Source organism: Hyla sarda, chromosome 4 (assembly GCF_029499605.1).
Source record: "Hyla sarda isolate aHylSar1 chromosome 4, aHylSar1.hap1, whole genome shotgun sequence".
Classification (NCBI taxonomy): Eukaryota; Metazoa; Chordata; class Amphibia; order Anura; family Hylidae; genus Hyla; species Hyla sarda.
The window spans coordinates 167890762-168022654 of NC_079192.1; the positions used below are offsets into that span (position 1 = coordinate 167890762).

Genomic DNA, 131893 nt, shown 5'->3' on the forward strand with positions numbered 1-131893 from the left:
ACATATGGGGCATCTCTGTACACAGGAGAAATTGCGTTACAAATTTTTGGGGGCTTTTTCTCCTTTTACCCCTTATGAATTTTTTTTTTACACTAACATGCTGGTGTTTCCCCATACTTTTAATTTTCACAAGCGGTAAAAGGAAAAAAAAGACCCCCAACATTTGTAACACAATTTCTCCTGAGTACAGAACTACCCCATATGTGGGCGTTAAGTGCTCTGCGAGTGCACAACATGGCTCAGAAGTGAGAGCGCACTATGTACATTTGAGGTCTAAATTGGTGATTTGCACAGGGGTGGCTGATTTTACAGCATTTCTGACATAAATGCAAAACAATAAATACCCAGATGTGACCCCATTTTGGAAACTACACCCCTCACAAAATGTAACAAGGGGTATAGTGAGCCCCAACACCCCACAGGTGTTTGACAAATTTCCGTGAAAATGAAAGAAAAAAAAAATAATTTTCACTAAAATGCTGGTGTTACCCTACATTTTTCATTTTCAGAAGGGAGAATAGGAAAAAAGCCCCCCAAAATGTGTAGCCCCATTTCTTCTAAGAACATATTCCATATGTGGATGTAAAGTGCTCTGCGGGTGAACTACAATGCTCAGAAGAGCATTGGGCTTCTCGAGAGAGAATGTGTCCGAAATTGAAGGCCACGTGTATTTACAAAGCCCTCATAGTGCCAGAACAGTGGACCCCCCCCACACACACACACACACGTGACCTTATTTTGGAAACTACACCCCTCAAGTATTGTAATAAGGGGTGCAGTGAGCATTTACACCCCACAGCTGTCTTGACAGATTTTTGGAACAGTGGTCCATGAAAATGAAAAATGTAAAAGTTGGGGGGAAAACCAGCATTTTAGTGAAAAAAAAAATTTCATTTACACATCCAACTTTAACGAAAAGTCGTCAAACACCTGTGGGGTGTTAAGGCTCACTGGACCCCTTGTTACGTGCCTTGAGGGGTGTAGTTTCCAAAATAGTATGCCATGTGGTTTTTTTTTTTTTTTTTGCTGTCCTGGCACCATAGGGGCTTCCTAAATGTGACATGCCCCCCAAAAACCATTTCACAAAATTCACTCTCTAAAATCCCATTGTCGCTCCTTCCCTTCTCAGCCCTCTACTGCGCCAGCCGAACACTTGACATACACATGAGGTTTTTCCTTACTCAAGAGAAATTGGGTTACAAATTTGGGGGGGCTTTTTCTCCTTTTACCCCTTGTAAAATTTCAAAAACTGGGTCTACAAGAACACGCGAGTGTAAAAAATTAAGATTTTGAATTTTCTCCTTTACCTTGCTGCTATTCCTGTGAAACACAAAGGGTTAATCCACTTTCTGAATGTCATTTTGAATACTTGGAGGGGTGCAGTTTTTATAATGGGGTAATTTATGGGGTATTTCTAATATGAAGACCCCTCAAATCCACTTCGAAACTGAACTGGTCCCTGAAAAATTCCGATTTTGAAATTTTTTTGAAAAATTGGAAAATTGCTGCTGAACTTAAGCCCTCTGATGTCTTCCAAAAGTAAAAACATGTCAACTTTATGATGCCAACATAAAGTAGACATATTGTATTTGTGAATCAATATATAATTTATTTGGAATATTCATTTTCTTTACAAGCAGAGAGTTTCAAAGTTAGAAAAATGCAACATTTTCAAAATTTTCATGAAATTTGGGGATTTTTCACCAAGAAAGGATGCAAGTAACGGCAAAAATTTACCACTGTGTTAAAGTAGAATATGACGCGAAAAAACAATCTCGGAATCAAAACAATCGGTAAAAGCATCCCAGAGTTATTAATGCATAAATTGACAGTGGTCAGAATTGCAAAAAAGGGCTCAGTCCTTAAGGGGTTAAGCATACTGTTTTTTTTTATTTTTTTTAATATAAGGGGGAGATTTATCAGAATGTGCTGAGGAAAAAATGGAGTAGTTGCCCATAGCAATCAATCAGATAGGTGTGTACCCCTATAGTGTGTCCTGGAGTCAATGTAAGTGGCAGTGCTGTGGCTCCAAGCCCAGCCAGTACCTTCTATAGCCACCCCGTCCGTATATGTTCCAGTGTCATCTTCAAGTACAGTACATCAGTAACTAAAAAATTCTGATAATACAATTTTACAAAAACTATATTGAAAAAAAGTGGGCGGGGCAATGCATTTTTTGTTTCGGTTACCGGCCAAGCACAGATTAAATTTTCGGTTTTGGCCCAAAATTTCCCTTTCAGTGCTTCCCTAGTTGCAAACATATCCACTGAAGGAAGACTACAACCTGTTAACCATCTGAAGGATTGCTGGGGTAAGGAACCATTCTCCCTGATTCTGCTTAGGAGGTCAGCTATTTTGTTCTCTGACCCCTTCCAGCTGTAAGGGAATAAAGGTGATTTATTGCCAGAGAGAAAATCCGACCTTGTGCTGCCCGCTTTGTCTGTTTAGGTATGCTATTATTTTGGTATAGTAGATTGCAACATCTTTCCTTTTAAGGATGGAAGTAGATTTTGTAGGGCTAGTAATACTGCATAAAAGCTCCTTAACCCCTTAAGGACCAATGCAAATAAACCTGTACGCCCCTGAAAGACCAGGCCTGTTTTTTCAAATCGGGAATGTCTGTCTTTATTAGAGAATAACTCTGGTAACGTTTTGCCAATCACGATAATTCTGACATTGTTTTTTTTGTCACAAGTTGTCCTTCATGTACATTGTAAAAGTAAGCCGATATCATTTGTAGTTTTTTTTTACAATGCAAAAAATCATGAAATTTTTACAAAAAATTACGATTTTTTTGCTATTTTAACACTAATTGGTTGCATATATTTATACTTACTGACCAAATAGTTCATGAAACTTATACTTTCAGATGTCTACTTTATTTTGACATCATTTTTTAGTTTTTAATTAACATTTTAAATTAGTTAGAACCCTAACAATTTAACTTGAAATTTAGAAAATTTTGAAAATTTGAAAAGTACATCTTTTTTTATGTGCTATGCAAGGTTTGCAGAAATTAAAAGGTAGTAGAACATAGGAACACCCCCCCCAAATGACCCCATTTTAAAAACTAGACCCCTCAAGGTATTCGCTAGGGGGTACAGTGAGTATTTTAAGACCATAGTTTTTTGGCAGGAATTATTACAAAGTCAGTGTAAAAAATTCGAAAATTGCAATTTTTCACAAATGCATCATTTGGGGGGCATATTTTTTGTACATCACTTCTGATATTGAAAGAAATGCACCCTATATTTTATTTAGCTGCTTATCCCATGTTCGGAAATACCCCCGCTTTGGCCATATATGGTTCCTTGGCCGCGTGGTAGGACTCAGAAGGAGAGGAGTGCCATTTGGCTTTCAGGGCAGAACAGTACCCCCACCCCCACAAGTGACCCCATTTATATACCGCACCCCTACAAGTTATTGGCTGGTCGGCTGGCAGTATAACGCGTCTGTCTGTGACAGTTAAGGCTCCTGATGGATATATCCGCCATGTTGTGGGAATAAGCACCCGCTCATGGCGAATATATCCATTACTGCTGCGGCTGGGTAGCTCAGTGTGTCCGCTCATGACTGCTGGCAGAAAATCCGCCGCTATGAGTGGACGCACAAAGCTACCCAGCCGCAGCAGCGAGCTCATTACCGTGACTGCTGCATAATGTGTAGGATCACGTGGCGGACATCCGCAGCATATTACATGCTGCGGATGTCCGCCAATGCGATCCTACACATTATGCTTTTTTCTTTATTAGATTCATTTAATAAATGTATTTTTAATATATATTTTTTTTTACACTTTTATTACATTTTTATTTATTTTTACACTTTTATTTTATTTATTTATTTTTACACTTTTTAATGCTTTGGAATACTTAGTATTCCAAAGCATTGCAGTTATATGCTGCCTGCCAGTTTTCCCTAGCAGGCAGCATATCAGGGACAGGCAATACCCAGGGCAGACCTGGGGGTCTATGTAGGACCCCCGGCAGCCCAGGTATGCAGCAGCACCCCGCGATCGCGATGCGGGGTGCTGCAGGAGAGACAGAGGGAGCCCCCTCCCTCTGTCAGAACTCCTTACAGCGCGCGGTCACTTCTGACCGCGGCTGTAGGGGTTAAACTGTCGGGAGTGAAGTGAACTTCACTCCCGGCAGTGCGGCCACACACAGCACCCCGCGATCGCGCTGCGGGGTGCTGCAGGAGAGACAGAGGGAGCCCCCTCCCTCTGTCAGAACTCCTTACAGCGCGCGGTCACTTCTGACCGCGGCTGTAAGGGTTAAACTGCCGGGAGTGAAGTGAACTTCACTCCCGGCAATGCGGCAGGCCCCGGCCAGCCGCGTATTACACGCAGCACCCCGCGATCGCGATGCGGGGTGCTGCAGGAGTGACAGAGGGAGCCCCCTCCCTCTGTCATAACTCTTACAGCCCGCGGTCACTTCCGACCGCGGCTGTAAGGGTTAAAACTGCTGGGACCGAAGTTTACTTCGGTCCTGGCAGTGCAGCAGGGTCCCGGCTGTGTGATACAGCCGAGTCCCTGCCGCGATCTCGTGGGTGCACTGGGCAGCACCCACGAGAATAATGGACGAGTATAGACGTCCAGGTGCGGGAACGCCCGCCAACCTGGACGTTTATACTCGTCCATGGTCGTTATCGGGTTAAACAAGGCTTGTAAAAATCTGAGTTGGCCATCTGCCTTTAAGAAACTCTGCAATGCGCTCCCCAACCCTATGGACTTGCATCTGTTGTGATGTTGACTATAGACCTTGTAGACTGAAGAACATGCACCTTTAAGTTTCTCTGTCTACCTAAAGGTATGGTTACATGGTAGTAAAGTGTGCAGAATATCTTCCTGAAAAACACGGACGGACATTCCAAACGTTTGAAAGTTCTGGTGGAGGTTAGGACCTATCGGAAATGTGCTGTCTTTATAGACAGCAATGCCTTTCGCAGCATAATCCACAGAAAGAATACACAAGTCTATTCTTTCTGCCAATGCCGGAATCAGGATTTCTGCCATGGATATTCCATTGTGTGCACATTGCAGCAGAATCCTATTGAAATAAAAGGGATTTTGTTGAAGCGGAATGTCCATGCAGAATATTCCAGAAGAATTGCACATGGACATTCGGTTGTGTGAACACACACTAGCAGGGAGTTCCTGGCTTCTCAGGAGAGAAAGTGTGGTCTAGAAAGAAGGGTGTGCCATCCCAACATTTAGAATTTCTGCCTGGAGGCGTCTTGACGTAATCTATGCCCACCTCACAGTTGGAATATAGGTTATTAGCCCAAATACTGACATTACTGGTTGTGACACAAAAAGATCAGAGGCTTTTTACTTCACCAACAGTTGTTTGTTCTCTGGAAGAAGAGGTCTGGATTTTTGTGTTCCACAAGATTCCAAGGAGCTGACATGCTTTGGAAGGAACCATATTCGACATTCTTTGACATTTGTAGTTGACATTCCGACCAAGGGATTAAGAGTGTCGAGACTGACTGCAAAGGAGTCGAAAAAATGTACCACAGTGAGAAAAAAAAGGTATCAGGAGAATTTCCCTGGGTCTTATGTAGGAGACTATCTCAGCAACCAAATTCGTAAAGACCATTGGGGCCTAAAATATGCCATCTACTAGATTCGGATTAGCTTCCCCTGAATCTAAACAGCGACCCTCAGGAACTTTTGATGAGAAGGATGAAAGGGTACATGGTAATAGGTAATCTTCCAGTCTATGGAGGTGATAAAGCAAGAATAGATTACGACTTTAGAGCAGTTTTCAAGAGTCTAAAAATTTTTTTTTTTGTGGGGGGGGAGGCATCTCAGGGATAGATCATAGCTCCAGAAGGAGTCCTATGAGAATGATTTTTAAGATCTATTGGCTTGAGAAAATTAACTCTCTGCCTAGGAAAACATGCCTATGAAAACAAACGGGTGACCCAAAACCCACCTTCCACCCTTTTTAAACTGAGGATTAAAATTTTTATGGACTCTTCAAAAATTTTTTTTTATTTTAAACAGATTTTGACTCCTTCAGGTCCTCAATTTGTCAAAAAAAGGCACCTAAAGGACTCTCAGACTGTAAAAAAAAAAACTCTGGTCTACCAAAACCAAAATAGAATTTTCTATCTTAATTTTCTAGCAGCCATCGTCATGTCATGTGTTCATCACCCGCCCAATACCATCTCTACAGTAAAGTATAGTTGTGGCAGCATCATGCTGTTGGATTGTTTTTCATGGTTGAAAAAATTATGAATGAAGCAATGTACAGACCTCAGACTGGGCTGAAGGTTCATCTTCCAATAAGACAAGGACCCTTAGTACACAGCTAAGATAACAAAGCAGTGGGACAACTCTGAGAACATCCTTTATTGACCCGGCCAGACTTAAACCCAATCGAATATCTCTGGGGAGACCTCAAAATGGCTTCCACAACAGTCCCCATCCAATCTGATAGAGCATGAGAGAATCAGCAGAGAAGAATGGCAGGAAATCCACAAATCCAAGTGTGTAACATACTCAAAAAGACCTGAAGGTTGTAATCTCTGCCAAAGATTCTTCAACCAAGTACTAAGTAAAGGGTCTAAATACTTATGTCAATGCAATATTTTAGTTTTTCCTTTTTTAATAAATTAGCAAAGATTTCTTAAAAAAATTTTCACATTGTCATTATGGGGTATTGAGTACAGATTGATGGAGGAACACTTTTTTAAACACAAGGTTGCAACATATGCAACATAACAGAATGTAATGAAAAACGTAAAAACCAAGGGTATGAAGTCTTGCCTCATGCATTGTACATATGTATATACCTGCTGTATGCATTCAGTTTTACATGAGGAACTGATGAAGAGACATATTTGGCACTGAAATGCGCTGTCCATTTTCTGCAAACAACTACTGACTTCTTTAAGAATACTTTGATGTTTGGAACTTCCATATACAGTGATATTCTCCTATTTTAGCCTTTGCCTAAACAAGGCTAGGAAGCTAAGAGCTACAACCATTACATTCTGTTCAATTCCAAATGCTTTAAAGAGGTCCTCCGGTGGAAAACTTTTTTTTTTTTTTTTTTTTATCAACTGGTGCCAGAAAGTTAAACAAATTTGTAAATTACTTCTTTTAAAAAAATATTAATCCTTCCAGTACTAATTAGCTGCTGAATACTACAGAGGAAATTATTTTCTTTTTGGAGCACAGTGCTTTCTGCTGACATCTGTCCAGATCAGCATATGTTTGCTATGGGGATTTTCTCCTACTCTGGACAGTTCTTAAAATGGACAGAGATGTCAGCAGAGAGCACTGTGCTCGTGATGTCAGCAAAGAGCTCTATGTTCCAAAAAGAAAATAATTTCCTCTGTAGTATTCAGCAGCTAATAAGTACTGGAAGGATTACGTTTTTTTAATAGAAGTAATTGACAAATCTGTTTAATTTTTTGGCACCAGTTAATTAAAAAAAATAAAAAGTTTTCCACCGGAGTACCTCTTTAAGGCCAGGTTTACACAGTGGAAAAATCTGCAATGTGTTTTATGCACTGATTTTCATCCATAGCCAGCGAAAGTTTTTTTTTTTTTTTTGCTACCGATCACAGATGAAAATCAGGGCTACGAATAAAATATGTCACCAATTTTTTTCACTGTGTAAACCAGTCACTGAGCCTGGTTATGTACAACTACTTCAGGTGAGGATGTTTCTATGAGTGTGTATTGTGTATCCTGTATTTATCGGGTATCATTCTATTGGCAAGTTGTGCCCCCTTCTTGTACAGTAATGTGATGAACTAAACAACCCAAATAATAAAAAATAAACCACACTATACATCCACAGAACACCAAGTGCTTCATTTGGTACACACCACATTAATCAAGTGATAACATGGCAAAGGCAATAAACAGATGGTAATGCTACACAGTAACAGAATTGTGTTGCCCAGGCAATGTAAATTCAAAAAAGGTTTCAATCTGTATTTATATTACAAAAAAACTAACAAAAACCAACAACTTCCTAAATTTTTCTATAGGAAATGCACTTCTGACTTTGTTTTACTTGACAGGTATGGCAGGAGAAGTGAAAAAAATAAATAAAAACAACTTTGTTTTCGCAATACCATTGACTGTTGCCAGAAATACACTGCTCTGCACAAAGCTATTACCATTGGGCTGGCGAGGGACAGCTATGGCAGTTTTGTGCCCACTGTAAGGCACCATCTTGAAGGGTGTGCGTTATTCATAAAGATTTGCTGGTCAAATTATTCCAACATGGAATGCAGAGGAATTACAAATTTGCAACCAAAGGGTGAATGATAGGTGATTCCAACCTCTCTGAAAACCTTTTGAGGAATGCCAATGTCACAAAGGTAAACCCGCCCAGCCTGCTCGCCAAGTGCTAATGGGAGACCCAGCTCTAGAGACCACTTGGCATGGATTCCCTGTCCCTGGTCTGTCACTGGAGGGTCAATGTTAAGCACTGGGGCTCGATTCTGATTGGCCCACTCCACAGCTGCTCTGTACCATGGTTGATCTCGAAGGAAGGCATTTTCATGGCAATCCAGACAATTAATAACCAGGTCAACAGGGCAATCCGGAAGATCTGGGAAAGACAGAAAAGCCAGAGACAAAAATACATTTAGTCAAATAATATCATAAAATGTAATACAGACTAAGTGAAACATCACATTCACTTTTAAAGCGGTACTATGGTGGGAAAACATTTTTTTTTTTCAAATCAACTGGTGACAGGAAGTTAAACAGATTTGTAAATAACTAATATTAAAAATCAATCCTTCCAGTACTAATCATCTGCTGTATACTACAGAGAGCTGTGATGTTCTTTTCACTCTTACCACAGTGCTCTCTGCGGACACCTCTGTCCATGTCAGGAACTGTCCAGAGTAGGAGCAAATCCCCATAGCAAATCTCTCCTGCTCTGGAAAGAACTTCACATGTTCCTCTGGAGCATACAGCAGCTGATAAGTACTGGAAGGGTTAATATTTTCTAACAGAAGTAATTTACAAATCTGTTAAACAGTTGATTTGAAGAAAAAAGAAAACAAAAAAAGTTTTCCACTGGAAACTTTTGCTTGGTTCCCATGGAAAGAATAAGAATTGGCAATGTATTGCATTACCCATAAAAGACACAAGATGGCAGCACTGCACTGGAACATAAGAGTTCCATTACCACAATTATTAAGCACCCTTTTTAGAAATCTGCAGTGATGTCTTTAAGTCATATAAAGGCATTTCAACTGTCTTCACTTTCATTTACTGGCAATAACATAATGCAAATGCTTCCACATTTCAACTTCCAATAAGTTCCATATTTAAAGGTATTCTGGCCAAAATAAAAAACAAAACAAGAAACTTCAGCTGTCACCAAGAAAGGAACCCTTCTTCTTATCATGTAAACCACTACTACTGTTTAGTTTTTATCTCCCTTTTTTTTCCTCCCCTTTTCAGGTGGGGGTTCAGGAGCATATGCAACAAAGGGGCACAGACAGAGTATGTACTGCCAACCCCTTATCGCCAACGGCCAGCGCCTGGAGGTTGTACCTTTGGTCCGGGTCCCCCACTTGCCCCCGCTCGCCCCGCTATCTTAGCCTGGTATGATGCAGCGTGGCCATAAGCTGGTTGAAGGCTTCAGGGTGAGTATAAGAAGATGGAGCCGTGGGTGAGTATGTACTACAACCCCCCCTTCCCCCTCCCTCTTGCTCATCCAGGGGTCCCCTTCCTCTCATGTGCCCAGCTCCTCAGCTGCCATTACACAAGGCTGTGCTGGGCCGGACCCCTCATGGCCTCTGGCGCCATTCTGGAGGTGACAGTCTGGTGAACCTTCCCCCTCTTAGAGCCATGCATCTCTACACATGTATTTCGGCCAGGCACAGTGCCCTGGCCACGTTATCTTCCTACCGACCAGAGACTCTATGCTGCTGCCCCAGTTTCAGTCTCTGGGGCAGCAGGTCTCCGGTCCCGCGTTGCCATCCGCTTCCCCAGTGGGGGAGTTATCTTCCCGCTTACTACCTGGTGTTCTGGCCACGTTCTTTATAGGCTGAGCGGAGAACTATAGCTGCAGGCAGCGGGTCTCTGGTCCCACCTGGCTGACCGCATTCTCAGTGCGGGCACACCAGCCCACTTACTCCTATCTGCTGTGGCAAGACACAATGTCCTGTCTGCATTCTTACAGGCTGAACGGGGACTTACAGCTGCCCGTCTCCGGTCCCGCGTGGCTTATTGCCCTCAATGTGGCCAGGCACTTTCCCCAGTGCCCCGTTCATGCGGCTGGGTGCCGCATCTTATAACAAGTCAGCCCCTTGCTTCTCCTAGTCTGAGGCCAGCTCCGGGGGCAGTGTTCTTCTAGCGCGCTCTCCCTTCCCGTTGGGCTGCGCTGTCTGTTAAACTTTAAAAAAATAAATAAATAAAATTCACCACTGGTCACTCAGACCATTTGGTCGTGTTTGGCGCCCTAATGTGGCCATCAATTGTATTGCACCCTGGATTTTTCATTACTTCTTGAGCTCCCCTTTGTGGCAACCAAGCGCTATTACAGCCTTGGCTTGTCATATCTGTTTTTATCAGTTTAATATCTGCAGGGTCCCTTTTCTAGTGATGGAATTGGGGCCCGCTTTATTCCTTCAGTCACCCTGTATAGTGGCCTGCCTTAGACTATTTACATTGTCAGTCGAGGTATGTCTCTGGCGTATCCATTTTCTGCAGGGAACATATGCGCACTGATGTGGCGGGTTACATATGCGCACTGACGTGGCGGGTTACTGCCAGGGATTTCTCGATCCCTTGGAAACTGTCGAGGATATATTCAGTGTCTACCACTGAGTGCCATGCCATGCCCGTCGCGCCCATGGAGGAATTCCAGTCCCTCCCTACAGAGGCAAGACACTGGTCGGGTGCCCTTGCAAAATTTTATATATATATTTTTTTTGCATTCCTGGCGGACACTAAGGACACTCTGTTAGGTCCACCGGTCACCAATCATGGAGTTGTTCTGGTATGTCATGCAATATGATTCCCTCTACAGGCTTCCGCATCCGCGGCTAGGGCTCTGGATCCCCACCCGTCTACTGTGAGGTCTCCGTGGAAGTGTCCCTGCGTGGGCATGGATTGGTCCTGATGTGGCCGGACAGTAGTCTCGCCTGTCACTCATCTCTCAGCTGCCACGTCTGTGGCTGGCACTCCGGTACCCCACTGCTGATGCAAGGTGTCCAACTGACTGACCTGTTGTCTACTATGGACCCATACCAGTAAGCCAGACAGTGGTCTGCGTGGTTTCACTCCTTCCACACAGCTGATATATCTGAGGCTGGAGTTCCAGTACCCCACTGCTGTGGAGGTGTACATAGACGTGTCCCAGCATGTTCTATGGAATCTAGATGGGGTACAGTGATGCATTCTATGGCCCCTTAGCCTCCCTCCAATCTCCCAAGCTGGTGGGGATACTATCTAGGGCTCCTATGCCTTCCCTCCCACATGTGGCAGTGGGGCACAGTGATCGCCTATCTGGCTGTCCCCTTTTATCCAGAGCCTGGAAGTGTACTTGTTCTGCCAGACTGTTGTCTGAATGGTCTCCATCGCTGGCGGTCTCCCATCTCTGGGCTGCCACAGGTTTGGTCAGATATCCCGTACCTTTCTGCTAGTATAAGGACTCTGATTGAGGGTACCTGCCAGTACTCGGGACTGATGACAGTCAGACAGACTTTCATCTGCTGGGTTTCTTACACCGACAGGTCGCTCGTTAGTTTGGTCATACTACAATAACACATTTTCTTTAGGGGGGTTTGATGGAGTGTTCCTGAGCATTCAGAAATCCTATACCAGTCTGACGGTTGTCTGCATTGTCTACTACTACGTTGGGTCCACTACCATACACTTCCCACGCGGTGGACGGTAGTTCAGGTTTTCCACTGCCAAGGTGTAGTTTAGAGTGAGTCTCCCCATGTTGCTCCATGGGCCCTATACACCACATACTAGTTTGCTGGGTTCCCTCCTTTACCAGGTTTCTCCCTATATGCCTGATGCTCTCTAGGCTGAAGGCTGGTAACCCACTTGCGGTGTGTGATTCTGTCTACTGCAACCAGTTTGGCCATGGTCCCTATGCCAGATAGCCAGACTGTGTCTGCATGGTTTTCTACTCCGCCAGGTCACCTTCCCCATTCTTGCTGCTCCCGCGGTTACAGTCCGGTGACTAATTTTCCAGGTGAAGTTCCAAACAGTGTTTTGGGGTTTAATTGGATCTTTTATACTTGCCGGTCCACATACATCCCTTGAATCTGCGACAGCAGTCCTGGTGTGTGGCACCATTTTGAGCAGTCTGCAGTCTTGGTACCCCTCTACTATCGTGCAATAACCATGTCTTTGTCCCTACATACGCTAGGCCACTCTGCACGTGTAGAGTCCACAGTCTCTTTTTTTCTGTGGGATGTGCCTCAGGCCTTAATGTGATCTTGTTTCCACAGGTTTAGGCAGTCGAACTCCTCTGCTCTGGCATGGGGAATGATGGGGCGGCACAGTCTGCTCTGTCCTGGGTTCCTGTGCAGGGTGGTTTAGATGCCGACTCTGTTGACTTAGGGAATGACTAGAATGGCTCAGTTGACGCCCTTCTGGTCCAGTGTTACACCACGTTGAGGTGTTCCCCTCAACGCTTTGGGGGGGTGTGTGCTTGTTACTTCCATTCGTAGTCAGGACTCAAATTAGCTCCTCCATTCCTTGATATGTTGTTGCAGGGTTCCTGGAGACTATGTCCACCCAGTACTTTGCCCCCTTACCTTCAGGTGGCATTTCACTGCTCCTATAGTCCCTAGTGCACTTTGATCAGCCCCCTTCCACAGGGGGTACGGGGATAAGGGGGATTGTTTTCCCCTCCTCTATATAGGTGGGGTACCTGGCTGGGCCCTTGTTTTATGCTGAGAGCAATCAGCTGAGCACTTTTGCAGCCTGGCTCTTTTCCTGTTTCTTCGTTATCTACTGCTGCTCATACAGACTTGGCACTCTTCTCTGTTGGAGGAGTGTATGCACTCATGTATGGCTCAGCGGCAGCCGGTCTAGCACCGTCTGTTTGGGTCCTGCCATTGCTCTCCTCCTCCCTCGGTGCAATCTCCCTGGAGGGGTTTGTTCCTCCTTCCTTGTCGGTGTCAGTTGCGCTACACTGACACTACAGTCTTCTGGAGTAACCTTCACTTTTGTTTCCTCCTACGTTCCCGTCCTGACGGGATGTTGCTTCGGTCTGCTCAGACCGCTGGAGTCCATGTCTGGTTAGTCTCCTTGTCTTGGACACTAGCCTAGTATGCTGTGGCGTGTCTAATTTTCTAGGCCCTTCTGGTTCTTTGCGCTTTAGTGATGGTTGTGGTCTCGGACAGGTTTGCTCTCCTGCCCCGACTTTTCTGCGGTCCCGTTTGTGGGACGGTCTTTCTGTACTGCACTTCTTCTTTTCTAGATGTAGAAGTTTGTCACCCCGAGTGTTTCGAGGACATTCGAGGACGTCTTCCAGGCCATTTATTTTTAAGTGTACGTCTTCCAGGTGACCCAGGTACCTCCAGTTCCCATGTCAGAGGCTACGGTGTTCTGGGATGCCCCTTTTCAGGGCATTCCACTCCCTTTTTGGCCTTATTCCTTCTGTCTCCTCCTTCGTGGGTCAATGTACTTCTGGGGCGGTGGGCGTTCCGGTCATCCAGATTACTCTACCCGAGCTTATTTTGCCTTCCAGGTGCTTGTGGCGGGCCCCTGGGACAGAGGTTTTTGGTCTGCAGCTGTTCTGGTCATTGATTTTCTGCACCAGGCCTCTCCACAGCCAGTCTCCATCCTTCTTTCTTTTTTCCAGTGTTTTTCTGGTCTCCTTCCATACTCGCCTATTGCTTAGGCATACACTGCTCTCCCTGGCGTTTTTTTCGGCCATGTTCTCTTGACTTGGTTGACTCTGGATAGGGTTCTCTTATTTGTGCCCTTTTCCATTTTTTTGTTTCCCAGCAAGGTTAGCCCTCTGTCTGGTTCTGTGTTCCTTGGGGCTAATTCCTACCTCCTCCCGGGATGGTTCCGGCCCTTCTGGCTTCCTATTCAACCTTTTTTTGTCTCTCTTTATGGACCGTGGCTTTGGAGTTTCTACCTTGGTGTCCTAGTCCTTCTCCATGGACGGGGGTTCTTCTGGGAGCTCAGTTTGTGGGCTTCAGTTGTCTCTGCCCTGGATCTCATCCACAGGCCTTAAATCGAGTGGGTTCGGTCTCTAGACTGATTTCCCTTTTGCTGTTGGTGGTTTTTCCCTCCCTAGGGGACTGCTTTGGTACGTCCCATCAGTATAGGTGTCTCCCAATGAAGAGCGACCGAGAAAAGGAAATTTTTTTTTTGTACTCACCGTAAAATCTCTTTCTCGTAGCCTTTATTGGGGGACATCACACCCACCCATTTCTGCATTCTTTGTCCAGATTTTCTTTTCCGTGTTTTTTTTTATTTTTTTTATCTGGGATTCCTTTCTGGGGTCCTTTGGACATACTTCTTTCTTGGCTTCTCCTACAGCTTGGTGACAAAACTGATTACCTCACTTTTAGTGGGTGGGTATATCCTGCCAGGGAGGAGCAGACTTTTTTTTCCTAGTGTCAGCGCCTCCTAGTTCCAGTGTCAGCACCTCCTTCCTAGTAGCAAGAGCATATACCCATCAGTAAAGGTCTCTCCCAATGAAGGCTACGAGAAAGAGATTTTACGGCGAGTACAAAAAAAATCTCCTTTTTTGGTCACTTTTTATACCATAAAAAAATGAATAAAAAGCGATCAAAAAGTCCGATCAAAACAAAAAGGTTACGATAAAACGTTCACATCACGGCACAAAAATTAGCCCTTATACTGTCCCGTACGCAGAAAAATAAAGTTACAGGGGTCGGAAGATGACAATTTTTAACGTATAAATTTTCCTGCATGTAGTTATGATTTCTTTTTCAGAAGTAATACAAATAAAAAATATATACTATATAAGTAGGGTATCATTTTAATTGTATGGACCTATAGAAGATAAAAACGGAAGCCACAAAAAGTAACAAAATGGTTTTTTTTCTGTAATTTCGGGTAAAATTACAGATAATCAGTACAAAGTAGAATTGGTGGCACAAAAAAAAAGCCATCATTTGGGTCTGTAGGTGCAAAATTAAAAGGGTTATGATTTTTTTAAAGGTGAGGTGGAAAAAATGAAAGTGCAAAAATGGAAAAACCCTGAGTCCCCAAGGGGTTAGTCTAAGTTCCCATACATTGTGTTTCCTGTATGTTATCTATATAGAAAATTCACAGGAAAACGCACAAGACAAATCTGTAAAAGCATACAGATTTTGTTGTAGATTTGTCTCTGCAGACTCAAATAGCAGATCTTATAAAAAAAAAAAAAAGCAGTATATTTATCTAATCAATCTGCTGCTGACCTATTCCTAGTTCTTTTTTTTATACTCTATGATTACAACTGCTATTTTTGTTTGTTTTTCTATTTTATATGATTATATACAATTATACAGTGGTCCCTCAACATACGATGGTAATTCGTTCCAAACGAGCCATCGTTTGTCGAATCCATCGTATGTTGAGGGATTCGTGCAATGTAAAGTATAGGAAGCTGTACTCACCTGTCCCCGCCGCTCGCGATGGTGTCCCCGCCGCTCCCGATGGTGACCCCGGGCCTTCGCAGGGCTCTCCTGGTCATCTCCGGTCCTCCGCTGTCTTCTCCGGTCCTCTGCTGTCTTCTCCGGTCCTCCGCTGTCTTCCGCAAGGCCTTACTGGGCCTGCGTAGCGACGTCATTACGCCGCTGAGTACGCCATTCCTATTGGATGACGTGCGCAGCAGCGTATTGACGTCATCGGAGAGGGCCGAGAAGACACCGGAAGACCAGCGCTGTAATACTTACCGCACCACACGGAGAACATTAAGCTGCTATCCGGCAGCAGCTTAAGCATTTTGCGCTGCCGGATAGCATTTAATGCGATGGCCCCGACATAAAAAAGCATCGTATGTCGATGCTGACATAGACATGCGATGGCCTCTGAGAGGCCATCATATGTCGATTTGATCATATGTCGGGGCCATCGTAGGTCGGGGGGTCACTGTACCTGTTTTTGTTTGTTTTTTTATTCTATAGGATTGTGTATGATTACACCTAATTTGCTGTTGATCCAAAGTAAAATTCACATTAGAATTCTTGGGGTGGTGTCACGCCGCTCCCTGGAACCCGCTGTTTTCCTTTTTGTTAAGTATGCATTACTACAATGTAATGAATGTTTATATCTGAGTTGTATGTAGCATGAGTTGTATGCACTAGATATATGCAGTATCTATATATATTATAGCACTAAGCTTCTGAGGTGTTAAAGGGGTATTCCAGGAAAAAACTTTTTTATATATATCAACTGGCTCCAGAAAGTTAAACAGATTTGTAAATTACTTCTATTAAAAAATATTAATCCTTTCAGTACTTATGAGCTTCTGAAGTTAAGGTTGTTCTTTTCTGTCTAAGTGCTCTCTGATGACACCTGTCTGGGGAACCCCCCAGTTTAGAAGAGTTTTGCTATGGGGATTTGCTTCTAAACTGGGCATTTCCCCAGACAGGTGTCATCAGAGAGGATGTAGACAGAAAAGAACAACCTTAACTTCAGAAGCTCATAAGTACTGAAAGGATTAAGATTTTTTAATAGAAGTAATTTACAAATCTGTTTAACTTTCTGGAGCCAGTTGATATATAAAAAAAGTTTTTTTCCTGGATAACCCCTTTAAGCCAGGGTCCGATGTGCCACTTAGAGAAATTCCACAAAAGTGGGGGAAAGACACCATGTGTTCTAAATAAGTGCATTAATAAAATTATGGTTTTTGTATCTTGAGTAAATGACTCCAATTTTTTTCTTCTTTTTTGCTATGGTTAGTGGGAGTTCATGATAGCAGTCCTTATTTTGGGTTATATTTGATATTATTATATATATATATATATATATATATGTATATATATATATATATATATATATATATTAGAGCATTATACCCTGTGTATCAGTAATCTTTCATCATAATTTTATATTCATAACCCTTTATGTGTTTGAGGTTTACACATTACACTAGGAACCACTCCGCTCCACTACCCCTAGTAGAGCGGAGTGGTTCCTAGTCATTATGGGTGAGGATGTTTTTGGCACTTTATATGCATATGCACTTTGATGTCATGTGGTACTGTAGCAGGTAATGTTACCTGACTGAGATTCTCAGGAGTGGGCTCTGAAATTTTGGGGAGACTAACAGACTAAATCTATTATACTGCATATGATATATATTTTGTGTATTCCTTTGAGATGTTGATAATATTTATATAGAGTGCATAGTGTTACAACAGTATTGGACCTTACGCTCCAATCGGTTTATATTGGTAGATCCTGTCTGTAGAGCTTTATGCTATATTTTAATCATGCTAAATAAAATTGGATTTTTAATTTATTTAAGTGTAAGCTCTACAATTATTTCAGTGTAAAATGTATGCAAGTAGAGTACTTAGTACTCAGAGTAAGGCCAGAGGGACATCATTAATTCAAACATGAGATTGATATATGATAAAGATATATGTCCTGGAGGACCTTTTTGTGTATTGATACATTGAAATGTATAGATATTATCTGGGGAAAAACTATGCTGTTTGTAATGTTATTTTATTCTTTTTCCATGTACAAAGCAATAAGAGAAGGAAAATATTCTCGATACCTGCAGCTGGCACAAGGGGGCGTTTAAAAGCTTACTAGAGAGGATTCATCATTGGGTTTAGTGCACGCTATAAAAATCCTCAGTACACAGGATTATTTCATTCTGTTTATAAAAGGGATTAGGAACTTTTAATACAAAAATCTGATCCTTAGATAGATAAAGTTATGAAATTAAATATTTTTAGATTTATTAATCCTTTAACAACCGCTATAACATGTTTTTATGGTAGCTGTTTATGGAACTTCTGATATTTACCACTTCAGAAAAAGGATTGCCATGCTATGTGCTTCAGAGTCTTGCCCTTAAAGGGGTACTCCGGTGGAACACTTTTATTTTCGTGTGTGTTTTTTTGTTTTTAAACTTAAAAAAAAAAAATCAACTGGTGCCAGAATGTTAAACAGATTTGTAAATGACTTCTATTAAAGAATCTTAATCATTCCAGTACTTATTAGCTGCTGAATACTACAGAGGAAATTATTTTCTTTTTGGAACACAGTGTTCTCTTCTGAATCGCGAGCACAGTGCTCTCTGCTGACATCTCTGTCCATTTTAGGAACTGACCAGAGCAGCATATGTTTGCTATGGGGATTTTCTCCTACTCTGGACAGTTCTTAAATGGACAAATATGTCAGCAGAGAGCTCTGGCTTCCAAAAAGAAAATGATTTCCTCTTTGGTATTCAGTAGCTAATAAGTACTGAAAGGATTAACATTTTTTAACAGAAGTAATTTACAAATCTGTTTAACTTTCTGGCACCAGTTGATTTTTTTTTAAGTTTTCCACCAGAGTACCGCTTTAAAGCTGCTCATACACATTCATTGTTGACCAGCTCCACTGACCAGCTACTGTGCCTGGCGACCGCCCAACTATATCCCAAAAGATGATGTTGAGAAGAAAGGGACTGGACATGTCTGCCAGATGCGATTTTCTTCAGCACGGATGGAGATCTCAGCCAGGTGCTCCTCCCCACTTGTTCTAAAGACTGGGTGGTCTCAGCAAGCTTTTTAACCTCCTTAACGGTTATCCCAAGGGTGACTCTGGGTTAATTTTCCCTGCCAGGAGCGGTAACCCTGAGTCACGCTCGGGGTAGAATTGCAGAGTTGCCGGCCGGGCTGCACGATATTTTGCAAAAGCAATCGAATTGCGATTTTTGCTTTTTTGCGATCTAGCGATACGGCCCCTGAGAAAACATGCGATTATCTGCTCGGGTCGGCTCCCGTGGCAGGGGCCGGCCAGAGCAGGTAAAGACAAATACTAAAAGTCAGTGTTTCTCAACTAGGGGGCCTCCAGATGTTGCAAAACTACAACTCTCAGCATGCCCGAACAGCCAAATGATGGGAGTAGTAGTTTCACAACAGCTGGAGGCACCCTGGTATAAAAACACTGAGTTAAGTGTAAAAGGAAAAAGGAGGAAAATAAAAAAACCTTCTGCTCACCTTCTCCTGGTCCCTGCAGATGCCATTCCCCTCCTTGCGGGGGGGGGGGGGGGGAATGTGACCGAGGGGGGAATGTGACAATGGGGAGGATGTGACAAGGGAGGGGGAATGTGAAATTTCAATGCAAAAAATTGTAACGCTTTTGGTACAAATTTCCACACATATTCATACCGCCAGGGAGGTTAAATGACCTTATTCCATATAAACCCACCAAGCTAAGCAACTGGTGGTCAGATGTGATTTCTGGGAGCTTAACTGAGTTTCCACACAAAGCTTTACGCTTCGTTCACATGGGGCATCCATCAGGCTAAACATCAGCAAAATGTCAAAAAGGGATGTCAATGTACGGCCAGACATGTCTACTGGCTTTAATGGACTGAACCTAGTCTACTTGTTAACATTTTCTGTACATATTCATTGTCTGTGTGGTTGACTCTGTTTTTCAGACCCACAGAAATCTTATACAGTGGTCCCTCAACATACGATGGTAATTCGTTCCAAACGACCCATCGTTTGTCGAATCCATCGTATGGTGAGGGATCCGTGCAATGTAAAGTATAGGAAGCTGTACTTACCTGTCCCCGCTGCTCCGCACCAGGTCCTCACCGCTCCCGCTGCTGTCCCAGGGGCTCCCGATGCTGTACCGCTGCTCCGGTGTCTTCTTCGCGATCCTCCGGTGTCTTGCGCATCTTCTCCAGGGTCCAGGCCTCGCTTTCTGGTGACGTTATTACGCTGCTGCGCCGGCGCGGCATGCGTAGTGATGTAATAACGACGCCAGAAAGCAAGGCCCGGACCCTGGAGAAGATGCGCAAGACACCGGAGGATCGCGAAGTGGACCCGAAGCAGCGGGAATAGGTAAGTGAACCTATCCGGGATGCTTAAACTGCTATCCGACAGCAGCTTAAGCATTTTGCGCTGTCGGATAGCAGTTAATGCGATGGCCCCGACATATAAAAGCATCGTATGTCGATGCTGACATCGACATGCGATGGCCTCTGAGAGGCCATCGTATGTCGATTTTATCATATGTCGGGGCCATCGTAGGTCGGGGGGTTACTGTACTTTTAGGAAACGGATCAAACTGTCACAGTTAGACTATTTTTGGTCCATTAAAGTCAAGGTGACTAAGGCGGACATGTTGGGCTGTATGGCCAGCTCATTACTATGCTGTTGCCATGGGCTCATAACTTCAGTAGTCCTACTGCACATTTGACTATAAGCTGAATGTAATTTTGTCCACCCAGCAGATGGATGTAATTCTACCTGCTGAAGATTACCAACAGAGCTAAATTGCTGTAATTAGGATTAAAATGAAAAATACAAACTACAAAAGACACTGATCATTAAGACAGGTATGTTAGTAAGTGAGCATTTCTGACATGCATTTGTGCACTAATCTGACCTCTAAGTAAAGCACTGACCTTTTACATTTGACACCTGTTTTCCCTCTGTCTGGCAAAACAGATTTAGCTCATTGGTTACAGGCTCCAACATCTTCATGAAATTTGGTAGGAAGAGAATAATATCTACATCGTGATTGGCCAAGTGTCGCCCACAGCTTATTCCCTGAGCCCCTTTGATGTGTGGCCCACATAGAAAGGCAACAGTTGGTCGTTGGTGAACATTTTTTGGATTTAGCCTACAAATATATTAAAGAAAAACAAATCACACAAATAAATAAATATACAGAAACATTGAAGGATTCATTCAAAATTTTTTTTTTTTACATGGCATATATGCAACTATAAAAGCTGGACACTTACGTTTGTACACCGGAGTGCTGTAAGTACCTACCTCAAGGGAAATTCTTTTGTCTCATCAGCATAAGCCGTTCTTGTACTTACAGAGTATAAGAACATTGGTCTAACACAGCTCTACATATGTCTGTTCCTACATTCATATGTATGCACGACCAACAGTGATGCCTGGAACCACTTGGATTGTGTTCTGCTCTTTAGCATACATTCTTTGGAAATAAATCACCACATTTGGAGGATGCTCACCCAGATTTTCTTCTTTGTAAAAATTACACAAATCACATAAAATTTCCCATTTTGTACATTATTATGAGGGCAGCCATCTTGAACAGTATTTAACCTGTTGGGGATGAAAGTCGTACCTGTAAGCCCTTCACCCACTCCCTTTCTATAACGCAGGGCCACGCCGTGGCCCAACGTCATAGTGGGTCAGGCCCAGCCTCTAACAATGGCCAGGACCTGTGGCTAATAGCGCGCGGCATGATCGCGGTGCCGCTTGTAATTAACCCTTTAGACGTGGCGTTCAAAGTTGATCACCGCATCTAAAGTGAAACTGCTGCCGGTTAGCTCAGGGGCTGTTCGGGATCGCCATGGCGAAATCGCGGCATCCCGAACAGCCGCAGGACACGAGGAGGGTCCCCCTACATGCCTCCTGGTGTCCGATCGCCGAATGACTGCTCAGTGCCTGAGATTCAGGCATGAGCAGTCAAGAGGCACAATCATTGATCTAAGTTATCCTATGGGATAACAAAGATCAATGTAAAATATCAGTGTGTGCAGTGTTATAGCCCCCTATGGGGGCTATAACACTGCAAAAAAAAAGTGTAAAAAAAAAGTTAATAAAAGATAATTTAACCCCTTCCATAATAAAAGTTTGAATCACTCCCTTTTATCCATTTAAAAAAAAAACTGTGTAAATAAAAATAAACATATGTGGTATTGCCGCGTGTGGAAATGTCAGAATTATAAAAATATATCATTAATTAAACCGCACGGTCAATGGCGTACGCACAAAAAATTTCCAAAGTCCAAAATAGCATATTTTTGGTCACTTTTTATATCATGAAAAAATTTATAAAAAGCGATCAAAAAGTCCAATCAATACAAAATTACTGCTAAAAAGTTCAGAGCAAAAAAGGAGCCCTCATACCACCCCGTGTGAGGAAAAATTCAAGTTATAGGGGTCAGAAGATGACAATTTTAAACGTATAAATTTTCCTGCATGTAGTTATGATTTTTTCCAGAAGTACGACAAAATGAAACCTATATAAGTAGGGTATGATTTTAATCGTATGGACCTATAGAATAAAGATAAGGTGTCATTTTTACCAAAAAATGTACTACGTAGAAACACAAGCCCCAAAATTACAAAATGAAATTTTTTCTTCAATTGTGTCACACAATGATTTTTTTCCCCATTTCGCCGTAGATTTTTAGGTAAAATGACAGATGTCCTTACAAAGTAGAATTGATGGCGCAAAAAATAAGCCATCATATGGATTTTTAGGTGCAAAATTGAAAGAGTTAGGATTTTTAAAAGGTAAGGAGGAAAAAACTCAAGTGCAAAAACAGAAAAACCCTCCGTCCCCAAGGGGTTTAAAATATGCAGCCACATGGGCAAAAGCAACAAAAGACTAAAGCTTTCTCATTCACATGAATAGAAAAAGGTGTCTGTGCGTGTTCGCTAAACTTTTTTGAGGTCATTCTACAGGGGAGACTGATCTGTGAGAAACAGCTATTGTGTGCATCTCTGTTATCTATATACTGAAGTCACCTTTTACTGTAGACCTGCCTATGTTGATAAAGAGGATATTGCTGGGAAATGATCTGTACAAAACAGAAAGTCTCAGCTTAGTTTTTGGCCTAGTGGCCAGAATGGAAACTGCAAGATTTTAGGATTATCATTATTATTATTTATTTTTATATACATAGTAAAATGCTGAATTAGAAAAAAAAAACAAAAAAACCCTGTTTTAAACAATAGGTGTTTTCTGATGACACATTGGAGATTTATCAAAACCTGTGTAAAGGAAAAGTTGACCAGTTGCCCATAGCAACCAGATTGGAAACAAGCAAGCTGACTGGTTGCTATGGGCAACTTTTCCTTTGTACTCTTTGAGGCTCATTTGACTATAATAACCTTTTGCATGTAGCATCATGTGAAAGCTTGTATACACCCAGTTATCCAAGCAAAGAAAGACTGCAGCCATGTCCATGTGTCTTCACTACAGCATAAGGAGTAGAAACGTCACAATTTTGCTTTGTGCAATAAAATATGTGAAGACTTAATGGATGGTGCGCTGCGGCTACAACCTTTCTTTACACGTATTTGTGCATTTGCTATGAAGTGGAAAAGCAGCATGACCCTCTAAGAGTGAGGGTTCTATAAATTTAGCCAGGGGTCGTATTAGTATTGATATAGCAGCACCTTTTTAGAATCTGAAGGATTTGTGGCTATAACTGAAACATAAACAAAACAATCATGTACTATCCAAATGCTCCTAAATATAAATATGTGTGCCTACAGATCATTAATCAAAGCATATAAAAGGCACCAGTTTACAATAAGATATGTAAAGCCTACTTTACAAAGAGGCTCAATATCATTTTCAAATTTAGAATAACTTTTGACAATACAAAGTAGGGCAGAGATAGAAAATACAGTCTTAAAAGACACTACTATAAAATGAATATTAGTTAACTACACAACACTAAAGAAGACATTTTATTAGTTAAGTGATTTAAAGATTACGTTATGAGGCAGTAAACAAGCATTGAATGTTAAGTCCCAGGAGATGTCGGTGTGTTTCATGCAGCAGTAATGATATCCGGTTTATTCACACTCTGAAGACCATCCCACACCTAGTAATTTATTTGTGCTTGTTTATACACACGCAAGGCTTGCTAAGCACGACCTTGCTGAATTGGTTTGCACTCTGGAGCCCTGAGCAGAACTGGTATTACCAGAGTGGTGTGAGAGCAGGAAGAGAGGAGGGCAGAAGATCTACATCGCGTGTGAGAAGAACATTCCAGGCAGACTTGTATCACTTTAACAGTGGGAAATAGAGGCCTGGCTGTATAACTGGCTTCATTCCTCTCCTTATCTCGCACGCCTGGTGGCCCAGTTCCCAGTTTTAAGACTAGACATTGGTTTGGCAACTCTTAACATTGATACAGTTGGAGACAAAAAGTTTTGCACAACTTGTTTTGTGGCTGAGACCTTTCAGTACGTACTGCTTAATGGAAACCCAGCACATTTACATCACATCTCTAAGTCTGAATTTGGGTTATACTTTATGCTGTTTTTTGTTCCCAAATGATAAATGGGCAAACATTGGACTATGTGAGGAGCAGTTCAATGATTGATGTGCTTGCTGTTATACTAGATGTCCCCCAGTTGTATCATCTTTGAACTGTGGAATCAGCGATATGATTGTCTGTGGTTGCCCTCAAGAGAATCAGGGAACTACAGTTTTCATTTTATCCTCCCTTCCCTTTTACATTCCAATTACAAAAAAACTTAGTTTTGTCTCACACAAAAAACAGCAAAAGGAGCCAATTTAGTAGTTTTCCAAAATTAATGAAACCCTACATAACAGCAATAAGCTCACCTGTTGGGTCCACCAAGTAATGTCAGTGCCATCTGACTGGCACAAATTCCTGCCATTTCCAACCGTTTTTCAACCGACAGACCATGCTTCTCTGCCACACTTAAGAGCTTTTTGTGCAATACATAAGAGATGCTGGGTACCACCAGACCTGAATCTGTGAAAGAAAGTTTAAAAAGGGGTTAATAAAAATTAAAGGGGTTATCCAAGCTGTAAAGGTAACCTATTAGCAGTTTTCAGTTACCAAAATTACAGACAGCTCCATAAACTCAAGGGAAGTGGAGTAGAATGATATCTGAGATCTTGATTATGCTGCCTAATGACCAAGATAAACATTGTTCTGTGCCCCAGCCCCCACAAGGGTCAAAAAGGTGGCCTCTTCTTCACCTGGAACTCTCTGCATGGAGAGCTAACCTGACCCCACCTGTCACATATGATTGATAGCTCTAGCAATCCCCGCTAGCGCTGGCAATAATTCACGAGATGGGGTTCTGGGCATGGAAGATGAAGAAAAGCCAGCCTGTTTAACACCTGCATGATCTTGGCCATGCAGTCAACATGACCAAGACCCAAGGTATCATTCCACCTTCAACTTTAAAGGGCTGTTAGCAGTTTTGGTAGCTTAAAACTGTTAAAAGATTGCCCTTAGAATTGATGGCCAATCCCTAAGCCAGGTCATCAGTATTAGGAGCCTGACTCCCAGCACACCTCCAGATCAGCTGTTTAAAGGGAACAGGACATTCATATGATTGCTGCAGGGCTTGCTTTTTGCAGTCACCCCGTAGTAGTATATAAATGAAACTCTGCAGTACCTTGTAGTGTTGCTACAAACAGTAAAGAGACTGCAGATATTAAAAAGACTGCAGCCACAACACAAATGCTACAACACCTTCAAAACAGATGATGGGTGGGTTGCAGGGAGTCTAACACCCCCATGATCTAATATTGATGGCCCTTTCTTAGGACAGGCCATTCATTTTTTAAGGTTGGCTAACCCCTGTAAGATTATTGAGAGCAAAGCATAGAGGTAAGTTTGAGCAAAGCAAGCCATTGGAGTAGCATGTTTTAGGAAAATGGATTAACACATTTTTGTTGGTACTAGTATATAGTTAACCTGACTTCCAATAGAAAACTTAAAAAAAAAAAAAAGGGTGATGAAGAGGTCTCCTGTTTATGGCAGCCAGAGGTGGCTGGAAAGCAAAAACAGCCAAAAAGGCCTACGCCATTGAACAACTGCCATTAAAGTCCATGTAAATTATGCAAATTCCTTGACTCCCCTACCTCAGCCGTTTTCTACATTTGTACACTTCCGCCTGCTGGAAACAGGCCTCCTTCGTGGAGGGGAAATGGTCTGGTCGTTGGAACCCACCATGATTTCTGGCCCAGCAACCCAGCGTTCTGAAGATAAATGTTGGCTGTGCTTGGCTATGGGAGGGGGCGTGATAGCTGTGGTTGCTTGTAATCCACCATGGAGTGGCATTCGCTCCGTGCAGATTACTTTTTTGCCGACCCTCCCAGCGGCCATACACCCCTGCGATCATACATCTTATCCCTTATCTTTTAGATAGTGTCCCTTAATGCTCTATTGTCCAAAGGGTAGAATAGAAATGTAGCGCGCCCACATGCTGAAGAAGAATTAACTGCTGAAACAGATTTGCCATGTGTGAATATTAGTTTACGCTCTAGTTCTTCGTAGTTTTGGCATGGAGTTACCAATGTATCCCACAGATCTTGTTCTCCCCCATAACAATGGGCTAACATGTACACAAGATTAAAGACTTATTGGTCCAACTCTATAAATACATAGAGGGAGATTAATGATTGCCTTCCTGACATTTTATTGGCTGAAATTTGGCACAACATTTTTGTAGTTAGATTTTGTGCAAAAATTTGTGCAATTTCAAAATAGACAACTTTAGCAAAAGTGACTGTGAATTGCAGTGCTTCATTCTTGACTATGCAGTGAATGAGATTAACTTAGTATTTTTTTTAAAAGGCGCAAAAATATGCAGAAACGTTACAAAAAAATGCAGATGCATGCCACCTCAGCCTTGTCTTAGAAAAATGACATCCCACAGCAAGTTCTGAGGTGATTTTTTTATTTATGCAAAATAGTCTTTTGCGCCGTTTTGAAGAATTTGACACGCTCAAGCCAAAAACCATGGCAAGAAAAAACAAGCTGCGAAGTGGCTGCGGAGACACATTGATAAATCTCCCCATAGTGTTTCTATTTGCTAAAAGGGTGCCTTATGAAGATGACCTACCAAAAAAAAAAAAAAAAGTTCTTATCTGGCAAAAGTGTGTACGTGTGTACACATTTTAAACAACCTGACTAAAATTGTTAAAAAGTGATCGTGTACTTAATCTCTTTCTGACTGCAATATTTAAATTATGTATATAAACTAAAAGGGCAAAGGGCAGAGTTCAAGAGGAACAGCATTATGATAAGGAAAGATATGGCAATAGCAGACCAAGTGTTTTCTCTGAAATTTGACAGAGTTGCGTGCAACACACAGTAGACTAACTTGAGTATGGGTGCCACCCATGTCACATGGGGAGCAGAGTCTGTTGTTCTAATCACAGCTGCCAGGCTTTCGTGCAGTAGGAATTGGCACAAAAACCAAGGCATGCAGCCAAGCCTCTCACCTCAGATAGAGGCAGCTGGCTACTTTTGGTACAAGTATATATCTCCTTGTCACGATATGTTCATGGATTTGACCATTGGCCAAAAGCTTGCGCTTTTGCCCTGTGCCCTTTTGTATCTGTACTTTTTTGTAAGATGATGAAAAACTAACAGAAAATACCAAAGGCAAAGAGGGGCTTAACTACTGCCATTAGAATATACTGTATACTGTAACAGCTGGACAGATGTAAAGATGCTGATTTTCAAAATGTACAGTGTATATAAAAAGTCTACACACCCGTTAAAATGCCAGCTTTTTCCTAAAAGAATGAGACAAAGAAAAATCGTGTTTCATTTTGAACTTAAGGACCAGAGCATTTTTTTTAAAATCTGACCACTGTCCCTTTAAATGGGCACTGTCATGAACTTTTTTCTTTTTTATATGTTGTAGTACTGATGTACTACAACATATTTCTAATATACTTTATTATTTTTATAATTAAAACACTTTATTTTTATTTTGAAATCCGGCCACTAGGGGTCTCCCTCCTAGTGGCCGGCTGAAGCATGGCGTGACATCACGCCTGAATTCGGACCGATGCCGGCCTGGCAATTGGTCCGAATTCATTCAGCCTGCGCACGCTCCCTGCCTGCCAATCAGACAGGTGGGAGCGAGCGCTGAGAGCGCATTGGCTCCCTGGCCTCACACGCCGTCCCTGCCTCCTGCTGCTGCCTCAGGAAGGACTCAGGACTTAACAGGACTCACTTCAGTATGTCTGTTTCGTGTGGGGGTGGGGGAATTTTAGCGCCGCAGCCATTAAATTTATTGCCTTCAGCGCGGGGGGTGTCGTTGTGGGGGTAGCGCCGCGGCCATAACAAAGTTATTGTTTTCACCACAGGGTGCCTCCAGTTTTTTCCCCACTACAACTACCAGCATGCTCTGACAGCCAATAGATGTCAGGGCAAGCTGGGAGTTGTAGTGGTGAAACAGCCGGAGGCACCCTGTATAGAGGAACTAAGGGCGGAAGTCCCCCTAGGAGACATCAGTGATGTCGAGCCTGCTGGGGAAGTCTGCCTGGTAAGTGAGCATACTACCAGGCAGACAAAAAGCCATTTCTCAGATAGTAAAAAAAAAAAATTTAAGGCAGGGAGGGGGTTAGATGGGCAATAGGCAGGGACAGAAAGAAAAAAAAGATGATGGGAGCTACTCTTTAGGCATTAATAACTCTGGGATACTTTTACTTATGAATTTGATTCAAAGAAAGTATTTTCGTGACATTTTCTACTTTAAGATAGTGGTACATTTTCATCAATACTTGCATCATTTTGTGGTGAAAAAATTCAAAAATGTCATTACAAATTAAAAAATGTAGCATTTTTCTAACTTTCAAACTTGTAACAATAATGGACATACCAAATAAATTATATATTGATTCACAGATACAATATGTCTACTTTATATTTGCATCATGAAGTTTACATGTTTTTACTTTGCACAAAAAGAGTGCTCCAAATTTCACAAAAATTTCTAAATCGAAATTTTTTAAGGACCAGTTCAGATTTGAAGTGAATTTGAGGGTCTTTATGTTAGAAATCCCCCATAATGGACCCCATTATAAAAACTGCACCCCTCAAATTATTCAAAATGACTTTCAGAAAGTTTGTTAACCCTTTAGGTGTCTCACAGGAATAGCAACAAAGTGCAGGAGAAAATTCTAAATCTCAATTTTTTACACTAACATGTTCTTGTAGACACATGGCATACTGTTTTGGAAACTATACCCCTCAAGGAACGTAACAAGGGGTATAGCGAGCCTCAACACCTCACAGGTGCTTGATGAACTTTCATTAAAGTGGGACAAGAAAAGGAAAATGCTGGTGTTATCCCAATTTTTGTTTCATTTTCACAAGGGGTAATAGGAGAAAATGCCCCCAAATGTGTAAACCCATTTCTTCTGAGTATATAAATATACATGAATGTGCCCTGCGGGTGCACTGCAATTCTCGGAAGAGAAGGAGCAAAATTTGGTTTCTTGAGAGGGAATTTTGCTGAAATGGTTTTTGGGGGGCATGTCGCATTTAGGAAGCCCCCATGGTGCAAGAACAAGCACCACCCCCCCACCCCCCATGACAGTAACAAGGGGTGCACTGAACAGTATTTTCCGTATACCGTATTCAAAACTGGGGAGGAAAAGTTGGTGCATCTTATACGGCAAATACACATTAAAACCCTGTCATATCACGGCGGTCCCGGCGACCATCAACGGCCGGACCCAGCCGCTAATACAGGACATCACAGATCGCGGTGATGCCCTGTCTTAACCCTTCAGATGCGGCGATCAAAGCTGACCGCCGCGTCTAAAGCAAAAGTGACACTAACCCGGCTGCTCAGTCGGGCTGTTCGGGACTGCCACGGTGAAATCGCGGTGTCCCAAACAGCTTACAGGGCACCGGGAGGGACCTTACCTGCCTCCTCGGTGTCCGATCGGCAAATGACTGCTCCGTGTCGGGATCCCCTGCATGGCCGGCGCTCCCCTTCGTCGTCATCACGTTGTCATGCATGCCGTCCCGTGATCCAATAGGAGCGGCGTGCATAGCGACGTGATGGCGGCGACAGAGAGCGAGGATCCCGGGCAGCAGAAACGTTCCGGAGCGACGGGGACACCCCGGGGACGCGGCGACAGCAATGGAGGGCGAGATCCCGGGCAGCGGTGACTGGTCCGGAGCGGCGGGGACACACGAGTATTACCTCCTATACCAGTGGTCTTCAACCTGCGGACCTCCAGATGTTGCAAAACTACAACTCCCGGCATTTGGCTGTCTGGGATTGCTGGGAGTTGTAGTTTTGCAACATCTGGATGTCCGCAGGTTGAAGATCACGGTCCAATACTTTACATTGTATTTGGTTCAGAATCCTTTTTTTCTAGATTTTCCTCCTTTAAAATTGGGTGCGTCTTATATGCCGGAGCATCTTATACGACGAAAAATAAGGGTATACCCCACTGACATTTCACATGTTCCAAAAATCTATCAGACACCTGTGAGGTGTAAATGCTCACTGCACCCCTTGTTACGATCCTTGATGGGTGTAGTTTCTAAAATGGGGTCACATGTGGGTGTTTTTTTTTTTTTTTGCGTTTATGTCGGAACCGCTGAAACTATCATCCATCCCAATGCAAATCTCCAATTAAAGGGGTACTATCGTGCTGACAACTTATCCCCTATCTAAAGGATAGGGGATAAGTTGCCTGATCGCGTGGGTTCCCGCCGCAGAGGACCCCCGCGATCTTGCACTCAGCAGCCTGCTCTCATCAGGCCCCGGAGCGATGTTCTGCCGATCACGGGGCCGGAGTATAGAGACGTCACGGCTCCGCCCCATGTGACGTCACGCCCCCTCAATGCAAGTCTATGGCAGGGCGCGAGACGGCTGTCTTGCCCCTGCCATAGACTTGCATTGAGGGGGAGGTGCGTGATGTCACACGGGGGCGGAGCTGTGACGTCACGATCACATGCCTCCAGCTGTTGCAAAACTAAAACTCCCAGCATGCCAGCACAGCAAAATGATGTGTGGGCATGCTGGGAGCTGTAGTTTTGCAACAGCTGGAGGTACTCTGGTTGGGAAGCACTGAACTGAGGAGAGTGAGGGAGTGGGAGTGGTTATCACAGTGAGGAACCCAACCCCCTGCTTCTGGTGGACAAAATTAAAGGTATTTCAGAAATAAAGCTAATTCTAAGAGAAATGTAGATCATAGACACATAAAAAGTATATGTACATGATCAGGATGAGAGACTGAGCAACATATAACGGTTTTGTTTTTTTGAGTGATCTGACAGGTACGCTTTAAGGGTAGGGCCTTTTTTTGCTGCATGTTGTTTGCAGCGGATTTTGTTAACTATTGACTTCATTAAGAAAATATGCAGGAAAATACGCAAGAAAATATGCCACGTGTGACCCTACCCATGAAACAACAGCGAAGAACTGTACTGTATAAGATCACCCTACATAGAGGGCTGAAAAGAGAGTGTGAATCAGGCTCACAATCTCAAAACCTAGCACTCACACTATTTTTTTTTTATTGCACACTTAAGAGAAGACCATTTAGAGAAAAGTCCACATAGTAAACTATATAGAAAAATCCCTATATCTTGGGAGTAGGGGATGGGGGGGCATAGTTATAATGACATGCATAGTAAAACCAATTGTGCAGTTAATGTGACTTTAAAGTTGGATGCCAGTAACAAGTTTTCAGTCCCATAGCCTGACTCATGGTATTTGCCCAACTCTGTTTTCATACTACCTTAACATTAATTCTGTCTAGTAATTAAAAAATATGTTACTTTACAACCTGTCCATGGCATTGAATATTGACACTGGATATTGAAATCCCAATACTATCTCACGTGTACAATTTTGATATCCACCATGTCTAACAATTTGACCAAATATTGACAGGGATGTGGAAATCCTATAGCCCAGGAGATAATCCTATCGCCCAGGAGATAATTAAGCCACGCCCCCTCACCCCCCCTCCCGGAGGATGTAGAGCGCTCCCCTCCCCTGTACACAGCTCCTCCCCTCCCCTGCTCTGTCTACACAGGACCTCACTTATCACGGGAGGTTTCAAGTTTTCATGGGGGAAAATACTGAGCAGGGGGAGGGGAGAGGACGTGTGTGTGAAGGAGACATACTTACTGCACTGCATGGGCTGGGGATTTCACCTCACACCAGCTGAGGTGAGGAGGCCGAGCATGCAGGCGGCGGAAAAGGTGGTTGTATATGTATGTAATGTATAATTAGGGGGGTGTATCAGCGGCGGGTGTATGTATGATGTGTGCATATGTTTGGTGTATCTGTTATGTGTATATATGATGTGTGTATGGTGTCTGTGTATGTGTGTATGTAATGTATGATGGGGGGGCAGCGGCAGGTGTATGTATGATGTGTGCATATGTATGGTGTATATTTATGGTGTGAGTGTATGTGTATATATGATTTGTGTATGGTGTCTGTGTATGTGTGTATGTAATGTATGATGGGGGGGCAGCGGCAGGTGTATGTATGATGTGTGCATATGTATGGTGTATATTTATGGTGTGAGTGTATGTGTATATATGATTTGTGTATGGTGTCTGTGTATGTGTGTATGTAATGTATGATGGGGGGCAGCAGCAGGTGTATGTATGATGTGTGCATATGTATGGTGTGAGTGTATGTGTATATATGATTTGTGTATGGTGTCTGTGTATGTGTGTATGTAATGTATGATGGGGGGGCAGCGGCAGGTGTATGTATGATGTGTGCATATGTATGGTGTATATTTATGGTGTGAGTGTATGTGTATATATGATTTGTGTATGGTGTCTGTGTATGTGTGTATGTAATGTATGATGGGGGGCAGCAGCAGGTGTATGTATGATGTGTGCATATGTATGGTGTATATTTATGGTGTGAGTGGATTTGTGTATGTGTGATGTGTGTATGTAATGTATGATGGGGGGCAGCGGCGGGTGTATGTATGATGTATGCATATACTGTATAATATAGGGGACAGTGGCCAGTGTATGTATGTATGATGTGTCGATGTATGTAATGTATAATATAGGGGGCAGTGGCCGATGTGTGTATGTATGTTTTGTACAGGGGCGGACGGACAAGTGCTGCCGCCAGTTGTGCTATCTAATTCTTAAAAAAAAAAATGTTTTGTGGTTTCTGGCCACCCGCACTACTAATTGCACCACCGAAATCCCGCCCCCTTCATACTCGCCCGCCGACCAAGAGCCCCACGGATGCACGCAAACACGCCCGAACCATAACTACAACTTCCAGCATGTTGCACCATAACCGAAACTGTAGAATTATAAAGTGCAACATGCTGGGAGTTGTAGTTTTGGTTCGGGTCAGCTGCAAAGCCATAGGCTACATCAGGGCATGCCGGGTATGTATGTATGTATGTGTGCATATGTTTGGTGTATCTGTTATGTGTATATATGATGTGTATATATGATGTGTGTATGGTGTCTGTGTATGTGTGTATGTAATGTATGATGGGGGGCAGCGGCAGGTGTATGTATGATGTGTGCATATGTATGGTGTATATTTATGGTGTGAGTGTGGCTCTGCAGCTGACACCAACCAAAACTACAACTCCCAGCATGTTACACAATAACCTTAACTATACAGTGCAACATGCTGCAACACCCACACAACCATAGGCTGTATCAGGGCATGCTGGGTGTTGTAGTTATCTAGTTATCAGACACATAAATTAGAGTAAATAAAATGCACAACATAAACTGGAGAAGCAGAATACACCCCCAGTAACACAGCATTGTTCAGTGTTTTCCAATCAAAAGACTCCATATATAAGTCCATATGAAGACTGAAAAATAGTGATTAAAATATTTTAAGTGCGTATATGGGGGGGGGGCAAATTTTCTGGGCTTGCCTCGGGTGTAAAAGGAGCTAGATACAGCTCTCCCGCCGCTAATAGCCTGGCATGCTGCGATCGCTGTGGCCGCTATTAAACCATTAGATCACCGCTGTCTAAGTTGACAGCAGTGTCTAAAAGGATCTTATATCCATCCCTGGTGGTCTAGTGGGGTGAATCGTACTATTTTGGTTGAAATTATTTTATCTACCAGGACAAGTGGATTTTCTTGAGGGACAAGTAGATTGTGTTCCGCTTTAGCCCCTTGGACAAGTATTATTATTATTATTTTTTTTTTCCACACCCCTGATTGACATCCTTGACACAGTAAATGAATGAAAAAAGGATATAGACCTGTCAGACAGGTTACTCCAGCTGCACCTGCTTTCCCAGCTGTTTTCTAGTCACACGCAACATACCCTCCATTTACATGAGAGCTCATTCATACCTTATGTTCCTTAACCTATCCAAATCCCTAGGTTAACCCCTTCATGACAGCACAGCTTCAGCTGATAATGTGTATGCCCAAACTGCTAGTAGTCCTTTCCATTTAGAAAATAGAGAAAAATTTACCAAGTTTACTATGGCATTATTTTTCAGAGCAATTTAAACAATCTTTTGTGGACCCATGAATGCTCTAGCAACAACACTGACTATCTCTATTTGAGAAAATGTATTTCACATTCCAAAATTAACCCCTTAAGGACCAGGGGTTTTTCCACTTTTGTTTTTTCCTTACCTTTAAAAAATCCTAACTCTTTCAATTTTGCACCTAAAAATCCATATGATGGCTTATTTTTTGCGCCACCAATTCTACTTTGTAATGACATCAGTCACTTTACCCTATAATCTACAACGAAATGGGAAAAAAATCATTGTGCGACAAAACTGAAGAAGAAAAAACACCATTTTGTAACTTTTGGGGGCTTCCGTTTCTACGCAGTAAACTTTTCGGTAAAAATGACACCTTATCTTTATTCTATAGGTCCATAAGATTAAAATGATACCCTACTTATATAGGTTTGATTTTGTATTACTTCTGGAAAAAATCCTAACCACACGCGGCAATACCACATATGTTTATTTTTATTTACACTTTTTTTTTTTAATGGGGGGTGATTCAAACTTTTATTAGGGAAGGGGTTAAATGATCTTTATTCACCTTTTTTTTTTGCAATGTTATAGCTGCCATAAGGGATATAACACTGCACACACTGATCTTTTACATCGTTCAGTGGTTTCTCATAGGAAACCATTGACCAATGATTCTGCCGCTTGACTGATCAGACGTGGTTATCAGGCACTGAGCAATCATCGGACAACAGGAGGCAGGTAAGAGGACCCTCCAGCTGTCCTACAGCTGTTCAATTTCAACACGGCGATCCCGAAAAGCTCCCTGAGCTAACCGGCATTGGTTTACTTTCAATTTAGACGTGGCATTCAACTTTGAATGCCGCGTCTAAAGGGTTAATAGCGTGCGGCACCGCAATCAGCGCTGCACACTATTAGCCACATGTGCAGGCCATTGTTAGAGGCCGGGCCCGACCCGCTATGTCGCGGGGCCCCAGCGTGGCCCCTGCGTTATAGTAAGGGAGAGGACTCAGGACGTACCGGTACATCCTTGGTCTTTAACCCCTTAAGGACGCAGGACGTAAATGTACGTCCTGGTGCGGTGGTACTTAACGCACCAGGACGTACATTTACGTCCTAAGCATAACCGCGGGCTGATCGCAGCCAGGGACCCGCCGGCAATGGCTGACACCCACGATCTCGCGGGCGTCCGCCATTAACCCCTCAGGTGCCGGGATCAATACAGATCCCGGCATCTGCGGCAGTTCGCGATTTAAATGAACGATCGGATCGCCCGCAGCGCTGCTGCGGGGATCCGATCATTCATAACGCCGCACGGAGGTCCCCTCTCCTTCCTCCGTGCGGCTCCCGGCATCTCCTGCTCTGGTCTGTGATCGAGCAGACCAGAGCAGGAGATGACCGATAATACTGATCTGTTCTATGTCCTATACATAGAACAGATCAGTATTAGCAATCATGGTATTGCTATGAATAGTCCCCTATGGGGACTATTCAAGTGTAAAAAAAAAAATGTAAAAAAATGGAAAAGTAAAAGTAAAAAAAAAGTGAAAAATCCCCTCCCCCAATAAAAAAGTAAAACGTCCGTTTTTTTCCTATTTTACCCCCAAAAAGCGTTAAATTTTTTTTATAGACATATTTGGTATCGCCGCGTGCGTAAAGTTCCGAACTATTAAAATAAAATGTTAATGATCCCGTACGGTTAACGGCGTGAACGAAAAAAAATAAAAAAGTCCAAAATTCCTACTTTTTTAATACATTTTATTTTTAAAAAAATTATAAAAAATGTATTAAAAGTTTTTTATATACAAATGTGGTATCAAAAAAAAGTACAGATCATGGCGCAAAAAATGAGCCCCCATACCGCCGCTTATACGGAAAAATAAAAAAAGTTATAGGTCATCAAAATAAAGGGATTATAAACGTACTAATTTGGTTAAAAAGTTTGTGATTTTTTTTAAGCGCAATAATAATATAAAAGTATATAATAATGGGTATCATTTTAATCGTATTGACCCTCAGAATAAAGAACACGTCATTTTTACCATAAATTGTACAGCGTGAAAACGAAACCTTCCAAAATTAGCAAAATTGCGTTTTTCGTTTTAATTTCCCCACAAAAATAGTGTTTTTTGGTTGCGCCATACATTTTATGATATAATGAGTGATGTCATTACAAAGGACAACTGGTCGCGCAAAAAACAAGTCCTCATACTAGTCTGTGGATGAAAATATAAAAGAGTTATGATTTTTAGAAGGCGAGGAGGAAAAAATTAAAACTTAAAAATTAAATTGTCTGAGTCCTTAAGGCCAAAATGGGCTGAGTCCTTAAGGGGTTAAGGGGTTAAATGGAAAAAATAAAAATCTCCTTGCAGTGATGGGCCTATATAGTGCAGGGCTATAGGGATCACTAAAAAGAGAAAAACATTACAATAAAGGCCACTTTTATTATAATTTAGAATATTACTATTTGTTTTAATATTCACTTTTTTATGTTTTATTAGCCAAGTTTCCAACTTCTGGTCTAAGTCTGGGCTATGGGGGAGATTTACTGTATTAAAAGTACGAAAAGTGGTGCAGTTGCCCATAGCAACAAACTAGATTGCCTCTCATTTTTAAAAAGGCTTCTGGGAAATTAAAGAAGCAATCTGATTGGTTGCTATGGCCAACTGCAAAACTTTTCCTCTATACATGTTTTGATAAATTCCCCCCTATGAACCCCAGCTATGGGTGTGAGTTTGGTCAGGAGACAGTAACTACCCTAGTCCAATAAGTTATAAATGGGTATTCTTACTATGAAAATACCCATCCACATGATAGAGAACAACTAGTGAATCGGTTCTGGCTGCTGGATCCTGAGATCCTAAGGCAACACGACAACGGATGTAGCAGCGGGCATGCGCAGGCAGCGATCCATTCTTTCTACATGGGGCATTCAAACACTGCAAAGTGCTCATGTTCGGAAGCCCCACAGAAAATGAATGAAACATTGCATGCTTTATTCACAGAAAATCTGTCCTCCCCTTGTGGTTGGTGGGGTCCCAGCAGTTGGACCCCCCCACTGGTTTTCTAGAGATTTCCTAGTCCATTAATTCTCATAATGAGAATACCCCTATAAAAACACAGGCGTCCAGTTTCCAAGAAGAGGTATATATGTATTTGTTTATACAGTTTGGTACTTTCCTGCCCTGAAGTGGGCAAGACTGATGGTATGTCTACAAGTGGAAGATCTGTTGCAGAAGATATCTGTGACTGAATTATCTAATCCATACATGTGAATAGGGTTGTTTCTGGGAAAAGGCCATAGATTTTGATGAATAAAACACACAGATTTCTTGAACAATCTGAAATGCTTAACTTTCTCCTAAGGAGCTATCTATACAACATTTCTGTAAAATAACAAACAAAAAAACTATAAACAATAAAACACTATTTTGTAATATGCATAAAGTCCCAGCAAAAAAATAAATAAAAAAAGTTATAAATCCATCTGGCCATGTGCAAAAAAACATGGTGGAAGACTGAATGCGCATAAACAATTTTTACTGTATTAGTAAATTCTATGCTGTTCTGTGTGGGTAATCTGATCATGTTTAACCCCTTAAGGACTCAGCCCATTTGGACCTTAAGGACTCATAACTCTTTCATATTTTCATCCACAGACTAGTATGAGGGCTTGTTTTTTTGCGCGACCAGTTGTCCGTTGTAATGCCATCACTCACTTTACCATAAAATGTATGGTGCAACCCAAAAAATACTATTTGTGTGGGGAAATTAAAAAGAAAACCGCAATTTTGCTAATTTTGGAAGGTTTCGTTTTCACGCCGTACAATTTACAGTAAACATGACATGTGTTCTTTATTCTCTGGGACAATACGATTAAAATGATACCCATGATAATATACTTTTCTATTACTGTTGCGCTTAAAAAAAATCACAAACTTTTTAACCAAATTAGTACGTTTAAAATCCCCCTATTTTGAAGACCTATAACTTTTTCATTTTTCCGTATAAGCGGTGGTATGAGGGCTCATTTTTTGCGCCGTGATCTGTACTTTTTATTGATACCATATTTGCTTATACAAAACTTTTATAAAATTTTTTATTAATTTTTTTGGGAATAAAATGTTATAAAAAAGCAGCTATTTTGGATTTTTTTTTTTTTTTTTTTTTTTACACGTTCACGCCGTTCACCGTACGGGATCATTTACATTTTATTTTAATAGTTCGGATATTTACGCACGCGGCGATACCAAATATGTATATACATTTTTTTAAATTTTTTTTTTTTACACTTTTTGGGGGGAAAATAGGGAAGATGGGACAATTTACATTTTTATTGGGGGAGGGGGTTTTTCAAATTTTTTTTACTTTATTTTTTAACTTTTTTAACTTTTATTTTTACACTTTAATAGTCCCCATAGGGGACTATTTAAAGCAATCACTTGATTGCTAATCCTGTTCAGTGCTATGTATAGGACATAGCACTTATCAGGGTTATCGGTGATCTTCTGCTCTGGTCTGCGGGATCGCGGGTGTCCGCCATTACCGGCGGGTCCCTGGCTGCGATCCACAGCCAGGACCTGCCGCGCATGATGCCAGCATCGCTCCGATGCCCGCGGTTATGCTCAGGACGTAAATGTACATCCTGGTGCGTTAAGTACCACGTCACCAGGATGTACATTTACGTCCTGCGTCGTTAAGGGGTTAAAGTCCATAAAATTATGGAATGTGTCTACTTAAAGGAGTACTTCGGTGGAAAACAATTTTTTTTAATCATCTGGTGCCAAAAAGTAATACAGATTTGTAAATGACTTCTATTATCGTGATCCTTCCAGTACTTATTAGCTGCTGTATGCTGCAGAGGAAGTTGTATAGTTCTTTTCTATCTGACCACAGTGCTCTCTGCTGACACCTCTTTCAATGTCAGGAACTGTCCAGAGTAGAAGTTTGCTATGGGGATTTGTTCCAGCTCTGGACAGTTCCTGACATGGACAAAGGTGTCAGCAGAGAGAACTGTGGTCAGACAGAAAAGAACTATACAACTTCCTCTGCCGCATACAGCAGCTGATAATTAGTGAGAGGATTAAGATTTTTATATAGAAGTAATTTACAAATCTGTTCAACTTTTTGGCACCAGTTGATTTTAAAATCATTTGTTTTCCACTGGAGTATCTCTTTAATCTAAATACACCTTAACTAAGCTGCACCCATTAACAAAAAAGTGCACCCAGATAGAAAGGTCAAGATTTCAGCATAGTTATGTCTCAGATAGATATGTAAATGATTACAGGTGTGGTCTGATTAGACACTGGATCTTGCCACAAGAGGGCATAAAAGTTTCCAACCTCGCTTCCCCCCCAAAAAAAACTATCAGAGGCTACTTTTTGGCAGTGTACCTCTTGGTGATAGATTGTTGACTGCTAGACATGCCACTATGACACACTACAAGACCTTTAGCCCAGTTGACAGACTGAGAGGGGGCACTTCGTTGGACAGAGAAATAGGATGGTTGTTCAGATGAATTTCTCACCAAGCTGTTAGGAGGCGTTTAGAGCAGTGGTTACAGGTTCTGGACGGGCAAGACAGATCACCATTGGAGAGGATCATAAAGGTTTTGTTCACATGTCAGAATGGCCGTGACGGATTCCGCACTGGAATCTGATACAGAGATTCCGCTGCAGCAGAGTCTTGTTGAATTCAACAGGATTCTGCTGCGCTGTGCACATGGCGAAATTTCCATGCCAGATGTTTCTACCATTCAGACACAGGTGGCACCTTCATTACACACTGCTGTCTCAGCCCGGACCATTGCCAGGTGCTTAGCAGAAGAATATTTTGTGTCACCGCACCCATTATGTGTCCTACCATTGACTGCTAGTCACTGTCCCCTTTATTTGCAGTGGTGTAGTGAATGAGACACGCGGACTGCTATGGACTCAGATTGTCTTAAGCGACAAATTCAGGTTCTGTATAGGATCTGACAACAGTCCGGTTTAACGTATGGAGCCCTCAATTCCAACAACTCTTTCTTGGCGTAATGTTTGTTTGTCAATGAATGTAGTTTCACCTTGGGGTTGTAAACTATTCCTAACAAAGAAGGGGAATGTACAGTTCAGTATGTTACAAGAGAAGAAACATGAAGGATTAAAAAGTTCTAGTTGTTTCTTAACTGTGCTGTCAAACATAAATTTTACAGACAGAATTTTTGCTGTAGCACCGCCACCCCCATCTACTGTTTCTACTCTATTCTGCTTAGAAGTTTACCTGCGTACATTTGCAGATAAAGAGCATCCAATATAAACATGCCCAGCATAACACAAGTATAATAATATGGACACACATTTGAATCTGTATTACAGCTGCAAGTCTCAGCCCGGCTGAAGAGCCGATGACCCAAACTGACATATCTGTGCCAGCGTTAGGTAAAACTTGTAGAGACACAGTAGACAAAGCGAGACAAAGATGTGGGCACAATCTGAGGGCTGTGCCAACATGTGTTTTTCTGCTAATCAATGCAATATGTATTAAATCTTTTGTCTAATGGCCATGCAGTTTTAAAGGTAAAACTGCTGTGGACACTGTCAATCGGAAAACCTCACCTATATGTGGTATATGTTTGGCCATGCTCTGACCGCTATGCCTGCCTATATGCTAAAACCCATTACAGTGATCCCTCAACTTACTATGGCCTCAACATACAATAGTTTCAACATACAATGGTCTTTTCTGGACCATTGTAAGTTGAACCCAGACTCAACATACAATGACAATCTGGATAAAGACAGTCCAGATCTGTGAAACTTGTCAATGGCCGAGAGAACTGATCAATGAGAGTGGGCAATTTACTGGTAAAACACCTGTATTACTGAAGCGTATGCACTGACCGGTGTCTGGTAGCGCCCCCAACAGTACAGGGAGGTATTATATGTTCTGTGCACTTTACCTGTACCAGGGTTAGCTGCTCCTTTGGACACCAGGTGAGGGCGACTCCATGTTACTTTTTAAGGACATTGCGTGTACTGTACAGGACCCTGAAGAAGCTCCTGTCCTCTACATAGTGTTTCCTAAGCAGGGTGTCCCCAGCTGTTGCAAAACTACAACTTCCAGCATACCCGGACAGCCTTTGGCTGACATAGACAGTGATTTACAGCTCCCAGCAGATCTTTCTTACTTTTATATGTAAGGACTTGCTTTATATATATATATATATATATATATATATATATATATATATATATATATATATAAGTCATCTACTTATTTTTCTTTAGTCCTCACTTTTTCCTATTTTTGGATGACATTTTGGGGCTTTAGAACCAATTCCCAGGTTTCCATTGAGTTCTGGTCTCAACATGCAATGGTTTCAACATACAATGGTCGTCCTGGAACCAATTAATATTGTAACTTGAGGGACCACTGTAATGTAAAAGTTAGCTGCCTTGCCATCTCCAGTCACAACTTGTGTTACCCCCATTGACAGTAATGGGAGTTTGCAAAGGGTGCAACTTTGGGAGCTACGATTGTTACGTACCACTGCACAATTCCCATTAATGACTATTTCTATGTCGACTGTTTTGGCACCATCTCCCCCAAGGCACAAACAGGCTGGAGATAGCCAAGTGGCCATCTTATCCATTTAATCAAAAGCCCCTTTATTTATCAATAGTATAAGGAAGTTTATACAAGCAATATAATTCTTGTTAGGGTATATTTCATGTGGCACATAGTCCACTATGCAGCGGGAAATACACAGCATATTCTCTCACAAGCAGACACATAGGGGGAGATTTATCAAAACCTGTCGAGAGGAAAAGTTGCCCAGTTGCCCATAGCAACCAATCAGATCGCTTCTTTCATTTCACAGAGGCCTTGTTAAAAATGAAAGAAGTGATCTGTTTGGTTGCTATGGGCAACTCAACTTTTCCTCTGCACAGGTTTTGATAAATCTCCCCCATAGGGCTAGCCAGCAGCAGACCTGTGTGTGCAGTGAGGTTTGGAAGTGGGCCCAGAGCACCAACGTGACTGTGACGCAGGGGACCACGTCCACACCTTACTGCACACTGGGTAGCCCTGTCGTCAGGTATCCGTGTGTTTGCTCAGAGAGAATATATAGCATATTTCCCACTGTGCAGTGGATTTTACTCAGTGTGAAAAACGCTGCGTATATGCTGTGTGTGACCCTACCCTTACCACGAATTACAGTGGTTTAGCTAATCAAAACGTGCACAATTCACAGGTAAACCACACGTTGTTGTGCAGTAAGCCAGTAACCCCCTGCCATAATCTGCTTCATCGTATTATACACCAAGGTTCACCCCTAGGATTCCTGATAACAGACAAAATCTATGTTCTAATTACATGTTACAGTTGCCTGTGTTCCTAACACTTTGCGTGCCATACAACACTATGCTGCTGGCATGCTCACACTAAAACAGGAAGGTAACTTCCAGGAACTGGCAAGTAAGAGTATTTAACTATTTTACTTTTGCCAAGGTGAATCAGTCCTTCGCACACAACCTAATGGAGGGCAGAAAGGGTGAAGGAGAAAGTCCTGTCACGCAAGGAGGATGAATCTAAAGCTAATGTTTAGACTTTTAATTACTGGATGACATAAGTGCGAGTGAAGAAGGAACGCCTCCTGTCTCACACACACGCAAGGCCATTCTAGTGAAACCACAGCAGAAGTAATAAGGGATGTAATATAATCTTTACAGTGGGGTAGAGAGCGGGGGCACACGCTCCTCAGGGAGATCAGAAGGCTGGAAGGTGAAGTTAAACATAAAATATGAAGTAAAAATAGGGGGAGCTGGGCAAAGCAATATATGTTCATCTAAACAAGCTGAACCTCAGGCACAATGGGGCATGCTGTGGATAGGAAGCTGGGGGGAGGCTTAGCTGCTCAGGAAGCCAAGCAATTAAAGAGGCCCAGAAAGGAGGAGGGAGGGGGGCTGTTTGAAAAGTTTTACTATGAGATTTTACAGCTGGTAGTGAAGCTAGGCAGATACTGACTGAGCAGCACTCTTAACACGCAACACATGCAAGGCAATCATTCACACTGTGGGAAGGGGCAAGGGTCACATGTAATACATACAATACGCCAGTAACCCATTTCTGTCTGCAACAATCACATTGATTTAGAAATGTTATGAGGCCAGAGCATAGTTCTATATTAGGGACCGTATCCTACACCTTTGTTTACATCCAATGTTATACTGCATTTTTTATCTAAAAAATTACATGAGAAAATAACTGAAATAATATGAAATCAGTCCAAAGTGCAATCTGGGGACCCCATATAAGACAGTGTACACAGTAAGGTAAGGTATATCTGAGATTATTTCCACTGCAGAATTTTAACCCCTTGAGGACCGGGCCATTTTTCATAGCATAGCATTTTTTCAGTGTTATCGGTGCTCTACTGCTCCAGCCTGCCATGGCTGGCTGTAGCATCAGATCATCGATCAGACGATGATGAGGCAGGTAAGGGCCCTCCTGCCATCCTCTCAGCTGATCGCGACACCTCTGTTTCACCGCAGTAGTCCCGATCAGCACCTATGAGCAGCTGGGAAGTGTTTAACATTTTAGACGTCACAATCAACTTTGATTGCGGTGTCTAAGGGGTTAATGTCAGGCATCACCGTGATGTCCGGCGATAGCCGCCAGGACCACCCCACTATGACCCGCGCACAGCTCCTCAGTGCGCGTCATAGAACGGGAGCGGTACAAGGACGTACAGGTACACCCTTCGACCTCAAGAGGTTAAAGAAGAAAATAAAAAAGGCAACTTCAATAATTACTATTATTTATGTTGTCCAGAAGTTTACAAAAAAAAAAAAGCTGATTAAAAAAACTGTGTCACACCTGTCCTCAGGTTCTGTGAGGTATTGCACCTAAGTTCCTTTAGGGTACGTTCACACGGGCGAATTACCTGCGGAATTTCTGCAGCATATTTGTTGTGGGAAAATCCGCTGCAGATTTTGCTATTATTGACATCAATGGGTCCGAAGTAAAATCTGCAAATCATCCTCTATTGCAGATTTTCTGCAGACCCATTGAAGTCAATGGTGGCAAATAAGCTGCGGAAATTCCGCAGGTAATCCGCCCTTGTGAACGTACCCATATGGTGCGTTTACACATGCATATTTTCTGAAAATCTGCTGCAGATCTGCAACAAAATATGCACGTGTGAACGAACCCTTTAAGTGAATGGAGCCAAACTGTAATACCACATACAACCTGATGACAGGTGTTGTGTTGTTTTTAGAAGAAATTGGCTCCGTTTATCTATTCCTGGATAATGCCTTTAAGTTTTTTGGGTAGTGGCACATTTGTCAATAGCTAAAACTAGGCTCAGATTTACTTTGGAAACAGGTATAGAGAAAAGTGCCAAGTCTATCTCAGCAATGGCACCTTACTTGATAAATTGCGCCATTAGATGACTGACAAGGGTGGCTGTCATTCAATTACATTTTCTTCACACCTAAAGGAGCGTGCATCATAGCGGGAAGGCTAATGCCCGCTATTGACCCCTTAGATGCCGCATGGCTGCTATTTTTTTTTGTTTTCCTGTAGATTTTGTGGTCAAATGATTGATGTCATTTTGGAGTAAAATTGGTGGCACAAAAAACAAGCCCTCGAATAGGTCTGTAGGTGGAAAATTGAAAGCGTTATGAAAAAGTCCTTAACCCCTTAAGGACCGGGGGTTTTTCCGTTTTTGCATTTTCGTTTTTTGCTCCTTGCCTTTAAAAAATCATAACTCTTTCAATTTTGCACCTAAAAATCCATATGATGGCTTATTTTTTGCACCACCAATTCTACTTTGTAATGACGTCAGTCATTGTGCCCAAAAATCTACGGTGAAACGGGAAAAAAAATCATTGTGAGACAAAATAGAAAAAAAAAACGCCATTTTGTAACTTTTGGGGGCTTCCGTTTCTACGTAGTACATTTTTCGGTAAAAATGACACCTTACCTTTATTCTGTAGGTCCATATGATTAAAATGATACCCTACTTATACAGGTTTGAATTTGTCGCACTTCTGGAAAAAATCATAACTTCATGCAGAAAAATTTATACGTTTAAAATTGTCATCTTCTGACCCCTATAACTTTTTTATTTTTCCGTGTATGGGGCGGTATGAGGGCTCATTTTTTGCGCCGTGATCTGAAGTTTTTAACGGTATCATTTTTGCATTGATAGGACTTATTGATCGCTTTTTATTCATTTTTTCATGATATAAAAAGTGACCAAAAATGCACTATTTTGGACTTTGGAATTTTTTTGCGCGCACGCCATTGACCGAGCGGTTTAATTAACGATATATTTTTATAATTCGGACATTTCCGCACGCGGCGATACCATTTATGTTTATTTTTATTTTTATTTACACTGTGTTTTTTCTTTTATGGGAAAAGGGGGGTGATTCAAACTTTTAATAGGGAAGGGGTTAAATGATGTTTATTCACTTTTTTTTTGCACTTTTTTTTTGCAGTGTTATAGGTCCCATAGGGACCTATAACACTGCACACACTGATCTTTTACATTGATCACTGGTTTCTCATAAGAAACCAGTGATCGATGATTCTGCCGCATGACTGCTCATGCCTGGATCTCAGGCACTGAGCAGTCATTCGGCGATCGGACAGCGAGGAGGCAGGTAGGGGCCCTCCCGCTGTCCTGTCAGCTGTTCGGGATGCCGCGATTTCACCGCGGCTATCCCGAACAGCCCACTGAGCTAGCCGGCATGCTTTCGGTTTCACTTTAGACGCGGCGTTCAACTTTGAACGCCGCGTCTAAAGGGTTAATAGCGCGCGGCACAGCGATCAATGCCGCGCGCTATTAGCCACGGGTCCCGGCCGTTGTTAGAGGCCGGGCCCGAACCGCTATGACGCGGGGCCACGCCGTGGCCCCGCGTTATAGATAGGGAGTGGACACATGACGTTCCAGTACGTCATGTGTCCTTAAGGGGTTAAGGGGTTAAAATGTCCCAAAATTTACAAATTTTTGTCTACCAACATTCATTCTCATATTAACAAATCACTGAGAAAATGAGATGATCAATGAAACTGGTAGTACCAAATATAAAAAGTATCACTGATGGAGAAAAGGTCCTACATAAAATTTAACTTTAGGTAGGTATTTATTTTAAAAAAAATTCTAAATCAGATCTGTGGCAATACAAAAACAACATATCACTACACTTGGTAAAGTGCAAATCGCAAAAACACAAAATGGGGGAATCATCTGTGATTATATTTAAACTAGAAACATAAAGGCGGCGCAAAAGCCAAACACAAGTGGCTGATACTGTCCCCTATACGTCAAGAAAGATGCCCACACCAACAAAATCCAGTCAAACACAGTACCATACACGCAATGTGTCTCTCTCACCCCAGACATACATAGGGTTGATCAGGGGATTGGACAGAAAAGGGTATGAGTAGCAAGTGAAATATTTTGTTGGTTTTTGAATAACCATGGATCTGATTTCTAAATATTTTTAATACATACCTAATAAAAGTAAAATTCTATGTAGGACCTCTTCTCAGTCAGTGATACTCTTCATTCTCATATTAGGTTGATGCAAACGGGACCAACATAACAGACTACCTTTTCTTACCCGTGCAAAATTCCTTGCCACCAGGCTGTGGTACTATAATTCTCCTATATACAATTGGCTCTGATTCAAGTATGTTTTCATCATGTCTGTATGTTGGGGCTCTGTCACTAGGGGTCCCACGAGACTTTGGCACACTACCAGTGCCTCCTCCACTCTTCCTCTCATGAGTATCTATCTCTTCAAAGACAGCTGCTTTGTCAAAAAGAGCAAGATTCCCTTCGAAATCAAAATCTGTATCAGGAATTTCTTCTAAGTCCTCTCCAAAGCATTCATCATCTCGGGCCTTCATCTGCCCATTCTTGGGGCCACTCTTCTTAGGGGTCACTTGGTTAGGATATCGACTGCTTGATGACCCTAAGGAAGAAAAATATTATGAATATAACATTTATATAACCCACATTGCTTATGTTAATTAAAATGCCTTGCAATGATGGATTTATGTTATATTATACACATAAAATTCTCAATTGGGAGTATATTTGCACATCAGAATGCTTGTGTGACATTTCCGTGCTTTCTTGCTATTAGAACATTATGTACTTGAGAGATTTACTTGCAAAGATTGATTTTACATATTGTAATAATTTCACGCTGCCTTTTAAACAAATTTTCTATACACAGATCTGTCTTTAAAGCAGAGCAAATAGACACTAGCTGGTGTCCTCAAGGGACCTATGGTAAGTAAGGTAATATGCTGAGTCATACTATGTACAATAAAACAATGAAAAACCAAAAAATGACACAAACTTTACACGAAAAGGACTTTAAAACTTGGTGTTACACAAGATATTTCAAGTTGTCATGATAAGGGCCTTAAATAGTGGCTGGAAGCATGTGACTGAAACATGCACTAGGTGCAAATTTCAAACAGACCATCAATGGCTGTAAGATTCTGTAGGTAATGCGCTAATGGCTGCACAAAAGCATGCAGCCAACTAAAATCTATTAGAAAACCACATTTATTGCATGTCTGTTAGGTTTTCATCTACAAGCAGCCAGCCACTTCATGTGGCCACATCCTAATGTAGCAGAATTATTAATACAGACTTAAATTAAGCTATAAAAACTAAGCAACAGGGAGAAGCTGCAGGTATGCTGCAAGGACCCGCCTGTTGTGCCGCAACAGTCTGGCAAGGATGGTGACGTGACGTGCTAGGATCTCTGAGGTGTATCACCGCCACAGGGGTCCTAGCACATCCTAGCTCTGAAGTCACAGAAAGAAGCTGGAGAAGACGTCAATTACTATGGGGGAACTGTTGTTGGGGGGGGGGGGGGGGAGGTTGTGGGAGAAAAGAGTCTTTCAGGGGGCAAGTTAACTACAGGGGGGCTATTTACAGTGGAAAAGCTACCTACAGGGGGGGAGGCAAGCTAACTATTGGGGGGTCCTACATCCAGGGGGGATACTACTTACAGGTGGGTCCTACCTACATGGTGCAATCTATTAATCAATCTGGCACATTTCACATGTACACAAGGTCATGTAGCCATGACTCGTTTTCTTGGACACTTTTCAAAACTGTCTAGTGAGGTACTCAATACATAACGGAGGAGACTTATTAAAACCTGTGCAGAGGAAAAGTTTGCCAGTTGCATTTTCTGCAATTTTCTGAAGTAGTTAACCCTTAACACAGTTAAGTAGTTAACACAGCCATTTTTCATGTTTGCGTGTTCGTTTTTTCCTCCTTGACTTTTAATAGCCATGACTTTTTCCCCTACAGTGCTGTATGAGGGCTTGTTTTAAGTGTAACCAATTAAAAACTGAAAATTTGTATGCTTAAAATTGTCCTCATCTGACCCCTTTAACACTTATTTTTCCTATACAAGGCTCATTTTTTACACCGTGATCTTAAGTTTTTATCAGTACCATTTTTATTTAGGACTTTTTGATCACTTTTTATAAAAAAAATTCTGGACTTTTGAATTTTTTTACATTTACGCCATTGATACTGTACGGTTTAATTAACATTATATTTTAACAGTTTGGAAATTTCCGCATACGGCAATACCAAATATGTTTATTTGTTTTTGTATTTTCTTATCTAAAAAAATGGAAATAGGGGTGATTTAAACTTTTATTAGGGGAGTGGCTTATTTACATTTATAATTTTTTTCACCATTTTCTAGTCCCCCATGGGAAAACAATACCTGCAATCTTTAGACTGCAAACACCAAGCAATGCTGTGCTATAGGGGTTGTCCCACTTTGTCTCTTCTGGCCAGCTCCTGCCGTTTTTGCAGTGGCTAGAGGTTGGGAGTTATGTAAAGAGTGCAGCTTGCAGGCTACACCATTTGTCCAACTTCCATTAGAGGCAATGTGAGTTGCACAACTTGCATAACTTCTCTACCACTGACCTTTCAGCTTTTTTGATCACCTATGGCCACTGCAAACAGGAAGGAGCTGGCAAGAGCAGAGGTTACACAACCCTTTTAATGCCAGACATCGATGAGTTTACCGTTGCCTGGCACTATCTGTACGTCCCGGCTGATAGCAGTAAGGTCTTATTTTGTATGAAGCGCACTTTATACACCATGATCATGACCAGGCGTTAAAAGGTTAAACACCACTTGTATGTTTACATTACGTTCACTGATTATAAAAAGAAAGGTTACTATGCATGCTCCTCTCAACATTAGATCTAGGAATCCCCCCCCCCCCCCCCCCAAGAAGGGAGGTTAAAGTCAAAAGAGCCATTTTTGTAGTGGTAGCTGATTTATCAAATGAGACAACTTGAAATTGTAACTTGTAATCCAAAGGTGCACATTCTTGGCAAAGCTATTTCGCCATTTATGAAGAATGTGCGCCATTTTGATAAATTTGGGGGAAGTAAACATGATGTACAAACAGGAAATTAATTCAGCCCTTTACTTTAAGTTTGGGATACAACTGTTAATGAGGCAGGTTACAGTATCAATCAATGGAGACATACAGATATTAAAGAATATACCCAGCTAACAAAAGTGTACAGTGTAAAGAAACAAAAATATTTTCTATTTGTGATATAATAAATACTAGAAAAACACAAAAGAAGATTCTAGTTACTGTTGAAGGAAAGAAAACATGTCTATGGTGCCTTGCGTGATGTACGGTTATATTTATGTAATATAGCATGCAACAATTTCTTCCCGTCTCTTCACTTCAAGGTAAAGAATTTCATATATAGAGAAAAAGTACAGCAGTGTCCTAGTTTTGAGTGACAGCGTACGTGCCTGTGGCTTACAACCTGTTCACATCTCGTGCTGAGGAAGGAATTCCCACCTCCTGGGGGATGAACTGCAGCACTGTATCTCCGTGACAGTATGAGTGAGCTGAGAGGCAGCGCACGCATTGAGACATGAACTCTGTGTCCCCCAGCCCAGGCAATGTTTAATCTAATTGTGAATGTGTAGAGCTTATTAAGCAGCACTCTCTTTTTTGGCAGAAATAGGTCTTCAATGAATCCCTGAAGAAAAAGAGAAAATAAACATTGCCCCCACTCCTGCAGGAAGGGTGCGTGCAAGGATTTGCTCATTTTCAGTGGTGGGAAACCATCTGAAATCCTGAAATGCCCTGGAAATCACTTGTCTAGAAAGAGATGGACTTTAAAAACAGAACAGCAGAATCACTTCGTGCAGATCTTACATTAAACTTAAATGGGGACTTTTTTATTAACAAAGTTAAATTGACTGACTCAGGACTTTAAAACCATTATTAAGTTTGAAAGCTCATATATAATGGAATGTAATGCTTTAGAAGCAAAGACAAAACAATGTTGGAGAAAGAACAGCTTTTGGTATAGATGTATAAGGGAGGTAAAATAAGGTCATTTGCTTAAAAAGTCCAAAATGTCAAGGCTCTGTTCCCATCATGTCTTTTACTTATTTTTTCTCATCTTAAAAAAAAAAAGATGCAAAACCACACCCAACCTGCAGACAAATGTGATGCAGTTTTTAGAAGAAATCAGCTATCTTTTTCTGATGCTGGATAACCCCTTTAAGTCCCAGCCTGACTGTGGGTCTAATGACTGAACTAACAGCATCATAGATCACTAGTTAGTAGACCCAATGTTAGACTGGGATGTGCGTACATAATGCCGAGGCTAAAATGAAGCTCCATAAGACCTAAAAGGGGTTGCTCGGCTGGGACCACAAACAGTCACGAGAATAAAAGTCCCTTGTCCTTCAGGGTAAATGGAGCCGCAGCATGCATGCTCAGCCTTTCATTCTCTATGAGACTTTCAGTAGATAGGTGGTAACTTTTAATCTTGGGATGGTTTCATAAGTGAAAGTGTTCTGCCATGCTTTTACCTTATAAGCCACAAGCAAGACCAGACAAAAAAGAACCCCAGAATTTTTTCTAGAAAATAAAGTATTTCTCACAGAAAAGAATTTCAGTAACACGTTTTGCTATACACATGTTTATTCCCTTTGTGTGTATTGGAACTAAACCAAAAAAAGGGAGGAAAAAAAGCTAATTGGACATAATGTCACATCAAACTCCAAAAATGGGCTGGACAAAATTATTGGTACCCTTTCAAAATTGTGGATAAATAAATTGTTTCAAGAATGTGATGCTCCTTTAGGCAAGTAACAGGTGTGTGTAATATAAAAATCACTCCTGAAAGCAGATAAAAAGGAGAGAAGTTCACTTAGTCTTTGCATTGTGTGTCTGTGTGTGCCACACTGAGCTTGGACAACAGATTGAGGACCAAAATTGTGGAAAAATATCAACAAATCTCAAGATTACAAGTTCATCTCCAGAGATCTAGATTAGTCTTTGTCCACCATGCACAACATTATCAAGAAGTTTGCCACCCATGGAACTGTAGCTAATCTCCCTGGGCATGGACGGAAGAGAAAAATTGATGAAAGATGTCAACACAGGATAGTCCGGATGGTGGATAAGCAGCCCCAAACAAGTTCCAAAGATATTCAAGCTGTCCTGCAGGCTCAAGGAGTATCAGTGTCAGCGTGAACTATCCATTGACATTTAAATGAAATTAAGCGCTATGGCAGGAGACCAAGGAGGACCCCACTGCTGACACAGAGACATAAAAAAGCAAGACTACATTTTGCCAAAACGAACTTGAGTAAGCCAAAATCCTTCTGGGAAAACATCTTGTGGACAGATGAGACCAAGATAGAGCTTTTTGGTAAAGCACATCATTCTACTGTTTACCAAAAATGGAATGAGGCCTACAAAGAAAAGAACACAGTACCTACAGTGAAATATGATGGAGGATCAATGATGTTTTGGGGTTGTTTTGCTGCCTCTGGCACTGGGTGGAATCACAGGGGGTTACACACTTAAAATATAACTTTTATTCAGACACGTGCTAAAAACGTAGGCCCCACAACAATAAGCCAGTTAGATAATTGGACACCAAATATATAATGAGCAATACAGACCGCATGAAGCAGAGTGCGTCTGTATTGAGGGATAGGGTAGGGAGAGCAGGGTCAAAAAAATTGTGACAGTCACCCTAGAATTCCCTGTCGGGGAGATGTGGTGAAGTCTACCCCTGCTCCCACAGGGACTGTCGGAGCACTCGCCCTAGAAAGGGCGACCCCTGTCCCGATCTATCACTTTGAATACGCCCTAGAATTCCCTGTCAATAATAACCAAGTCCTTGCTCTGGTACACCCGACGTGTTTCTACCACATCGGTGGGTTCTTCAGCGGTTAATATACAGTACAGCAGGCAATATACAGCAGGCAATATACAGTACAAGGATAACTAGAATAAATATTACCAAAAAATAAACTAATTACAAATACAAAAAGTTGTAAATAATAGGGTGAGAAAAGAAGAAACTGTGAGCGCACATGTAGCTTGAGCACCTATGCATTTTGTGCAATATTGGTGCCACGACTTAAGCTCTATTAGCCCGGTGGCAATGTTGCCATAAGGTGGCTACTCATGGTTACCAAGGCTGCCGCAGTGGCGGTATCCCTAGGTGCACTACTACAGTGGTGGGCAGTGCATTCAGCCGATCGGTGTCCTGGCTTGGGTGCCTTGAATGTGTGCAAGGCATCATGAAATCTGAGGATTACCAACAAATTTTGGGTAGCACTGTACAGCTCCCTACCTCCTCCTACCTGAGCAGTGTACGCATTTATGTTTAGGGACGGCCACACACAAAACATTCCCAGAATGATGAATTAGAGCATAGGGTTTGGGGCAGGCACTATTTTTACTTTTGGCTGTGCTCTGGGTCCTCATTCTGGGAACATAATTGGCAAATCAGTAGGAAAACTGCAATTTCCATTTTCCCCAAACTACATCCATTCCAGGAAAATAAATGTAGAAAACACCCGTGCGTTCAAAATGTCCACTTCACCCCTATACACATTACTCAGGGTGGGTACTGTCTGTAATGGGGGTCACATGTGGGCGTTTCTTTTTTTATTTTCCTCTGAATGTATGTAACCGTCAGCTACTGATATGTCATAGGCCTCAAATGCGAACATAGCTCTATGACTCTTGTGCCCTGTGGTGCGTCTGCACAGCAGATTACGTCCACAAATGGGGTATTTCCAAACGCAGAAGCAACGGAGTTACAAATTTTGGGGAGCATTTTCTCCTATTACCCCTTGTGCAAATGAAAAATTTGGGGTAACACCGGCATTTTTGTGGAAAAAAAAACAACAACAAATGTATTCATTTTTATGCCCCAGTGTTCCAGACACCTGTGAGATGTAAATACTCACTGTACCCCTTGTTACGTTCCTTGAGTGGTGTAGTTTCCAAAAGGATGGCACATGTGTGGGGTCCCGCTATTCTGGCACCATAGGAGCTTTGTAAACGCACATGGCCCCTGACTTTAATTCCAGCAAAATTCTCTCTCCAAAAGCCCAATGCCGCTCCTTCTCTTCTGAGCCATGCTGTGCACCTGCAGAGCCATTTATGTCCAAAAATGAGGTATGTCCATACTCAGAAGAAATGGGGTTATAAATTTGGGGGGGGGGGGCATTTTCTCCTATTACCCCTTGTGAAAAAAAAAATTTGGAAAATTCCAGCATTTTAGTGGAAAACATTTTTTTTTTTTCATTTTCACATCCCACTTTAACGAAAAATTTGTCAAACACCGGTGTTAAGGCTAACTATACCCCTTGTAGTTTCCAAAAGAGTGTGCCATGTGGAAGGCTTTTTGCTGTTCTGGCACCATAGGGCCTTCCTAAATGCGACATGCCCCCCAAAAACCATTTCAGCAAAATTCACTCTCCAAAATCCCATTGTCGTTCCTTCCCTTCTGAGCCCTCTAGTGCACCCACAGAGCACTTTACATACACATATGGGAAACTTGCTTACTCGAAAGAAATTGGGTTACACATTTTGGGGGGCTTTTTCTCCTTTTACCCCTTGTAAACATGAAAAATATGGGGCTACAAAAAACATGTTAGTGTAAAAAAAATTGAGATTTTGCATTTTCTCCTCCACTTTGCTGCTATTCCTGTGAAACACCTAAGGCTAGGTTCACACTGTGGAATTTCTGGGCAGAATTTCTGCCGGAAATTGAGCCGACGGGACTAGGACCAAGCGGACTACATTGCCATCCCCATAGATGGCAATGCATTTCTGAACAGATCTCCCAAAAGATCCACCCAGAAATGCATTGCAGTCTATGGGGCAGCAATGCAGTCTGCTTGGTCCTAGCACTGCCTGTTCGATCTCCGGCAGAAATTCTGCCCAGAAATTCTGCAGTGTGAACCTAGCCTCAATGATTAACAAACTTTCTGAAAGTCATTTTGAATACTTTGAGGAGTGCAGTTTTCATAATTGGGTCCATTATGGAGGATTTCGAACCTAAAGACCCTCAAATTCACTTTTAAACTGAACTGTCCCTGAAAAATACTGATTTAGAAATTTTTGTAAAAATTGGAAAATTGCTGCTAAACTTTGAAGCCCTCTAATGTCTTCAAAAATTAAAAAACATGTCAACTTTATGATGCAAAGATAAAGTAGACATATTGTATATGTGAATCAATACATATTTTTTTGGCATGTCCATTTTCTTTACCGGCAGAAAGTTTCAAAGTTCAAAAAATGCTAAATTTTGGAATTTTTCATGAAATTTTGGAATTTTTCACAAAGAAATTATGCAAGTATCGCCAAAAATTTATGACTAACAAAGTAGAATGTGTCACGAGAAAACAATCTCAGAATCAATATGATAAGTAAAAGCATCACAGAGTTATTAATGCAAAAAGTGACAAGTCAGATTTGCAGAAAATACTCTAGTCCTTAAAGGGGTACTCCCGTGGAAAACTTTTTTTTTTCTTTTTTTAAATCAACTGGTGCCAGAACGTTAAACAGATTTGTAAATTACTTCTGTTAAAAAATCTTAATCCTTCCAGTACTTATTAGCTGCTGAATATGACAGAGGAAATGGTTTTGTTTTTGGAACACAGAGCTCTGTGCTGACATCATGACCAGAGTGCTCTCTGCTGACATCTCTGTCCATTTTAAGAACTGTCCAGAGTAGGAGAAAATCCCCATAGCAAACATACGCTGCTCTGGACAGTTCCTAAAATGGACAGAGATGTCAGAGAGCACTGTGGTCATGATGTCAGCAGAGAGTTCTGTGTTCCAAAAAGAAAAACATTTCCTCTGTAGTATATAGATTAAGAATTTTTTTTAATAGAAGTAATTTACAAATCTGTTTAACTTTCTGGCACCAGTTGATTAAAAAAAAAAAAAAAAAAAAAAGGTTTCCATGGGAGTACCCCTTGAAAGGTCAAAATGGGCTTCGTCCTTAAGAGATTAAACACTGAATACATACAAAAGCTGGGTTCTGATTGGATCTCTTCGCAAATCTTATCTATCTTATTCTAGTTTTAGTCAGTTGACCAAAATGTTCATAAATTTAGTCATGGTTTTGGTCATCATAACTTTGTTTTTATTTAGCTTTAGTCACTTAAAGTGTTGTTGACTAAAACTATTATGAAAATTAGTAGTCAGAATTAACACTCTCCTGTGCATGAAGTGCCAGAACTGTAGTTCAATTATTAAGGGTGATTTTAATACACACCCAACAAAAGGCTTTAAAATACTTATTTTAGACAAATTCATCTGTGACGGTAAAAACATTATTTACATGCTAAAATGCCAGTTTGGTATGGCCAAACATGGTATAGCTAAACAACGAAGTATGGATGAAAAAAAAAACACAATGTCACAGGAGGGAGTCTGCCAAGACTCACTGGGTGTGCATGTGTTGCAATCAAGGAGGGATCAGGCCTGACGTCACAGAGAAGAGGCATAGTGGCCCCACCCATGCCCCACTAAAACTTTTTAACTAAATATATAAAGGCACCAAGAGGTTATCTAAAAAGGTATGAAATGTATCCTTACACTAAAATCTATATGACTGGCTATTTTATATGCATAAACCATGTGACAGATGCACTTTAAAGACAAAATTAGATGATGTAGACATTCTTGTTGAAGATCACAATCGAGACCAATACTAAAGTCAATGGCAACAGTACACAATAGGTTGGACATTCTAATAAAAAGGATCTTTAAATATCTTTAAAAATGTTTTACAAAAATTTAAAAAATGTGGTGTAATAATAATAAATCTAAAATGTATATAGTGCTAACATATTACACAGTGCTGTAGAGATTGGTGGTCTGAACAGATCCTCATATTAGGCCATTCTGTAAAACTGTTCAAGGACGGGCAGTCAACCTCAGTTCTGCCTATGAAACATCAGCTGTACAGTCAGCATAACATATGGGAAATCCTTTATTTTTTTCTCTTTAATATAAGTGGTTCTGAGTATCATAAGTGCTCTTCATCAACCCCCAGCATAGCCCAATTGTTGGATCAGGCAAAATTACAAGTAGCGAATCACTTCTAAACATGTGACACCTTAAATATGTGACCAGAAACCACATTTTAAATTGGTATAAATACATGGCATTGTAAAATAGAAATAAATAGAAATAAATAAATAAAGGATGGCAGTCAAGAATCTCCATTTGTCTTCCACTGCAATGAACTGGTGTAACAGTTCAGTATCATTAATAAACATTTATACTACTGGATTTCAAGCATGTACATCTCATAGATCTAAGACAATATACTGTGCAATGACTGCACACACTATAGAAAAGTTCAAGGAGATAAGGGTATTGGAAAATTTACAGGAATGGAAAGAAAAGGTCAGCAAAGAAATTTCCATACTCAGTGCCTGATACCACTAAGAGGGACAAAGTTAAAAGGAAATATATCACCTAGATACTTTTATTATTTTTATGGCTCACAGCCAAGGGAGTATTTTCTTCCTCTAGCGTTCCTATTTTCGGGGTTGTTTACTCAATTTTTAAAAATATTTTTTTTACACCAAGCTTCTCAGAATTAAGAGGAATAGACTGGAGGGGACTCTACTGACTTCTATTAGATGTACAGTAGTAAAGGCTATAGTAAATGTGGCACTCGCAATTTCTTTGCAATCACCTTTATTCCATGCAAATAGTGTACAGACAGAGAAACTAACGTTTCTTGCTCTCTGCGCTTCTTCCAGCTCCTTAACCCCTTAAGGACCAGGCCATTTTACACCTCAGGACCAGAGCGTTTTTTGCACATCTGACCACTGTCACTTTAAACATTAATAACTCTGGAATGCTTTTAGTTATCATTCTGATTCCGAGATTGTTTTTTCGTGACATATTCTACTTTAACATAGCGGTAAAATTTTGTGGTAAATTGCATCCTTTCTTGGTGAAAAATCCCCAAATTTGATGAAAAATTTGAAAAATTTGTATTTTTCTAACTTTGAAGCTCTCTGCTTGTAAGGAAAATGGATATTCCAAATAAAAAAAATTTTGATTCACATATACAATATGTCTACTTTATGTTTGCATCATAAAATTGACGTGTTTTTACTTTTGGAAGACACCAGAGGGCTTCAAAGTTCAGCAGCAATTTTCCAATTTTTCTCAAAATTTTCAAACTCACTATTTTTCAGGGACCAGTTCAGGTTTGAAGTGGATTTGAAGGGTCTTCATATTAGAAATACCCCACAAATGACCCCATTATAAAAACTGCACCCCCCAAAGTATTCAAAATGACATTCAGTCAGCGTTTTAACCCTTTAGGTGTTTCACAGGAATAGCAACAAAGTGAAGGAGAAAATTCACAATCTTCATTTTTTACACTCGCATGTTCTTGTAGACCCAATTTTTTTATTTTTACAAGGAGTAAACGGAGAAAATGTATACTTGTATTTGTAGCCCAATTTCTCTCGAGTAAGCACATACCTCATATGTCTATGTAAATTGTTCGGCGGGCGCAGTAGAGGGCTCAGAAGCGAAGGAGAGACAAGGGGATTTTGGAGAGTACGTTTTTCTGAAATGGTTTTTGGGGGGCATGTTGCATTTAGGAAGCCCCTATGGTGCCAGAACAGCAAAAAACCCTCACATGCCATACCATTTTGGAAACTAGACCCCTTGAGGAACGTAACAAGAAATTAAGTGAGCCTTAATACCCCACAGGTGTTTCACGACTTTTGCATATGTAAAAAAAAAATTTTTTTTTTCACTAAAATGTGTGTTTCCCCCCAAATTTCACATTTTTGCAAGGGTTAATAGCAGAAAATACCCCCCAAAATTTGTAACCCCATCTCTTCTGAGTATGGAAATACCCCATGTGTGGACGTCAAGTGCTCTGCTGGCGCACTACAATGCTCAGAAGAGAAGGAGTGCCGTTGAGCTTTTGGGAAAAAAAAATGTTTGGAATGGAAGTCAGGGGCCATCTGCGTTTACAAAGCCCCCCGTGGTGCCAGAACAGTGGAACCCCCCACATGTGACCCTATTTTGGAAACTACACCCCTCACAGAATTTAATAAGGGGTGCAGTGAGTATTTACACCCCACTGGCGTTTGACAGATCTTTGGAACAGTGGGCTGTGCAAATGAAAAATAAAATTTTTCATTTTCACGGACCACTGTTGCAAAAATCTGTCAAACACCTGTGGGGCGTAAATGCTCACTGTACCCCTTATTACATTACGTGAGGGGTGTAGTTTCCAAAATGGGGTCACATGTGGGTATTTTTTGGGGGGGGTTTATGTCAGAACCGCTGTAAAATCAGCCACCCCTGTGCAAATCACCAATTTAGACCTCAAATGTACATAGTGCGCTCTCACTCCTGAGCCTTGTTGTGCGCCCGCAGAGCATTTTACACCCACATATGGGATATGTCCGTACTCAGGAGAAATTGCGTTACAAATTTTGGGTGTCTTTTTTTTCCTTTTAACGCTTGTGAAAATAAAAAGTAAAGGGCAACACCGGCATGTTAGTGTAATTTTTTTTATTTTTTTACACTAACAAGCTGGTGTAGCCCCAACTTTTCCTTTTCCTAAGGGGTAAAAGGAGAAAAAGCCCCCCAAAATTAGTAGTGCAATTTCTCCCGAGTACAGAAATACCCCATATGTGGCCCTAAACTGTTGCCTTGAAATACGACAGGGCTCCAAAGTGAGAGAGCGCCATGCGCATTTGAGGACTAAATTAGGGATTGCACAGGGGTGGACATAGGGGTATTATACGCCAGTGATTCCCAAACAGGGTGCCTCCAGCTGTTGCTAAATTCCCAGCATGCCTGGACAGTCAGTGGCTGTCCGGAAATGCTGGGAGTTGTTGTTTTGCAACAGCTGGAGGCTCCGTTTTGGAAACACTGCCATACAATACGTTTTTCATTTTTATTGGGGGGACAGTGTAAGGGGATGTATATGTAGTGTTTTACTCTTTATTAGGTGTTAGTGTAGTGTAGTGTTTTTAGGGTACATTCGCACTGGCGGGTTACGGTGAGTTTCTCGCTAGAAGTTTGAGATACGGCGAAAAATTTGCCGCAGCCCAAACTTGGAGCAGGAAACTTACTGTAAGCCTGCCCGTGTGAATGTACCCTGTACGTTCACATGGGGGGGGGGGCAAACCTCCAGCTGTTCCAAAACTACAACTCCCAGCATGTACTGATCGCCGAAGGGCATGCTGGGAGATGTAGTTATGCAATAGCTGGAGGTACGCAACTACAACTCCCAGCATGCCGAGACAGCTGATTGCTGTTTGGACATGCTGGGATTTGCAGTTTTGCATCTGTTGGACTACAGTTTTAGAGACCACTGCAAAGTGATCTCCAAACTGTGGACCTCCAGCTGTTGCAAAACTACAATTCCCAGCATGCCCTGACAGCAAACAGTTGTTTGAGCATGCTAGGAGTTGTAGTTTTGCAAGATCTGGAGGGCTACAGTTTAGGGACCACTATATAGTGGTCTCAAACTGTAGCCCTCCAGCTGTTGCAAAACTACATATTCCAGCATGCCCAAACAGCAGTCTGGGCATGCTGGGAGTTGTAGTTTTGCAACATCTGGAGGGCTACAGTTAGAGACCACTGTATAATGGTCTCAAACTGTACCCTCCAGATGTTGCTAGGCAACTCACCGGCTTCCGTCGGATCCAGCCGCACGTCATCGCCGCCCGCCGATCTCCGTCGCCTGCAGCCTCCGACGCCCGCCCGGATCGGTAAGTGGATCTTCGGCGCCGGTCCCCGTCGTTTCCCCGTCCTGCCCCGCCTATTGTGGGAGGGCAGGACGGGGAAAACGAAAGTAAACCCCCCCGCCCCCGATCTGCTATTGGTGGTCGCGTCTAGACCACCAATAGCAGGGATAGGAGGGGTGGCACCCGTGCCACCTCACTCCTATCGCTTCAGGGGGATCGTGGGTGTCTTAGACACCCGCGATCCCCCTTACATTGCGGGTCACCGGGTCACTATAGACCCGTAATGACCCGGAATCGCGCAAATCGCAAGTGTGAATTCACTTGCGATTTGCCGCGATCGCCGACATGGGGGGGTCTGATGACCCCCCTGGTCATTTGCACGGGATGCCTGCTGAATGATTTCAGCAGCCATCCCGCTCCGATCCCCGCCCGGCGCACGGCGGGGACTAAAACTGCCCATGACGTAAATGTACGTCCCTGGTCCTTAAGACCCAGGGTGTCGGGACGTACCGTTACGTCATGGGTCCTGTAGGGGTTAAAGAAGGGACATTGATGGAGACCCAAAATGTACTCCAATTTGCAGGTCTAGAAACAGTGAAAAATCCATGCTATGGAGGAGATTGGCATAAAATGTTGCTGTGAGCAGAAGAAATATGGATTCTAAGTTGCGAAGCGTTTTTCTACAGTATTCCTCGAGGTTATATATATTTTTGGGGGCCTCTTTATAGTAAGATGTCCTTTTCTGCTTGTCTAGCTATATAAATAAGTTAGCTTGTTCTAGAGGAGGGACTTTCATTTTTTCTCAGATTATGTTCTTATGTAATTGTATGGTAATTTATCATTATTATATGGTATTGTAAATATTTTTTGTAAGTGGGTTAGCACTGAACCTTAAACTTCTATGTAGTGTGTGTTGCGGTGCTTGCTCAGGTTCGGACAGAGTACAAACCCCACCACACGTGTCTCAAGGAAGTGATGTTTTTTTTATCAGTTACCATGGCCCAGTAGCTCATGACGTAGAAAAGTTAGGGCCAATCCTGCAACCTATATTACAGTTCATGAAATGGACTGTGTGTAACTCTGAGCACTGCAAGGAACTGATTTTCCAAGTGAACTGTAAGTGGCACAGTAGTTTACTGGACTGAGGGCTGAAGCCTTAGCATAGGGAGAGTCAGTGCTGGTATATTTATCTATATGAAGCATGACTTTTATTAGAGAATTTTCAAGGCACGTTATGTGACCTCTGCAGAAGTCACAGTACAAGGTGAGAAGAAAGGGGAGCTGTGATTATCACCTATTGTGAATGGTCAAATCAAGTCTTATCTATATATTGAAGTCAGCTTTTACTGTAATCCTGCCCTTGATGGTAAGGAGGAGACTGCTGAAAAAGTTTCTCTACAAAACATAAAGTATCATTTTACTATTAGGTATAGTGGCCAAATTGCAAGAATTTGTTATTTTATAATCTAAAATTACCAAAAAGGCTTGAAAAATATGTTTAACATAAAAATATGTCATATTTTGATGGTACATGAAAATATATTTTCTAAAAATTACAGTCAATAAGCCACCTAAACAGCTAAAATACCTGCAGAATCTGTTTCCTGATTCCTCCCCACAGAATGTCCATGGCATTTGGGAGGGGCTGCCAGCAAGGAATAGGGAGAAGACAAATAAAATAAAAGGAAATGGATGCATTAAAGTTAAGGCATTTTCATATGGGCAACATCATGTGCTCGTAGTACATTTTATGTGCCCAACTAGCAAATCAAGTCATTTGTGTAGTTCTCTCTCTCTCTCTAGATTATATATATATATATATATATATATATATATATATATATATATATATATAGATAGATAGAGATAGAGAGACTGACACTCTATCCTCACAATGGATACATTTATATTGAATCTAGATGCTTCAAACAGTCTGCCTTTCTGGTCTACATATAGTTCAGTAAACTGTATTTGAAGATCTAAGGGCCCATTTTACATCATGTTTTGGCCACATCACCAGTATACATACATAGTATACTATAGCGTTCTCTCAGCTGATCCACAGTTTAATGGACAGGACATGATCTAAAAGTGATCATTCTCCATCTATTTCCCAAAGTGCACTGTGTCCTCCTGTGTGCACTGTGTACACTCAAATGCATGGTCTGCCGGCCTTCTGAGTACATATGTGTCAATATTACTCTACATCCGATCCTTAAAAAAACGTATTTGGCTGATTGTATGCCATGGGATCTTGAAATATACAGGTGGTCTGTGGGCAAAACTTGATGTCAATGGGAACAACACAGATTCTTGTCAGAAAAGATGTCCAGCGAAACAGAATTTCTCACTTATCCCCAGGGACCCCGTAACTCCTGTAATGACTTGTCGCATCCAGCACAGAAGCTGGTAGAAGCACGCCCCCTTCATTCATCTCTATGGGAGAGGTGTAGATGAATGAAGGGGGCGTGTTTCGACCAGCTTTTGTACTGGGTATGACACGCATTAGAGGAGAATATGCCGGGGCAGGTAGGGGACATGTGTAAAGGGGATACGTTTTTTTCCGCCACATATCTCCTTTAAAGGGGTACTCCGGCCCTAAGGCAGCACACGGGGGCAGAGTCGTGATGTCACGATACTGCGGCCTGTAGTCGTGACCCGGCAGACTCTGAGGCTGCAGCGCTGCGTGCAGCTTCCACAGGTGGGTGCTGCATACGAGATTATGGGGGTCCCCAGCGGCGAGACCCCCGTGATCAGACATCTTATCCCCTATCTTTTGGATAGGGGATAGGATGTCTTCGGGCCGGAGTACCCCTTTAAGGATGCAGCTTTTTATTTTGTCATTTCTGCATTCTGAAAATATAAAGTTTTCTAATTTTTCCATTAACTGATGCATTATCTGTAGTTCAACAGAATTCAAATGTATCAGTATTTCTGAAAATGTACTGCATATCCCCATGTGTCTGTATTGTTTTAATAATCTGTTGCCCTTGGTTACGACCCACTTAGACTGTCACACATGCTCATTTTAAGTGCAGTCCCCGAAGGTATTATCAGTTGGCCTCCACTATGCATGTGGGAAAGTAAGTGCACTGTAAGTGCAGGAACAGCATCATTGAGCACAGAAGGAAGTGATCAGATTCATGGGGCAGAAAACAATATAGTCATGGGGCAGAAAACAATATAGTCATGGGGCAGAAAACAATATAGTCATGGGGCAGAAAACAATATAGTCATGGGGCAGAAAACAGTATAGTCATGTGAGCTACTTTACTTGAAATGAGTACATCTGTACTCATTTACATTAATGTATGTGGTACATATCTGATTTTCCAACTTTCCTTTGTATGAAAACCCCTTCAATACAGTAAGTATTAACTAACAATAAAAAATAAATAATTGATAAGTTTTCTTCCTACTGAAGGGATTTCTGGAGTCAGCGTTAACTCTTTCTATTCCTCACCTTCTTACACACCTTTTTTTAACCATTGCCAGAGCTATATGGAGAGCTTTTTTGTGGGACAAGTTGTACTGGAAAGAGTTAAAATTCTGTCATTGTTTTATATTGGGGTAAAAACTACATTTAATTTTATTCTGCAGGTCACTTCAATTACAGCAATATTAAAAACTTACAAATTAGTTTTAGTAATGTTTAACTACTTTTCTGGCACTTTCTTTGCCTCTCAGACAGCATTCACCATGCAGTATAAATACAAACGGGCCCAAAAATATGCCTGTTTCATGAGGATTAACCAACAGATGCACAGTTCATATCAAGCTTTTTAAAGGGTACCTCTCATCAAATAAACTTTTGATATATTTTAGATTAATGAATGTTGAATAACTTTCCAATAGCATGTTAATGAAAAATATGCTTCTTTCTATTGTATTTTTCCCGATCAGTCCTGTCAGCAAGCATTTCTGACTCATGCTGGAGTCCTAAACACTCAGAGCGGCCAGCCTGCTTTGTTCACAGCCAAACAGGCTGTGAACAAAGCAGGCTGGCAGCTCTGAGTGTTCTCCTTTGTGAACAAAGCAGACTGGCAGCTCATAGTGTTTAGGACTCCAGCATGAGTCTGAAATGCTTGCTGCCAGGACTGGTAGGGAGACCCCAAGTGGTCATTTCTTCAAAGTGGAAAATTAAATAGAAAGAAGCATATTTTTTAATAACATGCAATTGTAAAGTTATTCTGCATACATTAATCTATAATATATCAAACGTTTTTTTGATGAGAGGTACCCTTTAAACTCTTTTTTAGGGCATGTTCCCACATGCCGTATTTTGCTGCTTATTTTCTGCTGCGTATTTTCTTTCCCTTTGAAGTAAATGGGTAGCAAAATCAGCTGCGTATTAAATTGCTACCCATTGACTTTAATGAGAAAGAAAATATGCAGCAGAAAATACGGCATGTGGGAACATGCTCTTAAAGAAAAAAATGTTTCTCCATACAACCTAACCAGCACTATGACATAAATATATGTAAAATGGTCAGAAAGGGTTAAGGAGTATATCCATTATGAAACTAACTTAAGAAATTATATAATGAACAATGTTAGCAGGTGAAAAAGTCCAGATCTAGAGTACCAGGCTCCTATGTGGTGCACTGTCATTGGTTACTTAAAAAAAACAAAAAAAAACACAATGTAGTTAAGTAACCAGACCAATATAAAATGTTACCTTCCTATGAAAACAAAAAATTCCAAGTAAACCAGGACCAAAAATGTATATAATGTATATGGAACATGGAAATGACATTATTCCCATTAATGTTAGTACTCACATGAGTTGTGCCTACGGCGAAAGTTCTTGGGCTGGTTAACACCTTCACTGTGTCTGTCCACGTAACTTTTTGAGCATGGCTGTGGGGAAGTGCCTACAGTATCATTGCTCCTCGCATCTGATCTACGGGGGATGTTCTGTGCATTACTTGTCTCTATTGGCCTTTGCTTTGCTGTGCCATTAATGTAGTCTGTAGTCATACCAGTTGTGTTTTCAGGGAACTGGTTATTTGTTTGCCTTCTGCTATCTACAGGTAGCTCCAAAATCTTCAGCTCTACAATGTCCCCTGCCCTAGACGAGAAAATAATGATCTTGTTATTAAACATGTCCACAAGGTTGAGGTTCCCCACGTCATATTTGCAATCCTTTACCTGTTTCACCCTGGTAACTTTAATTGTACTATACGGTACTTTTCATTGTCATAACATTCCAGGTATTGTGCTGTTCATTTCTTATATTTTATGTATTACACATATCACAATTTTATATTACATATCTTATTTATTATAACCATCAAACGATGAAGCTTTATTGAAGATTCATGTAATACAAACACAGTATAGAAACATGGGTAAGAACAAAGGATCCGCAGATCCAACAATAAACAAACATTCCAGGTTTGCATAGTCAGATAGTAATATAAAATCCACGGAGCGGGTTCCCCGCATCAAATACAAAGAACATGAAAGGACTCGTGGCATTCAGGTGAGTAGTGACATCATTTAAACAAAACATACATACTCCCCCCAACCCCCCCCCCCCCCCCCGGCAGACCCCGGCAAGCCTCAATAAAGCGTAAAGGTATGGGACATGTTGGGACAGTATGAGGAGGCTAACCATGGTTCCCACAGAGTATTAAAGCCCTCTACCCGATCTTCTATCTTATTTATTATATTATATCTTTATACCTAACAATTATTTTTAGAAATGACTCACTTTAGTCTTTTTTTCCATAAATAGTACAAATTGTGATAAGATAATAGCTGAACATTGTGATTTCATAAAAAAAAAAAACATCTGAAAAACAATGAAAGGAAATCACTGCATCTAGTTGAAGGCCCGACCAGAGAAAATGACAATCAGGTGTACACACACACATTTTGGACACTTTTCTCATTCAGTTGATAGAAGGAAGCTTGAACATGATGAAATCATTTCTCAGGATGCTATGTATCTTGCAGCACAACAATAAGAGCTTAAAGGGGTATTCCGGGCAAAAACATCTTGAAAGGATAGGGGATAAGATGTCTGATCACGGGGGGCCCGCCACTGGGACCCCCGGCGATCTCCCTGCAGCAGCCTGCATTCTATGCGTAGCTGCATCTGAAGTTTCGGAAACCTCCGGGCTTCCGAGACAGGGACGTGACGTCACGCCACACCCCCTCCATTCATGTCTATGGGAGGGGGCGTTGCGGCCGTTACGCCCCCTCCCATAGAAATGAATGGAGGGGGCGTGGCGTGACGTCCCAGTCTCGGAAGCCCGGCGGTTTCCGAAGCTTCAGACGCGGGCTGCTGCAGGGAGATTGTGGGGGGTCCCAGCAGCGGGCCCCCCCTGATCAGACATCTTATCCCCTATCCTTTCGATAGGGGATAAGATGTTTTTGCCCGGAATACCCCTTTAAGCTTCTATTCTGTAAAGGCTTATCAACATAACTACATAGCCAGCAAAAAGACCACATCTCAATCCATTTGAGGGGGGGAAAAAAATTAACTGGTCCTTGACAAGGTTGATATAGAACAATTTTTTAATTTTAGAGAATTCTATGCCCAATATTATTTAGGCATCACAAAAGCCTCTCTTCAATCTGGAAAAACACATGCTATAAATGATTTCCTTTAATTTCATGGAACCAGAATGTTCAGCTATTAAACCTTGCTTAAGGTCATATTTGTAATTTATTTATATTTGCTATGAAATAAGAAAGCTGGGTATACATCATCTGAGGGAGACCACTATCGCTGCAGGAGTCCTCTGATTTTGGGTCTAAAGGGGTATTCCAATTTATATATATATATATATATATATATATATATATCTCTCTCAACTTTCTCCGTAAATTACTTCTATTAAAAAATCTTAATCCTTCCAATAATTATCAGCTGCTGAAGTTGAGTTGTTCTTTTCTGCCTGGCAACAGTGCTCTCTGCTGACATCTCTGCTTGTCTAGGGAACTGCGCAGGGCAGAAGAGGTTTGCTATGGGGATTTGCTTCTACTCTGGACAGTTCCCAAGACAGGTGTCATCAGAGAGCACTTAGATAGAAAAGAACAACACAACTTCAGCAGCTCATAAGTACTGAAAGGATTAAGATTTTTTAATAAAAGTAATTTACAAATCAGTTTAACTTTCTGGGGCCAGTTGATATATATATATATATATATATATATATATATATATATTTTTTATTTTTTTTTTTAGTTTTTTTTTGGAATACCCCTTTAAAGGAGTATGTTGTTATCTGCAATTCACTTCTGTGCATATTGTCAAAGAGGTGTTCGCAAGTCCCTGAAGGTTGGAACGCCTCATTGCTCTCCCTCCTATCCATGTTCCTGCCTGATTGAAAGTAAGCTCTCAGAATCTGCAATGGGGACCCCAAACAGAACCACAAACAGAAATGTGAAAAGAAAGCATCCTTGCTCGAGTGCATTTACCACCATACACCCCCCCCCCCCCCCCCCCACACACACAGAAGAAAAAAAGAACGAAGTGCAGGTTTGCCAACAGTTTTACAAAAAGTATATTACTATACCTAAAGAGTGTGCATTATGAAGGGTAGCAAGAAATTGGATAAAATAAAAAAGGGAGTAGAGATACGGGATCAGACCACAGTTTGTGGTCTGTATCCAAGGAGGCCCGTAGATCTGATTTCTTATAAAAGTGGTTTCATTTTTATATAGACATAAATAGAATCTAAGGTAAATAAAAACACACAAAAAAGGGTATATAATACAAATGCTACATTTGTTATACAAAAAAAAAGTCTGTGTCTAACTTATACATGGGCATAATCTTAGCCAGGTCTTGGCTAACAACAACACACTGAAACAGTAGATAAACAGCAACCGATTCCGCCGTGATGCCCTACTTATTAGGGGTGTGAATCGCCAAGAATTTGGCGATACGATTCTAGAGGGTTAATAGCCAGCCGCAGCGATCGCCGCATGCTGGCTATTAGTGGCGGCCCCCAGCTACTGAGAACAGCTGGGGGCTGCAGAGTATGGAGCGGGCAGTAGTCCGGAGCCGGCTCCATACACCCCTCTGAGCGCCGCATGCTGGATATTAGCGGCGGTGATTTTTTTCTTACATCCCTACTACTTATACACCCTCACTTTCCATAAAAAAAAGTTAGAATTGGCCTCTTTTGTAGAAGTGTACCTCCACTCTAGAAGTAATACATTTGTTCCCTACTCTCCTATCCATTTCCCCAGTCATCAATGCAGGCTCACCAGTTTCCTAGTAGGCACTTTCCCAATATGCAAGGCATTCCATCCCCAGTTGCAGAGTAGCTACAGCAACCCCCACCACAGTAGTCAAAACATATCTTCTTCCCCACTTCCGCAGTAACTAGGCAACTTGTTTATCATTAGTGTACATAGTAAAGACACAAGTACACAAGTGAAAAGTCATCCAAACCTGCCTGATTCTTCTATCTTCCTCGTAGATAAGCTGCCACCAGAGGGGTCTAGACGCAGCTTTTTTTAGTCTCCCTGTTAGGCTCCTTTCACACTATATGTTGCTCCATTTCAAAGACCTGTTACAATGTGCCGTTAAGAAAACCCTTAAAAATAATCCCATTCAAGTCTATGGGATTTTTTGATTATCCGTTATCACTCGTTATAGCCGTTATGCATAACAGACGTTATTTGTGATGGGAGAAAAAAACAATACATGCACTAATTTTTCTCCCGTCACAAATAACATTGGTTATTCATAATGGGCTATAATGGTTGATAGCGGATAATCAAAAAATTCCATAGACATGAATGGGATTTAAACGGACGGTTTTCTTAACGTGACATTGTAACGGGTCTTTAAAACGAAGCAACATATAGTGTGAAAGGAGCCTTAAAAACACATGTACATTCAAACAACAGCTATTGACGGTGTATGAGTACCTTCTTTATACCCCCTTCAATGTACTCAGTAAACACAGCAGGACAAGCCTCTCTTGTACTCTCACTTTTCACTGTAATATCACCAAGGTCTCCCTAACCTGTGTAAGGTTGTTGATGCAGTGGAAGTCCTCTTTTTACCAGAAGTATTGCCCAGATGGCTAAGACAATTATCCATCGCTGTTGGAATTCACCCGACCCCCCACCCTCATGTTGAAGGACTTGTTTGCTGAAATCACCCGTTCTCCATCACTCCCAATGACGAGCATCGCCAATATCGGGCCCATGAGTTGTCGCCCCTTCGTTTCTTTGGTTTTTCTAGAGTTTGTCACCGGCCACTTGGCCCTTTTTTTTTCCCCATCTCCTTTTACTACTAGCCCTGTGGTCGGGGTTCCCCATGGTCTTCTCTTTTTGCTTGCTTTCCTTTTTTCTTTCTTTTCCTTCCTACTCCTTTTTCTTTCCTTTCTTCTCTTTCTCTATTATTTGTTCTGGTGATTATTATTCTCTTGTATGCATGGTCTTTGGATGGATGGATGGATGGATGGAAGGCCCAACCACTTGCTTGTTCTGCACTTGTGCTGTACCATTTGGTCAGCCTATTGCATTTGCCAGTTGGGTTTTCCTTGTTTGCCTATTCTGCCATTGTTATTGCCAGGATATTGTTACTATGCTCTTGTTTCTCCGTTGAGTGATTTATGTTGTCACAAAATTGGCGTATTTCTATCTCATGTCGCAGTGCACTTGTTGGAACTAACAAGTCATTGTGTTCTGCACATATTTCTCCTTGTTTATTGTTGTACATATTTTTATTATTCTGTTCTGAATAAACATTTTTTTGAATTTGAAAAAACATCTCCTGATATGTGACAAGGCAAGATTAGTTTTTTTTTCTTTGCTGCAGAAACAGTGCTGATATCCACAGCAAAAACAATGTTGTGTCTTACTTGCGGTTACACTCCAAAGCTCCTTTTAAAAGACAAGGGAGCCTCAGGGCTGGCCCACAGGCCTGGCTGTGTGCACAGGCCCTAAGAATTCCCTTGGACACAAATTTTGTTCTGCTTTTCCTCTTGGCCAAAAAAAAAACAAAAAAAACACTATGTGTATTAGTATAGGTGTTTTTATCTGGCACAACAGCTTGTGTGATTCTAGCTTAAATGTGTGCCACACAAAGGCTAAATTTCTACTTGTGTTTTTGTGCTGCGTTTTTTGGGATTAAAAAAACGCACGAAAAAACGCCAGTGCAATGTCCTGCGTCTGGCGTTTTTTTCTGGCGTTTTTTCATTTGTGTGGAAATTGCACCTTGGCAGTTTTTTTTTTAGTACCCAAAATTTGTTGGGTACCAAAAAAAAAAAAAGGATGCAGCAGTGATGGAAAAAATTTTATTAAACGAAATGTGTATATTTTATAACAATATTTTTATTATTTTTTAATAAAGTGTGTGCGTTTCACTTTTTTTCCTCTATTTTTTTAATTTTTTAGGAAGTACTACTACTCCCAGCATGGAACACACTGATGGGAGTAGTAGTACCTGTACTATAGACATATCGCTCCGGGTGTCAGTCCTGACACCCAATGCGATTGTCCATAATATAGCAGAGATACGGCTCTATACAGCGCTTGAATCTCTGCTCTGAACTCCGGCCAGTGATGTGAATAGAACATCATTCATATTTTCTACCCAGAGCTGTGATTGGCCGGATGGTTGCAGCCAATCACAGCTCTGAGGGAAATATGAATGAGTGAGTGGCCGGAGTACAGAGCAGAGATGCGAGCGCTTTATACAGCCGCTCCGCATCTCTGCTATAGACAGGACGATCGCAGCGGATGTCAGTAGTGATACCCGCTGTGATCTGTTCTTACCTGCAGGTACTACTACTCCCAACATGGAGTACACTCTGCTCCATACTGGGAGCTGTAGTATCTGCATTAATAGACAGATTGCAGCGAGTGTAATTTCTGACAACCGCTGCGATCTGTCTATTAATGCAGGTACTACAGCTCCCAGCATGGAGCAGAGTGTACTCCATGTTGGGAGTAGTAGTACCTGCAGTTAAGGAAAGATCACAGCGGATGTCACTACTGACACCCGCTGTGATCCTACTGTATAATGTATAGATGCGGCCGCTCTTCTATGGTCCCCTGCACTGATGTATATTTACACATTTTCATATATCCCACAGAGAGCTGTGATTGGTTGGAACCATCTGGCCAATCACAGCTCTCTGCGGGAAATATGAATAGGTGCATAGGTGTATATATATATACACACACACGGCAGTGCAGGGGACCATAGAAGAGCGGCCGGCCGCATCGATAAATTATACAGGAGGATCGCAATGGGCGATCTGTCAATTAGCACAGGTACTACTACTCCCATCATGGAACAGTGTGTTCCATGCTGGGAGTAGTAGTACTACCTAAAAAAAAATTACAAATAAAGAAAAAAGTAAAAAACACACACATACTACATTTTTATTATTGACGGCTACATTTTTAGGTCCCCGCCCGCCCACATAAATTGATCTCTGTTTAAAAAGTAATAAAAATGTTGTTATAAAAAAGATATACAATTTTTTCCATCACTACTGTATTTTTTTTTTTATTTTTTAATGGTACCCTACAAAATTTTATTCAAAAAAGGTATCTCCATCACTTTTTTGGATCGCTAAAGTCCAAAAAAGAATGATAACCGCCTGTAAAAACGCCAAATTTTAAACCCACATATCGTTTTTCTTGGCGTTTTTTCACTCCCATAGACTTCTATGGGAGAAAAACGCCACAATTTTGCTATTAAAAAATAAATAAATAAAAATAAAAAAAAATCGCCAATTGCTCAACATGCTGCGATTACCAACAATCTGAAAAACGCCAAAAAAGAGTGAATAAACGCCAACAGGATTAAAAAAAACTCCAAAGTGAAAAACGCCAAGTGGAATAAGAATTTTGCGATTTCTCATTTATTTACAGCTAACATCTGGCCACAGCGTTTTTTGGCAAAAAAAAATGCCATCCGGCAGAATTGACGTTTTTCAAAAAATAAACCAAGTAGAAACTTCGCCAAAGGATGATAAATTTCCCCAAAGATGCTTGAATAAATGCAAAAAAATCAAAGGAAGCCAATTCATATCAAATGCTAAAACAAACAAAAAAATATTAAAAACAAAACAATAGAATTTTTTTTTTAATTATGGGACATAATAGATGCTTCCTGGTATATTTTTGTATTTCCATTTGGCTCCATTCACAATTATAAAGTAGGTTATATCCATCATGGTATTCTGATGTATATTGCAGCATACTCCGGCTCTGTTCATTGATTTTAACTCCTACAGGACCCATGACATACCACTACGTCATGACACCCTGGGTCTTAAGGACCCATGACGTACCAGTACGTCCGTGGGAATTCCGGTCCCCACCGCATGCCAGGCAGGGACCGGGGTGACTGCTGATATTGATCAGCAGGCACCCCACGCAAATGCCCAGGGGGGTCATCACACCGGCGATTTGCGGCTTTTCCAGGTCAGACGGAAAATAAGGGGGATCGGGGTTGTCCAAGACACCCACGATCCCCCTGCTATTGGTCGTATAGAAGAGACGACCAATAGCAGATCAGGGGCGGGGGGGGGGGGTTAACTTTCAGTTACCCCGTTCTGCCCACCCACAATAGGTTGGGCAGAACGGGGAAACCGAGGAGGGTCAGCGCCGGAGGTCCACTTACCCATCGGCGATGGCGGTCGGCTACGGTGATCGGCAGGCGGAGATGTCGTGCGGCTGGCTCCCTGGATTCTATGGAACCCGGTGAGTTGTCTAGCAACATCTGGAGGGCTACAGTTTGAGACCGCTATACAGAACCTGAAGGTTTTCCAATCAGTGTGCCTCCAGCTGTTGCAAAAGTACAACTCCCAGCATGCACGGTCTGTCAGTACATGCTGGGAGTTGAAGTTTTTAAACAGCTGGAGGTTTGCCATGTGACACACACAGGCGAGTTTACAGTAAGTTTCCTGCTTCAAGTATGAGCTGCGCCAAATTTTTCGCCGCACCACAAACTCCTAGCGGGAAACTCACCGTAACCCGCCAGTGCGAACGTACCCTAAAAACACTACACCCACTTAATAAAGGTTAAAACACTACATATACACCCCCTTACACTGTCCCCCCGAATAAAAATGAAAAACGTATCGTACAGCAGTGTTTGCAAAACGGAGCCTCCAGCTGTTGCAAAACAACAACTCCCAGCATTTCCGGACAGCCACTGACTGTCCAGGCATGCTGGGAGTTTAGCAACAGATGGAGTTTAGGGCCCCCCCCAGTTTAAAAAAAGCCCCCCAAAATTTGAAATGCAATTTCTCCTGAGTATGGAAATACCCCATATGTGGGTGTAAAATCCTCTGCGGACGCACAACAAGGCTCAGGAGTGAGAGCGAACCATGTACATTTGAGGCCTAAATTGGTGATTTGCACAGGGGTGGCTGATTTTGCAGCGGTTCTGACATAAACGCAAAAAAAAAAAAAAAAATACCCACATGTGACCCCATTTTGGAAACTACACCCCTCACGGAATGTAATAAGTGATATAATGAGCCTTAACACGCCACAAATTTTTTGTTTTCACAAGGGAAAATAGGGAAAAAAAGCCACACAAAATTTATAACCCCATTTCTTCTGAGTTAGAACATACCCCAAATGTGGATGTAAAGTGATCTGCGGGTGCACTACATTGCTTAGAAGAGAAGGAGCGCCGTTGGGCTTTTGAAGAGAAAATCTGTCCGGAATTGAAGGCCACGTGTGTTTACAAAGCCCCTATAGTGCCAGAACAATGGACCCCACATGTGACCCCATTTTGGAAACTACACCCCTCATGTAATGTAACACGGGGTACAGTGAGAAATTACGCCCCACAGGTGTCTGACAGATTTTTGGAACAGTGGTCCGTGAAAATGAAAAATTACATTTTTCATTTGCACAGCCCACTGTTCCAAAGATCTGTCAAACGCCAGTGGGGTGTAAATACTCGCTGCACCCCTTATTAAATTCTGTGAGGGGTGTAGTTTCCAAAATGGGGTCACATGTGGGTCCACTGTTCTGGCACCACGGGGGGGCTTTGTAAAACGCACATGGCCCCTGACTTCCATTCCAAACAAATTCACTCTCCAAAAGCTCAATGGCACTCCTCCTCTTCTGAGCATTGTAGTTGGCCCGCAGAGCATTTTACGTCCTAACATGGGGTATTTACATACTCAGAAGGGATGGGGCTACACATTTTTTTTGGGGGGGGGGCATTTTCTCCCATTACCTTTTGTAAAAATGGTAAATATAGGGGGAAAAACTGCCCTTTAGGGAAAAAAAAATTCTTCATTTACACATCCGACTTTAACGAAAAGTCGTCAAACACCTGTGGGGTGTTAAGGCTCACTTGACCCCTTGTTACATGCCTTGAGGGGTGTAGTTTCCAAAATGGTATGCCATGTGGGTGTTTTTCTGCTGTTCTGGCACCATAGGGGCTTTCTAAATGCGACATGCCCCCCAAAAACCATTTCAGCAAAATTCACTCTCCAAAATCCCATTGTTGCTCCTGTCCTTCTGAGCCCTCTACTGCACCCGCCGAACACTTGACATACACATATGAGGTATTCCCTTTCTCGAGAGAAATTGGGTTACAAATTTTGGGGGACTTTTTCTCCTATTACCCCTTGCAAAAATTCAAAAACTGAATCTACGAAAACATGCGAGTGTAAAAAAATGAAGATTCAGAATTTTCTCCTTCACTTTGCTGCTATTGCTGTGAAACACCTAAAGGGTTAACACACTAACTGTTGGGGGGGGGGGGGGGGGGGAGTCAATCCACTATAGAGGCAGCCGGAGGGCTTACCTCTGCTTCCCTGGTGTCTGTGGATCTGTCATTGATAGAGCCTGACTGAATTAGGCTCTATCAGTGGATTGAAGAGCACACAGATCAATGGAGATCAATAGAACTCTATTGATCAGTATGAGGAATCTAATGACTAATAAAGTGTTAAAAAAAATTATTATAAAAGTTTAAAAGACACACATTAACCCCTTCCATATTAAAAGTTCAACCACTTTTCCTATATAAAAACATGTAAACATAATAAAGATTAACATATTTGGTATCACTGCGTGCGCAATTGTACGAACTATTAAATTATAACATTATGTATCCCATACGGTAAATGACATAAATGTAAAAAAAAAATATACCAATCAACAGAATTTATAATCTTAGAAAAACACCAATTGGGCTCTAGATATAAAAATTTTATTTTACTAGAATTTTAATCAATACACAGTGATATACAAAAAATGTATGTGCTGGGATAGGGGAACGGGGTACAGATGAGTATCTACACTAGAGGCCTTGCCTTTCTAGGAAGGGAACTCCTGTAACTAAGTGTGCATGGGGTTGGGGAAAAAGAATAACATACATATAATAAGTAAGCAGACCTCTCTTGCCAACGCGTTTAGGCCATCAGTTGTAAGGGCTCATCGGGGAGTGAGAGGAGTCCACGGTGGGATACAGAGGACAATGAACATTACAAATACAAGGCACAGATGATAGAGGCACATACAGGGTAGTAGTGTTAACAATATTAGTGAAGCGTACAATAATATCGTTACACTAATTTCGTTAATATCGTTAACACTACTACCCTGTATGTGCCTCTATCTCTGTATCACACCGTGGACTCCTGTCGCTCCCTGATGAGCCCTTACAACCGATGGGCAAAACACGTTGGCTAGAGAGGTCTGCTTACTTATTATATGTATGTTATGTTATTCTTTTTGCCCAACCCCATCCACACTCAGTACTAGATAGGCAGGGCCTCTAGTGTGGATACTCACCTGTACCCCGTTGCCCTATCCCAGCACATTTGACCTGTCTAACCACAGTGCTCTCTGCTGACACCTCTGTTCATGTCAGGAACTGTCCAGAGCAGGAAAAGTTTGCTATAGGTATTTGCTCCTGCTGGACAGTTCCTGACATGGACAGAGGTGTCAGCAGAGAGAAATGTGGTCAGACAGAAAATAAATTCAAAGAGAAAATAACTTCCTATGGAGCATACAGCAGCTGATATGTACTGGAAGGATTAAAATTTTTATATAGAAGTAATTTACAAATCTGTTTAACTTTCTGGCATCAGCTGATTAAAAAAATAAAATAAAATAAAACACGTTTTTCACCGGATTACCCCTTTAAGTATTCATCACAGATGCAGATAAAGGTGGATATCCCCTTCTATAAAACCAGCAAAAATGGTAACCCACAGTAAAGGCCTAAGCGAAAAAGTCAACTGACCTGAACGTTACCTCTGGAACGAGGCATTTGACTCCATTATGGAAGGGCTGTGTGAGTGATATAGTTTGACTGAGCTGATCAACAGCAGATACACGGCCTTGGTACATTCCAAGGGTGTCTCCACAGTTTATGGATACAATGCTCCCCAGCCAATCTCCTGCCATAGTATAGGTTTAAATTATCCAGAGGGCTGTGTCTGGAAAAGAAAAGTTTATAAATGCATTAAAAAAAAAACAGAACTTTAAAAGATCTTATAACATATTGTAAAGGCTTGATAATTAGGATATCTAGCTGCATGCCAATAATGTATTCATGGTAACAGCTTTTTTTATTTATTTTTTAGGCAAATAGTCATCAAAATCTATACCTGCATTCATCTCTTAATGTCCACATAATGTATACATGCACTTTATGAAGGTGTTAATGATGAAGTGAGCTTAGGAGCTGGGCCCGCTTCACACATTGCGGGTGCCATATGTTATTAGCAGTTGACTGTTGCAGTCTGCAGCCAGGATTGGGCTGTTAAACCCTGTGGATGCAGGTATGCCACACGTAGACATTGGTACACCTTGCACACATTGATAATGATTTGAATTTTGTATTAGGCTTTTGTCTTTATTTTGGGGTACATTTTTCGCATGTGCCATTTTGAGAAAAAATATTTCTTAATTTTTTACATACTTGTATCTCAAGTGATTTTTTAAAACTGACTTAGCAAACGTTTTTCATTGATAGTGCATGAATTCTTGCAAATATACAAAAAAACAACTGAAAAATTCTACATGGTGGGCCATTTATATGGATACACCTTAATAAAATGGGAATGGTTGGTGATATTAACTTCCTGTTTGTAGCACATTAGTATATGTGAGGGGGGAAACTTTTCAAGATGGGTGGTGATCATGGTGACCATTTTGAAGTCGGCCATTTTGAATCCAACTTTAGTTTTTTCAATAGGAAGAGGGTCATGTGACACATAAAACGTATTGGGAATTTCCCAAGAAAAACAATGACGTGCTTGGTTTTAACGTAACTTTATTCTTTCATGAGTTATTTACAAGTTTCTGACCACTTATAAAATGTGTTCAATGTGCTGCCCATTGTGTTGGATTGTCAATGCAACCCTCTTCTCCCACTCTTCACACACTGATAGCAACACCGCAGGAGAAATGCTAACACAGGCTTCCAGTATCCGTAGTTTCAGGTGCTGCAGAATGGGCAAAACAAAAATTGGAACAGGACCCTCAGTTTACGCAGAAGATTTTGTTCAGTGATGAGGCAAACTTTTATGTGAATGGTGAAGTTAACAAACAAAACCACCGCTATTGGTCTGACACTAACCCACATTGGATAGATCCCTCCAAGACTGTTGGAACACAAAAATTGATGGTATGGTGTGGTATATGGAGTACAAAGATAGTGGGGTAATTCTTCATCAATGGAAACCTCAAGGCCACTGGATATGCAAAATTGCTACATGATGATGTGTTTCCCTCTTTATGCAGTGAAGCTGGCACGTTCCCTGAGTTTTTCCAGCAAGATGGTGCACCACCACATTATGGGTGTCAGGTCCGAGCATTCCTAGATGAACAGTTTCCTGGAAAGTGGATTGGTCGTCGTGGGCAAGTTGAATGGCCCCCAAGGTCTCCCGATCTGACCCCCTTAGACTTTTATCTTTGGGGTCATCTGAAGGCAATTGTCTATGCTGTGAAGATACGAGATGTGCAGCACCTGAAACTACGGATACTGGAAGCCTGTGCTAGCATTTCTCCTGCGGTGTTGCTATCAGTGTGTGAAGAGTGGGAGAAGAGGGTTGCATTGACAATCCAACACAATGGGCAGCACATTGAACACATTTTATAAGTGGTCAGAAACTTGTAAATAACTCATGAAAGAATAAAGTTACGTTAAAACCAAGCAAATCATTGTTTTTCTTGTGAAATTTCCTATAAGTGATGTGTCACATTACCCTCTTCCTATTGAAAAAACAAAAGTTGGATTCAAAATGGCCGCCATGGTCACCACCCATCTTGAAAAGTTTCCCCCCTCACATATACTAATGTGCCACAAACAGGAAGTTAATATCACCAACCATTCCCATTTTATTAAGGTGTATCCATATAAATGGCCCACCCTGTACAAATTTACCCACCCTCTCTTACCCTATTTTAATCTCACAGTGGGAGATTCATCAAGACCTGTGCTGAGGAAATATTGACCAGTTGCCCATAGCAACCATTTGATTTTTTTTATTTTACAGATATCTTTTCCAAAATTAACGAATCTGATTGGTTGCTATGGGCAACCGGTTGACTATTCCTCTGCACAAGTTTTAATGAATCTCACCCATAGCCTATTTTAGTGTACTGCTCAAAATTAATTTTTCCACATACAGGGCTATATGAGGGCTTATTTTTGATCTGTAATTTTTATCGGTACCATTTTTCTTTTGATAGGACTTTTTATAAAAATGTTTAGGATATTCAAAAATACGCAATTTTGGACTTAGTTTTTTTTATGGGAAGAGGGGGTGATTAACCCCTTAACGACGCAGGACGTATATTTACACGTATTTATACGTATAAATTTTCCTGCATGTAGTTATGATTTTTTCCAGAAGTGCGACAAAATCAAACCTATATAAGTAGTAGGGGTGTGAATCGCCAAGAATTTGGCGATTCGATTCGAATCGCGATACCAGTGTGGCGATTCGATATATCGCGATATATCGCGATACCGTCTAGGTGACGATACATCGCGATATATCGCCCACCTGGGAGCATTCATAGATCCCAATAGACGCCGCTGTCAGCTTTGACAGCGGCGATCTAGTACTCCGGTGCTCACTTTTCTCATGTTATCCCGTCCGGGCTGCAAAATAAAATAAAACGCACTTTTCTTACCTGCCAACGAGCCCGCGGAGCTCCGGTACAGTCCGGTACAGGTGTTCGGTCCCCGGGCTGTATTCTTCTTACTTCCTGTTAGTCCGGCACGTCACATGGAGCTTCAGCCTATCACCAGCCGCAGCGATGTCCCGCCTCCGCTGGTGATAGGCTGAAGCTCCATGTGACGTGCCGGACTAACAGGAAGTAAGAAGAATACAGCCCGGGGACCGAACACCTGTACCGGAGCTCCGCGGGCTCGTTGGCAGGTAAGAAAAGTGCGTTTTATTAAAAATTCCACATCCCTAAAAGAATCGATTCAAAAATATTTTGAATCGATTCTGTATCGGCAAATGAAAAATCGCGATTATCGCGAGAATCGATTTTTTCTTACATCCCTAATAAGTAGGGTATCATTTTAACCGTATGGACCTACAGAATAATGATAAGGTGTAATTTTTACCGAAATATGCACTGCGTAGAAACGGAAGCCCCCAAAAGTTACAAAATGGCGTTTTTTTTTCGATTTTGTCGCACAATGATTTTTTTTTCCGTTTCGCCGTGCATTTTTGGGTAAAATGACTAATGTCACTGCAAAGTAGAATTGGTGACGCAAAAAATAAGCCATAATATGGATTTTTAGGTGGAAAATTGAAAGGGTTATGATTTTTAAAAGGTAAGGAGGAAAAAACGAAAGTGCAAAAACGGAAAAACCCTGAGTCCTTAAGGGGTTAAAATTATTATTAGGGAAGGGGGTTAATTTTTTTTTTTAAACACTTTTTTATTTCCCATAGGGGACTATTACATGCAATCCTTGGATTGCAAACAATGTTCAGTGCTATGCTATAACATAGCATTGATCAGCATTATCTGGGCTCGATTGCTCCAGGCTGCTCAAGGAACAAATCAAATGGAAAGGAGGCAGGTAAGGGCCATCCTCTCAGCTGATTGGGACTAGGGATGTAAGAAAAAAATCGATTCTCGCGATAATCGCGATTTTTTCATTTGCCGATACTGAATCGATTCAAAATATTTTTGAATCGATTCTTTTAGGGATGTGGAATTTTTATCTCCTGACGCCCGGAACAGCATGTCCCGGGCATCAGGAGATAAAAGTTCCACATTTGTGGAGCCGGGCAGGCCGGATCTGACACGGCGTCGCTCTGGGTGTATGGGGCGGGCTCCGACTCGTGCCCGCTCCGTACTATGCGACCCCCGGCTGATTTCAGTAGCCGGGGGCCGCCGCTAATAGCCAGCATGCGGCGATCGCCGCGGCTGGCTATTAAAGGAGTACTCCGGTGCACACTTTTCTCATGTTATGCAAAATAAAAGAAAACGCACTTTAGCTTACCTGCCAACGAGCCCCCGGAGCTCCGGTACAGGTGTTGGGTCCCCGGGCTGTATTCTTCTTACTTCCTGTTAGCCCGGCACGTCACACGGAGCTTCAGCCTATCACTGGCCGCAGCGATGTCCCGCCTCCGCTGGTGATAGGCTGAAGCTCCATGTGACGTGCCGGACTAACAGGAAGTAAGAAGAATACAGCCCGGGGACCCAACACCTGTACCGGAGCTCCGGGGGCTCGTTGGCAGGTAAGATAAAGTGCGTTTTCTTTTATTTTGCAGCCCAGACGGGATAAAATGAGAAAAGTGTGCACCGGAGTACTAGATCGCCGCTGTCAAAGCTGACAGCGGCGTCTATTGGGATCTATGAATGCTCCCAGGTGGGCGATGTATCGGGATATATCGCGATGTATCGTCACCTAGACGGTATCGCGATATATCGGGATATATCGAATCGCCACACTGGTATCGCGATTCGAATCGAATCGCCAAATTCTTGGCGATTCACACCCCTAATTGGGACACCGTGGTTTTACTGCGGTGGTCCCGATCAGCTCCGCTAAGCTGCTGGGAATGTTTTTTTCTTTCCTATTTTAGGCGCCACGATCAACTTTGATTGCGGCGTCTAAGGTGTTAATGATGGGCATCACCGCGATCGGTGATGTTCGGCATTAGACACGGGTCCGGTCGGCTGATAGTCGCCAGGACCACCCCGCTATGACACGGTGTCAGCTTGTAAGCATGCGTCATAGCAGGGGAGCGGGCGCAGGGTGTACAGGTCCTTGGAGGTTAAAGGGGTACTCTGCCCCTGGACATCTTATCAGGCTGTTGGGACCCCCTCGATCTCCAGATGGCACCCTGATATTCTAAACATTTTAGTTCAGAAGAACACTGGGTTTGGGCGGCTGTGGTCATGACGTTATGTCAAGCCCAGTCCATTCGGGTCTATGGAAGGGGGCGTGAGAGCTGTGGCCGCTCATCACACCCCTTCCCATAGGCATGAATGATGTCACAACAACGGCGGGGGAGGGTTAATTAGTCTCAGTGGCTGGACCCTCAGCAATCAGACATCTTATCCCCTATCCTTTGGATGTAGTGATACCACTTATGTTTATTTTTGTACATTATTTTTATTTAAAGAAAATTGGAAACTTACTTTTTAAAATATTTTAATCACTATTTTTCAGTCTTCATAGGGACTTATGTGCTACTGGGGGGTGTTCTGCTTCTCCAGTTTATGTGGTGCATTTTATGTCAGAAAATGCTGGAAGTTGCATTTAGTTACTAGATAACTACAACACCCAGCATGCCCTAAAGCAGCCTATGGTTGTGTGGGTGTTGCAGCATACAGTTAAGGTTATTGTGTAACATGCTGGGAGTTGTAGTTTTGGTTTGTGTCAGTTGCAGAGCCATAGTCTGTGTCAGGGAATACTGGGAATTGCAGTTAGTAACTACAACACCCAGCATGCCCTGATGCAGCCTATGGCTCTGCAGCTGACCCGAACCAAACTACAACTCCCAGCATGTTGCACTTTATAATTCTACAGTTTAGGTTATGGTGCAACATGCTGGAAGTTGTAGTTTTGGTTCGGGTGTGTTTACGTGAATCCGTGGGGCTCTTGGTTGGCAGGTGAGTATGAAGGGCGGGATTCTGGTGGTGCAATTTAGTGTGGGTGGCCAGAAGCCACTAAAAATAAATAAAATTAGATGGCACAACTGGCGGTGGCAGTGCCCCCCCCCACATCATACATACATCACAGATACATCATACACATATACACTCACACCATACATATACACACATCATACATACACCTGCCACTGGCCCCCCCAAATCATATATTACATACACACATCACACAGACATCATACACACATCCCACATACACTCACACTATACATATACACACACCGCTGCCCCCATCATACATCACACATAGACAGACATCATACACACATCATACATTACATACACATCACACATAGACAGACATCATACACACATTATACATTACATACACATCACACACAGACATCATACATTACATACACATCACACATCCACTCACACCCTACATATACAACCACCCTTCCTGTCGCTGCCGCCTGCATTCTCTGTCTCCTCACCTGAGCAGCCATGAGTGGACATCAGAGCTGTAGTCCCGGCCGGTGTGAGGTTACATGGGTTTGAAAATCTTACCTCACACTGGACGTCCTCTCCTCTCTCCCCCCCCTCACTACATGGCACTGGGTAACTGCAGCTCAGCCTATCCACACGTCAGTGAGAGCCATCAATTGTATTGTCTCAGAAAACCCCTTTAAAACATTGCTTCTCCAGTTCTGGTGAATTAACATAAGTGCATGAGGACAATGGTATGAATATATTTTTTATGAAAAAAAAATACATTAAGGTGCCTGTGTACATATAGAACTGAGAAGTATCTTACTGGTGTGCCAGATATCCACTTTCCGAAAAGATACTGGTATACCAGTTCCATATAATTTTTATATTTGGCAATTTAGATTTTATTTATACTTGTGTATAAAAACTGTTCTGGCTTAAATATTTTAATATTTGCCACTTATACGTGTATCCATTGAACTGCCATGACACATTCCTATTAATCGTCCCTATAAGACACATATTCTGCTGTTTAAAACTTGTGGTTAACCTTCCAGATGTTTCGACAGACCACTAAGGCTTTGTTAAAGGGGTTATCCAGGGAAAAATTTTTTATATATCAACTGGCTCCAGAAAGTTAAACAGATTTGTAAATTACTTCTATTAAAAAATCTTAATTCTTCCAATAGTTATTAGCTTCTGAAGTGGAGTTACTGTTTTCTGTCTAACTGCTTTCTGATGATTCACGTCCCAAGAGCTGTGCAGCTATTTTCCCCATCATGCACAGCTCCCGGGACGTGACATCATCATTGAGTAGTTAGACAGAAAACTTCAGAAGCTAATAACTATCTTAATCCTTTCAGTACTTATAAGCTTCTGAAATTAAGGTTGTTCTTTTCTGTCTAAGTGCTCTCTGATGACACCTGTCTCAGGAAACGCCCAGTTTGGAAGCAAATCCCCATAGCAAACCTCTTCTAAACTTGGTGTTTCCCGAGACACGTGTCATCAGAGAGCACTTAGACAGAAAAGAACAACCTTAACTTCAGAAGCTCATAAGTGCTGAAAGGATTAAGATTTTTTTAATAGAAGTAATTTACAAATCTGTTTAACTTTCTGGAGCCAGTTGATATATAAAAATAAGTTTTTTCATGGATAACCCCTTTAAGGGCTCGAGCTATCCATTCCGTGCAGAGTCTGCAAAAAAAATGAACAGGTTCCGTCTTGTGCACAGCTCAGCAGAATCCCGCTAAATTCAATACAACTCTGCTGCAACAAAATCTTCATGCAGAATTACGCACAGAAATTCTGTGGTGTGAACATAGCCTTAGGATGTGTGTACACTGAGGAATATCTGCCCACTTCACTGTTCCCATTGATGGCAATGCAGTCTGGGCGGTATTACGTCAAAAAGAGTGAACGTGTTCATTCTTACAGCGGATCCAGAATCTGGAATTACCGTGGAAATGTAACTGCGTGCACAGTGCAGAAGACTCCCATTTAAAATAATAGGAGTCTGCTGCAGCAGAATTTCGCTCTGAATAAATCCGAGTAGACATTCCTCACTACATTGCGCTGGGTAACTGTAGAGATAGCAGGTAGAATAGGGGAGAGAATCCCGAGGAGTGTTCCAGCCGTACTATTGGGAGATATGGAGGGCTTGGGGTGACGTAAAGAAACTGTAGGTAGAGCTCTTTTTTTATGCCAGGCTGGTGCTCTAACACGTGGCTACTGAGTGTGTCCCTTGATTGCAGACAGGACCAGGAATTACCACTGGTAAAAGCAAGGCCAGCTGCTGCCAGTCTGTATCGGCCAGATGTTAGAGCACCCTCATTCATTGGCAGATTGCTTCTTTTTAACAGGTTACTTGGGATGAACCAGGGATGTACGACAGACAAACTTAAATGTGTAGCAAAATCAGCTGCAGAACATATGCAGCAGATCCTGTATGTGTGAACGCACCCTAAAGCTATGTTCACAGAAGTGTTGTTCAAATTCTTTTTGACATGTCCGTTATTCACACGTAACACACAATAAAATATTGGACCGTTTTTATCTGTTAAAATATCCATTAATGTCAGTTATTTTATAATCATTTCCATTTTTTCTACTGAGCATGCTAGTATAACAGACTTCAATGTTAGAGTACAGCAAGGTTTAAAAAAAAACCTTGACATGAATAGGATCCGTTATCTTTATTTCATCTACGTTGCTCATTTTTATTATGGAGATGAAAAACGCTGCCTAAATAATATGATCACAGCCTAAAATGTGCACATTTTACACACTTAAAAAGAACAAAAATGTATATGTAAAGGCCCCTTTCACACTATTAACCCCTTAAGGACCCAGCCATTTTACACCTTAGGACCCGGCCATTTTTTGCACATCTGACCACTGTCACTTTAAACATTAATAACTCTGGAATGCTTTTAGTTATCATTCTGATTCCGAGATTGTTTTTTCGTGACATATTCTACTTTAACATAGTGGTAAATTTTTGTGGTAACTTGCATCCTTTCTTGGTGAAAAATCCCAAAATTTGATGAAAAATTTGAAAATTTTGCATTTTTCTAACTTTGAAGCTCTCTGCTTGTAAGGAAAATGGATATTCAAAATAATTTTTTTTATTCACATATACAATATGTCCACTTTATGTTTGCATCATAAAATTTATGAGTTTTTACTTTTGGAAGACACCAGAGGGCTTCAAAGTTCAGCAGCAATTTTCCAATTTTTCACAAAATTTCCAAAATCACAATTTTTCAGGGACCAGTTCAGGTTTGAAGTGGATTTGAAGGGTCTTCATCTTAGAAATACCCCACAAATGACCCCATTATAAAAAGTGCACCCCCCAAAATATTCAAAATGACATTCAGTCAGCATTTTAACCCTTTAGGTGTTTCACAGGAATAGCAGCAAAGTGAAGGAGAAAATTCACAATCTTCATTTTTTACACTCACATGTTCTTGTAGACCAAATTTTTGAATTTTTACAAGGGGTAAAAGGAGAAAATGTATTGTTATTTTTGTAGCCCAATTTCTCTCGAGTAAGCACATACCTCATATGTCTATGTAAAGTGTTCGGTGGGCGCAGTAGAGGGCTCAGAATCGAAGGAGCGACAAGGGGATTTTGGAGAGTACGTTTTTCTGAAATGGTTTTTGGGGGGGCATGTTGCATTTAGGAAGCCCCTATGGTGCCAGAACAGCAAAAAAACCCACATGGCATACCATTTTGGAAACTAGACCCCATGAGGAACGTAACAAGGAATAAAGTGAGCCTGAATACCACACAGGTGTTTCACGACTTTTGCATATGTAAAAAAAATACATAATTTTTTTCACTAAAATGTGTGTTTCCCCCCAAATTTCACATTTTTGCAAGGGTTAATAGCAGAAAATACCCCCCCCCCCAAATTTGTAACCCAATCTATTCTGAGTATGGAGGTACCCCATAAGTTGACCTGAAGTGCACTACGGGCGAACTACAATGCTCAGAAGAGGAGTCATATTTGGCTTTTTGAGAGCAAATTTTGCTCGGGGGCATGTCGCATTTAGGAAGCCCCTATGGTGCCAGGAAAGCAAAACCCCCCACATGGCATACCATTTTGGAAACTGGACCCCTTGAGGAACGTAACAAGAAATAAAGTGAGCCTTAATACCCCACAGGGGTTTCACGACTTTTGCATACGTAAAAAAAATAATTTTTTTTTCACAAAAATGTGTGTTTCCCCCCAAATTTCACATTTTTGCAAGGGTTAATAGCAGAAAATACCCCTCAAAATTTGTAACCCCATCTCTTCTGAGTTTGGAGGTACCCCATAAGTTGACCAGAAGTGCACTACGGGCGAACTACAATGCTTAGAAGAGAAGGAGTCATATTTGGCTTTTTGAGAGCAAATTTTGCTCGGGGGGCATGTCGCATTTAGGAAGCCCCTATGGTGCCAGGACAGCAAAATAACCCGCCATGGCATACCATTTTGGAAACTAGACCCCTTGAGGAACGTAACAAGGGGTACAGTGAGCATTTACCCCCCACTGGTGTCTGTTAGATCTTTGAAACAGTGGGCTGTACAAAAATTTTTATTTGCACAGCCCACTGTTCCAAAGATCTGTCAGACACCAGTGGGGTGTAAATTCTCACTGCACCCCTCATTACATTCCGTGAGGGGTGTAGTTTCCGAAATGGGGTCACATGTGTTTTTTTTTTTTTGCGTTTGTCAAAACCGCTGCAACAATCAGCCACCCCTGTGCAAATCACCTCAAATGTACAAGGTGCACTCTCCCTTCTGGGCCCTGTTGTGCACCCCCAGAGGACTTTACGACCACATATGGGGTATCTCCGTAGTCGGGAGAAATTGCATTACACATTTTGGGGGGCTTTTTTCCCTTTAACCTCTTGTCAAAATGAAAAGTACAGGGCAACACCAGCATGTTAGTGTAAAAAATTTATTTTTTTACACTAACATGCTGGTGTAGACCCCAACTTCACCTTTTCATAAGGGGTGAAAGGAGAAAAATCCCCCCAAAATTTGTTAGGCAATTTCTCCCGAGTACGGCGATACCCCATATGTGGCCCTAAACTGTTGCCTTGAAATACGACAGGGCTCCGAAGTGAGAGAGCGCCATGTGCATTTGAGGCCTGAATTAGGGATTTGCATAGGGGTGGACATAGGGGTATTCTACGCCAGTGATTCCCAAACAGGGTGCCTCCAGCTGTTGCAAAATTCCCAGCATGCTTGGACAGTCAACGGCTGTCCGACAATACTGGGAGTTGTTGTTTTGCAACAGCTGGAGGCTCCATTTTGGAAACAGTGGCGTACCAGACGTTTTTCATTTTTATTGGGGAGGGGGGCTGTGTATATGTAGTGTTTTTAACTTTTTATTTTATTTTGTGTTAGTGTAGTGTAGTGTTTTTAGGGTACAGTCACACGGGCGGGGGATTACAGCGAGTTTCCCGCTGCGAGTTTGAGCTGCCGCGCAAAATTTGCTGCATCGCAAACTTGCAGCCCGATACTCACTGTAAGCCCCCTGCCCATCTGAATGTACCCTGTACATTCACAGGGGGGGACCTCAAGCTGTTGCAAAACTACAACTTCCAGCATGTACAGTCTATCAGTGCATGCTGGTAGTTATAGTTTTGCAACAGCTGGAGGCACACGGGTTGGGAAACACTGAGTTAGGAAACAGACAATGTTTCCCAACCAGTGTGCATCCAGTTGTTGCAAAACCACTACTCCCAAACATTCTCAGGCATGCTGGAAGTAGTAGTTCGGCAACATCTTTAGAGCCAGATGTTGCCGAACTACAACTCCCAGCATGCTTGGAGTTGTAGTTTTGGAGGACAACAGTTTGCAGACCATTAATACAGTGGTTCCCAATCTGTGCCCTTCCAGATGTTGCAAAACTACAACTCCCAGTATGCCAAAACTGTCCAGGCATGCTGGGAGTTGTAGTTCTGCAACATTTGAAGGGCCAGATGTTACAGAACTACAACTCCCAGCATGCCTGGACAGTAAGGGCATGCTGAGGATGCGTAGTTTTGCAACATCTGGAAGGGCACAGTGGTCTCCAAACTGTGGACCTCCAGATGTTGCAAAACTGCAACTCCCAGCATGCCCAGACACCAAGAGCTGTCTGCGCAAGCTGGGAGTTGTAGTATACAGGGTCCCATTACAGCAATGCATGTCGCTTTACGGCGACGTGCATTGCTGTAAAGGGCCCAACCGCGGCTGAAGCGGAACTCACCTGTCGCCGCCATCTTCATCGGGTCTTCAGGGACAAGGTAAGTACCGGGGCCGGTCCCCAGCCGCGTCCTCCGGTCTTCCTCCCCGGACTTTCAGGGGCCGGGCAGGGCGGGAGGAAGTAACAGATCGCAGGGTATAGGAGGAGGTGGCAGGCTTGCCACCTCGCTCCTATACATTAGCATGGTCCTGGCTGTCTGTGACAGCCGGGATCATGCAAAATTACCGGGCGGTTGGGTCCCAGAGACCCGATCAGCCCGGTATCGCCGCAGATCGCAAGGGCGATTTCCCTTGCGATTTGCGGCGATCGCTGACATGGGGGGCCTACATGGCCCCCCTCGGCGTTTGCCCTGGATGCCTGCTGAAGCATTTCAGCAGGCCTCCGCTTCCAATCTCTGCCCGGCGCGCGGCAGGGACCGGAAAACGCCAGGGCATAAGTTTACGCCCTGGGTCCTTAAGTTCCAGGGCGCCGGGGCGTTAAATTACGCCCTGGGTCCTGAACAGGTTAAAGGGGTACTCCGGTGAAATTTATATATATATATTTTTTTTAACCCCTTAAGGACCGAGCCCTTTTTCACCTTAAGGACCGGAGCGTTTATTGCAATTCTGACCACTGTCACTTTAAACATTAATAACTCTGGAATGCTTTTAGTTATCATTCTGATTCCGAGATTGTTTTTTCGTGACATATTCTACTTTAACTTAGTGGTAAAATTTTATGGTAACTTGCATCCTTTCTTGGTGAAAAATCACCAAATTTGATGAAAAAAATTAAAATTTTGCATTTTTCTAACTTTGAAGCTCTCTGCTTGTAAGGAAAATGGATATTCAAAATATATTTTTTTTGGGTTCACATATACAATATGTCTACTTTATGTTTGCATCATAAAATTTATGCGTTTTTACTTTTGGAAGACACCAGAGGGCTTCAAAGTTCAGCAGCAATTTTGAAATTTTTCACAAAATTTTCAAACTCGCTATTTTTCATGGACCAGTTCACGTTTGAAGTGGATTTGAAGGGCCTTCATATTAGAAATGCCCCATAAAAGACCCCATTATAAAAACTACACCCCCCAAAGTATTCAAAATGACATTCAGTAAGTGTATTAACCCTTTAGGTGTTTCACAGGAATAGCAGCAAAGTGAAGGAGAAAATTCAAAATCTTCATTTTTTACACTCGCATTTTCTTGTAGACCCAATTTTTGAAAGGGGTAAAAAGGAGAAAATTTTTACTTGTATTTGAAACCCAATTTCTCTCGAGTAAGCACATACCTCATATGTCTATGTTAATTGTTCAGCGGGCGCAGTAGAGGGCTCAGAAGGGAAGGAGCGTCAAATGGTTTTTGGGGGGCATATCACCTTTAGGAAGCCCCTATGGTGCCAGAACAGCAAAAAAACACAAATGGCATACCATTTTGGAAACTAGACCCCTCAGGGAACGTAACAAGGGGTAAAGTGAACCTTAATACCCCACAGGTGTTTCACGACTATAGCATATGTAAAAAAAATTATTATTTTTTTACCTAAAATGCTTGGTTTCCCAAAAATTTTACATTTTTAAAAAGTGTAATAGCAGAAAATACCCCCCAAAATTTGAAACCCAATTTCTCCCGATTCAGAAAACACCCCATATGGGGGTGAAAAATTGCTCTGCTGGCGCACTACAGGTCTCAGAAGAGAAGGAGTCACATTTGGCTTTTTGAAAGCAAATTTTGCTCTGGGGGCATGTCGCATTTAGGAAGCCCCTATGGTGCCAGAACAGCAAAAAAAAAACACATGGCATACCATTTTGGAAACTAGACCCCTCGGGGAACGTAACAAGGGGTAATGTGAACCTTAATACCCTACAGGTGTTTCACGACTTTTGCATATGTGAACATTTTTTATTTTTTTTTACCTAAAATGCTTGGTTTCCCAAAATTTTTACATTTTTAAAAAGGGTAATAGCAGAAAACACCCCCCAAAATTTGAAGCCCAATTTCTCCCGATTCAGAAAACACCCCATATGGGGGTGAAAAGTGCTCTGCTGGCGCACTACAGGTCTCAGAAGAGAAGGAGTCACGTTTGGCTTTTTGAAAGCAAATTTTGCTCTGGGGGCATGCCGCATTTAGGAAGCCCCTATGGTGCCAGGACAGCAAAAAAAAAAACACATGGCATACCATTTTGGAAACTAGACCCCTCGGGGAACGTAACAAGGGGTTAAGTGAACCTTTATACCCCACAGGTGTTTTATGACTTTTGTATATGTAAAAAAAAAATTTTTTTTTTTACCTAAAATGCTTGTTTTCCCAAAAATTTTACATTTTTAAAAAGGGTAATAGCAAAAAATAGCCCACAAAATTTGAAGCCCAATTTCTCCCGAGTACGGTGATACCCCATATGTGGCCCTAAACTGTTGCCTTGAAATACGACAGGGCTCCAAAGTGAGAGCGCCATGCGCATTTGAGGCCTAAATTAGGGATTGCATAGGGGTGGACATAGGGGTATTCTACGCCAGTGATTCCCAAACAGGGTGCCTCCAGCTGTTGTAAAACTCCCAGAATGCCTGGAAAGTCAGTGGCTATCTGGCAATACTGGGAGTAGTTGTTTTGCAACAGCTGGAGGCTCCGTTCTGGAAACAGTGGCGTACCAGACGTTTTTCATTTTTATTGGGGAGGGGAGGGGGGCTGTGTAGGGGTATATGTATATGTAGTGTTTTTTACTTTTTATTTTATTGTGTGTTAGTGTAGTGTAGTGTTTTTAGGGTACAGTCACACGGGCGGGGGGTTCACAGTAGTTTCTCGCTGGCAGTTTGAGCTGCGGCAGAAAATTTGACGCAGCTCAAACTTGCAGCCGGATACTTACTGTAATCCTCCGCCCATGTGAGTGTACCCTGTACGTTCACATTGGGGGGGGGGGGGGGGGGGGAGAAACATCCAGCTGTTGCAAAACTACAACTCCAAGCATGTACAGTCTATCAGTGCATGCTGGGAGTTGTAGTTTTGCAACAGCTGGAGACACACAGGTTGTGAAACACCGAGTTTGGTAACAAACTCAGTGTTTTGCAACCAGTGTGCCTTCAGCTGTTGCAAAAGCTACAACCCCCAGCATGTACGGACAGCGGAAGGGCATGCTGGGTCTTGTAGTTATGCAACAGCCGGAGGCATACTACATTGGCTGGGGATGCTGGGGATTGTAGTTATGCAACAGCTGGAGACACACTGGTTTACTACTTAACTCAGTGTGCCTTCAGCTGTTGCAAAACTACAACTCTCAGCAGTCACCGACAGCCAACGGGCATGCTGGGAGTTGTAGTTATGCAACCACCAGATGCACCACTACAACTCCCAGCATGCACTTTAGCTGATTGTGCAAGCTGGGAGTTGTAGTTACACAACAGCTGAAGGTACACTTTTACATAGAAAGAATGTGCCTTCAGCTGTTGCAAAACTACAAGTCCCAGCATGCCCATAAGGGCATGCTGGGAGTTGTGGTGGTCTGCCTCCTGCTGTTGCATAACTACAGCTCCCAGCATGCCCTTGTTGCATGCTGGGAGCTGTTGCTAAGCAACAGCAGGAGGCTGTCACTCACCTCCAACGATCCAGCAGCACAGGTCAGTCCCTCGTCGTCTCCGCCGCCGCCGTCGCTCCTGGGGCCCCGATCCCAACAGGGACGCCGGGGATCGGGGTCCCCAGCACCGGGTGTCGTCTTCCCGCACCCGCTCACGTCCTACGGAAGAGGGGCGGAGCGGGTTGCGGGAGTGACACCCGCAGCAGGCGCCCTGATTGGTCGGCCGGTAATCCGGCCGACGAATCAGGGCGATCGTGAGGTGGCACCAGTGCCACCTCACCCCTGCTGGCAATGGCTGTTCGGGGCCGTCTCTGACGGCCCCGATCAGCCAGTAATTCCGGGTCATCGGGTCACTGGAGACCCGATAAACCCGGAATCTGCCGCAGATCGCTGGACTGAATTGTCCAGCGATCCGCGGCAATCGCCGACATGGGGGGACATAATGACCCCCCTGGGCGATATGCCGGGATGCCTGCTGAACGATTTCAGCAGGCATCCGGCTCCGGCTCCCCTCCGGCTAGCGGTGGGGGCCGGAAATGCTCAGGGCGTATCCATACGCCCTCGGTCCTTAAGGACATGGAAACGGGAGCGTATGGATACGCCCTATGTCCTTAAGGGGTTAAATCAACTGGTGCCAGAAAGATACAGATTTGTAAATGACTTCTATTAAAAAATCTTAATCCTTCCTGTACTTATTAGCTGCTGAATACTACAGTGGAAATTCTTTTCCGTTTGAAACACAAAGCTGTCTGCTGACATCATGAGCACAGTGCTCTCTGCTGACATCTCTGTCCATTTAAGGAAGTGTCCAGAGTAAAAGGAAATCCCCATAGCAAACACATGCTGTTCTGGACAGTTCCTAAAATGGACAGAGATGTCAGCAGAGATCACTGTGCTCATGATGTCAGCAGACAGCTCAGTGTTTCAAAAAGAAAAGAATTTCCGCTGTAGTATTCAGCAGCTAATAAGTACAGGAAGGATTAAGATTTTTTAATAGAAGTAATTTACAAATCTGTTTAACTTTGTGGCACCAGTTGATTTAAAAAAAAAAAAAAAAAAAAAAAAATTTTTTCACCGGAGTACCCCTTTAACTCCTTGGGGACGGAGGGCGTATGCATACGCCCTTGCGTCCTGTCACTTAAGGCCGGAGGGCGTATCCATACACCCTCTGCATTTCTGATCACTGCCGCTCGGTGATCGGACCGGGATGACTGCTGATATCTATCAACAGGCATCCCGTGGCAATGCCTAGGGGGGTCCTGAGACCCCCCCATGTCGGCGATCGCGACAAATCGCTTGTCAATTCAGACCAGCGATTTGCCCTCGATCCGGGCCATTTGGGTCACTGGTGACCCGATCGCCCGGAAAATAGGAATCATCGGAGCTGTCAGAGACAGCTCCGACCATCCTAAAGCATAGGAGGGAGGTGGCAGTGTTGCCACCCCCTCCTATCCCCTGCCATTGGTCGTCAGGCTGACCACCATTGGGAGAAGGGGGGGGGGGGGTGGTGGGGGGTTAGAGTTCATTTCCCACCCTGAGGGTACAGTAGTGCCTTAGGGCGGTGTGATTCAACTGCATGGATCTTCTTTACGATTTTTACCTATGCCTCACCAAATGTCCCCTTTTTTTTTTTTTAACCTGTGGTGCATACCTGTTATCATCCCTCACTCTTTGTTGCGCAATATACTGTTGTGTATTTTGGTGTACCTTATGTCCTTATGTCCTATTGTCTTTCCCCATATCCTTATTATTTTAGTTTGCTTTCCTCCGCCCCCCCCCACCCCCCTCGCCTCCCCTACTCCGGCTGTTCCTTGTTCTTATTTTCATTATTGTGCTGTTTTTGTTTTTATTGAAATCTGATAAATAAAAGTTTGGATAGAGTTCATTTCCCCCGCTCTGGCCACCGATCCGAAGTCGGTACAGAGCGGGGGAACACGGGCGGCGAAGGGGGGGGGGGGACATGGCCCGACTTACCCGGACCGGTGGAGGCGGCATCAACGAGCAGCGGCGGCAGCAGGAGGAGCGGCGGCCGGAAAGTACGGCTGAGAAGGCTGCAGTGAAGATCGCGGTAAGTGATCTTCACTGTGGCCTTCTAAAAGCTGCAAAACTACAACTCACAGCATGCCCACACAGCCAAAGGCTGTCTGTGCATGCTGGGAGTTGTAGTTTTGCAACATCTGGAGGGTCACAGTTTGGAGACCACTGTGTAGTGGTCTCTAAACTGTGGTCCTCCAGATGTTGCAAAACTACAACTTTAAGCATGCCCAGACTGTCCATGCATGCTGGGAGTTGTAGTTCTGCAACATATGAAGGGCCAGATATTGCAGAACTACATGCCCAGCATCCCTGACTGTCTGGACATGCTGGGAGTTGTAGTTTTGCAACATCTGAAGAGGCACAGTTTGGAGACCACTATAAGGTGGTCTCTAAACTGTAGCCCTCCAGATGTTGCAAAACTACAAATCCCAGCATGTCCAGACAGTCAGGGATGCTGGGCATGTAGTTCTGCAATATCTGGCCCTTCATATGTTGCAGAACTACAACTCCCAGCATGCCTGCACAGTCTGGGCATGCTTGGAGTTGTAGTTTTGCAACATCTGGAGGGCTACAGTTTGGAGACGACTACTTAGCGGTCTCCAAACTGTTCTTCCCCAGTTGTTGCATAACTACAACTCCTAGCATGCCCAGACTGTCCAGGCATGCTGGGAGTTGTAGTTCTGCAACATCTGAAGGGCCAGGTATTGCAGAACTACACGCCCAGCATCCTTGACTGTCTGGCCATGCTGGGAACTGTAGTTTTGCAACAGCTGTAGGCACACTGGTTGGGAAACACTGTGCTAGAGTCTGTTTCCTAACTCAGTGATTCCAACCAGTGGGCCTCCAGCTGTTGCAAAACTACAAATCTCAGAATGCACTGACAGGCCATACATGCTGGGAGTTGTAGCTTTGCAACAGCTGGAGGCACATTGGTTGGAATCACTGCTAGAGTCTGTTTTCTAACTCAGTGGTTCCCCACCAGTGTGCCTAGAGCTGTTGTAAAACTACAACTCCCAGCATGTACGGTCTGTCACTGCATTCTGGGAGTTGTAGTTTTGTAACAGCTGAAGGTTTGGGTTGCCCCCCCATGTGAATGTACAGGGTGCATTCACACAGGCGGGTCTACAGTGGGTTTCCTTCTACAAGTTTGAGCTGCGGCAAATTTTCCGCCGCAGCTCAAACTCCCAGCGGAAAACTTACTGCGAATCCCCGCCTGTGTGAATGTACCCTAAAAACACTACACTACACAATAATAAAAATGAAAACACTGCATATACACCCCCTTACATGTCCCCCCCCCCCCTCCCCCAAATAAAAATGAAAAAAGTCACATACAGCAGTGTTTCCTAAAGGGAGCCTCCAGCTGTTGCAAAACCACAACTCCCAGTATTGCCGGACAGCCATAGACTGTCCTGGCAGGCTGGGAGTATTGCAACAGCTGGAGGCACCCTGTTTGGGAAACACTGCTGTAGGGTTTTACTGTAGGTAACCGGGTCCGCCCCTATTGCAAATTCCTTATTTAGGCCTCAAATGCGCATGGTGCTCTCTCACTTCAGAGCCCTGTCGTATTTCAAGGCAACAGTTTAGGGCCACATATGGGGTATTTCCGTACTCGGGAGAAATTGCATTACAAAATTTTGGGGCGATTTTTCTCCTTTTACCCCTTAAGAAAAGGTAATGTTGGGGGCACAATTTGTAACACAATTTCTTCTGAGCATGGAAATACCCCATATGTGTACGTAAAATGCTCTGCGGACGAACTACATGGCTTAGAAGTGAGAGAGCGCCATGTACATTTGAGCCCTAAATTGGTGATTTGCACAGGGGTGGCTGATCGTTACAGCGGTTCTGACATGAACGCAAAAAAAAAAAAAAACACCCACATGTGACTCCATTTTGGAAACTACACCCCTTACGGAACGTAACAAGGGGTATAGTGAGCCTTAACACCCTTCAGGTCTTTGACAACTTTTCGTTAAAGTTGGACATGAAAATTAAAAATTTGTTTTTTTTCCCTGAAATGCTGGCGTTACCCCAAATTTTTCATTTTCATAAGGGGTAATAGGAAAAAAAAGCCCCCCAAAATTTGTAACCCCATTCCTTCTGAGTATATAAATACCCCATATGTGGAAGTAAAGTGCTCTGCGGGCAAACTACAATGCCCAGAAGAGAAGGAGCATCATTGGGCTTTCTGAGGGAGAATTAGGCTGGAATTGAAGGCTGTATGTGTTTACAAAGCCGCCATGGTGCCAGAACAGTGGACCCCCTCCACATGGGACCCCAGTTTGGAAACTACACCCCTCACGGAATGCAACAAGGGGTACAGTGAGCATTTACGCCCCACAGGTATCTGACAGATTTTTTGAACAGTCGTCCGTAAAAATGAAAAACATAATTTTTCATTTGCACAGCCCACTGTTCCAAAGATCTGTTAAATGTCAGTGGGGTACAAATGCTCACTGCACCCATTATTAAGTTCTGCGAGGGGTGTAGTTTCCAAAATAGTATGCCATGTGTTTTATTTTTTTATTACTGTTCTGGCATCATGGGAAGGATCCCCATATGAAAGAATCACCATATGGAATGTTCACGGATCTGAAATAAACCACTGGAAGGGTGAGTGCTGCGCTGTGATTCTTTTTTTCTGCATATATGGCTTCCTAAATGCGACATGCCCCCAAAAACCATTTCAGCAAAATTCGCTCTCCAAAAGCCCAATGTTGCTCCTTCCCTTCTGAGCCCTCTAGTGCACCCGCAGATCACTTTACATACACATGAGGCATTTCCTTACTCGAGAGAAATGGGGTTACAAATTTTGTGGGACATTTTCTCCTATTACTCCTTGTGAAAATGAAAAGTTTTGGGTAACACCAGCATTTCAGTGTTAAAAATAAAAATTTTCATTTTCACGTCCCATTTTAACGAAAGTTCGTCAATCACCTGTGGGGTGTTAAGGCTCACTGTACCCCTTGTTACATTCCTTGAGGCGTATAGTTTCGAATAGTATGCCATGTGGGTATTTTGTGCTGTTCTGGCACCATAGGGGCTTCCTAAATGCCACATGCCTCCCAAAAACCATTACAGCAAAATTTGTTTTCCTAAAGCCAAATGTGACTCCTTCTCTTCTGAGCATTGTAGTTTGCCCGCAGAGCATTTTATGCCCTAACAATGGGTATTTCCATACTCAGAAGAGATGGGGTTACAAATTTTGGGGGGCATTTTCTCCCATTACCCTTTGTAAAAATTGTAAATTTGGGGGGAAAAAACTGCACTTTAGTGAAAAAATTTTTTTTTTCATTTACATATCCGACTTTAACGAAAAGTCGTCAAACACCTGTGGGGTGTTAAGGCTCACAGGACCCCTTGTTACGTCCCTTGAGGGGTGTAGTTTTCAAAATAGTATGCCATGTAGGGGTTTATTTTTGCTGTTCTGGCACCATAGGGGGCTTTCTAAATGTGACATGTCCCCCAAAAACCATTTCAGAAAAACTCACTCTCCAAAATCCCATTGTTGCTCCTTTCCTTCTGTGCCCTCCGAACACTTGACATACACATATGAGGTATTTCCTTACTCGAGAGAAATTGGGTTACAAGTTTTAAGGGGCTTTTTCTCCTATTACCCCTTGTAGAAATTCAAAAACTGGGTCTACAAGAACATGCGAGTGTAAAAAAATGAAGATTTTGAATTTTCTCCTACACTTTGCTGCTATTCCTGTGAAACACCTAAAGGGTTAAACTTTCTGAATGTCATTTTCAATACTTTGAGGGGTGCAATTTTTATAATGGGGTAATTTATGGGGTATTTCTAATACGAAGGCCCTTCAAATCCACTTCAAAACTGAACTGGTCCCTGAAAAATTCTGATTTAGAAAATTTTGTGAAAAATTTGAAAATTGCTGCTGAACTTTGAAGCCCTCTGGTGTCTTCCAAAAGTAAAAACATGTCAACTTTATGATGCAAACATTAAGTAGACATCGTATTTGTGAATCAATATATCATTTATTTTGGAATGTCCGTTTTCCTTACAACCAGAGAGCTTCAAGGCTGGAAAAATGATAAATTTTCTATTTCTCCATCAAATTTTGGAATTTTTCCCCAAGAAATGATGCAGGTATCGACAAAAATTTACGACTAACATAAAGTAGAATATGTCACGAAAAAACAATCTCAGAATCAGAATGAAAGGTAAAAGCATCCCAGAGTTATTAATGCTTAAAGTGATAGTGGTCAGAATTGCAAAAAAATGCTCCCGTCCTTAGGGTTATAATTGGCTCCGTCCCCAAGAAGTTAATATGTTTCTGCATTCTGACAACTATTATTCAGCAATAATGGATCATGAAAAAATAAATAAAAATGGATGAAATAACTGAATACAATGGATGATAACTGATGATCAATTTTGACGAACATTCTGTCAAAATAACGGACATGTGCCATCCATTATCACCCGTTATTTCATCCATCATGCACAGTTATAGTCCTTTATTTTATGTCCGTTATTTTATCTCCATGTGACTTCCTGGTTGTGATGCTGTACTGAGCATGCTCAGTAGCCAAAACGGAATATAAAAATAACGGACAAGAATGGAAGTCATTTGTGAACATACGTCACCCACATACTTCAATATTAAAATTTTAACGTCTGTTATTCCACTGTTATTTTTCACGGAACCAAAATAAGTGAATGCCCCGTTATTTGTTCTGTCAAAAATAAAGGACGTTAGTCAAAACGGGATATAACTATATGTTAGAAAATCTTCAAAAAATCCCATTGACAAATTGGATTTTTTTGAAGACCATTTCATGGACTTTCTAACGGGAGTTTTTGCAGGAACATAACGGTAGTGTGAAAGGGGCCTAAGAGATACAAAAAAGGAATCCTGCAGTAAGGCATACAACAATATCTGTTTCCCATTGACTTTTTTTATGTGTTGTAATGTATACTTGTTTTACTGTATAAAATAGCATAGTTGATACATTTTTATATAGAGCAAAATAAAACATACTGGGTAAGATTCATCAATACCTGTGCAGAGGAAAAGTTGTCCAGTTGCTCATAGATCGCAACAGATCGCTTCTTTAATTTCTGAAAAACAAAAGAAGTGATCCGATTGTTTGCTACGGGCAAATGGTCAACTTTTCCTCTGCACAGGTCTTGATGAATCTCCCCCATCAAGTGTGAACTCGCGTCCACACATGGAGGGCACCCTACTGTACGGTGTCCATTTTAGGACATCATCAGTCGTCAGTCGTAACTTCGTCCTGTCAGGTGAAACGGCGTCCCGCCTCCTCCCTCGGGCCAATCTCTGTCAGGTGTCCTTTGTCATCCTAAAGTCTCTCATCCAAACCTCCGTCATCCCTCAGACAAAAATTTCCTGCCATGTAGCAGAGCAGAGTCAGCTCTCTGCTATACGGGTTCTGCTGTATATGCTATTCAATGTCGGCTCTGCTATACAGACTCTGTAGAACATGTAGTGTCTGTAGTACACATGCAGGTTTCACAGTTTGGACTCCGCTATACATGCTGTGCAGGTCGGCTCTACTATGCGGCAGGAAGTTGCGTCTGAGGGAGAATCGTCTGAGGCATGGCGGCGTTTTGGACGACGGAGTTTCGGATGAGGCAGGATGGAGTTGTGGCTGAAGTATGACGGCGATTGGTGTGAGAGAAGAGGCGGGACGCCGTTTCACTTGATGAAGGACGGAGTTGCGGCTGACGACTGATTGCGATTGGTTCAAGGCGGGACGCTGTTTCACCTGACGGAGTTAGGGCTGACGATGTACTAAAATGGACACCATACTACCGACTATTGCAGATTACCCTAATTTACTTCAATAGTAAATTATCTGCCATGTGTGAACATGCCGTAAGGGTACATTCACAGATACGCAGATTTGATGCACAGGATTTTCTGCTGCAGATTTTAATGTAAACTAAATGACGGAGCACAACTTCTAATCTGCAGTTACAAATCCTGCGCATCAAATCTGCGCAGAATCCTGTACCTGTGAATCAGGGGTCAAGTCCTGGGAAAAAAGTGTGGGAACTCACCTAAGGTCCTGCTAATGGGAATGTGTTCCTGCTGTGGAAAAAGTGCAGGAACTCAGTTCCCACACGTTCCTGCAGTACTTGAGCCCTGCTGTGAATGTACCCTTAAAGAGATAACTGAAGGCTGTCACTACAGGTTTATTTTACAGGAAAATACAGACAAAAAGTACTGGAAGTGAAAACTCTGATACAATGCACTGTACGAACACTCTGCCGCACACAGAGCTCTATATAAGGCTGTGCGTCTCCTCCTGTCACTCTCCTCTGTATACGGCGCTTCCCAGGGGGGCGTGGACAGCCATAATACGGCGCCTGTCACCCACACATTGACTGCAGGAAGGAAGAGCCATGTACAGTCCTCACCGCTGCGGGCACATGACGGGTCACCACAGAATTCATCACTGAGGGAATGAGCGGGAATACAGAGCTGGATACATAGGACATAGCGCCGCATGTGAACACCGCACCGGCCCATACGGCCAAAAAACACCGAGATCATAACGAGCCGGTAACGGCGCTCAGGACAGGGGGTGGTAGTAATTTACTATTTCAAATAAATATAAACCCACCTTCTACTCCACACAAGTCTCCAACTATAGCTTCCGGTTCCGGGCGCCCGTTTTAATGACGTCACTGCCGGTTTGTGAGAACTGAGGGTGGTTACCATGGAAATAAACGGTATACGCTTTTCTCTAGTTGTATGTCTTGGCTGGCACTCTGTGGTCCACGTGAAGCAATGTAGATGGATTGATTCATTCTAGTATGTGTGGGATGTAGCTTCTTCTTGTAAGCCCTGTTCACATCTGCGTTTTTCCCATTGCTCTCTACTGTCATAAGAGCAGAGCAATTGGCTCCCTTAGGCTAAGTTTCCACTTGGTTTTTTGGGGGGCGTTTTGCCCCCAAAAAAACACCTAACGGACCCATGGATTTTTTTCTGTAAAAAAAAAAAAAAAAAAAAGCTGCGGCTAGATGTTAGCTGCAAGTCAATGCACTTTGAGTTTTTCAGTTTGGCATTTTTTAAAATCCTTTTGGCGTTTTTAAGCTCCTTGGCAGTTTTTCAAAATCACAGCATGTTGAGCCTATGGTTTTTTTTCCCACTGAAATCATGGCGTTTTTCTCCCATAGAAGTCTATGGGAGTAAAAAAAAAAACGTTAGCGATCCAAAAAAGGGATGGAGATACCTTTTTTTAAATAAAATTTCAGAGGGCACCATTAAAAAAATAAAATAAAAGATACAGTAGGGATGGGAAAAATTGTATTTAACAAAATTTATATTTTTTTATAACAAAATTTTAATGAATTTTTAAACAGGGATCAATTTATGTGTGCGGGCAGGAAGCTAAAAATTTATCCAGCAATATTAAAAATATAGAAAGGGGCCATTTAAATGTAAAAATAATATATTTTTTATAATTCATTTTGTTAAACTTTTTATTAGTAATGTGTTTTAATAATATGTTTAATAAAGTGTGTGTTTAACTTTTTTCACTTTATTTTTTACATTTTTTAGGTAGTACTACTACTCCCAGCATGGAACACTGTTCCATGACGGGAGTAGTAGTACCTGTACTAATGGACAGATTGCCCCGGGTGTCATTTCTGACACCTTTTGCGATCTGTCTATTAATGCAGGTACTACAGCTCCCAGCATGGAGAAGAGTGTGCTCCATCTTGGGAGCAGTAGTACCTGCAGTTAAAGGGGTACTTAACTGAAAAACATTTTCTTTTAAATCAACTGGCGCCAGAAAGTAAACCAAATTTGTAAATTACTTCTATTAAAAAATCGTAATCCTTCCAGAACTCATCAGCTGCTGTATACTATAGAGGAAGTTCTTTTCTTTGGAAATTTCCTTTCTGTCTGACCACAGTGCTCTCTGCTGACACTTCTGTCCATGTCCAGAGTAGGAGAGATTTGCTATGGGCATTTCCTCTTACTCTGAACAGTTCCTGACATGGACAGAGGTGTCAGCAGAGAGCACTGTGGTCAGGCAGAAAGTAGTTTACAAATCTGTTTAACTTTCTGGCACCAGTTAATTTAAAAGAAAATGTTTTCAAGCGAAGTAACCCTTTAAGGACAGATCACAGTGGGTGTCACTCCTGACACCCGCTGCGATAGTCTTATATAATGTATAGATGCGGGCGGCTGGCCACTCTTCTCTGGTCCCCTGCCCTGCACTGTAATCTGTGATGTGAAGTTCTCTTTACATCACAGAATCGTATTTGCCGCTGAGAGTTGTGATTGGCTGGAACCATCTGGCCAATCACAGCTCTCTGCGGGGAATATGAATCTGGGATGTGAAGAGAACATCACAATGCAGGGGAGCTGAGAAGTGGCTGTGTTGCCCGCTTCTATAGATTATATAGGAGGATTACAACGGGTAATAGATTACAACCCGGTGCGATCTGTCTGTATTAGTACAGGTACTACTACTCCCATCATGGAACAGTCTGTATCAGTAGCAGGCTATATGAACTAACCAGGGTGGGGCTTGTAGCCTGCCTCCCCCCTCCCATTGTATGTGTGCCTAGTCCACACTGGAGGTAACTGAGGAGCAGTCTGCAAGTTGTATCTAAGGCTATTGTAATTTGTTTTCTGGCTTTACATATCTGGCCAGGTAGTTAGTTTAGTGTTAGGTCCTGCACCATTTGAGAAACCTTGGCTTGGCTGAGGTATGTCCTTCATATAAGGATACACTGGCAAATGTCTCAATTTTACATCAGTTTTGAGGGTTAGCTAATGTCATTGTTTACATCCACCACAGGAATGAACCCATAATGTGGTCCACAAGTGCAGGTCCTCCACTCCATTGTAGGTGCACAACTGCACTTTGGTTTGGAGTACCTCCTTTCACCATAGACCACATTAATGTAAATGAGTAGAAGTACTACCAAAAAAAAAAAAAAGCATGTGAAAAAAATAAAAATTACACACGCTTTATTAACCCCTTAAAGACTCAGGGTTTTTCAGTTTTTGCACTTTCGTTTTTTCCTCCTTACCTTTTAAAAATCATAACCCTTTCAATTTTCCACCTAAAAATCCATATTATGGCTTATTTTTTGCGTCGTCAATTTACCCAAAAATTCAAGGCGAAATGGAAAAAAAAAATAATTGTGCAACAAAATCGAAGAAAAAACGCCATTTTGTAACTTTTGGGGGCTTCTGTTTCTACACATTTTGGTAACAATGACACCTTATCATTATTCTGTAGGTCCATATGGTTAAAATGATACCCTACTTATATAGGTTTGATTTTGTCGTACTTCTGGAAAAAATCATAACTACATGCAGGAAAATTTATACGTTTAAAAATGTCATCTTCTGACCCCTATAACGTTTTTATTTTTCCACGTACAGGGCAGTATGAGGACTCATTTTTTGTGCCGTGATCTGAAGTTTTTATCGGTACGATTTTTGTTTTGATTAGACTTTTTGATCACTTTTTATTCATTTTTTAATGGTATAAAAAGTGACCAAAAATAAGCTTTTTTGGACTTTGGAATTTTTTTGCGTGTACACCATTGACCGTGCGGTTTAATTAATAATATATTTTTATAGTTTGGACATTTACGCACGCGGCGATACCACATATGTTTTTTTTTTATTTACACAGTTTTATTTTTTTTATGGGAAAAGGGGGGTGATTCAAACTTTTATTAGGGAAGGGGTTAAATGACCTTTATTAACACTTTTTTATAACCTTTTTTTTGCAGTGTTATAGGTCCCATAGGGACCTATAACACTGCACACACTGATCTCTCATCCTGATCACAGGCGTGTATTAACACGCCTGTGATCAGTGTTATCGGCGCTTGACTGCTCCTGCCTGGATCTCAGGCACGGAGCAGTCATTCGTCGATCGGACATTGAGGAGGCAGGTAAGGGCCCTCCCGGTGTCCTGTAAGCTGTTCAGGATGCCGCGATTTCACCGCAGCGGTCCCGAACAGCCCGACTGAGCAGCTTTGATTGCCGCGTCTGAAGGGTTAATACAGGGCATCACCGCGATCGGTGATGGCCTGTATTAGCCGCGTGTCCCGGCCGTTGATAGCCGCCGGGACCGACCCGATATGACGCGCGGACACCGTATGACCCCGCGGCATATCGCGGGAGCTGGCGGAGGACGTAAATATACGTCCTGCGTCGTTAAGGACCAGGCCATTTTTCACTGTAGGACCAGAGCGTTTTTTGCACATCTGACCACTTTCACTTTAAGCATTAATAACTCAGGGATGCTTTTACCTTTCATTCTGATTCCGAGATTGCTTTTTCGTGACATATTCTACTTTATGTTATTGGTAAAATTTTGTCGATACTTGCATAATTTCTTTGTGAAAAATTCCAAAATTTGATGAAAATGTAGCACTTTTCTAACTTTGAAGCTCTCTGCTTGTAAGGAAAATAGACATTCCAAATAAATTATATATTGATTCACAAATACAATATGTCTACTTTATGTTTGCATCATAAAGTTGACATGTTTTTACTTTTGGAAGACATCAGAGGGCTTCAAAGTTCAGCAGCAATTTTCAAATTTTTCACAAAATTTGCCCAAAATTTTTTTGCAGTTTTGGGTAATGGGAGAAAATGCCTCCCAAAATTTGTAACCCCGTCTCTTCTGAGTATGGAAATACCCCATGTTAGGATGTAAAATGCTCTGCGGGCGAACTACAATGCCCAGAAGAGGAGTCACATTTGGCTTTTGGAAAGCAAATTTTGCTGAAATGGCTTTTGGTGGGCATATTGCATTTAGGAAGCCCCTATGGTGCTAGAACAGCAAAAATACCCACATGGCATACTATTTTGGAAACTACACCCCTCAAGGAACGTAACAAGGGGTACAGTGAGCCTTAAAGAGTAGCTATCACTAAACTAAATTTCCCTATTCCCCCTCCCCATCTGTCCCTGACACTAACTACATCTATCCCTGTCTTTATTTCTGCCCAAATCCCCATTAAATTACCTTATCTAGAACGGCTGGAGGAGCTCAGAGTTGAGCTCTCTGGCGAGGACAGGAAGTGGGCGGCCCCGGCAGGCACAACTTCATCTGAATCCTGTCCGGGGATCGCTTCCGCCCGTCTTCTCTCTCTTTCCTGCAGCTCGAGCGCTGCAATGAATTAGGAGAGGGAGATGCAGGGGGCGGGGATATTTAAATTTTGCGTGCCGCGCGCTAACGAGCGCTGTACTCACTCTCTGCTCGTGCACGTGCGGAGCGAAATTTAAATATCCCCGCCCGCCTTGCATCTCCCTCTCCTCATTCATGTGAACTGTCACGATTCGGCTTCCAGGTAGTGGATCCTCTGTGCCAGAGAGGGATTGGCGTGGACCGTGCTAGTGGACCGGTTCTAAGCCACTACTGGTTTTCACCAGAGCCCGCCGCAAAGCGGGATGGTCTTGCTGCGGCGGTAGTGACCAGGTCGTATCCACTAGCAACGGCTCAACCTCTCTGACTGCTGAAGATAGGCGCGGTACAAGGGAGTAGGCAGAAGCAAGGTCAGACGTAGCAGAAGGTCGGGGGCAGGCGGCAAGGTTCGTAGTCAGGATGGGTAGCAGAAGTTCAGGTACACAGGCTTTGGACACACTAAACGCTTTCACTGGCACTAAGGCAACAAGATCCGGCAAGGGAGTGCAAGGGAGGAGACTAGATAAAGGCAGGGAGCAGGTGGGAGCCAATTAAGCTAATTGGGCCAGGCACCAATCATTGGTGCACTGGCCCTTTAAGTCTCAGAGAGCTGGCGCGCGCGCGCCCTAGAGAGCGGAGCCGCGCGCGCCAGCACATGACAGCAGGGGACCGGGACGGGTAAGTGACCTGGGATGCGATTCGCGAGCGGGCGCGTCCCGCTGTGCGAATCGCATCCCCAACGGCCAGAACAGTGCAGCGCTCCCGGTCAGCGGGACTGACCGGGGCGCTGCAGGGAGAAAGACGCCGTGAGCGCTCCGGGGAGGAGCGGGGACCCGGAGCGCTAGGCGTAACAGTACCCCCCCCCTTAGGTCTCCCCTTCTCTTTGTCCGGTAACTGCCTCCCCTGGGATGAGGACACCGGGAAAGAATGGAGGGTTTCCTCAACGGCAGGCAGTACAGCAGGAGTGGGAATGGGGAGGGAGGGCAGAGGGCGAGGCCTGGCACGGGGCAGTGTGACACCAGGACGGGGGCCATGGGGAGGCACAGAGGCTTGCCTGATGGGACTGGGAGGGGGGGAGAGGCACTTCCTGTGGCAGGCAGAGTCCCAGTTCCTGATCTCCCCGGTGGTCCAATCAATGGTGGGGGAATGAAGCCGGAGCCAAGGCAGACCGAGGAGGACCTCAGAGGTACAGTTGGGGAGAATGAAGAACTCAATCCTTTCGTGGTGGGGTCCGATAGACATCAGGAGGGGTTCTGTGCGGTAACGCACGGTGCAGTCCAATCTGGCTCCGTTGACCGCGGAAATGTAGAGCGGTTTGACGAGACGGGTCACCGGGATGCTGAATCTATTAACAAAGGACTCCAACATAAAATTCCCGGAGGCACCAGAGTCCAAGCAGGCCACGGCTGAGATGGAGGAGTTGGCTGTAGGGGAAATCCGCACGGGCACCGTGAGACGTGGAGAAGAAGACTTAAAAGATGCCACACCCACGTGAGCTGGGTGCGAGCGTGCGTTTCCCAGGCGTGGAGGACGGATAGGGCAATCCACCAAGAAATGCTCAGTACTGGCACAGTACAGACAGAGATTTTCTTCTCTACGGCGATTCCTCTCTTCCTGGGTCAGGCGAGACCGATCCACTTGCATGGCCTCCTCGGCGGGAGGCCCAGGCGAAGACTGCAAAGGATGCTGTGGGAGAGGTGCCCAGAGATCTAAGTCTTTTTCCTGGCGGAGCTCTTGGTGTCGCTCAGAAAAACGCATGTCAATGCGGGTAGCCAAATGGATGAGTTCTTGGAGGTTGGCAGGAATCTCTCGTGCGGCCAGCACATCCTTGATGCGACTGGATAGGCCTTTTTTAAAGGTCGCGCAGAGAGCCTCATTATTCCAGGATAGTTCAGAAGCAAAAGTACGGAATTGTATGGCGTACTCGCCAACGGAAGAATTACCCTGGACCAGGTTCAGCAAGGCAGTCTCAGCAGAAGAGGCTCGGGCAGGTTCCTCAAAGACACTTCGGACTTCAGCAAAGAAGGACTGGACTGTGGTTGTGGCAGGATCATTGCGGTCCCAGAGCGGTGTGGCCCAAGACAAGGCCTTTCCTGAAAGAAGACTTACTACGAACGCCACCTTAGACCGTTCTGTAGGAAACAAGTCCGACAACATCTCCATATGCAGGGAACACTGAGACAAAAATCCACGGCAGAGTCTGGAGTCCCCATCAAATTTGTCCGGCAGGGACAAGCGGAGGTTAGGAGCGGCCACTCGCTGCGGAGGAGGTGCAGGAGCTGGCGGAGGAGATGGTTGCTGCTGTAGCAGAGGCAGAATTTGCTGTAACATGGCGGTCAACTGCGACAGCTGCTGTCCTTGTTGGGCAATCTGCTGCGATTGCTGAGCGACCACCGTGGGAAGATCAGCGAGACTTGGCAGCGGCACCTCAGCGGGATCCATGGCCGGATCTACTGTCACGATTCGGCTTCCAGGTAGTGGATCCTCTGTGCCAGAGAGGGATTGGCGTGGACCGTGCTAGTGGACCGGTTCTAAGCCACTACTGGTTTTCACCAGAGCCCGCCGCAAAGCGGGATGGTCTTGCTGCGGCGGTAGTGACCAGGTCGTATCCACTAGCAACGGCTCAACCTCTCTGACTGCTGAAGATAGGCGCGGTACAAGGGAGTAGGCAGAAGCAAGGTCAGACGTAGCAGAAGGTCGGGGGCAGGCGGCAAGGTTCGTAGTCAGGATGGGTAGCAGAAGTTCAGGTACACAGGCTTTGGACACACTAAACGCTTTCACTGGCACTAAGGCAACAAGATCCGGCAAGGGAGTGCAAGGGAGGAGACTAGATAAAGGCAGGGAGCAGGTGGGAGCCAATTAAGCTAATTGGGCCAGGCACCAATCATTGGTGCACTGGCCCTTTAAGTCTCAGAGAGCTGGCGCGCGCGCGCCCTAGAGAGCGGAGCCGCGCGCGCCAGCACATGACAGCAGGGGACCGGGACGGGTAAGTGACCTGGGATGCGATTCGCGAGCGGGCGCGTCCCGCTGTGCGAATCGCATCCCCAACGGCCAGAACAGTGCAGCGCTCCCGGTCAGCGGGACTGACCGGGGCGCTGCAGGGAGAAAGACGCCGTGAGCGCTCCGGGGAGGAGCGGGGACCCGGAGCGCTAGGCGTAACATGAACGCGCGTTTCGGACCACGCTGGGCCACGCTGCCCGGCCAGCGTTGATCCGAACGTGCTGAACGTGAGGGGAGGAAAAGTAACCCTGAGCCATATAGGGTGACACCTAGTGGCCAGGATTACAAACGTAAAAAAAACACATAAAACATGATTTTTTTAAAATAAAATATATTAGAAACATTTTTTTTTACATAATCTTTTTAATACATTTTTTTTTTTTTATGAGAGTACCCATTTAACACCTCTCAGGTGTTTGACGACTTTTCGTTAAAGTCGGATGTGTAAATGAAAAAAAAGTTTTTTCCACTAAAATGCAAAAAAAGTCAGGGGCCATGTGCGATTACAAAGCCCCTCGTGGTGCCAGAACAGTGGACCTCCCCACATGTGACCCCATTTTGGAAACTACACCCCTCACAGAATTTAATAAGGGGTGCAGTGAGCATTTACACCCCACTGGCATTTGACAGATCTTTGGAACAGTGGGCTGAGCAAATGAAAAATTACATTTTTCATTTTCACAGACCACTGTTCCAAAAATCTGTCAGACACCTGTGGGGCGTAAATGCTCACTGTACCCCTTATTACATTACGTGAGGGGTCTAGTTTCCAAAATGGGGTCACATGTTGGGGGGTCCATTGTTCTGGCACTATGGGGGATTTGTAAACACACGTGGCCTTCAATTCCGGACACATTTTCTCTTCAAAATCCCAATGGTGCTCCTTCTCTTCTGAGCATTGTAGTTTGCCCGCCGAGCACTTTACATCCACATATGGGGTATGTTCTTATTCAGAAGAAATGGGGTTACAAATTTTGGGGGGCTTTTTTCCTATTTTCCCTTGTGAAAATGAAAAATTTAGGGTAACACCAGAATTTTAGTGAAAAAAAATGTCACTAAATTCAACTTTAACAGAAATTTGTCAAACACCTGTGGGGTGTTAAACACCTGTGGGGTGTTAAAGTTCACTATACCCCTTGTTACATTCCGTGAGGGGTGTAGTTTCCAAAATGGGGTCACATGTCGGTATAAATTTTTTTGCGTTTATGTCAGAACCGCTGTAAAATTAGCCACACCTGTGCAAATCACCAATTTAGGCCTCAAATGTACATGGTGCGCTCTCACTCCTGAGCCTTTTTATGCATCCGCAGAGCATTTTACGCCCACAAATGGGGTATTTCCGTACTCAGGAGAAATTGCGTTACAAATTTTGGGGATCTTTTTTTCCTTTTACCTCTTGTGAAAATAAAAAGTAAAGGGCAACACCAGCATGTTAGTGCAAAAATTTTTTTTTTTTTACACTAACAGGCTGGTGTAGACCCCAACTTTTCCTTTTCATAAGGGGTAAAAGGAGAAAAAGCCCCCCAAAATTTGTAGTGTAATTTCTCCCCAGTACGGAAATACCCCATATGTGGCCCTAAACTGTTTCCTTGAAAAACGACAGGGCTCTGAAGTGAGAGAGCGCCATGTGCATTTGAGGACTAAATTAGGGATTGCATAGGGGTGGACATAGGGGTATTCTACGCCAGTGATTCCCAAACAGGGTGCCTACAGCTGTTGCTAAATTCCCAGCATGCCTGGACAGTCAGTGGCTGTCCAGAAATGCTGGGAGTTGTTGTTGTTTTGCAACAGCTGGAGGCTCCGTTTTGGAAACACTGCCGTACAAGACATTTTAAATTTTTATTGGGGGGGACAGTGTAAGGGGGTGTAAATGTAGTGTTTTACCCTTTATTTTGTGTTAGTGTAGTGCAGTGTTTTTAGGGTACATTCGCACTGGCGGGTTTACAGTGAGTTCCCTGCTAGGAGTTTGCGCTGCGGCGAAAAATTTGCCGCAGCTCATACTTGAAGCAGAAAACTTACTGTAAACCTGCCCGTGTGAATGTACCCTGTACGTTCACATGGGGGGGGGGGGGGCAAACCTCCAGCAGTTTCAAAACTACAACTCCCAGGATGTACTGACAGACCGTGAATTCTGGGAGTTGTACTTTTGCAACAGCTGGAGGCACACTGGTTGGAAAACCTTCAGTTAGGTTCTGTTATCTAACTCAATATTTTCCAACCAGTGTGCCTCCAGCTGTTGCAAAACTACAACTCCCAGCATGTACTGATCGCCGAAGGGCATGCTGGGAGATGTAGTTATGCAACAGCTGGAGGGAATGCAACTACAACTCCCAGCATGCTGGGATTTGCAGTTTTGCAACATCTGGAGAGCTACAGTATAGAGACCACTGCAAACTGTGGCCCTCCAGATGTTGCAAAACTACAAATCCCAGCATGCCCAGACAGAAAACAGTTGCGTGGGCATGCTAGGAATTGTAGTTTTGCAAGATCTGGAGGGCTATAGTTCAGAGACTACCGTATAGTGGTCTCAAAATGTAGCCCTCCAGCTGTTGCAAAACTACAAATCCCAGCATGCCCAAACAGCTGTCTGGGCATGCTGGGAGTTGTAGTTTTGCAACACCTGGAGTGCTACAGTATAGAGACCACTGTATAGTGGTCTCGGACTGTAGCCCTCCAGATGTTGCTAGGCAACTTACCGGCTTCTGTCGGATCCAGGGAGCCTGCTGCAAGTCATCGCCGCCCGCCGATCTCTGACACCGATCGTCGCCCGCAGCCTCGCCCTCAGGGTAAGTGGACTCCAGCGCCGGTCCCCTTCTTTTCCCCACCTATTGTGGGTGGGCAGAACGGGGAAAACGAAAGTTAACCCCCCCCCCCCCCGCCCCCGATCTGCTATTGGTGGTCGCATCTAGACCACCAATAGCAGGGATAGGAGGGGTGGCACCCCTGCCACCTCACTCCTATCCCTTCAGGGGGATCGTGGGTGTCTTGGACAACCGCGATCCCCCTTATATTCCGGGTCACCATAGACCCGTAATGATCAGGAATCGCGCAAATCGCAAGTCTGAATTCCCCTTAACTACCAGGGTGCTTAGACGTACGCGTACGTCCATGGTCCTTAAGGGATTAAGGACCAAGCCCATTCTGACCTTAAGGACCAGGCAAATTTTTTTTTTGAATTTTCTTTTTTTCCTCCTCGTCTTCTAAAAATTGTAACTCTTTTATATTTTCATCCACAGACTAGTATGAGGGCTTGTTTTTTGCGCAACCAGTTGTCCTGTGTAATGACATCACTCATTTTACCATAAAATGTATGGCACAACCAAAAAAATACTATTTGTGTGGGGAAATTAAAAAGAAAACAGCAATTTTGCTAATTTTAAAAGATTTCGTTTTCATGCTGTGGTAAAAATGACGTGTTCTTTATTCTGTGGGTCATTACGATTAAAATGATACCCATGATTATATACTTTTCTATTATTGTTGCGCTTATAAAAAATCGCAAATTTTTTAACCAAATTAGTATGTTTAAAATCCTTCTATTTTGATGACCTATAACTTTTTCATTCTTTCCGTATAAGCGGCAGTATGAGGGCTAAATTTTTGCTCCATGATCTGTACTTTTTATTGATACCACATTTGTGTATATAAAACTTTAATACATTTTTTTATTTATTTATTTTGTTATGTGACAAAAGCAGCAATTTTGCACTTTTTTTCCGGACATAGTTCGGACATTTGCGCATGTGGTGATAACAAATATGTGTATTAATTTTTTTTTTTTAAACTTTATTGGGGCAAAATGGGAAAAAAGGACATTTTACATTTCTTGGGGGGGGGGGTATTTTTCAAATTTCTTCTTACTTTTTTTTTTGTTACTTTTTGCACTTTCATTTTTACACTTAAATAGTCCTCATAGGGGACTATCTATAGCAATCCCTTGATTGATAATACTGTTCAGTGCTATGCATAGGGCATAGCACTGATCAGTGTTATCGGTGATCTTCTGCTTGATCTCAGACCAAAGCAGAAGACCCCGGGAGACGTCCGGAGCCAGGTGAGGGGACCCCCGGCTGCCATGCTGGATGATCGGATCTCTGCGGCAGCGCTGCAAGTGATCTGATCATCCATTTAAACTGCCGCAGATGCCGTGATCTGTATTGATCACGGCATCTGAGAAGTTAATGGCGGACATCCGTGCGATCGCGGGTGTCCGCCATTACCAGCGGGTCCCTGGCTGCTGATAGCAGCCAGGACCTGCCGCGCATGATACGAGCACCTGTCCGGTGCTCGCGGTCATGAGGGAGCGTAAATGTACCCCATGGTGCGTTAAGTACCACGGCACCATGACGTACATTTACGTCCATTGTCGTTAAGGGGTTAAACACATTATTAAAATACATTACTAATAAAAAGTTGAACTAAATTAATTATAAAAAATATATTATTTTTACATTTAATTGCTCCTTTCTACATTTTTTATTTATTGCCGGCTAAATTTTTAGGTCCCTGCCCACCCACATAAATTGATCCCTGTTTAAAAATTTATAAAACATGTTGTTGTAAAAAAAAATAAAAAAAATTGTTAAATACAATTTTTCCATCCCTACTGCATCCTTTTTTAATTTTTTTATCTTATTTTTTTTGTTACCCACCAAATTTCGAAAAAAAACGCCAAAGGGGCCAAAAATGCAATTTCCACTCAAAGGCAAAAACGAAATAAAAAATGCCAAACACAGGAAAATGCTGTGGTGATTTTTTTGGGCCAGAAAAAAATCGAAGTGGAAACTAAAGGGGTGCTCCGTTGCTCAGGGTTTGGAACAAACTGTTCTGAATGCTGGAGCTGGCACTGGGAGCTCGTGACATCATAGCCCCTGTCATGAGGGGGCGGGGCGTGACATCATGAGGGGACAGGGCTATGATGTCACAAGGTCCCCACGCCGGCTCCAGCGTTCGGAACAGTGGACTAAGCAGGCGAACTACCCCTTTAACACTGCTTTTGGTTCATATTTCTTTATTTTTTTTGTTATATAGAATAGCGTAGTAGTCTGAGCTATTGTAGACAGCAAAATTAATGCTGTATTTGACTTGTACTAATTTGACGCAATGCGTTTTTTGTGTGTGTTTTTAAATAACACATTAACCTTTTAGCTTACGTTTACACGGGAGAATTACCCGTGAGTTTTCCGCAGTGGGTTTGAGCCACAGCAGGTGTTCTGCAAGATATTTTCTGAGATTAATTTTCGCTGTAGAAAATCTTCAGAAGATTACATTGACTTCAATGGGGTTTGCAGTGGATTTTCCAATATGATTTTCTTTGCCACAGAAAACATTGGGAGGAATTTACTAACACTGGCTTTCACACACCGGACTTAAAGACGATGTCCAGTGCTAAGAAATGTATTCCCTATCTACAGGATAGGGGATATGTCTGATCGCAGGGGGACCGACCTCTGAGACCACCCCAAGATCTTCCATACAAGGCCTGGTTGAGCTGATGTGTGTGACACTATAAACACGCCCCCTCTATTCATCTCTATGGGGGAGGCGGAGACACAGCATTCCTGTGTCTCTGCCTGTCAAATAGAGATGAATGGAGGGGACATGTTTCGACCAGCTGATGTGCTGGGTACAAAATGTGCTCTAGCAGAGATGGGGCCCTATACAGGAGATCGTGGATAGGGAATACGTTTCTCGGAATAGACATCTTCTTTAACCCGTTGGGGACGGAGGGCGTGTGGATACGCCCTCGCGTCCTGTCACTTAAGGACGGAGGACGTACCTGTGCGCCCTCCGCATTTCCGATCACCGCCGCTCTCAGGCATCCCGTGCCAATGCCCAGGGGGGGGTCATCAGACGCCGCAAATCGCCGGTGAATTAATTCCTGGTCATACGGGTCTATGGTGACCCGGAAAATAAGGGGGATCGGGGTTTTCCAAGACACCCACGATCCCCCTGAAGGGATAGGAGTAAGGTGGCAGGGTGCCACTCCTCCTATCCCTGCTATTGGTCATCTAGAAGTGATGACCAATAGCAGATTGGGGGTGGGGGGTTAACTTTCAGTTTCCCTGTTCTGCCCACCCACAATAGGCGGGGCAGAACGGTGAAACCGAGGAGGACCGACGCCGAAGGTCCACTTACCCATCGGCGGCGGAGGCGACGATCGGTGGCGGGGATCCGTGGCAGAAGAGGACGGAGATGCAGCTCCCTGGATCCTACGGAAGCCAGTGAGTTGCCTAGCAACATCTGGAGGGCTACAGTTTGAGACCACTATAGAGTGGTCTCTAAACTGTAGCCCTCCAGATGTTGCAAAACTACAACTCCCAGCATGCCCAGACAGTTTTCTGTCTGGGCATGCTGGGAGTTGTACTTTTGCAACAGCTGGATGCACACTGGTTGGAAAACCTTCAGTTAGGTTCTGTTACCTAACTCAGTATTTTCCAAACTGAAGGTTTTCCAACCAGTGTGCATTCAGCTGTTGCAAAAGTACAACTCCCAGCATGCACGGTCTGTCAGTGAATGCGGGGATTTGTAGTTCTGCAACATCCGAAGGGCCACAGTTTGAAGATCACTGTGCAGTGGTTTCTAAACCATGGCCCTTCAGATCTTGCAAAACTACAACTCCCAGCATACCCAAACAGCTGTCTCAGCATGCTGGGAATTGTAGTTTCGTACCTCCAGCTGTTGCATAACTACATCTCCCAGCATGCCCTTTGGCAATAAGTACATGCTGGGAGTTGTAGATTTGCAACAGCTGGAGGCACACTTGTTGGAAAATAATGAGTTAGGTAACAGAACCTAACCTGTCAGTACATGCTGGGAGTCGTAGTTTTGAAACAGCTGGAGGTTTGCCACCCCTCCCCCCCCAGGGTATAGGGTACATTCACACTGGCGGGTTTACTGAGGGTTTCCTGCTCGAAGTTTGAGCTGCGGCAAATTTTCCACCGCAGCGCAAACTCCTAGCAGGAAACTCACTGTAAACTGCCTCCAGTGCGACTGTACCGTAAAAACACTACACTACCACATAATAAGGGGTAAAACACTACATATACACCCCTTACACTGTCCCCCCCCCCAATAAAAATGAAAACGTATCATACGGCAGTGTTTCCAAAATGGAGCCTCCAGCTGTTGCAAAACAACAACTCCCAGCATTTCCGGACAGCCACTGACTGTCCAGGCATGCTGGGAGTTTAGCAACAGCTGGAGGCACCCTGTTTGGGAATCACCGGCGTAGAATACCCCTATGTCCACCCCTATGCAATCCCAATTTAGTCCTCAAATACGCATGGCGCTCTCTCACTTCGGATCCCTGTCGTATTTCAAGGAAACAGTTTAGGGCCACATATGGGGTATGTCCGTACTCTGGAGAAATTGCACTGCAAATTTTGGGGGTCTTTTTCTCCTTTTACCCCTTATGAAAAGGAAAAGTTGAGGTCTACACAGTTAGTGTAAAAAAATAAATTTTACATTAACATGCTGGTGTTGCCCCATACTTTTTATTTTCACAAGAGGTAAAAGGAAAAAAGACCCACAAAATTTGTAACACAATTTCTCCTGAGTACCGAAATACCCCATATGTGGGCGAAAAATGCTCTGCGGGCGCACAACAAGGCTCAGGAGTGAGGGATGTACAGTTGAGGCCTAAATTGGTGATTAGCACAGGGGTGGCTGATTTTACAGCGGTTTTGACATGAACTCAAAAAAATAAATACCTACATGTGACCCCATTTTGGAAACTACACCCCTCACGGAACATAACAAGGGGTATAGTGAGCCTTAACACCCCACAGGTGTTTGACGAATTTTCGTTAAAGTTGGATGGGAAAATGAAGAGAAAATTTTTTTTTCACTAAAATGCTGGTGTTACTCAAAATTTTTCATTTTCACAAGGGTAAATAGGGAAAAAAAAGCCCCCCAAAATTTGTAACCCCGTTTCTTCTGAGTAAGAACATAGCCCATATGGTTATGTAAAGTGCTCTGCGGGTGCACTACAATGCTCAGAAGAGAAGGAGCGCCATTGGGATTTTGGAGAGAAAATTTTCCGGAATTGAAGGCCACGTGTGTTTACAAAGCCCCCATAGTACCAGAACAATGGACCCCCCACATGTGACCCCATTTTGGAAACTACACCCCTCACGGAATGTCATAAGGGGGCAGTGAGCATTCATGCCCCACAGGTGTCTGACAGATTTTTGGAACAGTGGTCCGCGAAAATGAAAAATGTAATTTTTTATTTGCACAGCCCACTGTTCCAAAGATCTGTCAAACGCCAGTAGGGTGTAAATGCTCACTGCACCCCTTATTAAATTCTGTGAGGTATGTAGTTTCCAAAATGGGGTCACATATGGGGGGGGGTCCACTGTTCTGGCACCACGGGGGGCTTTGTAAATGCACATGGCCCCCAACTTCCATTCCAAACAAATTCTGTCTCCAAAAGCCCAATGGCGGTTCTCCTCTTCTGAGCATTGTAGTGTGCCAGCAGAGCACTTGACATCCACACATGGGGTATTTCCATACTCAGACGAAATGGGGTTACAAATTTTGGGGGTCATTTTCTCCTATTACCCCTTGTAAAAATGTAAAATTTGAGGTAAAAACCAGCATTTTAGTGAAAAAACATTTTTTTTCCCATTTACACATCCGATTTTAACAAAAAGTTGTCAAACACCTGTAGGGTGTTAAGGCTCACTGGACCCCTTGTTACGTGCCTTGAGGGGTGTAGGTTCCAAAACAGAAGTCCATGTGTTTTTTTTTTGCTGTTCTGGCACCATAGGGGCTTCCTAAATGCAACATGTCCCCCAAAAACCATTTCAGCAAAATTTGATTTCCAAAAGCCAAATGTGACTCCTTCTCTTCTGAGCATTGTAGTTCACCCGCAGAGCATTTTACATCCTAACATGGGGTATTTCCATACTCAGAAGAGATGGGGTTACAAATTTTTGGGGGCATTTTCTCCCATTGCCTTTTGTAAAAATTGTAAATTTGGGGGGAAAAACTGCACTTTAGTGAAAAAAAAATTTTTTTTTCATTTACACATCCGAATTTAATGAAAAGTTGTTAAACACCTGTGGGGTGTTAAGGCTCACTGGACCCCTTGTTACGTGCCTTGAGGGGTGTAGGTTCCAAAATAGTATGCAATGTGTTGTTTTTTTTTGCTGTACTGGCACCATAGGGGCTTCCTAAATGTGACATGCCCGTCAAAAACCATTTCAGAAAAACTCACTCTCCAAAGTCCCATTGTTGCTCCTTTCCTTCTGTGCCCTCCGAACACTTCACATACACATTTGAGGTATTTCCTTACTCGAGAGAAATTGGGTTACAAATTTTGGGGGGCTTTTTCTCCTATTACCCCTTGTTTAAAAGGGTTAACAAACTTTCTGAATGTAATTTTGAATACTTTGAGGGGTGCAGTTTATGGGGCCATTTATGGGGTATTTCTAATAGGGAGGCCCTTCAAATCCACTTCAAAACTGAACTGGTGCCTGTAAAATTCCGATTTAGAAAATTTGTGAAAAATTAGAAAATTGCTGCTGGACTTTGAAGCCCTCTGATGTCTTCCAAAAAAAAAAAAACATGTCAACTTTATGATGCAAACATAAAGTAGACATATTGGGGGAGATTTATCAAAGGATTTAGACTGTTTTTTCCTGTCTAAATTTGTCGCACAGAAAGTCGCAGTCTAAATATGTGCGACTTTTCTGCGACTTTTGCTGTAGAGGATTTTTAGAACATGATGCATGCAAGTCTATTTTAGTCGGAAATGCATTGGAAAATGCATTGGTGCTGAATTTATCAAGTGCGACTTTTGTGCGACAAGTCGCTTCTGCCCAAAATACGCTGAAATGTCAGACCATGTTGGAGCAGGTCTAAATGCAGTTTAAGCTGTAGACCCTGAAGTCTGAGCACAGAATTTATCAAGGGCTGTGAGACCTTTGATAAATTAGGAGCACAATAGACAGGAGACTACCACATACGCTGGTCTATAAGCATGCCCAGAATAGACTAGATTAGGAAATGTCCCCCATTGTATATGGGAATCAATATATAATTTATTTGGAATGTCTATTTTCCTTACAAGCAGAGAGTTTCAAAGTTAGAAAAATGCAAAATTTTCAATTTTTTGTCATCAAATTTTGGAATTTTTCACCAAGAAATGATGCAAGTATCAACAAAAATGTACCACTAACATAAAGTAGAAAATCAAGAAAAGTGTGGTGAGTGTGCTCAATCTGCTCAATCGTCCGAAAAACTACCACGGCACAGACCTCCAATGGCTGCACTTGGTAATGGCAAACACTAAGTGATTGACAAGGAATAAAAAAATAGAGCAGATGTGCTGTTCTCAAGGACATTAGTAATAATCAAGATAATTAATTGATAAAAAATATATCAAAGTATTTGATAAGAGAAGATTGTGTTCCTGGGTATGTGTAAATAGTCTGAAAATTTGAGAGAGTATATGAAGCTGCTAGGATAGAGAGATGTATGTGAACGAAATGGCCAAATGATGTGAAGAAATTAATAAGATACTAAATTGTAAACGTAACAGAAAAATGTGTTTCCAAGTTTTAAAAGTAGCCAAAAGTAGTCAAATAGCGATAAATTGTGGTCTATAACAAATTTAGATACTAAAATACAGTGGTCCCAGAGTGGATGCCGGCAATCCACACTAGGGTATGTACAATAAGACATAAATTCACAATGTTGCATAAAATTTAAAGCACAAAGAGTAGCTACACATTAGTAAAATAATATACCCAGCAGATGGAAACATGAAAGTAAACATTGCCGGTTAGCTCAGTGGTGCTGTTCGGGATCACTGTTGTGAAAATTGCGGTCTCTCGAACTGCTCGCAGGACGCAAGGAGGATTCCTACCTGCCTTCTCGCTGTCCGATCGCCGAATGACTGCTCCGTGCCTGAGATCCAGGCAGGAGCAGTCGAGCGGCGATAACACCGATCAATGCCATGCTTTTGCATGGCAGTGATCAGTGCAGGAAATCAGTGTGTGCAATGTTATAGTCCCCTATGGGGGCTATAATATTGCAAAAAAAAAGTGTTAAAATATTGTGTGTAAATAAAGTGTTAATAAATGTGATTTAACCCCTTTTTTTTTGTATATCCACTGGCTCCAGAAAGTTAAACAGATTTGTAAATTACTTCTATTAAAAAATCTTAATCCTTCCAATAATTATCAGCTGCTGAAGTTGGGTTGTTCTTTTCTGTCTGGCAACAGTGCTCTCTGCTGACATCTCTGTCTGTCTCGGGAACTGCACAGAGTAGAAGAGGTTTGCTATGGGTATTTGCTTCTACTCTGGACAGTTTCCGAGACACGTGTCCTCAGAGAACACTTAAACAGAAAAGAACAACTCAACTTCAGCAGCTCAGAAGTACTGAAAGGATTAAGATTTTTTTTAATAGAAGTAATTTACAAATCTGTTTAACTTTCTGGAGCCAGTTAATATAAATATATATAAAGTTTTTCCCTTGATAACCCCTTTAAGGACCAGAGCATTTTTTGCACATCTGACCACTGTGACTTTAAGCATTAAGAACTCTGGAATGCTTTTACTTATGAATTTGGTTCAGAGTTTTTTTTTCCGTGAAATATTCTACTTTAACATAGTGGTAAATTTTCATCGATACTTGCATGACTTCAAGGGGAAAAATTCCATAATGTCATGAAAAATTTGAAAATGTTGCATTTTTCTAACTTTGAAGCTCTCTGCTTGTAAGGAAAATAGACATACCAAATAAATTATATATTGATTCACATATACAATATGTCTACTTTATATTTGCATCATAAAGTTGACATGTTTTTACTTTTGGAAGACATCAGAGGGCTTCAAAGTTCAGCAGCAATTTTAAAATTTTTCACAAAATTTTCACAATCTGAATTTTTCAGGAACCAGTTCAGTTTTGAAGTGGATTTGAGGGGCCTTCATATTAGGAATAACCCATAAATGACATCATTATAAAACTGCACCCCTCAAAGTATACAAAATGACATTCAGAAAGTTAGTTAACCCTTTAGGTGTTTCACAGGAATAGCGACAAAGTGAAGGAGAAAATTCAAAATATCAATTTTTTACACTAACATGTTTTTGTAGAACCAGCTTTTGAAGGGATAAAAGGAGAAAAAGAACCCCAAAATGTGTAACCCAATTTCTCTCGAGTAATGAAATACCTCATATGTGCATGAACGACAATGGGATTTTGCTGAAATGGTTTTTGGGGGGCATGTCGCATTTAGGAAGCCCCTATGGTGCCATAACAGCAAAAAAAAAAAAAAAAAATTTCTCACTAATACGGTGTCCACCGTCAGTCGTCAGCCGTAACTCCATCCTCCGTCAGGTGAAACGGCGTCCCACCTCCTCCCTCGGACCAATCTCCGTCAGTCGTCAGCCGCAACTCCGTCCTCTGTCAGGTGAAACGAACTCCCTCGGACCAATCGCCATCAGTCATAAGCCGCAACTTCGTCCTCCGTCATGTGAAACGGCGTCCCGCCTCCTCCCTCACACCAATCACCGTCATCCTTCAGCCACAACTCCATCCTCCCTCATCTGAAACTCCCTCGTCCAAAACACCGTCATGCCTCAGACGATTCTCCCCCAGACGCAACTTCCTGTCACATAGCAGAACAGACGCTGCACAGCATGTATAGCAGAGTCAAAACTGTGAAATTTGAACGTGTCCACTACAGACACTATATGTGCTACAGAGTTGGTACAGCAGAACCCCTATAGCAGAGAGCTGACACTGACTCGGCTCTGCTACACGGCAGGAAAGTTTTTCATCTGAGGGATGAGTTTTGGATGGAAGACTTTAGGATGACAAAGGAGGGAGTTGCGGCTGACGCCTGACGGAGATTGGCCCGAGGGATTGGCCCGTACTATGTACTGTGTTTCAGTGCATGCTGGGAGTTGTAGTGTGCAACAGCTGGAGACACACTGGTTGCGAAACACTGAGTTAGGCAGCGAACTCTGTGTTTTGCAACCAGTGTGCCAACAGCTGTTGCAAAATTACAACTCTCAGCATACACTGACAGTCGAATGGCATGCTGACACTAGTAGTTATGCAACAGCTGGAGGCAGACTGCTACAACCCACAGCATGCCCTTTGGCTATCCGTGCATGCTGGGGGTTGTAGTTATGCAACTGCTGGAGGCACACTTTGTCACAGAAAAAATGTGCCTCCAGCTGTTGCATAATTACAACCCCCAGCATGCACAAACTACCAAAGGGCATGCTGGGAGTTGTAGTTTTGCTTTCTGCTGTTGCATAACAACAACTGTCGATGAATCAGGACGATTGTGAGGTGGCACAAGTCTCGGACGGCACCAATTGTCACGATGCCGGCTGGCAGGAGGTGGATCCTCTGTGCCAGAGAGGGATTGGCGTGGACCGTGCTAGTGGACCGGTTCTAAGTCACTACTGGTGTTCACCAGAGCCCGCCGCAAAGCGGGATGGACTTGCTGCGGCGGTAGTGACCAGGTCGTATCCACTAGCAACGGCTCAACCTCTCTGACTGCTGAAGATAGGCGCGGTACAAGGGAGTAGACAGAAGCAAGGTCGGACGTAGCAGAAGGTCGGGGCAGGCAGCAAGGATCGTAGTCAGGGGCAACGGCAGGAGGTCTGGAACACAGGCTAGGAACATACAAGGGAACGCTTTCACTGGCACAATGGCAACAAGATCTGGCGAGGGAGTGCAGGGGAAGTGAGGTATACATAGGGAGTGCACAGGTGAACACACTGATTAGAACCACTGCGCCAATCAGCGGCGCAGTGGCCCTTTAAATCGCAGAGACCCGGTGCGCGCGCGCCCTAGGGAGCGGGGCCGCGCGCGCCGGGACAGGACCGACGGAGAGCGAGTCAGGTACGGGAGCCGGGGTGCGCATCGCGAGCGGGCGCCACCCGCATCGCGAATCGCATCCCGGCTGGAGGCGGTATCGCAGCGCACCCGGTCAGTGGATCTGACCGGGGCGCTGCGGGAGCGAGAGTGTAGCGAGCGCTCCGGGGAGGAGCGGGGACCCGGAGCGCTCGGCGTAACACCAATCACCCTTTTTTTCCAGGTCACGAGGCACCCGATTGACCCGGAATCGCCACAAATTGCCCATCTGTATTGATCGGCGATTTGCGGTGATCGCCAACATGGGGGGGTCTCAGGATCCCTCCAAGGGTTTGCAGGGGGTGCCTGCTGAATGATTTCAGCAGGCATCCCGGTCCGGTCCCCACACGGCGAGCAGCGGGGACCGGAATTCCCACGGGAATACAGGTACGCCCTTGGTCCTTAAGTGGTTAACAGTTCCTGAGATTTTTCAGTTTTTGCACTCATTTTTTCCTCCTCACCTTCAAAAAATCATAACACTTTCAGTTCTCCTTCTACAGACCTATATGAGGGCTTGTTTTATGCGCTACTAATTTTACTTTGTAATGACATCAATCATTTCACTACAAAATCCATGGTGAAACCCCCAAAAAATTACTTGTGGAACAAAATAAAATAAACGGCATTTTGTAATTTTTAGCGGCTTTTGTTTTTATGCAGTGCACTTATCGGTAAAAATGACACCTTGGGGGGGATTCATCAATATGTGTCTATTGTAGACACAGTTCTACCCCTTTACACTTGCTTGTCTATTGTACACTCTTGCTCAGAATTTACAAAGGCTGTGCACTCCTTTGATAAATCTTGTGCAAATATAGAAACGCCCCCCCTCGCTCTACCGTACACTCCTTCTCTACCTCACAGGAAAAGTGGACGTAGGGATTTTGCTCTATTGATTTGAGGTCGGATTCCATTGAGGTTTTTTGTCCATCATAAAAAAGGCCAGAAAAACAGTTTTTTTTATGTCAGTAAAAGGGTTAACGAGGCCTGTGGGGGGGAGTTTTTTTTAAATAACATTTTTTTTTCAATGTGTTGTGTGTTTTTATAATTGAATTTTCAGGCTTAGTACTGGAAGGCGTCTTGTAGACATAATCTATTACTAGGCCGGGGCTTAGCGTTAGCCCCCAAAACAGCTAACGCTAACCCCCAATTATTACCCCGGTACCCACTGCCACAGGGTTCCGGGAAGAGCCGATACCAACAGGCCCGGAGCGTCAAAAATGGCGCTCCTGGTCCTAGGTGGTAACAGGCTGGCGTTATTTAGGCTGGGGAGGGCCGGTAACAATGGTCCTTGCTCACCCTCGTAACGTCAGGCTGTTGCTGCTTGGTTGGCATCTGGCTGATACTGAAAAAATTAGGGAACCACACACTTTTTATTTATAAAAAAAAATAAAATGCATAGGGTTCCCCATATTTTTAGTATCAGCCAAATACCAACCAAGCAGCAAAAGCCTGACGTTACCAGGGTGGGTGAGGACCATTATTACTGGCCCTCCCCAGCCTAAATAATGCCAACCTGTTACCGCCCAGGTGCGCCATTTTTGATGCTCCGGGCCTGTTGGTACTGGCTCTTCCCGGCACCCCTGTGGTGGTGGATACCGAGGTAATAATTGAGGGTTAGCGCTAACTGATTTTGGGGCTAAGGCTAAGCCCCAGCTTAGTAATGGATTCCGTCTATAAGACGCCTTCCACTACGAACCCTAAAAATTAAATTATAAAAAACAAGACACATTGAAAAAAAATATTTATTTAAAAAAAATACTCCCCCACAGCCCTCGTTAACCATTTTATTTAAATGTAAAAAAAAGCTGGTCATCGTTGCAGTCCATCGAATCTGACGTAGTCCTCCGCATTCACATATCTGAAATGAGAAGAAAAGAAAAAGAAATATGGGTTAGTAAATTTTTTTGCTCTCCCCTGGGAAGAGCGCACAAAATGCAGTGTGTTCATAAACAGGGAGCCTCCAATTGTTTCTAAACTACAACTCCCATCATGGTGGGCTGTAGTTAAGCAACAGCTGGAGTCTCCCTGTTTGGGAACACACTGCCAGAAAGGCTCTGTTCCCATTATGCAAAACGCATAATGTGAACAGAGATCTGTCCCTCTGCCCTTGGTTTACTACTCCCATCATGGGACAGAGCCTGTCCCATGATGGGAGTAGTTGTAGTACTCCACCGCTGCTGAGGGATGGCACTTGCACATCCCCCGGCTGCAGGACTTTTAGGACTACTACTCCCATCATGGACAGACTCTGCCCATGATGGGAGTTATAGTCCAGGGGCTGAGGTGCAGATCGCACCGGGTCATTCTGCAGAGTTCCGCTGCGATCCGCATTTAAGTTAACAAGCCGGTGGTAATACATGCGTCTACACTGCGCTGTCACCAGCTTCTATATACAGCTGTTGTAATTCATAATCCCCGCCGCCAGGAGACGGGAGCTCTGATTGGTCAATAGCTATTCACCAATCAGAGCTCCCGTCTCCCAGCGGTGGGGATTATGAATTATGACAGTGTATATAGGAGCCGTCGGGGAGCGCGATGTAAGGCCGGCTTGTATAGTTAATAAATGCAGATCGCAGCGGATCTCCAGAGAATGATCTGCTGCGATCCGCATTTAAGTTAAAAAGCCGGCGATACATGCAGCTACACTGCGCTCCTGTGCTCCTATATACACTGATATAATTCATAATCCCCGCCACCGGAACACGGGAGCTCTGATTGGTGGATAGCTATTGACCAATCAGAGCTCCCCTCTCCTGGCAGCGGGGATTATGAATTATGACAGTGTATATAGAAGCTGGCGGGAAGTGCATTGTAGCCGCATGTACTGCCAGCTTCTTATCTCAATAAATGCGGATTGCAGCGGGTCTCTGCAGAATGACCCGGTGCGGTCTGCACCTCAGCCCCTGGACTATAACTCCCACCATGGGCAGAGTCTGTCCATGATAGGAGTAGTAGTCCTAAAATTCCCACAGCCGGGGGATGTGCAAGTGCCATCCCTCAGCAGCGCTGCGGTACTACAACTACTCTCATCATGGGACAGACTCTGTCCCATGATAGGAGTAGCAGTCCAAGGGCAGAGGGGCAGATCATTCTCCTGCGATCCGCATTTATTAACTATACAAGCCAGCGGTACATGCGGCTACACTGTGGTGCCGCTGGCTCCTATATACAGCTCTTATAATTCATAATCCCCACCGGGAGACGGGAGCTCTGATTGGTGGATAGCTATTGACCAATCAGAGCTCCCGTGTCCCGGTGGCGGGGATTATGAATTATGACAGTGTATACAGGAGCGGCGGGCAGCGCAGTGTAGACGCATGTACCGCTGACTTTTACAGTTAATAAATGCGGATTGCAGCGGGTCTCTGCAGAATGACCTGCTGCGATCTGCACCTCAACCCCTGGACTATAACTCCCATCATGGGCAGAGTCTGCCCATGATGGGAGTTGCAGTCCTTACTGTGTGAAAATAAACACTTTGGTACGTATCCTCCGAGGTGGTGTATATTTGCCCAAAAAAATGAGACTTGCGTTCTTTTTGTGCGTCTAAAAAAAATGCAGTTAGTAAATCGATGTCTACGGGAAAAATGGCTCTACGGTACACCTGAAGGGTGACATTAGAAAAAGAATGCAGAGAATATCATTGCGCAAGATTTTGCGTGAGAAAAAAACACTTAAAAATGCTTTATATCAGGGGTCTCAAACTCAAATTATCCGGGGGCCACTCGAGGTAGCAGGTGGGTGAGGCTGGGCCTCATGCGCCCATTACATATAATGCCCTCATCATATGCCCCTCATCATCCTCCAGCAACACCCTCCACCAGCAGTAGCACCCCCATCATCCACCAGCAAACCCCCCTCCCCCCATTCCCCCTACCCCGTGTGGTAATAGCATGAGCTGACGGATGATGGGGGTGCTACTTCTGGGGGTTCCCCACATTAGGTAGGCAGCAGGTTCCCCACATTAGGTAGTAGCAGGTTCCCCACATTAGGTAGTAGCAGGTTCCCCACATTTGGTAGTAGCAGGTTCCCCACATTAGGTAGCATTTTCGATTACCCCCTCCTCCCGACTCACACACACAGACAGACAGACAGACACCCACACATGCACACACACAGACAGACACACATGCACACAGACAGACAGACACCCACACATGCACAGACACATACACATGCACACACACATAGACACAAGCAGACAGACACCCACACATGCACACACACATAGACAGACAGAGACACACACACAGACAGAGACACACACACACATAGAAAGACAGACACTCACACACACACACACATAGACAGACAGACAGACACCCACACATGCGCACACACACATAGACAGACACACATGCACACACACATAGACACACATGCACACACACATAGACAGACAGACACTCACACACACACATAGACAGACACACACATAGACAGACAGACACATACACATGTACACACACATAGACACAAGCAGACAGACACCCACACATGCACACACACATAGACAGACAGGCACACACACGCATATACAGACAGACAGACACCCACAGACAACCTTACCTGTCCTGCACTGTACATAGACAGACACACACACACATAGACAGACAGACACCCACACATGCACACACACATAGACAGACATACACATGCACACGTAGACAGACAGACACACAAAGACAACCTTACCTCTCCTGCACTGTGCTTCTGAGTGCTCGGACACTGTGATTGGTTGAGTGTGCAGTCTCTGCTCAGGACACAGAACTGCTTCAAGACACAGTTTTCTTCACTACATACCTGGCGCGGACCTCAAACTTTCGTCCCGGGCCGGGAGTTTGAGACCCCTGCTCTATATAGATTGATGAGTTCCCCTCCTTATCTTTATTTTGTAGGTCCATACGGTTACAAAGGATTCCCAAATTATGTAGCTTTTATTTTACAACTTAAAAAAAAATTATAACTACATGCGCCAATATTAGTATGTTTAAAATTGTCAGCTTCTGAGCCCTATAACTTTCCGCGTACGGGGCTATATGAAGGCTCATTTTGTGGTCTGTAGTTTTTGTTTTGATGGGACTTTTTGACACTTTTTATACATTTTTTTAGGGTATACAAAATGACCAAAAATACGCAATTTTGGACTTTGGAATTTTTTTTTTATGTATACGTAATTTCCCATGCAGTTTCACGTTATATTTTAATAGTTTGGACATTTACGCACGCGGAAATACCACATATGTTAATTTTTTTATGTTTACATATTTTTTATATGGAGTTTGGGAAAAGGGGGGGTTGATTTAAACTTTTAGTATGGAAGGGGTTAAAGGGGTACTCCACTGGAAAACATTTTTTTAATCAACTGGTGCCATAAAGTTAAACAGATTTGTAAACTACTTCTATTTAAAAAATCTTTATTCTTCCAGTACTTTTCAGTAACTATATTCTCCACAGGAAGTTCTTTTCTTTTTGAATTTCCTTTCTGTCTGACCACAGTGCTCTCTGCTGACACCTCTGTCCATGTCAGGAACTGTCCAGATAGGTTTGCTATGGGGATCTGCTTGTACTCTGGACAGTTCCTAAAATGGACAGAGATGTCAACAGCACTGTGGTCAGACAGAAAGTAAATTCAAAAAGAAAAGAATTTCCTGTGGAGAATATAGCAGCTGAAAAGTACTGTAAGGATTAAGATTTTTAAATAGAAGTAATTTGCAAATATGTTTAACTTTCTGGCACCAGTTGATTTAAAAAAAAAAAAAGTTTTTCAATGAAGTACCCCTTTAACCCCTTAAGGACCCAGCCCAAATATACCTTAAAGGAGTACTCCGGTGCACACTTTTTTCATTTTATCCCGTCCGGGCTGCAAAATAAAAGAAAACACACTTTATCTTACCTGCCAACGAGCCCCCGGAGCTCCGATACACTCCGGTACAGGTGTTGGGTCCCCGGGCTGTATTCTTCTTACTTCCTGTTAGCCCGGCACGTCACACGAAGCTTCAGCCTATCACCGGCCGCAGCAATGTCCCGCCTCGGCCAGTGATAGGCTGAAGCTCCGTGTGACGTGCCGGGCTAACAGGAAGTAAGAAGAATACAGCCCGGGGACCGAACACCTGTACCGGAGCTCCGGGGGCTCGTTGGCAGGTAAGATAAAGTGTGTTTTCTTTTATTTTGCAGCCCGGACAGGATAAAATGAAAAAAGTGTGCACCGGAGTACTCCTTTAAGGACCTGGCCATTTTTTGAACATCTGACCACTGTCACTTTAAGCATTAATAACTCTGGGATGCTTTTACCTTTCATTCTGGTTTCGAGATTGTTTTTTCGTGACATATTCTACTTTATGTTAGTGGTAAAATTTTGTCGATACTTGCATCATTTCTTGGTGAAAAATTCCAAAATTTGATGAAAAAATTGAAAATGTAGCATTTTTTTAAATTTTGAAGCTCTCTGCTTATAAGGAAAATGGATATTCCAAATAAATTATACATTGATTCACATATACAATATGTCTACTTTATGTTTGCATCATAAAGTTGACATGTTTTTACTTTTGGAAGACATCAGAGGGCTTCAAAGTTCAGTAGCAATTTTCAAATTTTTCACAAAATTTTCAAAATCGGAATTTTTCAGGGACCAGTTCAGTTTTGAAGTGGATTTGAAGGGCCTTCTTATTAGAAATACCCCACAAATGACCCCATTATAAAAACTGCACCCCTCAAAGTATTCAAAATGACATTCAGTAAGTGTGTTAACCCTTTAGGTGTTTCACAGGAATAGCAGCAATGTGAAGGAGAAAATTCAAAATCTTAATTTTTTACACTGGCATGTTCTTGTAGACCCAGTTTTTGAATTTTTACAAGTGGTAATAGGAGAAAAAGCCCCCAAAATTTGTAACCCAATTTCTCTCGAGTAAGGAAATACCTCATATGTGTATGTCAAGTATTCGGCGGGCACAGAAGGGAAGGAGCGACAATGGGATTTTGGAGAGTGAATTTTTCTGAAATGGTTTTTGGGGCATGTCACATTTAGAAAGCCAGAACAGCAGAAAACACCACATGGCATACCATTTTGGAAACTACACCCCTCAAGGCACGTAACAAGGGGTCCGCTCAGCCTTAACACCCCACAGGTGTTTGACAACTTTTCGTTAAAGTTGGATGTGTAATTGAAAAAACATTTTTTTTTTACTAAAATGCAGGTTTTCCCCTAAATTTTACATTTTTACAAGGGGTAATAGGAGAAAATGACCCCCAAAATTTGCAACCCCATTTCTTCTGAGTATGGAAATACCCCATGTTAGGACGTAAAATGCTCTGCTGGCAAACTACAATGCTCAGAAGAGGAGGAGCGCCATTGAGCTTTTGGAAAGAGAATTCGTTTGGAATGGTAGTCAGGGGCCATGTGCGTTTACAAAGCCCCCCCGTGGTGCCAGAACAGTGGGACCCCCCCACATGTGACCCCATTTTGGAAACTACAGCCCTCACAGAATTTAATAAGGGGTGCAGTGAGTATTTACACCCCACAGATCTTTGGAACAGTGGGCTGTGCAAATGAAAAATTTAATTTTTCATTTTTACGGACCACTGTTCAGAAAATCTGTCAGACACCTGTGGGACGTAAATTCTCAATGTACCCCTTATTACATTACGTGAGGGGTGTAGTTTCCAAAATGGGGTCACATGTGTCGGGGGTCCATTGTTCTGGCACTATGGGGGCTTTGTAAACACATGTGGCCTTCAATTCCAGACAAATTTTCTCTACAAAATCCCAATGGTGCTCCTTCTCTTCTGAGCATTGTAGTTCGCCCGCAGAACACTTTAAATTCACATATGGGGTATGTTCTTACTCAGAAGAGATGGGGTTACAAACTTGGGGGGCTTTATTCCTATTTTCCCTTGTGAAAATGAAAAATTTAGGGTAACACCAGCATTTTAGTGAATAAAAAAAATTTCTCATTTTACCATCCAACTTTAATGAAAATTCATCAAACACCTGTGGGGTGTTCAGGCTCACTATACCCCTTGTCACGTTCGGTGAGGGGTGTAGTTTCCAAAATGGGGTCACATGTGGGTATTTTTTTATTTTTTTTTGCATTTGTCAGAACCGCTGTAAAATCAGCCACCCCTGTGCAAATCACCAATTTAGGCCTCAAATGTACATGGTGCGCGCTCATTCCTGAGCCTTGTTGTGCGTCCGCAGAGCATTTTACGCCCACATCTGGGGTATTTCCGTACTCAGGAGAAATTGCGTTACAAATTTTGGGGGTCTTTTTTTTCCTTTTACCGCTTGTGGAAATAAAAAATATGGGGCAATACCAGCATGTTAATGTACACTAACAGGCTGGTGTAGCCCCCAACTTTTCCTTTTCACAAGCGGTAAAAGGAAAAAAAAGACCCCCAAAATTTGTAGTGCAATTTCTCCCGAGTACGGCGATACCCCATATATGGCCCTAAACTGTTTCCTTGAAATAAGACAGGGCTCCGAAGTGAGAGAGCGCCATGCGCATTTGAGGACTAAATTAGGGATTGCATAGGGGAATTCTACACCAGTGATTCCCAAACAGGGTGCCTCCAGCTGTTGCTAAACTCCCAGCATGCCTGGACAGTCAGTGGCTTTCCAGAAATGCAGGGAGTTGTTGTTTTGCAACAGCTGGAGGCTCAGTTTTGGAAACCCTGCCATACAAGACGTTTTAAAGTTTTTATTGGGGTGGGGGGGCAGTGTAAGGGGGTGTATATGTAGTGTTTTACCCTTTATTATGTGTTAGCGTAGTGTTTTTAGGGTACATTCGCACTGGCGTGTTACGGTGAATTTCCCGCTAGGAGTTTGCGATGCGGCGAAAAATTTGCCGCAGCCCAAACTTGAAGCAGGAAATTTACTGTAAACCTGTCCGTGTGAACGTACCCTGTACATTCACATGGGAGGGCAAACCTCCAACTGTTTCAAAACTACAACTCCCAGCATGTACTGAAAGACCGTGCATGCTGGGAGTTGTACTTTTGCAACAGCTGGAGGCACACTGGTTGGAAAACCTTTAGTTAGGTTCTGTTACCTAACTCAGTATTTTCCAACCAGTGTACTAATCACCGAAGGCCATGCTGGGAGATGTAGTTATGCAACAGCTGGAGGTACCCAACTACAACTCCCAGCATGCCAAGACAGCTGTTTGCTTTCTGGGCTTGCTGGGATTTGCAGTTTTGCAACATCTGGAGAGCTACAGTTTTTAGATCAGTGCACAGTGATCTCCAAACTGGATCTCCAGATGTTGCAAAACTACAACTCCCAGCATGCCCAGACAACAAACAGCTATGTGGGCATGCTAGGAGTTGTAGTTTTGCAAGATCTGGAGGGATATAGTTTAGAGACCACTGTATAGTGGTCTCAAACTGCAGCCCTCCAGCTGTTGCAAAACTACATATTCCAGCATGCCCAAACTGCTGTCTGGTCATGCTGGGAGTTGTAGTTTTGCAACATCTGGAGGGCTACAGTTAGAGACCACAGTCTCAGACTGTAGCCCTCCAGATCAACTTACCGACTTCTGTAGGATCCCGGGAGCCGTCCTCTTCAGACGCAAGTCCCGCCGCCCGGCGGTCAACATCGCTGCAGCCTCCGGACGGGTAAGTGGACGTCGGCGCCCGGTCCCCCGTTCTGCCCCGCCTATTGTGGGTGAGCAGGACGGGGAAAACGAGAGTTAACCCCCCCCCCCCGCCCCCCGGTC

The 131893-nt window shown here is 43.0% G+C and overlaps 1 protein-coding gene across 5 annotated transcripts; it reads right to left on the reverse strand.

Annotated features, from left to right (window-relative positions):
* Nucleotides 1–7132: 7132 nt before the first annotated feature.
* On the reverse strand, nucleotides 7133–100890 carry EDC3 (enhancer of mRNA decapping 3). 5 transcript variants are annotated; one of them, XM_056572673.1, is made up of 9 exons: nucleotides 100739–100796; nucleotides 99150–99209; nucleotides 76453–76648; nucleotides 65024–65313; nucleotides 61831–61887; nucleotides 46765–47118; nucleotides 24506–24659; nucleotides 20559–20776; nucleotides 7133–8579 (listed from the first exon to the last, which is right to left on the reverse strand). In XM_056572673.1, exons 3-9 carry the CDS (start codon nucleotides 76614–76616, stop codon nucleotides 8239–8241), a joined length of 1578 nt encoding a protein of 525 aa, XP_056428648.1. In that variant the 5' UTR covers nucleotides 76617–76648; nucleotides 99150–99209; nucleotides 100739–100796; the 3' UTR covers nucleotides 7133–8238. The 5 variants fall into 5 exon arrangements, with proteins under 5 accessions (XP_056428648.1, XP_056428647.1, XP_056428649.1 ...); XM_056572672.1 differs by lacking the exon at nucleotides 99150–99209 and having other exon boundaries at nucleotides 100739–100889; XM_056572674.1 differs by lacking the exons at nucleotides 99150–99209; nucleotides 100739–100796 and adding an exon at nucleotides 100533–100705.
* Nucleotides 100891–131893: the final 31003 nt, after the last annotated feature.

What these genes read in the sequence shown, in the direction of transcription:
- EDC3 (XM_056572672.1), bottom strand. Translation starts at nt 76,616, where the DNA reads ATGGCAGGAGATTGGCTGGGGAGCATTGTATCCATAAACTGTGGAGAC. An exon ending in GTTCCAGAGGTAACGTTCAG is followed by an intron (nt 65,314 to 76,452) that starts GTCAGTTGACTT and finishes TTTCTCGTCTAG; the next exon opens with GGCAGGGGACATTGTAGAGC. An exon ending in TTACTTGGTGGACCCAACAG is followed by an intron (nt 20,777 to 24,505) that starts GTGAGCTTATTG and finishes ATATATTTGTAG; the next exon opens with GCTAAATCCAAAAAATGTTC.